The sequence below is a fragment of the Apodemus sylvaticus genome, chromosome 10, assembly GCF_947179515.1.
Source record: "Apodemus sylvaticus chromosome 10, mApoSyl1.1, whole genome shotgun sequence".
Lineage (NCBI taxonomy): Eukaryota > Metazoa > Chordata > Mammalia > Rodentia > Muridae > Apodemus > Apodemus sylvaticus.
Window position 1 is genome coordinate 37055761 of NC_067481.1, and position 116083 is coordinate 37171843.

General features: G+C 42.4%; 3 protein-coding genes across 13 annotated transcripts; 1 reads left to right on the forward strand and 2 right to left on the reverse strand.

The window, feature by feature from the left end:
• Nucleotides 1–2251: 2251 nt before the first annotated feature.
• Tubd1 (tubulin delta 1) lies at nucleotides 2252–22404 on the reverse strand. Of its 3 annotated transcripts, none has more exons than XM_052196267.1 (9): nucleotides 22196–22403; nucleotides 18306–18525; nucleotides 17851–17998; nucleotides 15236–15452; nucleotides 13166–13397; nucleotides 10686–10850; nucleotides 8571–8711; nucleotides 3826–4009; nucleotides 2252–2638 (listed from the first exon to the last, which is right to left on the reverse strand). In XM_052196267.1, the coding sequence occupies exons 2-9, from the start codon at nucleotides 18475–18477 to the stop codon at nucleotides 2536–2538; spliced, it is 1362 nt and encodes a 453-aa protein (XP_052052227.1). In that variant the 5' UTR covers nucleotides 18478–18525; nucleotides 22196–22403; the 3' UTR covers nucleotides 2252–2535. The 3 variants fall into 3 exon arrangements, with proteins under 3 accessions (XP_052052227.1, XP_052052228.1, XP_052052229.1); XM_052196268.1 differs by lacking the exon at nucleotides 22196–22403 and adding an exon at nucleotides 22093–22180; XM_052196269.1 differs by lacking the exon at nucleotides 8571–8711 and having other exon boundaries at nucleotides 22196–22404.
• Nucleotides 22405–22493: 89 nt separating this feature from the next.
• Nucleotides 22494–65236, forward strand: Rps6kb1 (ribosomal protein S6 kinase B1). 8 transcript variants are annotated; one of them, XM_052196263.1, is made up of 17 exons: nucleotides 22503–22757; nucleotides 30848–30897; nucleotides 32355–32475; nucleotides 33551–33619; nucleotides 45745–45892; nucleotides 48181–48238; nucleotides 48424–48466; nucleotides 48568–48584; nucleotides 49626–49726; nucleotides 52278–52368; nucleotides 52524–52614; nucleotides 53288–53395; nucleotides 54263–54325; nucleotides 54481–54558; nucleotides 60580–60687; nucleotides 63334–63446; nucleotides 64783–64848. In XM_052196263.1, exons 1-17 carry the CDS (start codon nucleotides 22617–22619, stop codon nucleotides 64796–64798), a joined length of 1416 nt encoding a protein of 471 aa, XP_052052223.1. In that variant the 5' UTR covers nucleotides 22503–22616; the 3' UTR covers nucleotides 64799–64848. The 8 variants fall into 8 exon arrangements, 6 of the variants coding, with proteins under 6 accessions (XP_052052226.1, XP_052052224.1, XP_052052223.1 ...); XM_052196260.1 differs by having other exon boundaries at nucleotides 22506–22757; nucleotides 64801–65236; XM_052196262.1 differs by lacking the exon at nucleotides 22503–22757 and adding an exon at nucleotides 23286–23368 and having other exon boundaries at nucleotides 64801–65236.
• A 6260-nt stretch (nucleotides 65237–71496) lies between these two features.
• On the reverse strand, nucleotides 71497–83444 carry Rnft1 (ring finger protein, transmembrane 1). 2 transcript variants are annotated; one of them, XM_052196270.1, is made up of 9 exons: nucleotides 83259–83444; nucleotides 81524–81971; nucleotides 81300–81376; nucleotides 79039–79139; nucleotides 77800–77953; nucleotides 76609–76767; nucleotides 75039–75104; nucleotides 72752–72853; nucleotides 71497–72256 (listed from the first exon to the last, which is right to left on the reverse strand). In XM_052196270.1, exons 2-9 carry the CDS (start codon nucleotides 81918–81920, stop codon nucleotides 72122–72124), a joined length of 1191 nt encoding a protein of 396 aa, XP_052052230.1. In that variant the 5' UTR covers nucleotides 81921–81971; nucleotides 83259–83444; the 3' UTR covers nucleotides 71497–72121. The 2 variants fall into 2 exon arrangements, with proteins under 2 accessions (XP_052052230.1, XP_052052231.1); XM_052196271.1 differs by lacking the exon at nucleotides 83259–83444 and adding an exon at nucleotides 82847–83247.
• Nucleotides 83445–116083: the final 32639 nt, after the last annotated feature.

Sequence of the window (116083 nt, forward strand, 5' to 3'; positions counted from 1 at the left end):
AGGCTTGCTGGGCAGTGGTGATGTACTCCTTTAATCCCAGCACTCAAGAGGCAGAGACAGCCAGACCTCTTGAGTTCTGAGATAGAAGTCAACAGACCAAATTCCAGGACAGCTAAGGGTACACAGAGAAACCCTGTCTCAAAAAAAAAAAAAAAAATCATGGTGACACCTTTGATCCCAGAACACAGGCGGCAGAGGCAGGTGGATCTGTGTGTTCAAGGGCAGACTGGTCTACAAAGTGAGTTCCAGGACAGTCAGGGCTTTCACAGAGAAACCCAGTCTCAATCAATCAATCAGTCAACAACCCCCCCCCCAAAAGGCACAAAATTATCACATTTACCTGTTTACTTAAAAAAAAAAATAGCTGAGTATGGTATCCCAGCCTTTAATCTCAACACTCAGGAGGCAGAGGCAGTTGGATCTCTGAGTTTGAGATCAATCTGATTTACATAGCAAGTTCGAGGCCAGCCAGGACTTCACAGTGAGACCCTGTCTTAAAATCAATAATTCATTAGTATGTGTGGGGCATGCACATGCCACAGCACGTGTGGTCAGAAGAGTAGCTTCTCCTTCCACCATGTAGGTCCAGGGATGTCTCAGTTGTCAGGCTCGGCACCAAGGGCCTTTACCTGAAGAGCTGTGTCTGCAACCCCTGGTGTTGGCGTTTGAGACAAGCTCTTGCTGTGTCTAACCCTATCTGACCTGGACCTTGGTATGTGCTCAAAGCTGCCCATTATTCCTGATCCTCGTACCTTCCTCTCCAAGAACTGGGGTACAGCCATTTGCCACACCTGCTGTCCAGAACTTCAAACTAAACAGATCCTCCTGTCCCAGTCACCTGAGTGCTGCACCTGGCCCAGGGTTATTTATTTATTTATTTCCGAGACAGGGTTTCTCTGTGTAGCCCTGGCTGTCCTGGAACTCACTCTGTAGACCACTCTGTAGACCTCGAACTCAGAAATCCATCTGCCTCTGCCTCCCAAGTGCTGGGATTAAAGGCGTGAGGCACCACCGCCCGGCTCCAGTGTTCTTTTTTAAATGGCTATATAGAGTATCTTACTGTATTCAGAACCGATGGTCACAGTGTAGCATTTGACAACATCTCCCTCTGGTGGTTCAAAGCAATCATTCTCAAAGGCAAACATATTTACAGAATTGTAATTCAAGTATAGTGGTTCACTTCAGTGCTTGACAAGTACAGGGCTTAACACTTTGGAAGCTGAGGCTGAAGCTGAAGAATCATAGCAAGTTCCAGGCTGTCCCGGGCTACAGAGACTCTGTCTAAAAAAAAAACCAAAACAAACAAAAATCCACTCTGGAGCCAAAGAGATGGCTCAGGGGTGACATATTTACTCGTAGAGGGTCAGAAATCACTTTCATCTCCAGTTCCAAAGCATCTACTGTTCCCTCTGGCCTCCATGGGTAGCTTCGTACACGTTTACATGCACACATGCACACACATATACATACACACATATATACACACACATCTTTTTTTAAAGTACACATGCACACTCAAAAGTCTATGATGCTTTCATTTGAACTGTGGAAGTTTAGATCATGTTTAGTAAATCTTTTTTTTTGTTTGTTTTGTTTTGTTTTGTTTTTTCGAGACAGGGTTTCTCTGGGTAGCCCTGGCTGTCCTGAAACTCACTCTATAGACCAGGCTGGCCTCGAACTCAGAAATCCTCCTACCTCTGCCTCCCAAGTTCTGGGATTAAAGGTGTACACCACCACTGCTTGGTAGTAATTCTTTTTCATTGTAAAGAAAGAAGATTTAGAAACCTGGAGAGCAACAGAACGTTCCCTATCCTTGGGTTCTTACAGCCAAGTGTCTGCCAAGTTCCTTTAAACTGGACTCCAAGGTGCAGAGTCTGCCCTGGAAGCGAGTCAGGATCTCCAGCCTAACAGTTCAAGACCCTATTTCAACAAAATGGTGGCTTTTTGGTTTTTGCTTTAAAAAAAAAGATTTATTTATTTATTTGTTTGCTTGTTTGATATGAGTACACTGTCACTTTCTTCAAACACCCCAGAAAAGGACATCAGAGCCCAGATGATTGGGAACCATCATGTGGTTGTTGGGAACTGAACTCAGGACCACTGAGCCATCTCTCCAGCCCCAAAACTGTGTTCTTTATAGAAGCATTGTTTTTGTTTTTTCCTTACAAATGAAATACCAAATACATGTTTTCATTTAAAATACACACCACTCCACTGGAAGTGTTTTCTTCATGTCTGTGGACAGAGAACATAAACTAGAATCAGCATTCTACTTTATTTCTTAACAGACTGCACCTGAAAGCAAGAATTTGTATTTATTTATCTAGTCTGAGCCAGGGTCTCATGGTCCAGGCTGGCCTGGGACATTCCCTGTAGCCAAGGATGAACTTGAGCTCCTGCTCGTCCTGCTTCTGATTCCAGAGGGCTGGGGTCACAGGCAAGCACCACTGAGCACAGCTCAGTTCTGAAAATATTTTAGTCCAAAGAATAAAAATGATAAATAATAAGTAAAGAACTTTTCCTCTTGGCTTAGGGTCAAAGACTACCATAGCTGGCAACAACTTGTTCCAACAATGTAAAGCTGTCCAAAAAGTCTTCTTCTTCCATTCCAAATTTTGTGTACTGATGGATGTAGGCTCTGGGGAGACAGCAGAAAATGTCAATCAGGTATCCCAGGCAAATAACCAGACTTAGGAGCACTCGAACCTCACAAAGCCTCTGAGGGTCCTTGCTAGGTGCCGGTCTCTTGTTTACTCTGAATCAATAAATAACATTAGCAAACTCCAGCTGTCACCGCGCTGCCTCTGCTTTTACTGTCCCAGAGAGCATGGGAAGGGCAGCTTGTTGAACTCTGTAGTCCCAGCATGCAGGCTCAGTGCACCACAGGAGGTGACTACCTCCAGACTGACTCTAAAAAAGAGCTCAGAAGTTTCACTTAAGGTTTGAAATTGGAACCGAAGCCAGGGTTCTGCCTGAGTGGTTTTCTCAGATCCCCGCCACCCCCAGCCCCACAAGAACAGCAAGGGTAGACACGAAATAAACTGACCTCACAGTGAGAACTAGAAGAACTTGGACCAAGAGAGGACTTGGGGTCCAGGTGAGGAGGAGACAGATGGGCCAGCCTGGGCCCTGGGGAATCCTAACTCTGGCCAGTCATCTGGGGAACTTTATTTTGACAACACACAATCCAGTGTGTTGTGCCCAGTGGAGCTGAGCTCTTTGGTGCCATTACTGAGGAGGACTAGAGTCTCCTCCATGCCCCAGGGCCATTTTCCTGCCTCATCCCAGTGCTAAGGACAACTCAGGCCTTCACACAGCCTGGGCAAGTGCTCTACTCCTGAGCAGCAGCCCTGATCCCAAAGATCTTCTTTTGAAAACCATCTAACTATGAAAATCTGAATTTTGCCTAGAAATTGTTCAGAAGACCAGGTTCGATTTCCAGTATCTACAAAGAGACTCCAAACCATCTGTAACTCTAGTTCCAGGGAACCCAACCTCTCTTTTACCCTCCAAGAGCTCTGGCAATGCCTATGATATGTAGACATACATGTAGGAAAAATGCCCATACACACAAAATAAAACAAAAAGAAAGAAAATAAAAATAACAGTACAGAATACTTTCTGAGCACTAGCCAAGCGGTGCACTGGGTGGTTTGCACGGCTACCTCATTGGATCCTGCTGCACAGACGAGTAGCAGAAGCCTTTACGTCTCTCATCCAGGGCTTCACAGCTGCATGGGGCCGCAGGCTGCTCCCCAGCGCTTCACTCTTTGCCTTGGCATTATCTGGCTAAGGCGGGGAGTCTGGAGACTTATTTTTACTTACTTGGATGAGAACATATTCCACGCCTTGCCCACAATCATATCCAGTGGCTTTACTAAGAGCTGGCTATTGCTGACCAGGGCTGCAGACTTCTCATACTTGTCAAAGGCTCGCTGGGTTTTCCACACGCTGAAAGCATCAACAGGCTCCAACCAGGAAGTGTAGAGAGCTGGATCTTTAAATCCCTCTAGAGTTAAAAACACAGAGTCCCTTCTATAATGAGGGCTGGCAAGATGGCTCAGGGAGTACACGTGCTTGCTGCCAAGCCTGATGACATGAGTTCAATTCCTGGGACCCACATGATGGAAGGAGAGAACTGATTGCCACAGTTGTCCTCTGATTGCCATATGTGTCCTGTGGTACATGCATTGTGGCAACATGCCATCACACACACACACACACACACACACACACACACACAAGTTTGAAAACAAAAAAGGAAAACAGCTAGTAATTCTGAGGAAGGATAGAAAGTGGGAACTGGAGAGAGAGAAGGCAGAGCTAGAGAGATGGCTCAGTGGTTAAGAGCACTGACTGCTCTTCCAGAGGTCCTGAGTTCAACTCCCAGCAACCACACGGTGGCTCACAACCATCTGTAATAAGATCTGATGCTCTCTTCTGGTGTGTCTGAAGGCAGCTACAGTGTACTCATATATATAAAATAAATAAATAAGTCTTTTTTAAAAAAAGAGAGAGAGAAGGCAAGAAGCCTCTCACTCTGGACTCCAGTTAAAGAGACAAGGCTGGAAAGATGACCAGAGAACCCAAGTTTAATTCCCTACATCCACAGGGGCATTCATAACTGTCTGTAACTCCAGTCCCAGGAGATCTGACATCCCCTTCTGGTATCTGTGGGTACCAGTGGCACAAATTACATGCAAGCAAAGATATACATAAAATAATAAAATTTTAAAAAAAGCCAAAATTTACTACTGAACACAGCATTCAGGAGGCAGAGGCAGAGGTGGATCTCTTAATTCCAGGCCAGCCTGGCTGAGTTTCAGGACAGCCAGAGTTACACAGAAACCTTAAAAAATGCTAATTCAAATATGAATGTTAAAGTAGCAGCAAGGCGAGCTTAAGGCACTAGGGTCTCTGACCTTCCTAGTTGCTTTCTTAGCCATGAGCCAGTGACCTGGGATTGTGGAGAACACGATGAAGAAGCTGAGTGCACTCAATGCTGTCCTAACTCCCTGACCTAGCATTCTATCAGTGGCAATTCCTTGGTTGTGTGGGCAAAAAGAATTTCAGAATGAGACAGCAGGAGGTAGAGGCAGTCTTCACTGAAAGATCTTTTTTATACAGAGCTTACAGAGACTGAGGTCCTTGAGAGGAAAGCCCACCCCCTCCTCACCTTCCTCCTGCCCCCATGAGTGTAGTTCCATAGAAGAGTTGGGCCCCATTGTCCTGTGTAGTACTGTGGTGATTTCTGAACTTTCTGTCCCAAGAAGCTGCTAAGGAATGTTAATTCGGTCATAGGATGCTCCTGAAGCGTCCCGGACAGGACTGCAGTGAGGAGGTAAACTCTAGACCACAGGAATGAAGGAGGTAGGGTGTCTTCACTGATAACAAAGTGCTAGTTTTGTTTGGAAGAGCCCCAGAAAATGTCTGCAAGAGGAGAGAGGCCATGCCCAGGGTCCTACACATTCAGGCCCCAAGCCTGGGTCACCGCTAGCTTAACATTCTTTTTTTTTTTTTTTAAATATTTATTTATTTGTTTGTTTGTTTGTTTACTGTGTTTTTTTTGAGACAGGGTTTCTCTGTGTACCCTAGCTGTCCTGGAACTCACTCTGTAGACCAGGCTGGCCTCAAACTCAAAAATCCACCTACCTCTGCCTTCCAAGTGCTCGGATTAAAGGCATGTGCCACCACTGCCCTACTCACTTAACATTCTTGTTTGAAGATGCTTCTACATAAAATACTGTGTCTATGCTGACAAACTGGAATCTTTGGATTTTGGGTGGTGAGAGGCCCCTTAGGCCTTCCCAGGTCCCTAAATTTCCCTCTTCTAGGCCATCTCATGTCACCTTGTCAGCTGTAACCCAGTGTGTATGGACCCACTGAATGTGTTCATTCAGGTCCCTAGGCAAAACTTTGAAATCAGACTTTGCAAGCCACCAAAACTGAACACATCCAGAGGCTGAGAGATGGCTCAGTGGGTAAGAGTGCTTGGTGAGTAAGCTAGCAGTCAGGGATGGGCAAACCCAGGAACTTTCCAGTCAGTCTTGCAGAGCTGACAGGGCAAGCTTCAGGTCCAGTGAGAAACCCCATCTCAAGGAATAAGGCAGGGAGCAGTGACAGATGAAGACGCCCCACGTCCTCCTCTGGTCTCTGCATGTAAGCGTACAGGTGTATGCACCCAGACCATACACATGCTTGCGTGTGTTTTGCCCTCTCCCTACATGCCAGCTTCTATGAACCCCAGTGTTTACACTTATGCTAATAATCTCCTCTAGAACCAGGGATGCTGGGCCTTAGCTTAATGCCCTGATCCAGTCTCGGGGACCCACACAGTGGACAGAAAGAACCAACACATTGTTTCCTACATTATATACAGTACATGTGTACTCTGACACACACACACACACAGATGTACTAAGCATCTCTTTCTAAGGGGAGAGGATGTGGCTAAGTCTGCACGAGGATCTCACTTCATCCCTGGAGCCCAAGCCACGAGCTCGCTCGGCATGGGCACTGGGGAGTGTAGACTGGGAATCACTGGCCAGCCAAATCTAAGTTCCTCAGAGAGTACCAGGTTAGTAAGAGACTCTGTCTCAAAAGTAGATGACATGTGGATGGTGGCACACATCTGTAACCCTAGAACTTGAAAAGTAGACGCAGGCCTGGCAGTGGTGGCGCACACCTTTAATCCCAGCATTTGGGAGGCAGAGGCAGACGGATTTCTGAGTTCGAGGCCAGCCTGGTCTACAGAGTGAGTTCCAGAACAGCCAGGGCTACACAGAGAAACCCTGTCTTGAAAAACAAAACAAAACAAACAAACAAACAAAAAGAAAGAAAAGAAAAGAAAAGAAAAGAAAAGAAAAGAAAAGAAAAGAAAAGAAAAGAAAAGAAAAGAAAAGTAGAGGCAGACCCAGAGCCTCTCCTACCTGGGGATTCATCCTATAAACAGTCACCAAACCCCAACACTACTATTATGAATGACAAGAAGTGTGCACCAAAAGGAGCCTGTTATGGTTATCTCGGAGGGGCCCTGCCAGAGCCTTACAGATACAGAGGCAGATGCTAGCTGACAACCATTGGACTGAGCATGGGGTCCCCAATGGAGGAGTTGGAGGGAAGACTAGAGGAGCTGAAGGGGTTTGCAGCCTCACGGGAACGACAATGTCGGCCAACCAGGCACTCCAGGGCTCCCAGGGTCTAAGTCATCAACCAAGGGGTACACATGGTTCCAGCCAAAAGTGTGACAGAGGAATGCCTTGTCAGGCATCAGAGAGAGGAGAGGTCCTTGGTCCTGTGAAGGCATCCAATAGATGCCCCAACAAAAGGAAATCAAGGGGGTGGATAGGTGGGAGTGGGTTGGGTGGAGTGGCATATTTTTGGAGGCAGAGGGTGGGAGGATGGGTTGGAGTTTTGGGGGAGGGGATAAACCTGGAAAGGGTTTTACAACATTTGAAATGTAAATAAAAAATTTTAAAAAAAGTGTTATAAAAGTCAGGCAGTAGTGGCGCATGCCTGTAATCCCAGCACTCTGGGAGGCAGAGGCAGGAGGATTTCTGAGCTTGAGGCCAGCCTGGTCTACAGAGTGAGTTCTAGGACAGCCAGGGCTATACAGAGAAACCTTTTTCAAAAAAACCAAATCCAAAAAATCCAAAAAAAAAAAAAAAGTGTGGAAATGTAAATGAAGAATATATTCAATAAAAAAAAAAGAAAAGTAGAGGCAGGAAGGTCAGGAGTTCAAAGCCAGCCACAGCTACATAGCAAATTCGGTCCCTCACATACATGAGAGGCTACATCTAAAACAAAGAAACAGAATTCCAGGGTATATGACCCCTGAGGAAGGACATACCCTGGCCTCTGGCCTCCCGGCACACATATGCACACATGCATACACACACTCGTGTGCTATTGAATTCCAAAGAATATTGGCTTGGCTGAAAAGATGACTCCGTGGGTTATATACTCCAACCCCTAATTAGGTTTGGGCTTGTTTATTTGCTTTGTTTTGTTTTGGGGGTAGATGTGTGGGGTTTTTGGTTTGGTTTGGTTTGATTTTTTGGGTTTTCTAGACAGGGTTTCTCTGTGTAGTGTTGGCTGTTCTAGAACTCACTCTGCAGACCAGGCTGGCCTTGAACTTAGAGATGCACCTGCCTCTGCCTCCAGAGTGCCAGGACTAAAGGAGTGTTCCACCATACCTGGCTTGTTTGTTTTTTTGAGTCAAGGTCTCACTAAATAGCCCTGGCTAGCCTGGAACTCATTAAGTAGACCAGGCTGCCCTTAAACTCACAAACTCACAGCCTGCTTCTGTCAGGCCCTGCCCCCCCCCCCCCCAATCTGGGATTAGAGAGGTTAAATGCCTAGCTAACATGCTATAATGAACTGTGTGTGGAGTTTGGGTAGCTATGTGCAGTCAGTCCCTTTGCACATCACATGAGTTCCAGTCACCTCAGGTTAGTCAGGCTCAAGGCAAGTGCTCCTCCCCACTGCGCCATCTTGGCAGTCCCAGAAGTTGTTTTCAGAACATGTGCTCCAAAATATATGCCTCAATTTCCCCCTGAATTTATGCTTACCCACGTCTGCACTGTGTACCTCTCTCCCTCGGAGGATGACTAAGTTAGCAAGAGAAGTGTTAAAATGAGGATCCTTGTGGGCAGACGCTTTGCCAATAGGTGGAAGGCCTGACAGAGGAGGCCGCACCTGCCAGTCGATACCTAGCACAGAGGAAAAGTGTGACAACTTAGAAATGGCACTGAACAACATAAGGATAAATCCTGAGAGCAAGACAGACATTTCTAACAGCAGAGGGCACAGGGAGATTTCTGCTCTGAAAAAGCTAAACCAGCAAGTCCAGCAGCCTCAGGGACTGTAACCCAGCTGTGTAGAGAGGCTTGTGGGAAACTGGGTCACTGTGTGGAAGCTCTACCTACCCCAGCTCTGAGAAGACCAGTGCTGGCAGTGACTTGAACCCAAGAACTTGCGGCTGCTTCCTAAGTGGTCCATCCTCAACCTACAGCTGAGCCTTCACAAGCAATCCTGTCGCTGCCTTCTTCCATTCATAAGCCTTGAGACTCCGCTCTGTTCCTCTCACAAGGATTCTCATCAATATAGTGGACATACTACAAAGGCAGGGAAGTTTGGGGCTGTCCTAGAACTCGCTCTATAGACCAGGCTGGCCTCAAACTCAGAAATCCACTTGCATCTGCCTCCTAGAGTGCTGGGATTATAGGCGTGCACCACCACCACCTGGCTGGAAACTGGTAATAGTTAAAGCTGGGAATAAAGTAAAAATCTGAGCCAAATATTCAGAAGCAAGGAAATAAACTTCAGAAGGAACAGGCTGAGGATGTGGAAACTGGTTTTACCTGAGTGTCAGTGAGTGAGGGTGGGCACTGTTGTGCTCTCCTTACATAGGTGTGCCACACAACTGCTCTGCCCACTCCCCAGTGAGTGAGGGTGGGCACTGTTGTGCTCTCCTTACATAGGTGTGCCACACAACTGCTCTGCCCACTCCCCTGCTGACTTACAATGTGTCCACAGTGTAGTGTGAAAGGTCAAATCCAGGGCCTCTCACATGCAGAGATCTGCTGGGAGGCTGGAGAGATGGTTCACTGGCTGCTCTTCCACAGGACCCAGGGTCTATTCCTAGCATCCATATGGTGACTCACAACTGTCTCTAACTCTGGCCTCAGGGAATCTGATGGACTCTTGGTCTCCATAAGCCCCAAGCAAGCATGTGATGCACAGACGAACGTGCAGGCGAAACACCCACACATAGAAAATAAAGAAAAAAATTTCAAAATCGTGTCTACTGCCACTGAGTACACCTCTGGTCCTTAAGTGAATTTTAACTATTTGATTATTTGATTTATAAAAAATTGACAAGGTGGTGGTAGCACACGCCTTTATTCCCAGCACTCAGGAGGCAGAGGCAGGGGGATCTCTGTGAGTTTGAGGCCAGCTACAGTGAGTGCTAGGACAGCCAGGGCTATACAAAGTAACCCTGTCTTGAAAAGAAACTTGATTTATTTATTTGCATGTGGTGTGAGGGTCATGCATTTAGGTGTGTGCTCATGTGTACCACGGAGTATGTGTGGGAGTCAGGGGACAGTGCAGGAGTTGGTTCTCTCCTTCCACCTGTGGTTCCCAGGGATTAGACGCAGGCCATCAACACGGACACAGCACCTTTACCCACGGAGTCTTCTCAATGTGCACAGTTTAGTTTTCTTCTGAGGCAGGGTCTAATATACCCGAGGCTGACCTGAAACCTGCTACGCAGCAGATCAGGCTCTGTGACTGATCTTCCTGCTTCTATATCTGTAGTGTTGGGGTCACAGACAAGCATGTACTTCCACCCTTGTTTTTGGGGGGCTTATGGCTGGACATAGGGCCTTACACAGGTTAGGTAAGCTCACTACTTGATTTTAAAACCTACATTCATATTTTACTTTGAACAAACTAAAATAAAGATTTGAAATAACATGGCACTTGTCTGACATGTCCTTTCCAGAGGAAACTGTAAAGCCATCAAGAAACCCTTAGCAACTTCCCAGCGAGTTTCCATAGAAGGCTCCTAAGCTAAAAGAAGAGGCCTTTCTTTCAACCAGCCTCAGCCAGTTTATACCCAGGGCTCCAGGACAGGCGCTTCCCTGGTATGTGGGTTGTCTATTTTTAAAATATCCCTTTACCTTCTTCCATTTTTGCACTGGAAATAAGCATCTGTCTTAAATGTTTGAGGAGGCCAGCCCAGGTAAACGTGCTGTATGCCAGCGACTCCGCAGACATCTGAGGAATGTTACGGACACCAAGCATCTTAAATTCAGGGTGGGGAACTAAATGCTCCATTAAGTCTCCTGTAAGAAAAAAAAAATGCAATGTGAACTAAATTGACTTCAGCCACAATGGTGCCATTGACATTTATACAACTGTGACTTATGAAGCTTAAAGTCAGGTGTGTTTTCTCCATACTAGAATTAAACATTAAAATAGTGAAATTTTAGACACAGTGTGTGCTACAGACTACATTTTTGCTTCATTTCATTTGTTTTTTTTATTTATGAGTTTCGACACAGGGCCTCATTGTGTCGCCCTGACTGACCTGGAATTCCCTTTGTGCGCCAAGCTGTTTTTGAACTCACAGAGATCCCTCTGCCTCTGCTTTCAGAATGCTGGGATTAGAGGCATGCGCCATTAAGTCTAGATCTTTGCTTCTTTTTAGCATGGCCGAGAAAGCATACTTATAATGGGCATGGTGGCTCACGTTTGAAATCTTGACACTTATCAGTCCGAGGCAGGAGACTGCTCACAGGTTCCAGGCCAACTCAAGGGATTACATAGTAAGACCCTGTCTCAAAACTGAAATGGATATGCAGGTACAGTTGTGTATACCTTTAAGCCCAGCACTTGGGAGGCAGAGGCAGGGAGATTTCTGTGAGTTCAAGGCCAGACTGGTCCAGAATGAGTTCTAGGATAGCCAGAGCTACCTAGAAGAGACCCTGACTCAAAAATGAAGAAGAAGGAGGAGGAGGAGGAGGAGGAGGAGGAGGAGGAGGAGGAGGAGGAGGAGGAGGAAGGGATGGAGGAAAGAGAAAATAAAATAAACACTGTATACTTTGCCAAAAGAATTATCAGTAGAAATATGGGTGACTAATTCGCTAAAGTCTAGGAAAACCAATCTTTTTTTTTTTTTTTTTAAGGCGTGCACCACCACTGCCAGGTGGAAAACCAATCTTAATTATAAAAGATAATTAAGATACTTTTCTTTCATTCTATATCACTAAATTCAGTCACTAAATGTTCCTTAGAAAACATTCCAGATCTTCTATTTATCTTGCTAAATGATAACCAAAATTCGTGGAATGAGGCAGGTCTGGTCCCTCAGTTCCAGCAACTGTGGTAGAGACCAAGAGGATCTTGTCAGCCCAGGGGTTCAAGACCAACCTAGGCAACAGAGCAAGACCCAGAATAAAATAGACATAGAAAAGCCAGGAGAGAGGACAGGTTGCACCCCCTGCCTGTCACTCACACCTCAAAGGGTCATCTCCAGTCCCAGTGGCCTGCATGCTCAGCCACGCTCTGCTATTAAGTCATGTCCGAGGCTGCTCTGCTGTCCCGCTTACCCTTGACTTGGCCTAGCAATTCCAGGACCTGACTGAGACCCTTGTCTGCGGGCTTCTTCCTCCTCAGACCATCTGCCTTCCTTGTTCTCTCAATCTTGGACTGCCTACTCCTCATCTTTCCTGTCAGAGCACAACTACAGGACACGATACCACACGGCAGCCTGGAGTCTCTCTGCATTTTCTTTCTCTTCCTCTCTTCTTCATGTTCCCCTACTCCATCTTCCCTCTCTCTTCATTACTGAAAAGTAACAAGGAAACTTTACCCAAAGAAAAATGACAGTATAGCTGAGAGAATGAATGGATATGGCAGTAGGTCACATGACTGACAGCAAACCCTCTCCTGAGTTTTCAATCCTTAAGCATCATGTCAGTCCAATTAGAAGCCCACATTCCCACCACCACCACCACCACTACCACCACCTTCTCCTCCTCCTCTTCAAAGACTTATTTTATGTGTACGATGTTCTGCCTGCATATAGGTATATGCACTCTGTGCGTGCCTGGTGCCCCTGAGGTCAGGAGAGGGAGTCAGATCTCTGTGACCTGGAGTTATGGATGCCTGTGAATCACTAGAGGAGCCAGGAACGTCCTCTGCAAGAACAAGTGCACTTAACCACTAAGCCCAACCCCACCTTTTCTGTGGATGCCACATCTACCTACCTTTCATCTGTTGTAGTTCAGCGGCGTAAGGCTGCTTAGAGTGTGTAGGACCTGAGCTTCTGTCCCCAGCGGTACAAAACACATACACTTTCTACCCAACAGACATCCTATCAAGTGCTTGCTATTTGCCATGCTCTGGTTTAGGTCCTAGAACAGTGGTTCCACAAATGATGTAGCCAGTGGGGAGCATTTAGATGCCCACACCGTACGCCTTTGAGAAACTTAGTACCTTCTTGAGCTTTTCAGTAAGTCAGCTCAGGGATGAAGGCAGGGTGTGGGGTTTATAGCTTGGATGTATCCCCAGGCAGAGGGGAAGAGACAGTGAAAAACAACTTTGGGACTTTCAGAACATATGGGTTTTCTACAAATGGCAGAGAGGGGTCAGGCACCTAGTGGGTTTCTGCGGTAGTGGGATGAGCTGTCCTCAGAGTACACAGGCTGGAGCACGCTCCCCAGCTGGTGGGCGAGCACTTGATTTAGATCTCTGAAGGAGATTTGCTTGATGTTCATCCGTTTGGCACAGATCTTATGGACGGCGTCATTCTCGTGAATGAGAAGGGCATCTGAAGACCGGTACAAGTGAGAGAGAGTCAGGATGGAGTTGTAGTTCTGCACAATAACCTGCGGAGAAAAGGGTTAAAGACAGGAAGAGAGGCTGAGTAGTAACAGTGTAGATTCCAGCCCTGCGGTGGTGATCACATCTTCAATCCCAGAACCCAGGAGGCAGAGGCAGGCAGATTTCTGAGTTCGAAGCCAGCCTGGTCTACTGAGTTCCAGGACAGCTAGGGCTACACAGAAAAACCCTGTCTTGAAAAACAAAAAACAAAAAACAAAAACAAAAACAAAAAAAAACAAAAAAGAAAAAACAAAAAAACAAAAAAGAAAAGAAAAAAGAAAAAGAAAAGATTTTGTATTTTTCTGGGTTGGTTCTTCTAGCACTACAAAGTGGGACCTCCTTTTGGGGTCTGTGGTACTGTGGCTAGTTTTCAAATGATCATTTTTCTCTATTGAGCAGAAATTTATATGCATACACATTTCCTGTTGACCTTCCTAGTGGGAAAACCAAATGTAGGAAATGATTCAGGAAAGAAGTGTGGGAGCAATAGCTTTTTTTTTTATTTATTGGTTTTTTGGATTTGGTTTTTTGAGACAGGGTTTCTCTGTATAGCCCCAGCTGTCCTGGAACTCACTCTGTAGACCAGGCTGGCCTCGAACTCAGAAATCCGCCTGCCTCTGCCTCCCAAGTGCTGGGATTACAGGCGTGCGCTACCACCGCCCGGCTGAGCAATAGCTTTTTGTTTTGAGATTGCATATCACTGGCTAGTCCAGAACTTGCTCTGTACCCGGGCAGAGAGTAACCTGCCTCCCTGCCTCTGCCTGCAGAGTGCTGAGGTTAAAGTCTGTGCCGCCATGATCCCTTACCACATGCTTTACTTGAATTATATCCTTCACCTTCCGGAGGCAGATGTTCTTGTCCCCTTTTTACACAGAGGAAAGCAATGCAGAGAGAAATTAAATAACTTCAAAGGGAGGGTGAGGGAAAGCAGCAGCCGGGGGGAATCTACACTTTTTTTTTTTTTTTTTTTTGGTATTTATAGACATGCAACATGACAGGCTTAATTTTTTTGTTTGTTTTGTTTTTAAAGACACCTCAGCCATGCATTGGGAAGACAGGTCTTGAGGTGGAGGCCAGCCTAGGCTGGATAAGTAAGACTGTCTTAAAAAACCTAAAACCAAAATGAAATGAAAGATTTAAAAAAACAAAGGATATTTCATATGTGTAGGAAATGTAACCAAAATTAAATTAATTGTTCACGTAAATATCACAATCAGTCCTGAAGCTGGAACTCAACATTCCCAAAGAGTGAGATCCATTTATTTATATTCACTTTAAAAACAAAGAATACAGGGTTAAATACAACTCAATGGTTAAAGCACTAGATTCTCTTCCAGAGGACCAGGGTTTGATTTCAGCACCCAAATGACAGGTCGCAACTGTCTATCTTCAGTCCCAAGGGATCTGATACCACATGATGCATAGACATCTATTCATACATACATAAATATAACATAAAAATAAATAAAATTTAAAAAGAAAATATACTATGATCTAATTACTCCCCTAGTGATCATTTACCAAGGAGAAATAGCATATGATGAAACCAGAATCCTACTTGTGGCTAAAGTGATTAAAAAAGAGAGAGAACAAAGAATATACAAGATAAAACCTTTGATCAGGGGCTGAACAGAGAGGTGGCTCGGTGGTTAAAAGCACTTGTTGCTCTTTTAGAAGACCTGGGTTTAGTTCCCAGAACCTAAATGATGGCTCACAACCTTATGACCCTAGGACCAGAAATCTGGCCTCTTCTAGCCTCCTTGGCTACTAGGCATGCATGTGTGCACATACATACAGGCAAGCGAAACACTCATATAATAAACATAACTTGTAATTAACATACCTCACCCGTTCCGTAAGGCCATATAATCTGGTTCATTTTCAAGGAACTGGAGTACTGATCTTGTAGCTTCTGTGTAATGAAGGCTCCCAGTCCTGACCCTGTTCCCCCGGCCATACTCATTAGGATGAAAAATCCACTCAAAGAGTCACATTTCTCCACCTCGGTTTGGATTAAGTTCATTATAGATTCTTCGTGCTTTGGTCCATGTACAGAGTAACTATGCCATGGCAAAAGGAGCAAACACGGCACGCGTTAGTTTACCCAGAGGGAGGTAGTACAGAGGAAGGACGCTTAGGAGACAGCCCTTTCCAAAGCTATGGCCCTGGGTCTCATGGGTGGCTCAGGTGCCCTGACGGACAACAGTTAACAGACACAGGTTAAAGATATTTAACAGGTGAATAGTATGGCTAGGAGAGTAAATTTGCAGGATTTAGGACGTTCCTTTTAACTGAGAACAATGGGGTTATTTCATTTGTTATTCTATTATTACATGGCATGGTGTGTATGTGTGTGTGTGTGTGTGTGTGTGTGTGTGTGTGTGTGTGTGTGAGAGAGAGAGAGAGAGAGAGAGAGAGAAGGAAGGCCATGGTGCATGTTTAGAGGCCAGAAGACAACTCTTGGGGATTGAACTCAGGTCCTCAGGCTTGGCAGCAATTGTCTTTACCCCGAGTCATCTCTCTGGCCTCACATTTGTGAGAGTGGCCCAGGAACTCACTATCCTGCCTCAGCCTCCCTAGTGCTGGAATTACCTGGCTGCCTTCTGGAAATTCTATGGCGCAGCAAACCTTGGGAATTACTGGGCAAGAGCTCTACTGCTGAGCTATACACTCAGCCCCTTTGCTTATAGACTTTGAATTTTGAGACAGGAGTTTGCTAAACTGCCCAGGCAGACACTGAACCAGAGATCTTCTTGCTGAGCAGCTGGGATTATAGGCTTGTACCAGGCCTAACACAGTATACATTTTATTTATTTTATTGCATATATTTACAGGAGGGCATGCATGGATCATGATACCTGTGTGGATGTCAGAAGATAATTTACAGAGTCAGTTCCCTCTTTCTACCTTGTGGGTTTTGGGAAGTGAACCAAGTTCTTCAGATTGGAGGGGAGCCATCTTGCTGGCCCAAATTCCTTTTTTGAATTTATTTATCTTTGGTTTTTAAAAACAGGGTCTTTTTGCATAGATGTCCTGGCTATCCTGGAGTTTACTCTATAGACCAGGCTGTCCTTGAACTCATCTACCTGCCTCTGCCTCCAAAGAGCTGGGATTAAAGGTGTGTGCTACCACTGCCCAGCTCCAAAATCTTTTTTTGTTTGTTTGTTTTTTTTTGTTTGTTTTTGTTTTTGTTTTTGTATTTGTTTTTTTCGAGACAGGGTTTCTCTGTTATATAAGGCAGAAACTATACCTCTGAAACTATAAGGCAGCTCCATTAAATGTTTTCTTTTATAGGAGTTGCTTTGGTCATGGTATCTCTTCATAGCAATAGAACAATGAATAAGATAGCCTGGAACTCACTCAGAAGACCTGGCTGGGCTGAATTCACAGAGATCTGCCTGTCTCTGCCTCCTGAGGGCTGGAATGAAAGACATGTACCACCACACCAGACTCTAAATTTTAAAATAACACTTCCAAGATTTTGAGTTTGTTGCATCAACCATGCAGTGATATGGTATGAGTACTTAACTGTATTGCTGTAACTTCACTGAAAATCAAGAGGAGGTATGTTACAGGAGTGGTAGCGCATTCCTGTAATCCTAGCACTTGGGAGGCAGAGGCAGGCGGATTTCTGAGTTCGAGGCCAGTCTGGACTACAGAGTGAGTTCTAGGACAGCCAGTACTACACAGAGAAACCCTGTCTTGAAAACAAACAAAAAGAGAAGTTGTGTTGCAGGATACTTGATCACACTGTGAACCCCAAGATTGTGTTATTTACAGAAAAATCATTTTTCTAGTTGTGGTGTGGCTCAGCCCTTAGCATATACCTTTAATCCCTCAGGATGGAATACAGAGAGGACCTTAGTACACATCTTTAATCTGAAACAACGAAGATAAAGTTAGTTTGTAGAAGGAAGTGCCCATGTTTGAAAGTGATATCTAATTGAGTAGCAGAGAAAGATGAATCAGAGAAAGATTTGACAGGATATGCCCAATTCTCATGAGAAGAGAGAGGAAAGGGGAGCTATTGAGCGGCATTTGCCGGGGTGGGGTAGTTTCACTGGGACAGTTATAGGGAGACGGGTTGCAGAGAGAGAACAAGCTCTACATAGATGAGGACAAACGAGCCAGAGAATGAGAAGGAGCCGGAAGATTAGAACATATTGCCAAGTAGAGCAATTCAGTCAGAGGCTGAGCAGCCAGGCCGAATCAGTCAGTTTGGAGAGGAGTTTGAAACAGAACAGCTGAGTTGAACCAGTCAGAGCTCAGAAAGAACAAGAAAGGGTGAGCTTATTCAGCAGGAAGTTTCGGAGGCTGAAGACATTCTAGGCCTAGATGAGATTGTAGGAGGCTGAAGGCTCCCGGGGCTAGGCCCAGGTTAGCAGACAGAGGCAGCCAGTCTTGGAGAGGACAACTGTATTAGGAGAATAAGAGCTACGTTTACAGAGTTGTTCTTACCCATATGCCCAGTTGTTCCCAGATCCTTGTTTCTGACAAAAGCTTGTGTGCTGACCATATTTCCATCGGCCAGACTGGGCAGCTTTTGATAGCGTTTGATTGATAACTTTAGGCTCCATGTCAACAAGAACAGCCCGGGCAACTGGAACTAGAGTAGGGGGAAATTATACACTTTATGTGGGTACCACAGAGTATAAACTTCTAAGTCACTGAACCGTATTGCCAGCCCTACATTCAGTTCTTTGGTTTTTCTTTTGTTTGTTTGTAATTCAGGGGTTGGAGGTAGAGTTTTTGCATAGCCTGCTGAGGCCTTGGATTCAAACCACAAGGAGTAGGGGGAGAGAAGCAAAGGCCTTCCCTAGTGAGGCAGAAGAGATGGGGTTTAGATATTTGTTGAGAGTCAGGCTTTGAAGATGCTGATATCTGGTGAGGGGAGGACTCTTGACCATGCCTACCTCCATTTTCTTCCTCTCTGAAAAATCTTTCTTTGCAGGATGCTTGATATGCCTCGTTTTCTCTCTTAGAACAGAGTCCCTGGGAACAGTGTGAGTCTCTAAATAAAGCATCAAACACTTCAAAGCCAATCTGGTTGCCACACTGTCCCAGCTGTACTGTCACTATCGACATGCCAAGCCACAAACGAGGCCTGTTCTAAAGCACAGGGGGGTGGGTCACCTGGAAAAGAAAGGGACAGAGATATGAGAAACCACCACATCGCCAACACGAGCAAACAATATGCCGCGTGCTCACATTTTATCCGTAAGGGCTGGAGAGATGGTTCAGTGGTTAAAGCACTTGCTCCTCTTTGACAAGACCCAGGATGGATCTCAGCACTTACATTGCTGCCTGGAACTTCAGCTCTAAGGGATCCAATTACCCTCTTATGGTCTTCTCAGGCACTGCATACATATGGCTTACATGCAGTCATGCAGGTATTCTCATATAACATAAAAATATCATTTTTAGAAAATTAAAAATATATGTACACTAATAAAAAATATTTGTTTTGTTTAGGCATAGTGGGACACATGTATAGTCCTAGCACTCAGGAACCAGATGAAGGTAGAGTTCTATGAGTTTCAGGTCATCTTATAAGACTATGTGTGTGTGTGTGTATGTGTGTGTGTGTGTGTGTGTGTGTGTACAGATAAGCATATATGTGTATATATATGTGTATTTGGTGGGTTTTTTTTTTTTTTTTTTTTTTTTTTTTTTGGTTTTTTGGATTTGGCTTTTTCAAGACAGGGTTTCTCTGTGTAGCCCTGGCTGTCCTGGAACTCACTGTATAGACCAGGCTGGCCTCGAACTCAGAAATCCACTTGCCTCTGCCTCCCAGAGTGCTGGGATTACAGGCGTGCGCCACCACCGCCCGGCCGTGTATTTGTTTTTAAGACAGGAGCTCATGATGTAGCTCTGGCTGGCCTAGAACTCATAGAGATTAGCCTCTTCCTGACTCTGGAATGCAGGGATTAAGGGCATGCAGCACCATGCTCTGCAAAATATGATTCTTAGCTTTGCCATCAAAAAGCACTCCAGAAGGGCAGTATGAAGCAGTACTGAGGTCTATTAACAGAGATTTTCATGAGATTTTTAACACAGTTTTAAGTCAGGGTATTAATAGAAAGAAAGCTCTTAAGAAAAGGACATTACATTCCCAATGTGGGGTGTGAACTTCTCAAGAAAGAAACACATTTAAATGTCTTAGCACTAGCCACATATATTACTGTGATTTTGTTGGCTTCTTTTTAAAAGTACTTAATTAATCTTTTTTTTTTTCCTTGTTTTTGAGACACGGCCTCATTGTGTGGCTCTGGTTGACCTGAAACTTACTAAATAGATCAGGCTAACCTCAAACTCACGGAGGTCATCTTGCCTCGCCTCCTGAGTGTTGTGAATTTATTCCTATGTTATAAGCATCTTCAACCTGCATGTATGTGTCTACTACATGCATGCAGTGCTCTCAAGGGCCAGAAGAGGGCATCAGAACATATCATCTGGGGCTGCAATCACAGTTGCCTTGTAGATGCCTGGAACTGAACCTGGGTCCTTTGCAAGACCAGCAAGTTCTCTTAACTACTGAGCCATCTCTCCAGGCTGATTTTATTGTCTTGACATTATATTGTTCAAGGACTTTCCAAGAGACCTGTTTTTCTTGTGTGTGTGTGTCTAATTACAAAGTGTTTCCTAGAGTGTACTGGGGATGTCAACAGGCTGTCATGGTAAAACCAAAGGGCACAAAGGTTGCAGCAAGGGAGCTATAACATGTTTTTCTGTAAATGGAGCTTATGTCCTTGTTCAAGAGAGTCCCAGGAACTGCAGGGTTATATTTGGAAACAGAGTAATAATATACTCTTAGGCTGTAAGCACAGCTCATTACTATTTTAGCAGTCTTATTTGAAATATCCCTATATAAAAGAAATGTCTCTACATAGGCAACTTTCACAGAAATTTTGTTAATTGTGTATAGATATGTGTGTGGTCCTTGCTTTCTACCAGGTCTGAGGCTAGGCCGCTCTTTTGTTGTTGGTAGCTGTGTATCAGACAAGCTGATCCATGATTCTAGGGAGTCTCTTGTCTCCACACCTCATCTTTCTGTAGGAGTGTTGGAATTACAGACGTGTGCTAACACATCTGGTTTAACACGGGTTCTGGAGATTCATACTCAGGTCGTCAGGCTTGCATTTTGGGCACTTTGCTCCTGAGCCATCTTCCCCAGTCCTCTGAGCTGGAATCCTGATTCTCAGATGCTGAGACCTCAGCTAAATTGTGGAATAAAGCATCCTTTTCCTGGTCTCCCCATTTTCCTCAATTTTTTTCTGTCTCCATCTAAGAATCAAGTCATTTAAAGAAATTCCCTCACTCTATAATTTAGGGGATTTAGGGTTTACTATGCCCAAATTCATTCACACACAATTCAATAGTTTCCAAAATATGATTCATATTCAATGTTTTAAAAGTACACTTTTAAAAGAAAACAAATAAACCATAACAAAAATGTTGGTTGGGGCTGTATACTCATGAGGGCCGGAGTCTAGATGCAGCACCCACATAACAAGCCAGGGGTCCTGTGCAGGCCTGTAGTTACAGATGCAAGTCCAGTGCAGACAGAAGGACCACTGTGGATGGCTTTCAGCTTGGTTGAGAAAACTCAGCCCCAAGCTGAGAGAGAGAGAGAGAGAGAGAGAGAGAGAGAGAGAGAGAGAGAGAGAGAGAGAGAGAACTGGATACCCTCATCTCCTGTGCATTTGTATAAGTGCTCACATTCACACACATGTGCATATACACTCAAACACATAAATAATCTAAAGGAAATATAATGTTAAAGGGATTCTTTGTATACATTTCACACTTACATGGGCACCAGACATTAGCTCAACAATAGAACATTCAATAACATTAATTTTCTGTTTTGCAAGAAAATGACTTATTTATTCTTTTCTCACCAACCGTCTTCTGGCCTGGTAAGCACAATTAAGATGAACATGCCCGGTTGTGGTGGCTACATCTTTAACCCCAGCACTCAAGAGACAGAGGTAAGCAGATCTCTGAGTTTGAGTTCACAGTGAGTTCCAGGACAACCAGGGCCACATAGAGAAATCCTGTTTCAGAAAACCAACCAACCAAACAAACAAACATAAAGTTGGATCCAGGGATAGTGGCGCAAGCCATTCATCCCAGCACTTGGGAGGCAGAGGCAGACTGATCTCCTGATCTCTGTGAGTTTGCATCTATACAATGCAGTTCTAGGACAGCCAGAGCTACATAGTGAAACCTTGTCTCAGAAAGAAAAGAAAGACAAAGTTGGAGCTTAGAGAAAGACCAGATAAAATATGAAAGTAAATCTTTATTATTTTTAAACAACAAAGGAGAGTTGTTTGTTTTGAGACGGGGTCTCCCTATGTAGCCCAGTCATGCCCGAAACTAATTAGTCTGGGCTGACTTCAAACATATGATACTTCTGTCTCAGCCTCTCCGAAAACAGGGACTATTTAAAAAGAAATATTTCTGATAAATGCTTCACATCAAGTCTATGTAGCCCCGGAAATGAGCAGAGGCTTGCGAACCAGACTTTCAACTTAACGTCTAAGAATGAATAGTAGGTAATACTATTCTCACTTTACAGCTAAGGAAATTGAGTTACCGAAGGGTTATGTAACTTTTCCTAGCCATTGAATTAGCAAATACCAAAGGCAAGAGTCTCGCCTTTCTTCCCTATCAGCTCCCGGTTAACCCCACACTCACTGACAGCTCTCCGACCCGCAGTTTCAGTTCGGTTCAAACTTCAGAAGACCAACCCTCTCACTTCGCGCATGCTCACTTTCACTTAAAAAAAAAAAAAACCTACCTAGAACAAATAAATGCGCTCGCTCCTTATGCGAAGAGTTTTGCTGAGAGTTTGTCTTTTTTCGACCCCCGTTTCCCCTCTTCTATTTAGAAAGGTTAATCACGCATGTTCAATTTCAATTTATCAACTTCAGATATGGTACGCATGCTCCGTGTCCCGCAAACGCCTTAGAAAGAAACGCGCATGCTGTACTTTCCAGGCTTGGCTTCAGTTGGTATTCTGCGCATGTTCCTGCCAGTACCTGGCACCGGGAGATAATGCTACGCATGTCCGCTGCCCACTGTATGGCTTCAGAAGACCTTGTACGCATGCTCCGGGGCTGAACTTGAGGAGCCAGTCTGGGGCCTAGGCGCAGACGCATTGAGCTTAAGCAGCCGGTGATGGCGGCAGCAGCCGTGGAGTCTGCGGCGGGTCCGGGCCCATGAGGCGACGACGGAGGCGGGACGGCTTTTACCCAGCGCCTGACTTCCGACACAAGGAAGCTGAGGACATGGCAGGAGTGTTTGACATAGACCTGGACCAGCCAGAGGATGCAGGCTCTGAAGATGAGCTGGAGGAGGGGGTGAGGCCCGGGGTCCCCGGGGATGGGGGGCGGCGGCGAGGTGACAGGGCCGGGGTGGCGGCGTGGGCCCGGGAAGCCTGGTGTGTCCTAGGGCGCGGAGACCCGGGGGAGGACGCGAGCGGTCTCTGGGAGGAGCTGAGGCGCCGCGCGGCCGAGTGGGGGAGCGGGCGGGCGGACCTGGCCCTAGGTGGAGGCCTCTGCGGGGCGCGCAGGTGCAGGTCTCGCCCTGATCCCTAGCTGAGCGCTGCCCCGAGCAATGTGTTTCTGGAGCGCGGAGGAGAAAAGGCGCGCGGTCGGCTTCTGGAGCTGTGGGGCTTGAGTGCGGCCCGGGTGGTGTGAGCGTGTGCTGGGGGTGGGGAGGGCTGATCTTGCTAGGTGTCCCCCTTAGTGCAGGTGAGGTGCGGAAGGGTTTCCCTTTGGAGTGTAAGATTGCAAGCCTTAAATCTTCAGACTCCCCACAACCACCTCTCTTCTCGGCCTGTCGCTTCTCTCCTAGGAAGCGCTCAGCTGTTAGAAGTGACAGCTGAAAACTTCTGTCGGGAGTAGCACTGCTGTGACAGCCACCAGGAGTTTTATTTCGGGAGCAAGGGGGCTCTGCTGCATCTTCCAGGGTTTGTTTGTTTGCCTTTTATTTTTAACCCCCCCTTCCGTGTGACTTTTTAAAGGAAAAAAAAACCCATTCATAACGACACACGGCATTTGTAAGTTAATTCCCTTCAAGTTGAAGATGTCTATTTTTTTTCGGAATAATTTATGTAATTATAGGGTGGGAAAAAAAAGCGTTGACAGCTGTGATTTGTCTCGCCAAAAATAAATTGCTTGAACCAAGACTTGTGAATAGTGGTGTGAGGGTTTTCCTTGCTGAAGTTTAAATTTAGAATCGCTTTTCTAGTGTACATCTTGGTTTTACCTTTGCTGTCCTAGTAGTTTGTTACTTAGGGTATATCACTTTTTCTACAGTAATATTTATTGAAACATACATATTTTACACCAAAGGTTAAAAAGAAAGATATGTCAAACTAAATAACCAACCCTGGACAGTCGTCACCAGTAATACCCTCCTGGTGACTTAGGTCATAAATGTTGGCATCTGTAGAAGAATATAGATTTATGGCTGATGTTAGATATTTGCTGTATTTACATGGGGCCTCCTTCTCACCCCCAGTTTTCCTTTAGTGAATAAATTGTGCCCTTCTGGCAAACTATTGAAATGCTATGTATAAAGGACTTTGAACACTTTATGAAATTAAGTGGATCCACATAGATTATTCTTTTCATAATCAAATGAGTCTCAGTCAGAATTTCAGCGTTCTAAATGTGGGTATTACATGCACTTTTTAAATTCATGTATTCATGTGGAATTCCACTTAGCCTTTTAATCAAATGTGGTGAGTTCTAAATTTGAAACACACACAGGATTACTTTAATTATAAATATGATACACTGTTCAGTTATATTGGTTCCATATGGCAGTGGCTTTGGAGTAGAGCCAGAGAAAACTGGTAAGGAGGGTTGCTTTCTGTGAGTGCTGTGATTAGTTGTTGCTGGTGGAATTTTCAGTCTGTGGGTTAATCATCCTTTGAGAGTACAGTAGTGTATTACAATTCTTGGTATGAACTGGAGCCTTGTTTTCTTTTTTCTTTTTTAATGTGCTTCAGGAGCAGGAGTTGTTGAGTGTTGGCCTGCTCTTGGCTTTTGTTCTGCAGGAAGGATTCTGAAAGGGTGTCAAGGAGGGGCACAGGAAAGTGGATCAGAGAGTGGAATGTGATCACAACCTTAGGGACAGGGATTTAGGAGGAAGAGCAAAAAGATTTTGAAGAAGATGCTTTCAGAGTTGAAATGTTTCTCTTGAGTGTGTCCCTTAAAAAACAAAACAAAACAAAAGAGACAAAACCCAAAAAAACATTGTGTCACTGTGTAGTCAGGTGGCTTCAAATTCAAATGTGTTTTTTGAGTTTGCAAATTCCCCTGCATCAGGTTTCTGAGTGCCAAGAATATAGGTGGTGTGTACTGCCAGGCCTTAAGTGTATTACTAAGAGATGGCTTAATGTCTCAAGGTAGATAAAGGAAGACCTGAAATGGCATTGGGGCAGCTACCTAAAGAGCCTAGATTACTCTGGGGGAAGAAAGTTCTAAAAATCTGAAGTATGGGAACAGTTTATGTTCTTAGAAAATCATGTGTTTCCTATGGTGAATGTACAACTTGAAAAACTTCAAGTTATATAATCCTTGCTTTAACATCAGTACATGCCAGAGTTGCCTCAGTTCTTTCCTTTATAGTAAGGGAACTGAGGCATAAGCCATAAAAGTGATTGCCCACAATCATTGTCCTCTGAGTTCAGCAGATTATATTGTGTGGATTTAAATGTCTTGAAGCAGAGAGATAGCCCAGTGGGCAAAAGAAACTTGGCTACTACTAGAAGCTCTGAGCCTGAAGGCTTGAGTCCGACAGATTTGATTGGCCTACTGCATTGATCATCCTAGCCTTCACCTAGTGGTTCTCCTTGATCCTCCTGCCTGTCTCCTGAGTGAGGATAAAAGCTTTATATCCCCAAATCCAGCTTGCACATGGATTTTTTCTTTCATATTTACTTATTTTGATGGGGGAGGTGTGCAATAGCACATGAGTGGGGATCAGAGGACAACTGGGGAGAGTTGTGAGGAATCTAAGGATAAAATTAGGTCCTCAGACTTGGCAGCAAGGGCCTTTACCAGCTGAGCCAGTTTGTTGGCTCCTGTATAGATTCTTTTTCAAATTATTACTGCATTTATTTATTTATGTATGGATGTATGCATGTATGTTCATGTGAATCATGTATGTGTGTATGTGCGTGTATATGGATGTGTATGAATGTTTAAGTGTGAATGCACACGTGTATGTACATGGATATGTGTGCATGTGTGCTTTCATAATGCCATAGTACTGCATTGGGGTGACAACTTTGGTCGTTGGTTCTCTCCACCAGAAGAGTGAACTCAGGACATCAGAATTGGTGACAAGGTCCTTTACTCACAGAGCTACCTCACAGTGCTGCATAGATTCTTGATTCCTTTTATTAGCCTTATTCACAGTGTCCCTATTTATATGTCAAATTGAATTCAGTAAAAAGAAAAATTGGGAATACAGATCTCTTGGGTCATACTCATTAACTATGGGATCTAGAGTAAGTTGAATTTTTTTCTTATTTGTAAAGAGAGGGTTAAATGAAATAAAATTTAAAGATTTCTCAAAATACCCTGGCTTATTGGACATTTTGCTGGTTCATTGTCAGAACCAGCCATTGCTGTGTCCAAGTCATTTTACCATCAGCTGTGCATAGCCACTTGATAATAAGTCCAGAGCTACTGTGCTTTTAGAACTATCGTATTTTGTTCGTTTGTTTTTAATCATTGTTCACACAGATAACACCTTTGTGAGTATTTTGTACTGGAATCTATATTAGTAAGTATAGGCATTTATGTAGTTAACTCTTTAGACAGTAAACGATAAAATTAAATTGATAGTTTATATATAAAGCCGAGTGTCTATTACTGAGTTTTAAGAACGGAATAAAAACCTTGGAGAAATAAAGTTATGTGTAGCCACAATAACGAATAAAAGGATTTTGATGATGAAAGTTTTTTCTTCCTGTGTTTGTCTATATTTCTGTGGTAGTAAGTTGAAACTAAGGGAAAGTTTTCCTCTGGAGAATTTTGTTTTTTTCTGCCAGTTAAAAATCTGAAATAATTGGAGAGACATATTACACAAGTTTTAGAATGAGATAGCAGAATTTTGTTTGACAAAAGTTAGGGCATACTGCCAGTTATGGAAGGACATGCATTTAATTCCAGTAGTCAAACAGCTCTTGAGTTCAAGGCCAACCTAGTCTGTACTGCAAGTTATAGCCAGGACTACATAGAATGACCCTGTCTCAAAAAAATAAAAATATAAAAAGTTTAAGGGCTGGAGAAATGGCCCAGAAGTTAAGAGTACTGACTGCTCTTCCAGAGGTCCTGAGTTCAATTCCCAGCAACCACATTGTGGCTCACAATCATCTGTAAAAAGATGCCCTCTTCTGGTGTGGGTCTGAAGACAGCTACAGTGTCTGACCTCCACATGCATACCATGACATGAGCTTGAGATGCTGTACACCCACTCACTCATTATTTATTCTTTTGATTAATTTTTTTTTTTAAAGACAAGATCTCATGTAGCACTGGCCAGCCTGGAACTCACAGAAATCCATGTGCTTCTGTCTCCCAAAGTGTGAACCACCACATTTAGCCTATTTATTAATTTTGAGATAGGATAGTATGTAGCCTAGACTGCCCTCCTTCACCTTCCAAATGCTAGGAATACAAGTGTATCCTACTGTTCCGGTACTGTGCACACCCACCTGTTTTGTGTTTTGAAATATGGTCTTGTTGTGTAGTCCAGCTCAGTGTCAAACTCGGAACCTATTGCCTTAGCATCCCAAGAGGAGCAGTTACATGTGCCATGATATGACTTGCTTTAGGGTTAAGGATAATTTTTCTCATTGGAGAATACCTCATTTTAATTTTTATGAAGTACTCAAATCTTTATTAAGATTTCATGCTTATTAAAGTTTAGATTGTTTTTTGTTTGTTTTGTTTTTTTTGGTTTTTGCTTTTGGTTTTTCAAGACAGGGTCTCTCTGTATAGCCCTAGCTGTCCTAGAACTCACTCTGTAGACCAGGCTGGCCTTGAACTCAGAAATCCACCTGCCTCTGCCTTCCAAGTGCTAGGATTACAGGAATGCGCTACCACTGCCGGGCTACATAGAATTTTTAAAAAACATTTTTTTAAGAATTATTTTATGTATATAAGTACTTTGTAGCTGTCTTCAGACACACCAGAAGAGGGCATCAGATCTCATATGGTTGTGAGCCACCATGTGGTACCTGGGATTTGAACTCAGGACCGTTAGAAGAGCAGTCAGTGCTCTTAACCGCTGAACCATCTCTCCAGCCCCATATATATTTCTTTACATACATTTTTAATGTAAAATTTTGCAAATACTGTGGTCAGCTCGTTTGATACAGCCTATCTTGTATAATACTTTCCTTTAGCAGGCTCTGCTTCACACAAGTGAAACTTAAAGTGAGAGTTTTTGTAACGGTGTAGTGAATGGCAAGAAAGAACTGTGCCTCATATGTCCCTGTTTTATAAAGTAACAGTAGGAAATTTGTAGTGCAGGTGCAGGGAGTGGGGCAGGCTCAGGAAATAAACCACAGCCTGAGGGCATGTCTTCGAGGTCGCTTCAAAGGAAGTTCCCTATTAACTACTCTGTGGTCTTCAATTTAAAATTAAGTAAAACCAACATTTAAGAAATAAAACAATTATGTAACACCAGTTTTATCACATCTGATAGAAGTTGGTCTTTTATCTTTAAAGTATAGGTGTGATTGTACAGAGGACAGAAACTAAAGATGGGTTTTTTTGTTTTTGGATACACGGTCTCACTATGTAGCTCATTTAGGCTGGCCTGGAACTCTATGTAAAACAGTTTAACATGAAACTCACAGAGGTGTGCCTAACTCTGCCTTCCATGGGTCTACAGATGCCCCTGATGGTTGTGATTGCTGGGAATTGAACTCAGGACCTTTGGAAGAGCAGTCAGTGCTCTTAGCTGCTGAGCCATCTCTCCAGCTGCCCCCCCCTTTTTTTTTGTTGTTTTTTTTTTTTCCGAGACAGTGTTTCTCTATGTAGCCCTAGCTGTCCTGGAACTCACTCTGTAGACCAGGCTGGCCTCTAACTCAGAAACCCACCTGTATCTGCCTCCCAAGTGCTGCGATTAAAGGCGTGCGCCCAGCCCAACTTTTTTTAATATTTATTTTTATGTATGTTTGTGTTTTGCCTGCACACCATGTGTGTATAGGCTCTTGGAGGCCAAAAAAAGGCCTTGTATCCCCTGGGACTGGAATTATTGATGCTTATGAATCCACCACATAGGTGCTGGGAATTGAACCCTAGTCCTGTGGAAGAGCAGCTAGTGCTCTTATTCACTGAGCCTTCTCTTCAGTCTTGCTTGGTTATGGTTAACCTGTTTGTTTGTTTGTTTGTTTGTTTGTTTGTTTGTTTGAGATAGGGTCTCCCTATGTCGCACTGGCTGTCATGGAAGTACCTAATATAGACCAGGCTGGCCTTGAACTCAAGTATATTCTGTCTCTGCCTCCAGATTGCTGGGATTAAAGGATTGTTGTTGTGCACAGACTATGTTTAACTTTTAAAAAAATATTATGTTAGGTATATTTTATCTGCATGTATGTCTGTGTGCCATTTGCATGACGTATGTGACTGTCAGAGGCCAGAAGATGTCAGATTTCCTGAACCACTAGAAAGTTAACCTGGGTCCTCCGGAAGAGTAGCCAGTGCTCTCACCTGCTGAGCCATCTGTCCAATCAGGGTATGCTGTACTTTTAAGAGATCTCTGAAGTACTTGTACATTTTATGTTCATACTAGCAGAGTATGATAGTTCCTTTTCTCTTCCTGTACCTCTCCCTCTTCTTGCTCTCCCTTTCTGTTTTCTTCTCCCTCCATCCCCTTCTGCTCTCTGCAGGTCTGGTGAAAGGGAAGATGTCACTTAGTCTGTCTCTGTTCGTCTTCTTTCTAGTACTAATGTTGGATAGTTTTCTGAGTGGTTATTTTTCCTTTATGTATTTGGAGAAACACCAATTAGGATCCTAACTTATTTTTCAAAATTATATTTTTCTTTTTTATTTTTCCCCACCTTATTAGGGCTTAGCGGGGCTAGACCTGCTGAGGATCAAACCCAGGTCTTTGTACACACCAGTCCAGTGCTCTAACAAGACCTTTTGTTTTTGATATGAGTTCTTGTCAAGTTCAGGGTGACTGTGAACATACTCTATGTAGGTCTTGAATTTATGATCTCAATCTCTTAATAAAGTAGTTACAATTAATTACAGGACTATGCTACCAGACTTTTTTTTTTTCCTATTTAAATTTTTTTTTATTTATTTGAGTCTGACTGTTTGTCCTGGTTAGCCTGGACCTTACTGTTTAGACTAGGCTAGCTTCAAACATTCAGCATTTCTCCTGCCTTCATCTCTAAAGTGCTGGGGTTATAGGCATTCCATACCGTGCCTAATAACTAAGCTGTACTTTAAAAAAGATAAGTTTTAAATTGTGTGTGTGCTTGTGTCTGTACACATGACTGGAGGTGCCTGAGGAAAACAGTAAAGGGTTCAGATTCTCCCCAAATCCTTCCCATGCTGCAGTTATAAGCCATTGTGAGCTGCCTGTTGTGGGTCTCGGAAATTGACATTAGGCCTCCTAACAGAACAGCATATTCTCTTAACCTGAGTCATGTCTTCAGCCCCACTATAAGCTGTTGAGTTTTTTGTTTTGTTTTGTTTTGAGACATGGTCTCACTATGTAGACCAGGCTGGTTTCGAACTCAAAAGAAATCTGCTTGCCTTTGCTACCCTAGTGTTGGTATTAAAGGCATGTGCCATCACCGGACCTTCTAAACTATTTCTACTGATTCTGTGGTGAATAGTATTTTCTGGATTTAATTTTGAGGTTGCCTGTGCATAATAGGTTAATTCCAATTTTCATTTATTCTGTGCTAGAATAAATGTTTGGTCATTATGATGCTTAACTATTATATTGGTTAGTTAATTATTTTGCCTTAATTAGCCACATTGTACATTGTATGTCTTGGGCTAGTTGTGGTTGTCTTAGGCATGTTCATGTTTATGACATGTTAGTCTACCTAACAGAAGTATATAACTTGATTTACTATCTCATAATATAATGCCTTTAGCTTCATCAAAAATATTTAATAGATGATAAATATAATTGCTGAAGGAAAACTCCCTTTATTTTGTTTTAGGCTATGAATGACTAGCTGCTGTAGCTGGTTGTATAAAATGAAAAACCTTGAAAGCGCAATTTCTAGTGTTGTTTGTGTACTTTATATTGTTCACCATGTTTGTCTGGTAGTGAAGTAGAAACTTTAAACTGGTTTATTGCATTTATTCTCTATGAATTATAAGATAAAGCATTGAACTTCTTAAAATTTGAGTTTCTGGTGTTATTTATTTTTAAAACTTAAAATATTTTTCAGGGTCAGTTAAATGAAAGCATGGACCATGGGGGAGTTGGACCATATGAACTGTAAGTGTCTATGGAAAGAGTTCCATTGTGCTGTTTCTTTCAAGTAGGTTGTCCTTGTCCATAGCCTCAAGGGCTTTAATAATCTGCTTATAAACTCACTTATCAAGTTGCTGAATAGAACATGAGAATTTTAATATTCTGTATGTAGAAAAAGATGAAATATAAATAATGAGTTTTTAAGTTTTTAGGAAATTTTATTCATTTAATACAGAAAACTGTGTTTGTAACTTTTTCTTATTGAAAATTATTGCTAGTGTTCCCAAAATTCTTGAATACATCATTCAGACAGAGAGATTAATGCAATTTTAAGTCATGTTGAATGAGCTCGGTTAGGTGAGTATGTGGTTAATTTGCTCCATACTCCACCCTGCAGTAGAGAGCATGACAAGAGATGGAGAAGACCAGCTACTTACCTGGGGAGCATGTATATGACAGACACACTCCATGCCTTTTTTGGAGTCTTTAAGCTAATAATTTGGAAAAGTCAGTCATGGGAAGAAATGCAGATATATTTTATTATCAAGAAATTTTAAACTAAACAAACATGGGTGTGGTGGTAAGTGCCTGTAATGCTTACACTCAAGAGGCTGAGGCAGGAGGATGACTTTGAGGCCAACCTGGGTTACCTAATTAGTTTAAGATAGGCCTGGGCTATTTAACAACTAATTGAGTCATTTCTGAAGGATCCTAGATCTTTTGCTAAAGTTGCTGAATGTTGGGTAATAACTAATCTCGTGGACATTTTGAAAGAATGAAATTTGAGTAAGTAGAAGGCTTGCTTGCATTGTCAGCTTTGTAAACATGTTCTAATTTTCTTCCTTTGGGGCTGCTTAGTATATTTTTTAAAAGAATTGTTTATTTATTTATTTATTTATTTATTTATTTAATGCATATGAGTACACCTTTGCTGTCTTTAGACACAACAGATGAGGACATCAGATCCCACTACAGATGGTTGTGAGCCACCATGTGGTTGCTGGGAATTAAACTCAGGACTTCAGAAAGAGCAGTTGGTGCTCTTTTTTTTTTTTAAGGTTTATTTATTTATTTTATGTATATGAGTACACTGTTGCTGTCTTCAGACACACCAGAAAAGTGCGTTGAACCCCATTACAGATGGCTGTGAGCCACCATGTGGTTGCTGGGATTTGAACTCAGGACCTTTAGAAGAGCGGTCAGTGCTCTTAACCACTGAGCCATCTCTTTAGCCCTGGTGCTTGATATTTAAGAAAATAAGTAATAATGTAAGTTCTGTGAGCAAATAGGGCTGATCTTGACCCAGACATGTCATGGTCTCAATCATCAGGTGACTTATAAGGATCACAGATACTAGATTTACCATCATGTACTTGTTCTTCTTTTACCTACCCACATCCATTTCTCTCTCCTTTCTAACAATGTGCTGGATATAATTAAACATTTTGCAAATTCACTTTTGGTTTTGCTTTTCTTTCCAGTGGCATGGAACATTGTGAGAAATTTGAAATCTCAGAAACTAGTGTGAACAGAGGGCCAGAAAAAATCCGACCAGAATGTTTTGAGCTACTTCGGGTACTTGGTAAAGGGGGCTATGGAAAGGTAGGACATGCTTTAAACAGTTGTCCTTGGTTGGGGTGGCTTGTTTTTATGCACTGGTTCCATTCATCAGTGTAGGATCTGACCATGACTCATATGATTTGAGGGGCAGAAGTTCAGTTCCCCTTCCTTCCCTATACTGCACATGGGCATAGTGGAAACCCTCAGTATTTACTGAGTAGGTAAATAGGTAGTGTACCAGATCAGCTCTGCTGTTACAGCACTGTTTCTTTTCTTTGCCCAAGGAATCTTATACAGGATTCCCCTTTAAACATGGGTACACTGTGCCTCATTTCATGTATGTTAAATTATGTGTTACTGAGGCTTGAATCTGAATGCATTTTCTTTAACTTGCAGTATCTAAGAAATAGGAAAGACTGTAAGAAAGGGTTTCATAGTTTTGCCCTAGGCTTTATAATTTAAGATCTTATTTTTATGTTTTGCCCAAGATAACTCATACCGCAGACATTCACTTCTAAGAGACAGTTAAACTTCATCAGATCAAGAACTGTCTATACTATTCTTATGTCAGTATTTAGAAGTGTGACATTTGTAGTTTATTCTTAAGTTTAAGGGAACATTGGAATATGTTCTAATCATCCTGAATATGTAACAGTTTGAATCTTAACATATATTAGTTGTTAATTATAAGTGTTGGGTAAGAAGCTATCTCAATGAAGTAAGTAAACATGTCTGTCAGTTATTGTCACTGTTATGTGAAATAATACAAGTTTATCCCTGGAATCAATTTATATAGAAAACTAGAAATTTGTTTTACAAGGTTGGGAACACTGATAGTTGGTGCTGAGTGAGCTAGGATTTTGAGTGCTGTTCAGTTGGGTATTTCCATACACTGCCTTCGGGTGGCAGCAGACTACAGAAAGACCCACGGTTCACAGATTCCCCTAATCCTAAAATGTGGCCTCTACTAATAGACCATTTTTGTGCACAGTCCTTTGTGGTGCACTTTTTATAGTATAAACAACAGTGTCACATGTTTCTTATAAATGGGAATCATGGAAGATGACTTGCGTGGTTTGGCTTTTGATAACATGCAAACACTCATTTCTTTGTCCAGGTTTTTCAAGTACGAAAAGTAACAGGAGCAAATACTGGGAAGATATTTGCCATGAAGGTGCTTAAGAAGGTGACTCCTTTCCCCCCTTTCACTCTCTATGCTATATCTTAATTGCTATAAAATGTCTGTAGGTGCTGTGGTTTTAACCCAGGGGTAGAATGCATGTTCGTTCAGTATACAAGAGATCCAGGGTTCATCTGCAGCATCCCTTCTCCCCAGAAAAGGAAAAGTATTTATCGCAATTCTCCTTACAGTGTTGTGAGATGTATTTTGTTTTATGTGTGTTTTTATTTCTGGTGAGGGTAGAAAAGAGAGCATTTTCCATTGTGAACACTCTGAACTCTCAGCTTCTGGTCTCCACATTCTAAATGTTAAGCATATTATTACTGCTTTTAATACAGCATTTCCAGTAAGTATTAAACTAGTTAGTCACTTCATTTCTTTCACTCGTAACTCACCTTTTTCCTATTTTGCCCTTTTGATTCATTTTCATTGGCTCTACTCTGTGTTCTCTAGTGTGTTTTGTTTTGTTTTGTTTTTGAGACAGGGTTTCATATAACTAAGACTGGCCGTGAACTGGCCCTCTTGTCATTCCCTGAGATTGTAGGTGTGCACTACTATGCCTGGATTCCTTAGGAGCCTTTTATTCCCTATTCCTCTAGACATGTCTGTCATTAAGAGACCCCTTTGCCACAATTCTTGAATCTTGGCTCCTTCAGTATCCCATCCTGTTTTCTGCATGTCACGACTTTGTATTTCTTTATTTATACCTTATTTTCTTGTTATAGTGACCATCCTGCCTTGAGAAGTTCTTAAAGATGTTTGTTTATAATTGCTTTTTGTAGGTAGTGGTAGTAAGACAGGGTCACTATGTAGTCCAGACTGGCCTTGAACTCATGATTCTGTTGCTTTACCCTTCCAAATTCAAGCATAATTTACAAGTATGCATGAGTATTCAAGATATATTACTTTTGTAGCTGAGTTTATAAAGGTGATAACCAAGCAAATATAGTAGATTGTTGAATAGAAAGCATGGAACTTAGTCCAAGGGGAAGCCCACAAAAAGGTATGTTTGAGAGCTAGTGGTAGCACTGTGGCAGCAAACAGTCTGCAGCTCTAGTGCGGAGCTCTGGGCCCTCACCGACTCTCCCTCTTTCCTAATACTACACTAATGACATTTGAACAGATTTGATTAATACTTAAAGTTTTATTTATTTTCCATCTCCGTATGTGTACATGTCTGTGCATGTACTGAGTACTGGTGTTCATGGTGGGATTTGGAGGTGAGAGGACGATGGGTGTGGGACTTCACTTTTCACCTTGTTTGAAGTAAGGTCTTTTGTTGTTACCCACATTATATAGCAGACTAATTGCTCCACCAAGCTTCTGAGTATCTCCTGTCTTCCGCCTCTTGTTGCTGCAGAGGTGCTGGGATTATGGGCTAATATTACCATATCTGGTTTTTATGTGGGTTCTGGGAATCAAACTCAAGTAAGTTCTCATAGTGGCAAGTCAAGGATTTTACCCATGAGCATCCCCCCCCCCCACCCCAGCCGTGACTGTCACGGTGTGCACTACACCACTGAGACATAAATGGGTAGGGGTGAGACAGGGATTCACTATAGCCTGGAAACTCATTATGTATACCAGGCTGGCCTCAAACATAAAAAGTTACCTGTCTCTACTTCCAGAGCATCAAAGGTGTATACTAGTATGCCTTTTAGATTAATTTTTTTTTTTTTTCCGAGACAGGGTTTCTCTGTAGTTGTGGCTGTCCTGGAACTCACTTTGTAGACCAGGCTGGCCTCGAACTCAGAAATCCGCCTGCCTCTGCCTCCCAAGTGCTGGGATTAAAGGCATGCGCCACCACCGCCCATCTTAAATTGTATTTTTGAGGCAGAGTCTTACTATATAAACTATCCTGGCCTCAAACTTCCAAGTTTTCTTCTATCTCAGCCTCTTGATTATGGGCATGCGTTGGCTCGCCTGGTTAAGAATCTATTATACTTTTATACTTCTTTGATTGTGTAGGGTGTGTGTGTGTGTATGTGTGTATAAGTCTGGGATTTGAACCTAGGCCCTTACACAGGCTAACCAAGCCAACTATTACCGTGTAACACTGCTCATCGATATCTAGGAATATATTCGGTGTCAAAAATAATTTTTACGCCAGGCGGTGGTGGTACACGCCTGTAATCCCAGCACTCTGGGAGGCAGAGGCAGGGGATTTCTGAGTTCGAGGCCAGCCTGATCTACAGAGTGAGTTCCAGGACAGCCAGGGCTATACAGAGAAACCCTGTCTCGAAAAAATAAAAACCAAATCCAAAAGAACCAAAAAAAAAAAAAATTTTTTTTTACTTAGAACTTTGCCTCATTCATATATATCTGAGACTTTCTGTTGAGCCATCTCTTGTTAGTCTGATTCCCAATCCTTTATTTTTTTTTTAAAGATTTATTATTTTATTTTATTTATATGAGTACACTGTAGCTGTCTTCAGACACACCAGAGGGGGCATTGGATCCCATTACAGATGCTTGTGAACCACCATGTGGTTGCTGGGAATTGAACACAGGACCTCTGGAAGAGCAGTCAGTGCTCTTAATCACTGAGCCATCTCTCCAGCCTCACAATCCTTTTATCTAGTGATGATTTCTAAAAAATATTTGATATTTTCTTCTTTCCTTCTCTTCCTCTCTCTCCTTCTTTCTCCCTTCCTCACTTTCTCCCTGTTTCCTCTCCCTCCTTTCTTCTAAAATTTTATGTGATTAGTGTTTTCCCTATGTGTGTGTCTGTGCACATGAGCATGCTTGGTACCTACATCAGGGCCCTTGGAGCTGGAGTTACAGTTTGTGAGTCGCCACCTGTGGGTGCTGAGAATCAAACCTAGGTCCTCAGTAAGAGCAGCACGTGCTCTTACCCCACATTCCAACTCTTCAGATGTTCTCGTATGAAAGTTATATAGTGTTATGTCTTTTTGACTCTTACTACTAGTTTTAATTTTTTGTTAATTTTAGAAATGCTCTATGGAGCCCTACTTTGCCTAGAACAGAGATCCACCTACCTCTGCCTCCTGGGTGATAGAATTAAAGGTTGTACCATAGTTTTAATTTTTGTTTTTTTTTTTAATTTTTTAATTTTTTATTTATTTTATTTTTTTTTAAATTTTTTGTTTTTAAAATCAGTAATTTAAAATCAGTTTTAAAGATGCATTTATTTTATGTGTATGAGTTTCAGGACAGACAGGGCTACATAGGGAGACCTGTCTCCACGAAAAACAAAACAAAACAAAACAAAATCAACCAACCAAACAAATCCCCTAAAATTTATATATTTTAGTGAGTATCATGTTATCTTTAAATTTTTTTTATTATATTTCAAAAATTTTGTCTGTTTGTTTGTGTAGGTCAAAGGACAACTTTTGGGAGTGAGTTTGCTCCTCCGACCATGTGGGTTCCGAGGATCAAACTCAGGTTGACAGGCTTGGTGGCAGTCTCCTTTACCTGCTGAGCTATCTCATCTGCCCTCATGTACTCTTTCAGTGCGTGGATGTATTGTATGATAATTCAAACTAGGTTAAACAGACTTCTTCAAACAACTAGGGTTTTAATTCTAAATCCCTAAATGAGATGGTAACAGACTTCTTTAAAGTATATTTCTATATATAGATACAATATATATATGCACACACACACATACATATGTACCTATAGTCTCTGGTTTTTTTCTTCATACTCACTAATATTTAAGTCATCTTCCTCTTGCGTCCAGGCTTTACTCTTCTGGGCCGTTGCCTTACCTAACTAACCGACTCGAGCCTTTACTTCAGCTCCTTCAGTTTCTGCTTCCATTTAATTCAAGGTCTTCGTGCCCTTCTTATTTTATTCTGAGACCATTCTAATTAATGTAGTGTGTAATTGATTCACTTGTTCCCCAACTGAGCTTATATTTAGTGAGATGCTAATCTGAATCAGCTTGTTTCTCTATGTTCCGACATCACCCACAGAGCATTTTTTTTTGGCAGAAATTGCACAAATCTATAGATTGCTTTTGGGAAAAATGGAGAAACTTCAGCTCCCATTTTATTACTTGTTAAGATCTCAAGTGTCCCAACATTTTGGTATCAGCCAGCACAAATCCTTCTGTTTTCCTAGCTGCCCAGAGCTGTTCCTCTCTGCCCCTCTGATCCACCTTGTGAGACAGTCATCCTTGATTTCTTTAAGCTGCCCTTTCTAGTCCCTATCCCAGCACTGTCTTAACCTGCATTTTTTACTTAGCGAAATGTGTGCTTTTCTGGAGCTAACTGCTTTGTTTTACATCCGATTCCTTTCTACCTGTTGGGATACTTTACTCTGTTATTTAATCACTCTTGTTCTGTTCTCTCTCCTGGATTTTTTTTCCATAAACAATTTTATTTTTTGTGTTTGTCTGGGCATGTGTACATGCAGCGCACCTCAATGTGAGTGTGTGTATTTGGGAATTGGTTCTTGCCTTTCATCTTGTTTCTTCCACAGTGTGTAATTAGGCTGTCTGCCTGCCTGCAAGCTTCCAGACAGCTCTCCTACTGAGACCTCCCTTCTTGAAGTAGGAGTGTTAGAATTGCAAATGTGCACTGCCACAGCTGGCTTTCACCATGACAAATGTCAGGAGTTTGTTAAGTTGCTCTGACTGGCATCAAACCTGTTGCCATCCTGGCTCTTCAGTTCTAGGATCACAGGGATATATATGTCAACACGCGCAGCTTCCCATCATTTCTTTCTTTTTTTTCTTTTCTTTTCTTTCTTTTTTTTTTTTTTTTTTTTTTTTTGGTTTTTGGAGACAGGTTTTCTCTGTGTAGCCCTGGCTGTCCTGGAACTCACTCTGTAGACCAGGCTGGCCTCAAACTCAGAAATCTGCCTGCCTCTGCCTCCCAAGTGCTAGGATTAAAGGCGTGCACTACCACCGTCCGGCCCCATCATTTCTTTAAAGAAATTCATGTCTGTTACATGTTTAGGGAAAACCTTCCTTTACTCAAGAGCTCCTTTTGCATCTTCAGAACTTGGCTTGGGAAGTAAGGTCCATATTACCTACCACCTCTGCTCTTTTTTTTTTTTTTCTTTTTCTCATTTATTTGGGGTATGTGTACATTTCATGGTGTGTGTGTAGCTCAGAGGAAAAACTGTAGGAATTGGTTCTCACTTTCCACCATTTTAGGTCGTCAGGCTTGACAGCAGGTGTGTTTAACTGCTGAGCCTTACCACCAACTCTGCCTGTGCTTTTTCAAGTTGTGTTTTGTTTTCGTTCATATTTTGCCTTGACTCTGTTTCAGTGATACCCTTCTCCTGGGTCATCACTGACTTTCCAGATGCTAAATGCAATAGTCTTTATTTAGGGGCTTAGTTTACATTGCTGTGCTCTGAAGCTGTTGACCATACAGCTTGTTTTTTTAAGATTTATTTGTATTTTATTTGTATTTTACATGTATGAATGTTTACTTGTATGTAGTATGTTTGCACAACATGCATGCCTGGTGCATGTATCCCATGGAGTTCCAAATGGCTGTGAGCTGCAGTAAATGCTGGGAGCCCAACCTGGGTCCTCTGCAGCAGTGGCGAGCAGATGCTCTTAAGCAGGCGGCCATCTTTCCAGCCACCTGACCACAGCATTTTGTTTCTCCTTGTTTCTTCCTTCCTTCCTTCCTTCCTTCCTTCCTTCTTTCTTTCTTTCTTTCTTTCTTTCTTTCTTTCTTTCTTTCTTTCTTTCTTTCTTTCTTTCTTTCTTTCTTTCTTTCTTTCTTTCCTTCTTTCTCTCTCTCTCTCTCTCTCTCTCTCTCTCTTTCTTTCTTTCTTTCTTTCAGATTTATTTATGTATATGAGTACACTGTAGCTATCTTTAGACACACCAGAGGAGGGTATCGGATCCCTTTATGGATGCTTATGAGTTGCTGGGAATTGAACTCAGGACATCTGGAAGAGTAGTCAGTGCTCTTAACTGCTGAGCCATAGCTCCAGCCCTCTCCTTCCTTCCTTCCTTCCTTCCTTCCTTCCTTCCTTCCTTCCTTCCTTCCTTCCTTCCTTCTTTCCTTCCTCCCTCCCTCTCTTTCTCTCTCTTTCTCTCTTTCTCTCTCTCTCTCTCTTTCTTTCTCTCTTTTTCTTTCTCTCTCTTTCTTTCTTTCTTTCTCTCTTTCTTTCTCTCTTTTTCTTTCTTTCTCTTTCTTTCTTTCTTTCTCTCTTTCTTTCTCTCTCTTTTTCTCTCTCTTTCCTTTCCTTTCCCCTTTCCTTTCCTCTTTCCTTTCCTTTCCCCTTTCCTTTCCTTTCCCCTTTCCTTTCTCCTTCCTTTCCTTTCCCCTTTCCTTTCTCCTTTCCTTTCCTTTCCCCTTTCCTTTCCCCTTTCCTTTCCTTTCCCCTTTCCCCTTTCCTTTCCCTTTCCTTTCCTTTCCTTTCCTTTCCTTTCCTTTCCTTTCCTTTCCTTTCCTTTCCTTTCCTTTCCTTTCCTTTCCTTTCCTTTCCTTTCCCCTTTCCTTTCCTTTCCTTTCCTTTCCCCTTTCCCCTTTCCCTTTCCTTTCCCCCTTCCCTTTCCTTTCCCCTTTCCTTTCCCGTTTCCTTTCCTTTCCCCTTTCCTTTCCTTTTCCCTTTCCTTTCCTTTCCCCTTTCCGCTTTCCCCTTTCCCCTTTCCCTTCCTTTCCCCTTTCCTTTCCCCTTTCCTTTCCCCTTTCCTTTCCTTTCCCCTTTCCTTTCCCTTTCCCTTTCCCTTTCCCTTTCCCTTTCCCTTCCCCCCTTCCCCCCCCCCCTTCCCACTTCCCCCTCCTTCCCCCTCCTTCCCCCTCCTTCCCCCTCCTTCCCCCTCCTTCCCCCCTCCTTCCCCCCTCCTTCCCCCTCCTTCCCCCTCCTTCCCCCTCCTTCCCCCCTCCTTCCCCCCTCCTTCCCCCTCCTTCCCCCTCCTTCCCCCCTCCTTCCCCCTCCTTCCCCCTCCTTCCCCCTCCTTCCCCCTCCTTCCCCCTCCTTCCCCCTCCTTCCCCCCTCCTTCCCCCCTCCTTCCCCCTCCTTCCCCCTCCTTCCCCCTCCTTCCCCCTTCCCCCCTTCCCTCTTCCCTTCCCTTCCCTTCCTTTGACAGTGTTACTATGCAGTTCTGGCTGGCCTCGAACTCTCTATATAGATCAGGCTGACCTCACACTGGAAGATATCCATCTGCCTCTACCTCCTGAGTGCTGGGATTTAAGGTATATGTCACCAGGCTCAGGGATGTAGTATCTTCTCTAATCCTCTCTTTACTGCCCTGAGAAACAGTATAATTTCTTACTGAATTGGGAGTTGACAGTTTCTCAGCAAGCCTGGCCAGTAAGCTCTTGAGATCTACCTGCTTCTCAGTGCTGGAGTTACAGACACAGCCCTGGACAGCTCTTTATGTTGGTGCGGGGAGTTTGAACTCAGCTCCTCAGGTTCTCATGCTTGCAGAGCTGTTGCTATGACAGTCATCTCTCCAGGGCCACACTGTGACATTTTGCTGTAGTTTGCCTATCCACCATCCATTCTTCTCTGCTGCCACATATGTGTAATTCCCCCTAAATTCTGAGGTCTATTCAGTTTTTAAGAGGAATTGTTTTGTTCCACTTTTTGAAGAAAACATTTTATTGTTTTAAAAGTATGAGTATTTTGCCTGCATATATGTCTATACATTTCTGGTACCCATAGAGGCCTGAAGAGCATGTCAGCTCCCCTGGAACTGGAGTTATGGACAGTTTGAGCCACTGTGTATGTGCTAGGATTTGAACCTGAGTCCCCTGGAAAAGCAACTGGTACTCTTAACTACAGAGCCATCTTTCCCACCCTGAACTGTATCTTTTAAATTGGTCTATTTTAACTTTGATTTAATAGTGATTTATTTAATGTGTATGGTTATTTTACTTGGATGTATGTCTGTGCACCAGTGCTAAACATCTCCTTTTTTGCTGAACATTCAAAAAAAAAAATTTTTTTTTGAGACAGGGTTTCTCTATGTAGCCCTGGCTGTCCTGGAATTCACTTTGTAGACCAGGCTGGCCTCGAACTCAGAAATCTGCCTGCCTCTGCCTCCCAAATGCTGGGATTGCAGGCGTGCGCCACCACCGCCCGGCTACATTCAAATTTTTATTTGGTTTTTTTTGTTTGTTTGTTTGGATTTTGTTTTTTTCGAGACCTCTGCCTGGCCTATAATATAATTATTTTGAAAATGTTAACATTAATGTTCATTACTGTTTCTTTCCTTTTTTCTTCTTCTTCCTTTTTTTTTTTTTTTTTTTTTTTTTTTTGAGACAGGATTTCTCTGTATAGCCCTGGCTGTCCTGGAACTCACTCTGTAGGCCAGGTTGGCCTCGAACTCAGAAATCCGTCTGCCTCTGCCTCCCAGAGTGCTGGGATTACAGGCATGCGCCACCACTGCCCTGCTACTGTTTCTTAATATATAGTCTTTGTTCAGACTTTCCCCGTTGTCCTTTTTTTTTTTTGGAAAATAGGGTCTCATAGCCAAGCTGGCTCTAACTCACTGTATAACTGGGGATGACCCTGAACTCCCAATTCTCTATCTCCACTTGCCTAGTGCTGGGATTACAGGTGTGGACCATTGTGAATAGCCTTGTGTCTTTAGTTCACTATAGAGCTATTTCTTACTCTTTTTAAGAATTGTCTTTTATGCAAGAGTCCAAATCAGTTATTTGGCTCATAACTACCTGAAGTTCTGAACTCCAAGGGGATTTGATGCTTCTGGCCTCTGCGGATCCCTGCACTTTACACATTCCCCTACACATATACACATACTTAAAAGAGAAATGTTTTTGTATTGTTTTATTTTATTTTTTGAAACATGTAGTCCTGGCTGTCCTGAAACTCACTCTGTAGACCAGGCTGGCCTTGAACTCACAGAGTTCAAGTTCTGCCTGCCTCTCCCTCTCAAGTTCTGAGATTAAAGGTATGCATCACCATGCCTGGCAAGAAAATTTTTCTAAAACACAAAACAAAACAAAAAGTGTTTTTGCTTTGTTTTTTTTCTTTTTAAAGAATCAAAGCCAGATTGTGCATAAGTTGGGTATAGTGGCACAAACCTATAATCACAGCATTTAGAACACTAATACAGGATTTTAAGTTGAAGCCAATCTGGGCTACATAGTAAAACCATTTTTCAAACTCAGAAAAGCCTGGGGATGTGGCTTGGTTGGTAGAATGCTTATCTAGCATGCAAAAAGCCCAGTGTTTGATCTGGAACCCTATGTGCTTGGGTTGTGGCGCATACTTGTCAGTGACTTAGCTTGGGAGGTGCAGAGAAGAGGATCAGACATTCAGAGTCATTCTTGTCTACACAGTGAGTTTGAAGCCAGCCTGGAATACATGGGATCTAATTAAAAGAAGAGTCTAGAAAAACAAAAATAGAATTGGTACAAGGGACAGTGGCTTTCCAACCAGATGAGGACAGGACCACTTAACTCAGGAATTCAAGATCAGTCTGGGCAATAAAAGAGGACCTTTTCTCAAAAAGGATTACCGGAGGAGTCAGTATGAGCTGGCTGTGGTGGTTCATGCTTGTAGCCCACCACTTCAGCTGTATCAATCAGTATAAGGCCTGCTGGGGCTTCTGAGTGACATTCTGTCTCAAAAGCCCTCAGAAAAGGAAGAACCAGTCTAGACTTGTCTTTCTCTGTTATCTCTTTCTATTATAATTCATTGTGGATTTCAAATGGTGCTAATGAGAATTCTGTTTTGTTTCTTAAATTAGTTTTTATTTGTTTTGTTTTACAAATAGCATCTGTTGTTGCTTAGGGTTGCCTAGAACCCCCTGTACTAGTTCAGACTAAACTTAAACTTCAGAAGTTCTGCCTTAGCCTCTTGCATGCTAGCTTTATAGGCTTGTACCACCACTGTGGTACTGGGGATTAAACCCAAGGCTTCATGTGTGTTGAATAAGAACTGTGCCTGTGGAGCCTCACTCCCAGCGCAAGAGTGTACAGTTTAAAGTCACCTATTGTCTTTCCTTCTGCTTCTGTGACAAATTATCAAAGGAACATTCTTTTTTGTTTGTTTGTTTTTTGTTGTTTTTTTCAAATAATGGCAATAATATACCATTTTGTTTGTTTGTTTCTTTTTTTTTAAATCGATATATTTTTTATTTACATTTCAAATGATTTCCCCTTTTCTGGCCCCCCACTCCCCAAAAGTCCCTCAACAGAACATTCTTATTTGTAGGTTTATTTTGTTTGTTTGTCTTTATGTAGTCCTGCCCATCCCTGAAGCTTAGTGTGAAGACCAGGCTGGCCTTAAACTCTTAGAGATCCACCTGCTAAAGGGGACTAAAGATGTGCCCACCAAGCTGGTCAATTTGTGTATTTCTGTAGTGCTTACTTTTATTTTACATTTCTGTCCTTGATTATATTTTATTCTTAGAGTATGTAAAGTTATTAACAGTCAGAAATTAAAATTGCTATAATTGCAATGGATGCAGATGATGGATGATGGCAAATCATTGAGATTTAACTCATCAAATATACTTACAAGTCTAATTCTCTTACTCTTTTTTGTTTGTTTGTTTCTTTAAACTGTTAGCTTTGAGGCTTTCTTGATTGTTGTTTAATCTTATAGATAGAAACCAGATAGATATATGTTTGGTTGGATTTTTCAGTCAGGGTCTTAATGTGGTGTTCTGGTTGGCTTGGCATAAGCTGACCTCAGACTTATGGTTATCTTGGCTCTGCTTTCAAGTACTGGAATTCTAGGCCTTTGTCGTCATGTCCAGGTTAGGTTTGTACTTTTTCCTCATTCTTTGACAAAATGGAGCATATACTATATGGACTGTAAGTGGTACTGTACTCTGTGTTCTTCTCACCTCACCTGCTAGAAATGTTGCTTATTCTTTTCATGGCTGTGTGTATGTAGATTCTGTAGACCATTAGCCAATACTACATATGGTTTGTTTCTGGTCTTTTTTTTTTTTTTTGGTTTTTCGAGACAGGATTTCTTTGTGTAGCCCTGGCTATCCTGGAACTCACTCTGTAGACCAGGCTGGTCTCGAACTCAGAAATCTACCTGCCTCTGCCTCCCAAGTGCTGGGATTAAAGACGTGTGCCACCACTGCCTGGCTGTTTCTAGTCTTTTAACCTTTGTAGATATTGTTACAACTGATAATGTATGTAAGCGCCCCACAATACTGGGGCTTACTACTGCAATAATTTCCTGGAACTTATGTCTCTAAACCTACATAATTTTCTCAAAATTCTTTGTTGTTGTTATTGTTGTTGACAAGATCTTATGTAGTTTAGACTTATCTCAAACTTACTAGTGACTGTCCCTGAACTCCTGATCTTCCTGCCTGTATCTTTTTCACGTGCTGAAGTTGTAGGAATGTGCCTTCACAGTGGTCTTTCATTATTTCTTAAAACTGGTCAGGCTGCAAGCACAAATGACAAGCCTTTTGCCTTTCTCAGTTTTATTTATCTTTATTTTCTTAGTTGTAAGGCAGTTTCCCTGGGTTCTTGTACAGAGCTCATCTCTTCCCTAACATCACAATCCCACTCCGAGCAGAGGGTCACTCACTGCACTCATCAGTAGGTCTTTGCCCCTAAGCTTTCAGCACTTTTCCCTAGATGTACAGCTTTCCATTTCTTGGCCCCTGTCTCCTCCTCCAGCTGAATCTAACCACTCTTTCACATGGTGACCTTGTGGGTTTCCTAGACACATCCTGTCCCGTCGTTGGACCACTTGTCCATGGAGTGCTTTTTAAACTTCCACATTTCACTTTAACGTGACAGTTTTGTTGTGGTGGTGTTCAGAAAGGCATCTTGCCAGGCTGATGAGTTGCTCTGCTTACCCATAGTGTTCTGTTTTTGCTTTCATTGACATCTTTTCTCTTGACCCTCTGGGCTCCAAGGACAGGATTCTTTATTTTATTTCTATTCTCTTGGCCTAGCGTTGGGAGCACACCAAGGCCTCACGTATTAGTGAATATATGCATAAACTTGATCTGTTTACAGATGCCTAGAAAAACCCATCTAAGTTTTCATTTACATGTTTGCTACAAAACTCCAGCAGATTTAGATATTCATAAACAGTGAGTAGCCTCCATTAACCTCACCCAGCTCCGTTTCTGGTAGAAACTATTCTGTATTAGCCAGAAAAGCATAAAATAGATTTTTCCAATTACCATAGGATAAAAATGTTCACTATTTTGTTCTTATAGATCATCTCTTTTCCTTTAGGCAATGATAGTAAGAAATGCTAAAGATACAGCTCATACAAAAGCAGAGCGGAATATTCTGGAGGAAGTAAAGCATCCTTTCATTGTGGATTTAATTTATGCCTTTCAGACCGGTGGAAAACTCTACCTCATCCTTGAGTATCTCAGTGGTTAGTACATAGTTCCTGTAATTATTTACATTTGCTCCAGAAACTGGGTTCAAACATTTCTTTCCAGTGAAAAATGCTTTCTTCTCATTGTGAACAAGGCTAAAAATTGATGAATACATTGAAGAAAGAAATTCACATGTGAACAAATGGTTCTATTTACAGACATATATGAAAGAAACTTGGAAAGTTTTCCTGTCTGTAAAATTTTATTTAAAATCTTCTTGTAATCAAGTATTAACACAATAGTAAGCTGGGGTATCTACTATAATCTACATACCCCATTAAATATTCTAAATCAAAATGTGGAAGCTTACTGAGAGTATTAAAAGATACTGAATGTTTTTGAATTACATCTTTCAATCACATTTCCAAGGACCTGCTCCCTGCTGGGAATTTATGACTCCCTTTTATTTTTTCTTTGGTTTGTTTGTTTGTTTATTTGTTTGTTTGTTTGTGACAAGGTCTCATTCTGCAGACCAGGCTGGCCTGGAGCTCACTGTGTAGCTGATGCTGCCTTTGAGTTCCTGGCAGTCCTGCACAGCCTTGGGATTACTACAAGTATGAACTACCACATGTGGTTCCTGAATCATATCTATATCACAGATGTGCACACATACTTGGTATTCTCTCTTTCTCTCTCTCTCTCTCTTTCTTTCTTTTTTTTTTTTTTTTTTTTTTTTTGAGACAAGATTTCTTTATACAGTTCTGGCTGTCCTGGAACTTACTATGTAGACCAGGCTGGCTTCAAACTCAGAGATTGGCCTGAGTGCTAGCATTAAAGGCATGTGCCACCAGGCCTCATAACTACACCAAGTTTCATAACAGCTCTTATATCACGGACCTGAAAGCTTCACAATTTCACTCCTTTTTTTGTTAATGCTGCTTATCTTGTGACTTTATTTTGTAATTTCAGATTTCTATAGGTTTTATGAGTAGTACAGGACCCCTTACCTAGATTCTCCGCATCCCGTCCTCACTGCATTTGCTTATCTTCCTTTCATGCACAAGCATGTATGTACACATGTATGCACACATACACAGTCAACATTTTTTGTACTATTCAAAGATTTATATAACTAAAACTCTAGCATTTACTTTCTAAGTTCAGGGACATTTTCTTATGTAACTAGTTATAATTAGGAAATTAACATTAATATAATAATAACTTTTAGTTTTCTTTAATATGGAACAGTTCCTTAGTCTGTCTTTGTCATGTTGACATTTTTTAAAATGTATATAGCACAGTTTCTATAGAATGCTATCAATTTGAGTTTATCTGATGTTTCTTTAGGATCAAGGTTATGCATTTTGACAGATCTGTCTTAAGTGACACTTTGTTCCTTTTTAGCGTTCAGAACAGGAGGGTGCATGGTATTTAGATCTTTGTCCCACTGCTGTTGATGTTCATTGTGATCACATGATGTGTATGGGTTTTCCCCTTTGGAATTAATCAGTGTCTCTTGAGAGACTTTGAGATTACTTCAGAATCTCATCTCATCACGCTTTCAGGTCCAGTGTTGGCGTCCATTGCTTCCTAATTGTTAACAGTGTTTGCCAAGTAATTTTCTTACTCCATCCTGCCACTCACTCTACTGCAATGTAGAGCTTTCTGTTTTCCATTGAAAACCCGTATCTGTTCTTTTATTTTTTACATCATTATGGGGTCCTGGATTTTACAGTATAATCCTTTATTACTATTACTTTGATATTCAAATTATGTCACTATCAGGTTCATTCAGTTTATATAAGGGTTCTGAAAAAAGGAATGTCACATTCAGTAAAATTTAGGTGACTTAATTGTGTACTATTTTACATATGAGCTTTAATCAAGACTTTTTATTTAAACATCAGGCCTCAGCTGGGCGTGGTGGCGCACGCCTGTGATCCCAGCACTTGGGAGGCAGAGACAGGCAGATTTCTGAGTTCGAGGCCAGCCTGGTCTACAGAGTGAGTTCCAGGACAGCCAGGGCTACACAGAGAAGCCCTGTCTCGAAAAACCAAAAAAACCAAACAAACAAACATCAGGCCTGAAATATATATATTTTGAAATTCGCAGGTATAAAAGTTGTAATTTCAAGCCAATTTTAGTTCTTGAACTTAGATGTTTTATAAAATAACAATGCTGCTTAAAATAGCTTCCTGGAGACTTTAAAACCTCAGTTTTTAGCAGTTTTCTATTTTTGTTTTTTAATTTTTAAGGAGTCAGTCTTACAAATAGAAGAAAATACAAACTTATTAGAAGAGGACTGGAAGTAAAGATATTTATTCCTAATACTTTTTCTTTGTAGGAGGAGAACTATTTATGCAGTTAGAAAGAGAGGGAATATTCATGGAAGACACAGCTTGGTAAGTAAAGTTTTTGTGATTGTATGGATTCAGGTAATGATTCATGTAATTAAAAGCAAAACTACCTTCCCAATGTGGGCAGTCACATGGTTCATGGATCTGGAGGCAGTCAGTTGCTCAGAACATCAAAGGGGAACTTTGGGACTGGGCAGCTATTGGAGGTCACGTGATTCCTTTGCCCCCAGGCCTTGGGTGGACCGCTCTTCACTGCAGAATTTCCTTGAATTGGTAAGCTGCCTGCCTTGGTTGTGGGTGAGTGTGGTTTTCCAGTGAAATTTTTGTATGTGGAGCAATGGAAAGTATCAGAAATCATCTCCTCTTTTTTTTAGACTTTCCAGTTCCCAAGGTGCAGTCTTAGGGAGGTGATAACCCTGAACATACATCTGTGGATTGGTTTTATAGCCAGGATGGGATCTGCCCTCCTATTCGTAAGATGGCATCTGCTTCAAATTAAAAATATACACATCCTTTTGTGAAGTGACTGTATTGGGTAACAGTAAATCAGTTTGACCTACACATTAATTGACTAGAAAACACTTAAATGTTTTTTCTATCTTAATTACCGAACTGCATTCCATTGTTTAATTTCAGGCCTTTTCTAACACAGAAGCTGCATTTAAGAGCCTTAGGGATGAAGTGCCCCTTTTTGGAGGAGGCTCTCTGAGCCCTGTGGAGGCTGTGGTCCTGCTAGCTGTGAAACTGCCTCAGTCCTCTAGGACACACCCTCTCCATCCTGGAGTAATCTGCAGGATTGCAACACTGTTACACAGCCAGTATTGCAGTGCTTTGTGCTTTTCGAATCCAGACAGGGTTGATTCAGCCCTTTATTCTTTTGAGGTAGATAAATTTGAGTGTCACACAGTTTATAGTTGTGGGCTGGCTGGCAAGAGGGTGGGCAGATACTGTGGGCGTTGCTGTCTATTAATACACAGAGGTATATCTAAGGGATGAGTGGGCTTCTACACGCCAGGTCATAAGGACCAAGACTTTGATCTCTCAGAATAATGAAGTCTCTATTTCCTGTGGAGTCTTAAATTGGGGGAGGGTGGGAGGAAATTGGTTGATCTGAAAGACTCTTGGCCTAATTCCTACACAGAGAGACTAGAACCTAATCAATAATAGTTACAATAGACTGGACATCTTTGCACTTTAAGCACTGTGTTCTAATGGGAAAATTAAAACATGGTATAGCTTGACTAAAATGAGTGACAAGTGTCCCCTCATTGTGGCATCACCTGTGCCATCATCTCTTTCCCAGTACATTCTTTTGCCCCCACTAATTTGGTCTTTGGTGCATGTCTGTTTCTTTCAAGGAATTTTGTTCCATACATAAACTGCTTTGGATAGATTACTTTTAAAATTTTTATTAAATCACTTTTGTTTCCAGCTTTTACTTGGCTGAAATCTCCATGGCTTTGGGGCATTTACATCAAAAAGGGATCATCTACCGAGACCTGAAGCCGGAGAACATCATGCTTAATCACCAAGGTGGAGATTTATCCTCAGCAATTCTGTAGTAAAGAGTTACCATACAATCCTTCCACATAGATGACGGCCATTTTCAAGGCTCCCATGTTTATCTCTGTCTTGCTACATATATTTCCCCCTCAGAATATATAGCATCACAATACTTTCTGGTACTTTAAATATTTAGTATTTTATGATTGAGTTTAAATAGAGTTAAACATACTCTTTACAACTTAAAAAAAGTTATATAAAATGTTTTGACTGCAAAGTCCATTCAGATGTTGATATTGATTTATGCAATTGTGTTTTAATGACAAAATCACAGAGGCAAAAAAACAAAACCCAGGGCTGGAGAGATATGGCTCAGCGGTTAAGGGCACTGTCTGCTCTTCGTGAGGTCCCGAGTTCAATTCCCAGCAACCACATGGTGGCTCAAAACCATCTGTAATGGGATCTGATGCCCTCTTCTGGTGAAGACAGCGACAGTGTACTCATATTCATAAAATAAATTAATTCTTAAAACAAAACAAAACAAAAAAAAAACCCGTTTGTTTTCTTAGATATGGTCTTTTTGTACGGTCAGCTGGCATTGAACTTAGGGTCTCCTGCCTCAATCTCCCATGTAAATCTCCCATGTAAGGCTTACATATGTGTACCACCACTATGTTAGGGCTTACATATGTGTACCACTACCATGTAGCTAAAAGCAAAACTTTATATAATACATTTTAACTAATATTTGAAGAAGAAAAAGACTGAAATTGAATCACATTTGATACAACCCCCATAAACAAAACATTCCCTAGGCATAGATTAATCAGAGAAACAAACATTCTGTTTAGCTATCATTACAGCAAAGCAAGCATTGGCTGTAGCTCCAGACTCCTACAGCTCATTGCTGCTGCTGTAGTCTGAACTGGGAAGACTTTGCAGTTTACTCAAGGAACAAACTAGCAGACCAAGGCAGCTACAAGGTTGTGAGCATTGGCTGATCCTTAGGTCTCCATAGGATAATTTATGAGGTAGTTAACCAATGTAAACTCTTACACAGAAATGGTGAGACCTTTATAACTGTTATAAATGGTGCTTTTTAAATATTTGTCTGTGAGGGGCTGGAGAGATGGCTCAGGGTTAAGAACATCTCCTGCTCATGCAGAGGACCTGTGTTTAATTCCAGGTATCTTACAACATCTGGAACTTTAGTTCCTAGGAATCTGAAACTAGGGTTTGCTGGCACCAGGCACACATGTAGTGTGTGTGTGTATATATATATATATATATATGCATGCATGCATAGGCAAAACCCTCATACATATGAAATAAAAAAACAAAACTCTCTTTTTAATGGAGAAAATGATAGAATTGACAAACTGCATTGTTGGAACCATGTCTTTCTCCCTTCCTGTCTCAAACCTGCATTCTGATTCTGAATTCTTTGTTGATTTTAAGGTATTCCTTTAAAGTTATTTTTCGTGTTCTTTTTGCATGCTACCACCAAGCTATGCCCCTGCCCAATCCTTCTGATTCTCAGTTCTAAGGCAAAGGATAGAACAAGAGAATGGTAGAATAGGAAAAGTACTTTTTAAATCCATAACTTCGGATATATCATTTGAGTCTATGAGAATAAAAGCTATGGCCAGGTATAGTAGCACACAACCTATAATTCTATCATTGTAGAGTCTGAATAAAGAGAATCAAATTCAAGAGTAGCCTGAGGTAATTGAGTTCCAGGCCATGTTCTGTCTCCTGCCCAGATCCAGTCTCCAGAAGGGTTCTAAGGGGCTGGAGAATTGGCTCAGTGGCAGAAACCTGGGTTTCCAGCACTGCATACTGGCTCACAGCCATTGTAACTTCAGGTTCAGGGTTTCTGAGCCCTCTATGGCTTACTTAGGGTATCAGTACACATGTTGCACTTACATTCATGCAGGCAGAATTACTCATGCACATAAAATAAATTTCTTAAAAATGAGAAAATACAAATAAATATAGCCCAGTTTCTTCTTTAGTATCAGAATGTAGTAGATGTTCACAGTTGAATAAATATGAATAAATGAGCCATTACCTTTTGTCTGAAAGGAACCTTCGTAATAGGGTCCTTGCTGTTGGTGAGCCACTGACTAATTAAATGACAGCTGAGAGAAACTTATCTGAAATAATCTTTGTATAAGGTGGAATTCCACCTTCTGGAACAGAAATGGTTATCCTATGCAAATTTTAGTTCTTTTCCTTTATTGGCAGCTTTTGGCAGTAAATAATTTAATTTGTTTCTGCTAACTGATAGCATTTGGCATAGCAAGCCATATGGTAACTTTCTGAGACTGTTATAAGAACTCCTAAGTACAAAGTGAAGAAACAATACAGTTGAAGTATGCTATGAGTTTTGTTTGAATACAGAATGTTTACTAAGGGTATGTATTACTTAAACCAGATTGTCAAAGATCTAGTTCTCAGCATCTTCAAGAAAGGTTTTACAAAGGAAAAGCTAAATTGAAAGAATTGTCTGTGTGCTATGTTCAAATACTGCATATACTTGAAAATTTCAGAATAATTTTGCTTTAATCTTTCATTGTAGGTCACGTGAAACTAACAGACTTTGGACTATGCAAAGAATCTATTCATGATGGGACAGTCACACACACATTTTGTGGGACAATAGAATACATGTGAGAGCTGCATGTTAAAAGAAATGTAACTGGTTTGGGGGTAATATCTAACTTCTACCTGGTTTAAATTACTCTTAGTTTTCTTAGTTTAGTAATTTTATTCTGATGATGTGAATGTGGGCACATTGTAAGGAATGTTACTTTTCTCATTGTAGGGCCCCTGAAATCTTGATGAGAAGCGGCCACAACCGTGCTGTGGATTGGTGGAGTTTGGGAGCATTAATGTATGACATGCTGACTGGAGCAGTAGGTGCACGTTAAACCTGCATGTGTTATGCTCTGTGCTGGGTGGTTACTAAGCCATTGAGTGAGCGCACTTTGCTGTGTTTTAGACCATGTTCCTGGTAGAGTTATTTTCAAAGATGAAACATTTGTTGTTATTAGTAGTTTAGCATTAGTGGTAGCTTATGATTTTGAGGGATTCCATACTTTTAAAGATCTTTTTATTAAAGTGACATTTGTAGGGCTGGATAGATTGCTCAGTGGTTGAAGAGTGAAGTCTGCCCAAGGTCGGTTCCTAGCATCTTGTCAGGTTGCTCACAGCCTCTTGTAACTGTAGTTCCAGGGGAATGTAATGTCTCTGGTCTTTGTGGGCACCCACACATATACACACAACCCACAATACCATGTGTACACATAATTAAAAATTTAAAAAAAAGAATGACCTATGTCATGGCAATCTAATGAAATACAGAGAGAGAAATGGGGGCATAAAATGATATGCCTCACAGACCACGCAGACTTCCAGGTATTGCTCCTTTGGCTTTACCGCTTAAAGTCAGAGGTCTCTCCGAGTTAACCATTTCTAAACATGCTTTCTTATTTCAATGTCTAACCATCCAATTCAGGAATTAGATAATAATCTTAATTAAAATTTGGTTTTATATGCTATTTTTTTGTTTTTGTTTTCTACCCCTAGCCTCCATTCACTGGGGAGAATAGAAAGAAAACAATTGACAAAATCCTTAAATGTAAACTTAATTTGCCTCCCTACCTCACACAAGAAGCTCGAGATCTGCTTAAAAAGGTAGGGCTCTTAAATGACAACCTCATCAGCAAGGCTTAATGAGATAGAATTTGGTACAAACACATGCCCTCCCTCCCTCCCTCCCTCCCTCCCTCCCTCCCTCCCTCCGTGTATGTATGTGTGTGTGTGTGTGTGTGTGTGTGTGTGTGTCTCTCTCTCTCACACACACACACACACACACCCTTGTTGTTTGGTTTTTTGTTTTCGACTCCCTATGTCTCACTATGTAGAACAGGCTAGACTCAAACTCATAGAGATCTGCCTGTTTCTGCCTCTTGAGTCCTCAGGTTAAAGGTGTGCACCACTATATCTGGTTCATAAAGTTTTATACAATTCTTTGAGAACTATATGTGTGTGCATAGTTTCATCCCCACCCTTTTGCTTCAACCTTTGTAAAGTCTCCAACACCTCCACCTCCCATCTTTGTGCTTTCCTTTTTTTTTTTTTATTTTTTTATTTTTTTAAATAACCTACACAGTCCAGTTAGTGTTGCCTGCATAACTTTGGATGTGGAGTTGTATCCTTGAGCATGGGCAGTAGATGAGTGGTCATGCCCCAAAGAAAAATTACTGTCCTTCCTCAATAGCTAGTAGCTCCTTCACTAAAGGTGGGACCTCATAAGCCCTTCCCCATCTAAGAATTTAACTCATATTTTGTTTAGAGTCATATATAGATACTAAACAGAAAAGACTTGCAATTTTTTAAAGTAAAGTACATATTTAAAAGGCTTTTTTCTTTTGTTCTCAAACATTATCTGGTATTAATAAATCATATTCCTGGTGCACTTATAGGGACAACATTCTACAAAGGGGAAAATCAGTTTGATTAGTTACAGATTTTCATCAGTGCTTCTTTTCCTCCCTAAAGCTGCTGAAAAGAAACGCTGCTTCTCGCCTTGGAGCTGGCCCTGGGGATGCTGGAGAAGTCCAGGTAGGAACTGAGATGTCTGCTTTAGGGGAGGATATGCTAATGTTGCTTATTTTGATGGTTATATTGGATACTCAACATGCATTTAGTTTATTTTGTGATTTATAACTTTAGGAAGATGGTTTATCATTTCAGTCATCCCCTTTACTTTTTCCTAGGCTCATCCATTTTTCAGACACATTAACTGGGAAGAACTTCTGGCTCGGAAGGTGGAGCCTCCCTTTAAGCCTCTATTGGTATGTGTATGGAAGCATGTAATGTGAGGGGTCCATAACTGTCATTTCGAGTACTGGGGTCTGAACCTGGGACCTCACACATGCCAGCCAGGGGCTCTGTCTACACTGACACCTCAGTCATGGTAATTCTTTGAAATAAGAAAAATCAGAGAAAGCAGGTGTAGTGGTGTGTTCCTGTATGATAGTGTCTTTATTAATGACACCTGCAGTGACCCTTTTCAAATAAGATCACTTTCTAGGAACCAGGAGTTTGAATGTCAACATATGAATATGAGGTCAAGGGAACATAGTTTAGTCTATAAAAATGCTTATGGGTAAAATAATGCTTATTTAACTTCTGTCTTTTACCTCAGAACCTGAGAAAATACGCTTTCTCTATTTTGGGGGATGTACCTGAAGGAAGAGGAGAATGGGGCTAAAACCTTAGTTAGGGTTTCCATTGCTTTGAAGAGACACCATAACCAAGGCAGTTCTTATAAAGAAAAACATTTCATTGGAGCTGGCTTACAGTTTCAGAACTTTCAAGCATTGTCATCTTGGCAGGAAGCATGGCAGCGTGCAGGCAGGTGTGGTGCTGCAGGAGCTGAGAGATCCAAAGGCAGTCAGCGGGAGACTATCTTCCAAGAAGCTAGGAGGAAAAGGATCTCATTTCCCACTCCCATAGTGACACATTTCCTCCTAATAAGGCCACACCTCCTAATAGTGCCACTCCCTGGGCCAGGCTTACTCAAACCACCATATCCCACTCCCTAACCCCCATAGGCGTATTCAAACACATTAGTCTGTGAGGGCCATACATAGCCATAGCATAAAATCAAAAGTTAATGCATAATCCCCTATAAAATCAAAATAAAAAGCAGACACAGACTTCCAACATCACAGAATATACATTAGCATTCTAAAGCAAGACAGCAAACCAGCTGGGCAAACTTCACCTCCATGTCTAATGACAAAGCAGTCTTCATATTGACAACTTCCTTCAGCTTTGTTGACTGTAACAACTCCTTTATCTTGGGCTGGTCCCGCCCTCTGTTAGCAGCTTTCTTCAGCAGGTATCCCATGACTCTGGCAGCAGTAACCATCTTGGGGTATCCTAGGCTGCATTTACAATGTCTGGGATCTACCCTGATCGTCCAGGCTTCTCCAAGCTCTGCCCTCTGTAGCATTCCAGGCTCTGGTTGACTCCAATCCGTTGCTGCTGCTGTTCTTGGTCATCACCTCATAGTACTGGCATCTCTAACATGCTGGGGCTTTTCACTGAAACTAGGGTTCACCAATAGCTTCTTTTTTTTTTTTCTCAAATAATTTATTTTAAGATGTATTTATTTATTATATGTAAGTACACTGTAGCTGTCTTCAGACACTCCAGAAGAGGCAGTCAGATCTCGTATGAGATGGTTGTAAGCCACATATGGTTGCTGGGATTTGAACTTAGGGCCTTTGGAAGAGCAGTCAGTGCTTTTAACCACTGAGCCATCTCGCCAGCCCCACCAATAGTTTCTTATAGGCTCCTTTTATGATGCCAACACTCAACTTCTTTGTATGACCCTTTCAGTCCTGGGTTATCAACTGCAACTGAGGCTGTACCTTCAACAACAGCCTTCCCTGGCCTCTCACAGTGCCAGGCCTCCTCAGCTTCTCTCCATGACCCCTTCATGCCTTCAAAACCAGTACACATTACCAAGTCCAGCTGCAGCACAAGGTACAACCTTGGTTATCTTTGGAACATAGCTTCTTTGTGCTCTCAGAAAACACTTCCCAAAAGATTTCACCTCAGTGATGCTGTTCTCCTTAATCATGGCTAATTTCTTAGCTCCAGTTGTATCAGTAACTCTTGACTCTAAAGAGTGGCTGAAACTGCTGAATCCTGCTGCCTTGTGTGGCTGGCACATGGCCCTTTGTTTTATATTATCAATAGCTCTGCGTTTTCCACCCCCTTCACTGCTTAAGTTTGGCTGTCTTAGAACTTGCTCTGTAGACTGACTTTGAACTCAGAGATCTGTATGTCTCTGTCTCCTGAGTTCTGGGATTAAAGGTGTGTAACACCATGCCTGGACCTAAGCTTTTCTCTTGTTGAACTTGATCTGTTCCAGGCTGGTCTTGAAGTCAGAGATCTATTTGACTCTGTCTCCTGGACCTAAGCTTTTTCATTATAGATCTTAGTCAAGTTGATATCAAGAATACTTATCACAGTCCATACCTTGTCAATGTGACACATAATCATATCTCCTTATGTCCAAGTGAAAACAACAACCAGGTCGTAATAGTGCCTAACATGATAGAACCCTCCCTCCCATACAACTGCAAATGCCTAAGTCTAGCTGGGTGGGATCTAGCCCCAGACCACCACTTCCTTAATTCCTTTAATATCCCTGAACATAGGATTTAGCCCCATTCCACTTCCTGTGCCCCTTCATTCTGTGAAACATGCATTTTATATTTTCCTTTCTGAGCTTGCTATGCTTGGTCAAAACTCTGAGCCACACAGAGTCTAAACCTGGCTGTTTTAAGACCTCCTTTGTCAGTACAATTAATCTAAATCTCTTCACCTTACCCTCAGCCAGATTCTTCTGACAAGGGCAAAAAGTAGCCACATTCTTGACCAAAATATTATAAGAACAGTCTCTAGGCAACATATTAAAATTCTTCTCTGAAAAATTTTGAGCCAAGACCCAAAGGTCAAATCACCCTTGGCACTACTGTCTTCCATATTCCTACTAGGATAACCTATTAAGACCTATTTAAGCCAGGCGGTGGTAGTGCACGCCTGTAATCCCAGCACTCTGGGAATCAGAGGCAGGCGGATTTCCGAGTTCGAGGCCAGCCTGGACTACAGAGTGAATTCCAGGACAGCCAGGGCTATACAGAGAAACCCTGTCTGGAAAAAAACCAAAAAAGGAAAAAAAAAAAAAAAAAAAAAAAAAAAAGACCTGTTTAAAGCATTTCACTGCTTTCCAGATCCAAAATTCCAAAACCCATATTCCTCCAAACAAAACCATGGTCAGGCTAATCATAGCAATATTCCACTGCTGGTACCAATTTCTATCTTATTTGGGATTTCCACTGCTGTGAACAGACACCATAACCAAGGCAGTTCTTATAAAGGAAAACATTTAATTGGGGCTGACTTATAGTTTCAGAGGTTTAGTTCATTATCATTTATGGTGGAAAGCATGGCAGCCTACAGGCAGATAGGGTGCTGGAAGAACTAAGAATCCTACATCTTGAAGGAGCCTATTTTCCAGGCAGCTAGGAGGAGAATCTCATTTCCTACCCCCTCAGTGACATATTTCCTCCAACAAGGCCACATCTAATAGTGCCACTCCCTGGAGCAAGCATAGTCCAACCAACACTGGCTGATTATTTTATCACAGGACATAAGGTCAACATACACAGGGCTGGAGAGATGACTTAAGAGCACTTGTTCATGCAGAAGACCCAAGTTTTATCTCCTGTACCCACATGGTAGCTCACAGTGGTTCTTAACTACACTTCTAGGGAATCTAACACCTTCTGACCTCCAAGGGCATTAGGACATACACATAGTATACAGAAAATACAGAAATTTATGTAAACCTTCAGATGTCTGCATACAGGTATAGGGAGGATAATTAGCTCAGATACCTACTTCCTGACTTCAGAAATGATCAGGTCATTTTTTTTTTTAAGATTTATTTCATGTATGTGGGTATTCTGTTGCTGCTTTCAGACACACCAGAAGAGGGCATCGGATGCCCATTCCAGATGGTTGTGAGCCACCATGTGGTTGTTGGGAATTGAACTCAGGACCTCTGGAAGAGCAATCAGTGCTCTAAACCGCTGAGCCATCTCTCCAGCCCTCCAGGTCATCTTTTTTTAAACATAAGTGCAATACATCACAGTTATATGGTTGACCAGCTTATTTTGATTTCCCTTTTTGTTTATTATTTTCAATAAGAAGTCATAGTTTATGCATAGTTTAGGTGCGCTCTTACTATATTCAGATATTCCCTCATATCTTCTGGTCCATCTGTTCTGTAGAACTCCTCAGATTAAAAAAAGTGGGTTTTTTTAATTTTATTTTATGTGTTATGAGTATTTTACTGCATATATATGATACGCGTACACACACACACACACACCCCTCGTACTTGTGAAGGTCAGTAGAGGGCATCAGATCCCCTGGAATTGGAGTTATGAATGGTTATGAGCCACCACGTGGATGCTGGGAACTTGACCCAAGTCTTTTGGAAGAGTAGCAAGTGCTCTTAATGACTGATCCAGTTTTCCATTCCTGCATTCCTTACAATTTAACTTTTGTTCATCTTATTCCCATTGTGTCAGTTGTTTGGTTACCCAATGTGTAGTTGCTACCAGGAATGTAGGCTAAATGTTTGAATTTTAATATTCTTTAAAAATAATGAAATAGTTCCTTAGTATCTTCTAAAATTAAATAATGGATTAAAAGAATTTTAAAAAGAACTATTTCTTTATTGTGTATATAGTGTTTTGTGTGTATACCTGCAGACCACAAGAGGACACACGATCTCATTATAGGTGGTTATGAGTTACCATGTGGTTGCTGGGAATTGAACTCAGGACCTCTGGAAAAGCAGAAAGTGCTCTCAACCTCTGAATCATCTCTCCAGCCTGAATTATACAATTTTTTAGTGTTATTATGAACTCAGTCTTAATATTTCAATCTGTTCTAGCAATATTTTTCTGATTTTTTTCTTTTTTCTTCCTCTTAACTTTTTTCTTTCTCCTCTTCTTCCCTCTCCCCCCACTCCACCCCCACACATATTCACAGACACACACACACACACACAACACAAACAGAGCACAGGCTGGTCCTTAAGCTCACAGTTTAGCCAAGAATAGCCTTGGTCGTCTTGCCTCTACCACCTAAGTGCAGGGGTTATAGGCATGTATCATCGTGTTCAGCATAGGTCATATTTTTTAATTGATATTTATTTCCTCTATTTGGTTCAGACTAGACACATCATGAAAGGGAAGAAATTAAAGGAATCTGGCAGGTAAAACTTAGATGATACTATTTAACAAGAAAATGTACTCTGAGCAAACAGTACTTTAAAACTATAAACATGAAGTAATCCACAAAAAGACTCTCAGGACAGGGAGAATTTGGTGTTGGTGTGTTTTTACCAGGAGATTGCACATGCCCAGACAAGTGCTTTACACTGAGTGTAAACAAAGTTTACATCCTGGTGGCTAACTCTGTCATCTTCTGTGCCTCATTTGACCTCTTCTTCCATAGTTATCCTTACCCAGACTTACCATAGATATACAGTGGCCACTGAGCACATTATCTCTAGGAATTTATTGAGCGACTAGATTCATTAAAGGGTTATGAGGGGAAACTGATACTCAGTTTTAAGAAGGATGATAATTATCTACTGAAATCTATGTTAATTCATATATAAAATTTGAAGGCATAGGCCCTGGTAGAACATTTGCTTGCCTAGCAAGTGTGAAGCCTTGGGTTTGAACCCAAGCACTATACATATACAAAACAACGATGCCATGGGGCTAGAGAGATCCCCAGTACCCACATGTTGACTCACAACCATCTGTAACTGCAGTTCTATGGGATCCAACATCTTCTGGCCTCTGTGGGTACCAGGCACACATATGGTGCATGGAAATACATGTAATCAAAACAGCTGCACATAAAATAAATGTTAAAACTTTAAAAAAGACAATAATGTAAATGTACCATGGACATTAAAGCCTGAATGATTTTGCTTTTAAGCCATTTCCTTGATAACTTACTGGTACCTACAAATTGATTTTCATAATCTTAACATTCTGTTTGAGAAATTACAGAGAGAATGTTTGAATCTTTGGAGTGATTCATGTTTGGTTGAGTTAGCATTTTTTTTCTTTTTCTGTGGCTGCTGAAATTATTTTCATGTTTTATTATAGTTAAACCCTGTGCAAAGAATATAGGGCTTGTGGCACCTTTGATTGGTAGGAATAATATAGACTGTTCACCATTTTCTAACCATTGTTTTTATGAAGCAATCTGAAGAGGATGTGAGTCAGTTTGATTCAAAGTTTACACGTCAGACACCTGTTGACAGCCCCGATGACTCAACTCTCAGTGAAAGTGCCAACCAGGTCTTTCTGGTAAGTGAAAGAATTTAAGTCTCCATGCAGCCATAGGAAACTTCAGAAAGATGCAGTGAGAACTTTATGTGGGAAGCCTGAATAACTTTGCTTTTAAGCCATTTCCTTGATAACTTACTGGTACCTACAAATTGATTTTCATAATCTTAACATTCTGTTTGAGAAATTACAAAGAGAATGTTTGAATCTTTGGAGTGATTCATTTTTGGTTGAGTAATAGTGACTTAAGTGATGTGTGGATCAGCATCACAAACAAAACCCAGCCAGAATAGAACTATTTTATTCCCAGATAGTCATCGTAAGGTATGGCTACTATGACCAGGCAGTGGTGATGCACACCTTTTATACCAGCACTTGGGAGGCAGAGGCAGTCAAATCTCTGAGTTTGAGACCAGCCTGACCTACAGAGCGAGATCCAGGGTAATAATAATAATAATAGTAATAGTAATAATAGTAATAATAATAGTCATGTACATTATTGTGTAGCTCTTTTATTTGGATTTTAGGCTTCTACCTCCCTTCCAACCCCAAACACTAGGTAGGAGAGAAAGAAGGCTAGAAAGGGAAAGGGAGCATAGACCTCTTTAGACTGCTTCCTGCTGATTAGGGGTGTCAGGTTCCTAGGTGCAAGTCCAGTCTCTCCAAACAGCAATCCAGCAAAACAGCAAATGCACAGCAGGGACCAGTGGCAGCAGCTGCCTCAGGCCTTCTCAGGGTTCTCAATTTATACCCTCTCCAGAGTCCCCAGAATTAAACCATCTGCAGTTGGCAAAAATCATGCCCTCTTAGAGCAAGAGACAGTTATAGTTAACGTCTTTAGACAGACAGAAGCAGCTCTACACCTGGGATTAAAACAAAAACATTCACACAACATAATTGGGTTTTCAAAGAAACCAAAACTCTCACTACTATGGTTACTGTCAACCTAATTCTGCAGGACCTTTATAATGTTAATATTTGATAGCAGAAATATCTATTCATCTTTGATAATAAATGCATTTGTTTTCATTGAAGAAGTGTCTGTGTGCTGTATTTCTAGCCCCAAGTCTCTTTAGAAATTAAGAATAGCGAGGGGAATAGCTCAGTTGAGAGCATATACTTAACCTAACTGTGGCCTAGAATTTGGTCTCCAGAATAGTCAAAAATAACTAAACTAAGATCCTACTTACCTGTATATTTCAGTTTTATTAACCTTAAGTTTAAAAAATATTTACTCTCCTGTGATAATATCTCATTAAAAATTAATGGAATATTAAAAAATTAAATAAAATACAAGTTTCTCTTTAGCCTCCAGAACATACAGAGAAATGGCCTCTGAAACCACAGTGTACAATGTAGAGCTGCACCTTCCTTTTGGGCTCCACCCAGAGTCTTATGGACTGTGATGCTACTGTGATGCTTTTTAAAGATTTAATGTATGTGTATGAGTACACTGTAGCTGTACTGATGGTTATGAGCCATCATGTGGTTGCTGGGAATTTGAATTCAGGTCCTCTGCTCACTCCAGTAGGTCCTACTCACTCCAACCTAAAGATTTTTTTTATTATATCTAAGTGCACTGTAGCTGTCTTCAGACACACCTGAAGAGGGCGTCAGATCTCATTACGGATGGTTGTAAGCCACCATGTGGTTGCTAGGAATTGAACACAGGACCTTCGGGAGAGCATTCAGTGCTCTTAACCACTGAGCCATCTCTCCAGCCGGCTACTGTGATGGTTATGCTCACTCAGTTGGTAATGTAAAGGGATCAGTGGCTGAGGCGAGGCGGGGGCAAAATACAGTCAAAACTAAAACAGCATTTGTGCACTGCACAGTGGAATTTTCATTATGGTGGCACTTGGTCACCAAACCACCAAAACCAAACCAAACCAAATATGGCTCAGTGATTAATATTGTGTTGCACTTTTGTAGAGGAACCTGGATTTAGCTCTCTGCAACTATGTTAGGTACCTCAAAATTGCATGTAATACAGCTTCAAAGGCTCAGGCATCTGCACTCATGCACATACCTACAAACAGATGTGCATGCATATACAAAATTAAAAATAAAGTACTAAAAATTTAATTTATACTGTTATTGGTGTGACAGTGAAAAGGTCGCACATGCTAAGTAACTCTAATTTTGGCTTAGTTATGAGCAACTACTTTGGAATATTTAGCTGATTCTATAAATACATATATATGTGTGTATAAGTATATGAGTGTGTATAACATATCTATATAAGCAATGGGTAGCTGGCAATGCACCAATTTGTTTATCTTTATAGTCAATATTTTAATGTTCAAGCTACATTTCCTGCAGTTTATATAACAATGGGGTAAAATTTTGTTAATTAGTATATCAGGCTTTAAAAATAATGTATAAAAATGCCAGCTGTGGTGGTGCTTACCTTTAATCCTAGCTCTTGGGGAGACAGAAGCAGGCAGATCTCTGTGCTCAAGCCTGATCTGGTAAACAAACTAAGTTCTAGGTCAGCTAAAGCTATACATAGTTTAGAAACCCTGTCTCAGAAAAAGAGAGAATATGGAGGAATACACATTTGTGATTCTAGTTGTACATCATAGTGTTGGTGTCTCAGAATAAAAAAACATTTTCTTGATGTGTGTGACCAAACATCATCCTGTAATGTACTGTGCTGTTTTTCAGGGTTTTACATATGTGGCTCCATCTGTACTTGAAAGTGTGAAAGAAAAGTTTTCTTTTGAACCAAAAATCCGATCGCCTCGAAGATTTATTGGTAGCCCACGAACGCCTGTCAGGTATTTCAGGCTCTTTATTCTTTTTTTTTGCTGTTCATGTTCTTATATGCGTGTTCATGTGTATGCAGGAACAGGTACATGTAGACAACAGACTTGGGTGTTGTTGTTCTTCAAGTGATCTCCATCTCTCTCATTGGCCTGGAACTTGGCTCAGATGCTAGGCTGGCTGGCTAGGGAGGGCCAAGACACTTGATTGTCTCCTCCTCGGTGCTGGGTTACACCCATGTGCCAAAGTACCCACTTGTTTTTCTTAACGTGGGTTGTGGGTATTGAGTTCAGGTGCTTGTACTTGCAAGGAAAACATTTTTTTTTTTAAGCCTAGAAGAATATAGATTAAGAAATGCATGTAAGTTACACAAAAGGTCTGTCATATCTGCCTAATACAGGCATAACATCTACTTGCACCAAGTGTACTCTTTATGCATTTATCAACATTTTTTAAAGATTTATTTTATGTATATGAGTACACTATAGCTGTCTTCAAATACACTAGAGGGCGTTGGATCCCATTACAGATGGTTGTGAGCCACCATGTGGTTGCTGGGAATTGAACTCAAGACTTCTGGAAGAGCAGTCAGTGCTCTTAACTGCTGAGCCATCTTTCCAGGCTATTTATCAACATTTTATATATGTTGCATAATATATGCATAATACATATAATACAGAATTGTTCCTTCCTGATATAAATATACACAAATCTGTGTACCTACTGAGTTACGCCACGTGTGCCTGCTCACATTATACACTCAGTTTTTAAAAAAGATAGTCGTAGAAAGCAGAAAAAAAAAATGAGGAGGTTTCATTACCTATGGGCAACATGGCCTCCCAGGTGAAGTAACTTCTAAGAATAAGGAAAAAGCTAGATATGCAAGAGAGAGAGAGAGAGAGAGAGAGAGAGAGAGAGAGAGAGAGAGAGAGAGAGAGAGAGAGAGAGAGAAGAATACAAAGTATTGCAGGCAGAACAGCAGCCAGGACAGTGCCCCTGGGGAGGGGAACATGCTTTTTGGAAATAAGAAACCAGAGTTCCTGGAATGTGGTAAATAAGGAAAATGGCCAGCAAATTGGGAAAGTATTTTAAGCGCAACAGGAAGTCATTTTTAAGTGGTAGAGTAAAATGACTTAGCAGTAAGTCATTAAGGGCTTTGAGGGTCAAGTGTAGAGAGGTAAAGAGGCCAGTTTGGACACACTAGTTATTAATCTAGGGGAAAGATGGTTGAAGCTTTGCCTTTGGGACAGTCCACATGAAAATAAAATTAGATAAATAAGGTCATATCGCCCTTCCCTTTAAACATGAGTATTTCTTGTTAAGATGATTGTTGAGACAAATGAATGATAGCTCTTCCTTGTCTTAAAGCCCAGTCAAATTCTCTCCTGGGGATTTCTGGGGACGAGGTGCTTCAGCCAGCACAGCAAACCCTCAGACCCCTGTGGAATACCCAATGGAAGCAAGTGGAATAGAGCAGATGGACGTGACAGTGAGCGGAGAGGCATCAGCGCCACTTCCAATCCGACAGCCCAACTCTGGGCCATACAAAAAACAAGCGTTTCCTATGATCTCCAAACGGCCAGAGCACCTGCGGATGAATCTATGATGAAACAATGCTTTTATTAATGCAAATGCAAAAAAGGAAACAAAGGAAGGGCACGTGTGAGCATCCTTCGAGATAAAGACAAGAATCAAAATGGCAGTCTCAAAGAGTCAGTGTCATTACTTGGAATGCTTTCAATGGAGGAAAAATAAACATGGATTTTTAAAAAATCAATCAATGGTGCAAAAAAAAAAAAAAACCCATAGAAAAACTCAAGCAAAATAGTATTGTGGAACCCACAGACACATCAGCTGACTGGTTTCTATCCTAGCAACATCTCAGCGTTCACGAGGGTTCTCATGCTGATGGCTGCAGACTGACAGTATTAAGGGTAGGTTGTTGCTTCTGAATCACCGTTGAAGTCTGATGATGTCAAATAAGGGTTATTCTCATAGGCAGAGTACGAGATTGCCTGTAATACTTGCAACTAAGGACAAATTAGCATGCAAGCTTTGTCAAACGTTTTCCAGCAACACGGAATCAAAGACAAAAGAAACTTATCGATTGATGTTTTACGTGCAAACAACCTGAATCTTTTTTTTATATAAATATATATTTTTCAAATAGATTTTTGATTCAGCTCATTATGAAAAACATCCCAAACTTTAAAATGCGAAGTTATTGGTTGGTGTGAAGAAAGCCAGCTTCTGTTCTTATCTTGATGAAATAAAATGCAAATGAATCATTGTTAACCACAGCTGTGGCTTGTTTGAGGGCTTGGGGTGGACCTGGGGTGTTTTTTATTTTTTTCTTTTAGTAATCTAGCTGCAATACTTGTCTGTAATACTAGGGGAAAAGTCTGTTTAATCATTTTTACTTGCAGTACTGCTGTGTGTTAGGTGTAACTGCAGGCACACCTTGGGACAGGCAGAAGTTGTTTGATCTATATTGCATCCTTGTCCTGGGCCTGCACTACACTGGAAAAAAATATCACCACCTGTTCTTATACCAGTATGTGAGTCAAGCCCGTGGCGGAGTAGAGGCTGGAAGAGTCAGGCAAAAGTGCATAATGAGGGCATTAAGCAGGGGAGATGGGCCTGCAGGGAGGAGGGGTCGCCATGGGCCCCTCTATCTCTTTACAGCATATTGGTATGGTTTCAGTTTTACTTCGTACTGTTTTGCTGTTTACCTTAACAATTTTCTTTCTTGAGAGTCTAAAAACGAAAGAATGGTGTTTTTTCCCTCCTGTATTGGGGCTACATTTTTTAATTATAAAAATATTTGATGGCCTTTTGATGAATGTCTTCCATAGCGAATAAAGAAAACCTAGTGGCCTAATTTAGGAAACCTGTTAACAAGACACTGTTTTTGAAATTGTAACAAAGTCAACATAAGTGATTTACAGGTACAAAGAATAAAAATACTTTACCTTTCTTAAATACTTCCTGCCTTAAGGAGCATTTCCATGACTAGCTGGTGAAAGGGTTTAATATCTGCAGAGCTTTATAAAATATACTTCAGCGCATACTGGTCTAGGTAGATGGTCACACAGTGAGTCCTGTCATGCCACTTTGTTGGTCTTTTATGTCTTCAGTCCGAACAACTCACTTGGTAATAATAGTCACAGCCCTTGGGTTTCTTTATGCATATGCTCTTGCTGTGTTCCTCATAGGATCCAAGCCATAAAATTCTTTATGCATGTCAGAACTAGTCAGGATTGACCCAGACCTTGCTTATTCAAATTGTAATTGAAGTGAGATGGGAAGAAATTAAAACTGAGCAAAAACAGAACCTTGAGGGGCTGGAGAGATAACTCAGCAGTTAAGAACTCTGGCTACTTTCTCAGAGGTCCTGAGTTCAATTCACAGCACCCACATGGTAGCTTACATCTGTAAACTATAGTCTCCTTGTTTCAGATGATCTCGCGTATGCACACTTGCAGACAAACCATCCACATACATAAACATCTTTAAAAAAACAAACAAACAAAAAAAAAAAACATGACAAGCCATGACAGATGATTGGAAATACTACCCTTCAATTGTGTCAGTAAATGTCCATCTTTGGACAGAGAAATTTTTTTTATTATTCAAATGATTACTCCTGATTCTCTGACTGTAGCAGCATTTTGAGGGCTTCATAATTGTAGCAGTAAATTAGTTGCTGCAGTAATGATTAAGAATGTTTTTCATTCCTTGAGAGTTTGTGGTATCTTAAAAAATAGAACACCCCCCCCCCCAAAAAAAAAAAAAAAACAAAAAGCCTATGGCCATGCATATAGGAGTCATTTCCTATTGCAGACGGCTTGTGCTACTCTGTTTCTAAATGTGTAACTAACTGTAGCACTGACTGCCTGGCCAAATTCCAATAAAACTTTACACTAAATGACTCCTCTTTAGCTCTAGTTGCTAGTAATATGTGCACTGTGACCACCCCATAAACTGTTAAACTGTTCATATAATTACTGCCAGCAATAGTGGCAAATACTGCAACATTTTTGTGTAAGGCACATTAATTGTACACCTTCCATTGACTTCCATCTACACCAATATATAGCTTTTTCTATCACAACATTAAGTGAAATTGATCATGCTGTGGCAAGTTTATTGAGAAACTTTCATAAATGGATATCCCTACTATGACTGTGAAAACATGTCAGGTGTCACATGAGTGTCACAGACAGAAAGCACATGCCTATGCAATATGGCCTACTCTGTATTTATTTGTAAAAACTGAAGCATAATTTAAAGTGTATATCAATACTAGTTTGAGTTTCTAAGAGAAGTATTAATGCTTGTACCAGGTAAGTTATAAAAAAAGATCAAGTCCTTTTTCTTTCATTACTTGATTATTTTAAGATCAGCTATTACAGGATATTTTTTATTTTCTACATGCTGTTTTTTAATATGTACTCACTGAACTGAAATTTACTAAATTTGTTTTATAAGGTTTGTAATGTTACAGAATAACTAAACTGGGATTTATTAACCAGCTGTGATTAACAATGTATTAATTATTGAACTTGAACCAGACCATTAGGAAAATTATGTTATTTCTTCCCCTTGTATGCTCTTAAAGAATGTTTTTTCTCCAGTTTTAGAGATAGTTTCAGATTGAGGAGAGGATGCATGTGTGAGACTCCATAAATTCAACATCCTGTACTACAGATGACAACTATAGACAATGTATTTTAGCATTAATATCTTGAGCCTTGAACATCTTACATTATACAGAACCATTTTAAAAATATTCAGTTAGTTGTATATTTCCTAGCTTATAAGGGCTAGATCTCAGATTATTCTCATGAGAAATGTTGAATTTATGAGGAATGGATTTTGAGGCTTTGAAAATGAAAATGGTTAGTATCCCAAAAGGTGTCAGTATCCAAACATCTATGGTTTCATCCCAGGAGCAGATATTAGCTAGCTGGACAAACAGTTGTGACAATATTTGTCACACAGGGCCTATGGGTTTTTGCTGAACAATATAGTACGTTTCTCATGTGACGCAACACTATAGCACAAGTATCATTTCCCTGGATTCTCCGGAGCGTCTACAAGACGGGTTTCTGACAGTGTTTGCTCTTTAAACTATGTTTTCTTCTACCCCAAGTTGGCTTTGCATCTATTAAATAAGTTCTTCAGCTGCCTTATTAGGAGTTCTATGAGGGCAACACCTTTTCTGCTTTTCATTTTGTATTTAGTTTACTGTGTTAAGATATTTGATTTCAGATTGAATGAATGTAAATAGAAATTAAATGCAAATTTGAATGAACATAAAATAGAAGTGATTTTTTTTTATTACCTGAGAGAAAAAATTTAGTATATTTACTATAGTATACATAACAGATGTACAATATTCATTAACATGTTAGATGTTCATGTTATCATATTTAATAAACTACTTTTGTATGAAAAATGACAGTTATAAAACTTTCTCCTGAGATTGGAGCTATTTAAATATATAACAGATTTTAGTGGTCACTTTATATATTAAATGTTACAGATCCTTGTTATTTTTTAATATACTTGAATTTTTTGCTTTTAAAAATATTCATGCAACAAGCTATGTGGAATCTAGCTTCACATAAAAATAGTGGAAATACTTTCTTGTATTAATAATTAACAATTTGCCTAAGTACACCTCATAGCTAGCTTTGATAATGTAATGTTCATGTGCAAAATTATTGTACAAAAAAATAGCAAGTATGTCAGATGGCTCCAAGCTGTGCCTTGCGGGAGACATGGGTTTGTTTGGTTTCTAGTACCCACATAATAGTGGTTCATCATAGCTATCATAAAACAAATCTGAAAAACAAAACATCACCCATCTTGCCGCATGTAGTGGTGCCTGCCTTTAGTTCCAGCCCTCAGGAGGCAGAGGCAGGCAGATCTCGTTTGCAGCTAGCCTGATCTACAAAGCAAGTTCCAGGACAGTGAGGGCTGCACAGAAACCCAATCTAAAAATAAAATAAAATAAAAAATAAAAGGCATCTCTAGCAAGGAGTTATAGTCTCAATCCCTGGTGGTTGGCCACATTCCCCCCACTCCTTTCTCTCTTTGGACATTTATTTTTATGTATATAGGTGTTTTGCCTGCATGTGTCAGCATCAAGTGTGCAGTGCTCAAAGAAGCCAATCTGAGGGCTTCAGATTTCCCTGGAACTAGAGTTAAGATGCTTGTTAGCTCCCATGGGATTTAACCCCAGGCCTCTGGAAGAACAGTGCTCTTAACTGCTAAGCCATTGCTCTATCCCCTAGCAGTATTTCTTAATGCTTCTACAGTAAGTGTTTAGAGAGTATGATCTGAATTCACAAAATTAATCCTATTCCTTTGAGGTGAAAGCAAAAAAGACAGAAGCAAGAGAAATGCTTCAGTTTATTATTGATAATGAGTACCACAACCTTATTACATTTTCTGGTTTTTGTTTTGAGAAAATATCTCTTTATGTAGCCCTAGGTGGTCTGGAACTTACTATGTAGACTAAGCTATCCTTGAACTCAAGAGATCTGTCTGCCTTTATTCCCCAAGGCCTGGGATCAAAGGTATACACCACCACATCTGGTGTCAATTTAAAATTTTTTTTTCAGTTTAAAATAGTTTGTTACATGTGTACATGCATCCCTATGTGCAGGGAACAACTTGCAGGAGTTGGCTCACTTCATGTTAGTTCTAGGGACCAAACTTAAGTCATCCTTTACTTAACAAGTGCCTTTACACACTGCACTAGCCCTGTCCCACTCCCCACTTCTCCACCCCTGCGAGACAGGGTTTCTCTCTCTAGCCCACCTGCCCTGTAACTCGCTCTGGAGACCCGGTGGGGATCTAACTCAGATCCACCTGCTTCTGCCTTTTAAGTGCTTGGATTAAAGTATTTACTACTACTTACTGCCCATTTTCTATTTTAAGTGATACCCTTCTGAAAAAACCCACTGCAGTCTTCTACAAACTCCCTTTGTTATTTAGTCATATTAAAAACAAACAAACAAAAATACTCAAGCTGCCTGAACAGCTATTAGGTAGTAAACCTTGGTAAGTGTTATAAGAGAGCTGAATGTAATAGTTTTGAATAGGAAGTCATTTCAGCTGACTTTCAATTGCTTTCTCTCATTCATCCCTTGTGTATCTAATACAACTAAAGCTTCACCACAAAGCCAGGAAGATAATGTACTTAGCAGTGATTCTCATTAGACAAGGTGTGTGTGCATATGTGTGTATAATAGACCATATTTGTGTGTACACACACAACATACACATATATAGAGTGAATACTCATTTGAAAGAAAAAGTAATTATGTGGCATGTATCTGGTTGAGCGTATTATGGTTTTTCTGTACCTCTGTCATAGGTAGGAGCTGTGCAATCATGATTTCACCTATGGCACTTGGTCACTATCCTTAATTAAACCATGTGCTGTCTTTAAAATTTAATTTTAGTCAGGTGGTGGCCTGAAATCCCAGCATTCAGCATAAACTCTGTCCTGGAAGAGCAGCACATGTCTTAATCTGCTGAGCCATCTCTAGAACCCCTACATCGCAAATTTACTTTTGTCTCAACTTCTCCTTCCCACTTTCATTTCCTTGTTACTGATGATAACTGGGTAGAAGCCTTAACTTAGCAGTAGCAGCCTTTAGACATGGTGAAGATTTCAGAATCTTTAGAGGAAACTTGAAGTTTCCTCTGAAACAAAGGAAAGATAAAGTGCTCCATTACCTTTTCTTCTTGCAGAAATCAGCGGGAGATGACTAGCACCAAATGTTCTGGCTTCCCCCGAGTAAAAGCTGCAGTTTTCCCCCTTTCTCTTCGATGTGGAATTCAGCCAGAACACAGTGCACATAAGCAGGCACTCCACCATGGCCTTGAGTTCAAGCTTTCATATCGCAACGGATGGTGATTGTACAACTTGTGAGCTACACCCCCAGCCCACATTCCAATCATTTAATTATTTCAAGCTATTACATGGTACTACACACAACACAAGACAGCTAACGGCAAGGGGCATTAACTGGTCCACCAGGTGAATGAATCTAAATCATTTATTCTCACTGATCACTAGTCATAGAGCACAGTACAGTATTAAAATATATCATCCTCAGTAAATCTTCACTTAAAAAATGTAATTGTTATAGGTAAAATATAGCATTTAGAACTTTCATTTAAAAATACAATTTTATGAAAAATTTAAGCATTTTTAGAATGGGAATTATAAAAGTCTGAAAAATTGTTTTAGATTATATATATATATATATATATATCTTAAAATACTATGCAAAATCTTTATTCTGAAAACCATGTCAGGAAACACTACCTGAACCCCTTTAAAATGTCTAGTTCTAGTTTCTAATTGCTGTTTTGGTATTATTGATGATAAACCACATTTCCAATTTAACACTGCAATTATCTGTCAAATAAGTGGATTAAGTATTGCATATTTATTAAGGTGAATATATAGTTTAAAAATGTAGGGCTCTTGCACTTAAACTTTTGAGAAACTGAACTATAAACATATGTCTCGTGATACCCTAAAACCATTTTTCTACTCCTGAAAAACCATTTTTCTACTGCTGGAGACTAATTATGATGCCTTTATCAATAGTTAGCAAACCAGATAAAATTCATGTCTCGAGGCCTTAATAGTTTGTACGACTTAGTACATCTGAAGATGAGATGATGTGGCTCCATCTTTCCATTTGTTTATATGTTCTGAAATCACAGTTCTGCACAGTGGACATGTTTTCTCTCTGTTAAACCATAAGGTAATACATTCTTCACAGAATATATGCTGTAAGGGAATGAAGAAGCAGATCTTACACAATGATGCTCTAGGTCACATTCTTTAAAGTTACAAAGGATTTCAGAAAACATCAGTCCTAGCAGTTTACAAACGTGAAAATGACTGTTTCAATGGCTGAGCCAGTATAAGTGCTCTAATCCTACTTAACTGTTTTCCCAGGTGCTGCCTAAGATCACTTACCTGCTTAATGGTGACTTATACATTAACAACTGCTACTGTTGAGCAAGACTAGTATCCAGTTAGAAATGGAGCCTATTTGCCAACTGCTTTGGTATCTAAGTAGTTGACCAAGTAATCCCCCCCCCACACACACACACTTTTCTTATGCTCCTCTGCACAAAAATCATCAGAACCTAAGGGATATAATTTGAACAGTTTACCATATCCCTTTCATCCTGGAATACAACTTCCCATTAAAACATAAATGTGATTTTAACAAATCTGAAAAAAAAATGCTATATATAATTTGTTTAGAAATCTTACTTGACAAAAGAGAAGAACTGGCTTCTGAAATTCAGCTTGACATATTGAACAAATACCATCCATATCTGAACACTGTCTCTTGCTGGCAGGCACTCCATAACTCTATAAAGACAAATTCTGTTGAAAGTAATCCCTGTGGAGAGTTTGGTTTTGAAATACATATCTGGTCTGGGATATGGCTCAGTGGTAGCACATGTTTGAGGCCCAAGGCTCAATCCCTAGCACTATTTCAATTTAAAAAAAATAAATAAATAAGGTTGTGTTCCATGCTGGAGACTGAATTAGTAGCCCAGACATTGGACATTCTAAGATGGGATTCATTTTAAAGTCCTAAGAATAATTTGAGCTCTAAGATCTTGACTTTTTTACTAAAGTCAACAGGGTTTAATCATTATCCATACACATCGGTTATGAACAAAGTTTTCTGTCAACATGAAGGGGGAAGGTGGGAAACACCACCCAAGGGCTTCATGGAAACAAAGCAAGACAGGTCCTAGTTAGGATGGGCTAACAAAGGCTACAGTGAAAGTCCTCTGAGTGAGTATTTACCCTTATGGTCACTTCCATTTTTGTTCATAAGGTTGACAAATGCATCTATATGTACTCAGTGCTTTTTTTTTTTTTTTTTTTTTTTGGTTTTGTTTTTTTGAGACAGGGTTTCTCAGTGTAGCCCTGGCTGTCCTGGAACTCATTCTGTAGAACAGGCTGGCCTCGAACTCAGAAATCCGCCTGCCTCTGACTCCTAAATGCTGGGATTAAAAGTGTGCGCCACCACCGCCTGGCTTACTCAGTGCTTATTTTAATATTTTGTTTTTCTTCTGTGTTAGGTATTGAACCTATGGCCTCTCACACATGCTAGGCAAGCACTCTCAAGTTACACCAACAGCCCACGGGGCATTGTCTTGAGGCTGTTTCAGCACTAATCTTACTAGATTCAGCCAAGTAAAATGCTTATAACCACAATTGAACTAACTTAAAGCTAAACTCTGAATTTTATTTCATTTTGTATTATTTTTGTTTTGTTTTGTTTTTTTCGAGACAGGGTTTCTCTGTGTAGTCCTGGCTGTCCTGGAACTCACTTTCTAGACCAGGCTGGCCTCGAACTCAGAAATCTGCCTGCCTCTGCCTCCCAAGCGCTGGGATTAAAGGCGTGCGCCACCACCGCCCCGGCTATTGTATTTTTTTAATGTTTTCTTTGTTTTAGCAGGGTTTCTTTGTGTAGCCCTGGCTCTCCTGGAACTCACTTTGTAGACCAGGCTGGCCTTAACTCACAGAGATACATCTGCCTCTGCCTCCCAAATGTATCGTTAATGATTTAAAAAAAAAAAAATAAGGTCCCTCATTCTTGCTCTCGCTCCCTCTCTCCTCAGTCTTCCCAGGTGCTCATGGCCAGCCTCTATTCCTCTCCTTTCCTCTTCCCTCCCCACCCCCATCTGTCTGTCTCTCCCTCCCACTTAACTCCCCTCCCATGCCCTAAAAAAAAAAAAAAATTCTATTCTATACTTAAAAAAAAGTCCCCCAGCTAGTTAGTTTGGATTATGCTATAAATAGTTTTTTGCTTTTTTTGTTTTGTTTTGTTTGCTAGACTTTCTTGTTGAAATGCTCAGGCTGACTCTTAACCTTTAAATCTGGGACCAAGGACTCTTTCATTCCCACCCCTACTTCCCTTAAAATCTAACAGCCTGTTATGAACAGATATTGCTGTTGGTAGAGTGCTTACCTAGAAAGAAAACTTAATTTTCAAATACAGAATTGAGTAAGAGGAAATTTCTTTTAGTACGAAAATTGCAAGGGATGATTTTTACTGAGTTGTCTTCAAACTAAAAGTGTCCTCATACTTAAAGTGTTTTCATAAAAGTGAAATAGGAAATGTTAATAAAAATATACAAAGCAAATATCAGTGGATTAAAAAGGAAAACAAAAGTCCATGACTAGGTTTTTAAAGTGTGTTTGTAAATCCTAAAAGATGTCCAATGGATTTGCTTTTGTGCTTCCTTTTACAGGATATCTAAGTGTCTACCACTGAGCCCCAGACCCACAATGACAGAGGGAATGCAAGGGCAAGGGACACTGCAGTCCAGAAGCACTGAAGCGACTGGTGGGCAGGGAAATTTAAGGACTGCTGGTGGAATTCAAACTTCTAAGTCATTACAGCCCCAAGTGCCAAAACATTAGAAAATCTCAAAGTAGAAGAGGAACAGTTTATGAATTTCTATTTGTAACACTACTAGAGAAAATAAGGGTGAAACAGGTAGAAGTATTCCCCTTAACTGATAAAAGTACTTACTGGTCGTGTAAAAAATACTCGTAAGACCTGTCTGAAAGTTCTCAAATGTCCAAAAAAGTCCAAAAGCTAAAAGATAAAGAGACAAGTGTATTAATTCAAAACCTCTATATGCTAAATCTAAAGACCAAAGGTAAAATTCAATTCCCACCTAACCTAATGTTCATTATATATCATACTAGTCTATTATGAATTTATTTCAAGCTTAATAAAGTAGCGCATAGATCTGAGCCACCTCTTAACCTACAGCTACAATATAATTACGACAAATAGACCTATGTCAAAGACATTGCAGCATAAGGACTAGAGGATAAGAGCACTGGCTGCTGTTCCATTCCATCCATCCCTAGCACCCAGATAGAGGCTTAACCAGCCATCTCTAACTATGCTCCCAGACAATGCCACCCCCTCTGGCCTTTGTGGACACTGCACTCATGATATACAAACATAAATACAGGGAGAACACTTATACACAAAGTTGCAATAAAGAGGGAGGGGCAGATTCAAATACCCTTGGCATTAGATTTCAAAGTATTGGGGGGTGGTGATGGCATACACCTTTGATCCTAGCACTCTGGCAGCAAAGGCAAGCAGATCTCTGAGTTGGATGCCAGCCTGGTCTACAGAGTGAGATCCAGGGCTACATAGAGAAACCATGTCTCAGAAAACAAGTTTCATTGGTCTATGTAACAAGTTCCAGCACAGCCAGAGCTACATCGATGCCCCAAAACACACACACACACACACACACACACACACACACACACACACACACACAGGCGTTCACTTGAGCGTTCTCTTTCTCTCAGAAAGTTTATAAAGTGCTAAATTGAAGGGACCAGGCATAAAGTAAAGAGGAGATACTCCTCTGAGAACTCTGTATTACAAATGGCACTGTGAGGTTAGTGTCTTTTCTACTTAATCTCTCTTAGATATCACATGTATGTTAATCTCTGCTACTCAACAAAAATGGAGCTTAGCTCGGTGGCAGGTACTTAGGAGGTCAAGGCACCCAGGGCAACACAACAACAATGGAGTCCCCCACTTCCCCAGACCATTAGGCTCCTTCTACTCTTGCTTGATCACTGTCTTTATTGAGGTGGTCTTTCTGGTTGCCAAAGCTGGCAAACTCATGATTTTCCTGCCTCTCTAGCCTGGATTACAGGTGTATGTCAGCATTACATATCTAAATAGGTAAGAGTTTGCCATTTCTTTCTTTCTTTTCTTTCTCTCTTTTTTTTCTTTCTTTCCTTCCTTCCTTCCTTCCTTCCTTCCTTCCTTCCTTCCTTCCTTTCTTTCTGGTTTTTTGGATTTGGTTTTTTTCAAGACAGGGTTTCTCTGTGTAGCCCTGGCTGTCCTGGAACTCACTCTGTAGACCAGGCTGTCCTCACACTCAGAAATCCGCCTGACTCTGCTTCCCAGAGTGCTGGGATTACAGGTGTGCGCCACTACTGCCTGGCTTGCCATTACTTTCAATTACTGATAAATGAAGATAAATTTTGAGGCAACTTAGTGGTAATATAAAACCAGGAATTAGTATAGCAGTCACTTTGCCAAAGTTAATGTTACTTACTTTTAGTATGAGGTAGAGTAAAGCCAGCAATATCCCAAGACTCCATGTAGTTACATTACCAAACTCCCCGTAGCTTATAAGGTACCGAAACCAAACTGGTATGGGAACAAAAATTCGGTAATACTGACACAATTCTTCTAAAAGCATGTACCAATATCCCTAAAAAAGGAAGGAAAAAGAAATAAGTTCAGGGCTGGTGAGATGGCTCAGTGGTTAAGAGCACTAACTGCTCTTCCAGAGGTCCTGAGTTCAAATCCCAGCAACCACATGGTGGCTCACAACCATCTGTAATGAGATCCGACGCCCTCTTCTGGTGTGTGTGTCTAAACAGCTACAGCGTACTTACATATAATAAATAAATCTTAAAAAAAAGAAAAAAAGAAATAAGTTCAGCTACCCAAGGTATTAAACACATATCACAGACTCTATTGGAAGGATAGCATCATAAGTATATAATGCACTAATCACAATAATTGAAATTATATCTCAGAATTATGATTAACACAAATTCAACTTGGCTATCACATGTCATCGTTATTACATGACTTAGCTTGGTGTTGGGCCAGGGAGATGACCCAGTTTTTAATGGGTAATGATCTTAGTTCACTTTCTAGAACCCATATAGTGGAGAGTTACACATAAAAAATAATTAATGTGAAAGAAATGTCTGAATTTATAAGCTGGGCATAGTGACTCACATTCATAGCCAGCGTTTGGGAGGCTATGGTAGGATTGCAAGGAGTTTCTGAATAGCTCAGGCCAGAGAGTGAAAACTTACCTCACTAAGCCACTGACTGACTGTTCATGTAGTCATTTATCAATTGGCAATGCCTTGGAGAAAAGCAGAAGTACAAATCTAGAATTCTCTGATAGATGTGAAGATTGAGTTTTCAATTATTTTGAAGGAAATATAGTTCTGATTTTAGCCAATTAATATTTTCAGTTGAAGTACTTGAGCAAGTGGTTGTCAGGCAGAAGTAATAAAAATTAGGCTATTTAGGTGTGCGAGAGTACTTCTTGCACTTCCAGAAGACCTAAGCTAGGTTCCCAACAGCCACATGGCAGCTTACAAACTTCAGGCCCAGGGGATCTGATGCCCTCTTCTGGCCTCTAAACTGAGACATATAAATGAAGACCAGCTAGCATTCAGGGGTTTTGCTAACATCATTCCAATAAGCATTAGTTTCTTACCTTTGATTTAAAAGGCATGAAGAAAGAAGGCACCAGTAAAATCAGGCATTTTAAACCCATGAAAAAGAATTTCAGAATGAAGTCTGTAATTCCAACAATCCAAAGAACTTCCCAGAAGCTCAACTGTTCAAGTGTAGGGTTTAAGAAAACTAAGCTACCAAGAGAAAAACATAAACATCTATTAAGGCAACATACAAATGTAAAGGTTTTAAGTTTGCTGCAGTATTTTATGTATTTCATGAGATAGTTCAGAGCTCTAGCACTGAACTATACCCCTAGCCTGTTTTTTCCAGGCATCTAGCAATACACTCCTACAGTAAGTAGCTCTACTAAAGTCAGAGACGTTACCTCCTTTTACGTCCAGGCTGGGCCTTCTCCACCTAAACTTCTTATTCTGGTTGGCTTTGTACAGTATCGTTGAGACTCTTTTGTTTCATGTGTTCTTTTACCTAGGCTGACCTCACTGGGTTTACAGGCTATGCCCAGCCAGTATTGTAACTTTTAAGTATCATATATATTCAGTCTTGTAATTTTAAAGTATCAAGCATATATATTCTGATAACGCCAAATTTAAAATGCTGTGTCTGTGTGGTGACGGGCAGTATGTGTGCATCTGAGTGCAGATGCCTGTGGAGTCAGATAGGGCATCAGACCCCGGACCTAGAGTCTCCTCTGGAAAATAGCAGGTGCTCTTGACCATGGCCCTGTCTTCCCAGGCCACAGGTCATTCCTGTCTCATACCCACTCTACTTCTCGTTACAGCTCAGACTTGTTACTATTAATGCTGCCGAACCCAGGCCTTCTAATTATCTCATTAAAGTTAAAAAGTCAGAATATCTGACATGGAAATGCATGTTAACATGTGTTTTGGTAATAACTACCTAGTGGTACTAAATAAACACTGATTAAAAATGGTGAGTGCACATTACCTGTATTTCCAGCACTCAAGAAGCTAAGGCAGGAGGAATGCATGTTGATACCCTGGACTACACAGATCCTATCTCAAAAACAAAGAGCAAAAAACCTGATTCAACAGAAATCTACTTATCAAAAAGTACTTATTGAGCACATCCTACATGCCATGGTATTGGGGATACAAATCTGTAAGTCACACCTGTCAATCTTGAAAGGAGACAATTAAAAATTGAACTCTAATAAGCATTACATGCAATTAGGATATATGCAAAGTGCTGTAGAATAAATGATAAACAACAGACGTATACTAGGATCTCTGATCACCTGTAATGAAGTGACTGAGAATGAAAGGTGTAATATAAGAGGATGGAAGAACCTGCCAGGAACACCAGTAACCAAGCACAGTGAAGCTTTGACGACCGTTCCTGAAAAAGACACAATTCTGTAATTTACTATGTAGTGTTAGGCCAGAATTTTAAGTAATAATAAACAGCATCTTTATTTGATGATCAATGTATTAATTTAGCAGGTAGTCTGTATCTTATTAAGAATAAAAAACATTTTAAGTTGTTCATTACCACAACCACTGTTTTTATTAATACTTAATTAACAAAACTCTGAGCAGAATTTTCAAATGCAAACTAAGCATGGCAGCGCACACTTTTAATCCCAGCACAGGGGAGGCAGAGCCAGGCTTCTGTGAGTTTGAGGCCAGCCTGGTCTACACAGAGTTCCAAGACAGCCAGGACTGTGTAGAGACCCTGTTTCAAACCATCACCCCCATAAAAAATTAAAACGTACAAGACCTAGGAGCCCAAGAGACCAGTTTCCTCGCTGACATAAAGGACCTGCCCAAAGCAATCTTTACCTCTGAGACTCTTTTATTTTTTTCTCTTCTACAAAACAGAAATTTTAAAAATTCATGTAAGTAAATCAGTTCATAAATATGCAGTAATTTTGATCTTTAAAATTCAAGTTTAATTAAAGGTCTTATAGTTGAGCAGCCTAATCCATAACCTGAACACTGTTTGAGCGCTAACATGATTCCGGACAGTGGAAACCTACAAGTGACTTCACTGCCAGGTTAAAGCTCCAGCACACTAAGAATACTATGTAAGAGTGCCGCTGGGCCCTGTGTGTAAGGCAAGCAGAGGACGACTTAGACACCTCATTATCTATGGGCAAAATTTCCAATGTTAAAGAAGTCCATCTGGTACTAATATTTTTGTTGTTTTCTAAAGAGAGGGTCTCACTCTGTAGCACAAGGTGGCTTGGTACTCACTATAAGAGTCCAAACTGGCTGTGAATTCATGGCAATCTTTCTGCTTCAGCAGCCCTGGTGCTGGATTATAAGACATACCACTGTGCCCAGCATTAACCTGTGCTAGTTTTGAACTATGCACTAAAAGTTTTGTTAATATGCTATACTATAAATTCCCAGATATGACTCCTCTTACGGGGAAATTTCATAGATTCTTGGAACTTTTTCTAATGATTCAGATGATTAAAACTTTTCACACTACTAGAAAAACTTCTTGAGGTTATTCTTTTTAAATAAGAGACATATGCCATTCATGATAGGGCATGCCTTTAATCCTAGCACTCAGAAGGCAGGCACATCTTTGAGGCCAGCCTGGTCTATACAGTGAGTTTCAAGCCAACCAGAAAGTCATAGTGAAATCCTGTATCAGCTGGGCGGTGGTGGCACGCGCCTGTAATCCCAGCACTCTGGGAGGCAGAGGCAGGCGGATTTCTGAGTTCGAGGCCAGCCTGGTCTACAGAGTGAGTTCCAGGACAGCCAGGGCTATACAGAGAAACCCTGTCTCGAAAAACCCAAATCCGCAAAAAAAACAAAACAAAACAAAACAAAACAAAAAGCAAGAAAAAAAAAAAAGAAATCCTGTATCAAACACACACTTAAAATACCAATGTCCATTTATTCAATGTTTACTTTTATTTATTGCCAATCTCATGGTGCATCAACTAACTTTTTAAAATATTATACTACTCTGTATCATTAACTCAAAGTACGAAGGTCCTTGCCAAACTAGATCACACAGTATGGTCTAAGACTCTTAATCCTCTTGTCTAGGCTTTTCTTTTTTTTAGGAACCAAACAACTAAGTAAGGTGAGGTAACTAAGCACTGGGACAGGGAACTTATTCTAAATCATTTAGAAAATAAGGCAGGTGGATTTCTGAGTTCTAGGCCAGCCTGGTCTACAGAGTTAGGTCCAGTTCAGGACAGCCAGGGCTACATAGAGAAACCCTGTGTTCGGTGGGGGTGGGGGAGGCCGGACAGTGGTGGCATAAGCCTTTAATCCCAGCACTTGGGAGGCAGAGGCAGGCAGATTTCTGAGTTCGAGGCCAACCTGGTCTACAAAGTGAGTTCAGGACAGCCAGGGCTACACAGAGAAACCCTGTCTCGAAAAAAACAAAAAGAAAAAAAAAAACAAGCATGCGGTGGACATCATAACATATCCTGTTGTTTCCTAGTCCTCTGGAAAGTAACTTCTGCTTCTCTCAGAGTTACCTCTAATTCTGTAAAGAGAAACAGTTAATAATTTAGTTGCTTGTTATACTTACTCTTAGAAAAACCTGATTTACAATGCTTTTGTTTGCATACATAAAAGTTGTTAGCAGCCCAATTCCAAGAGAAATTCCTGTTAGAAAATAAGTTCTAGTTAATTGAAAGAAAAGAAAAAATTCAACAAGATTATATATGCTAATACTTTTTAAAAGCTAGCAACCAAAATGTGTTAAAATTATCAATAAAAAGGGAATCTGAATTCAGCAGTTTTATTTCCTACCTGTTATATGCTGCATAACAAGTTTAATACCCAAAATCAAAATATAAGGAAGACTCTTTTGCAACCACTTGAAGAGATAGCGGAATTCTGAGAAGGAGCCACTTCCATGTTCCCCAGACTCTGTGGCAAAGTCATCAGGTGGCCTTGCTTCACTGTGGGAGTAACTCCGGAAACGACTATGCACACATCCATGGGCACAGGTACAGACGCCTGACCTTGTATTTCTAGAGCTTGGATTTTCAGAATATTCTTTTGATCCGGAGTTTATCTGGATATGTACATCTCCAGGGTGAAGGGAACCTTCTGTAGCTCTTGAATGAACACATGGGGAGGCTGCAGCATCTTCATCGTGTGCAGTGCCAGGAGGATCATGCAGTTGGTTACAGCTGGCTTGCATGGCCCTTGAGTATTTTCTCTCTAAAATGTCTTTGCTTCAGGACTCTTTCTCCTTAAAAGTAAAATAAAGAGCAGAAAGCATTCTAAGTTAATCACAAGCAGTGCATCGGTTCATTAGGTGTCCTTTGTTCACTAAAGGGGCAGTTGACAGTCACAGACAATTTTCAGGTCCTCTAACACTCCTTCAATCTTTGCTAAGGCCAAAGCTCGGCTGCCCTGCCCTACCCCACCCAAAGTCCAATGAGTTTTGAACCTTGGGGGCTATTTAAAATACAAAGCATATTTGGTGAACATTTGCTTTTGAACTGCAGATGTCTTGATTTCTCGAATGACAAAAGACATCAGCTGACAGTCATAGAAGGGGGTGCCCAGCAGATACCACTATGAATAGCAGGACTCATCCTGAATAAGTGGGCACATGCATTCTGAGGCTGAGTCCACATTAATAAGTTTGCTAAGGGTGGGTGAGATAGATGTCTGGGTGAGCAAGTCAAGACCATTAATTTGAGTTAAATCACCTAAACCCATATGGTGGAAGGAATGAACTGACTCCCACAAGTCCTCTGACACACACACTAAATAAATACAATAGATTTTTTTGGTACAGATTCATTAATGTTTAGAAGGAAAAATCAGTACCTTAATTAAGCATCAACAAAGATAATAAACACCTCATTTTATGCTTCCACAAAGCTAATAAGGCTTTCGGTAATTAATGGTGCTACAGAGAATATTTCTTCTCCTCCCAAAAGATTGTTAGTCAACTACCTTTGAAAGGGGGCCGTTGGGGGTAAGTCATCATGTAATTGCTAAGTGATGCTTTAGTCTAAATAAGGAGTTAGCCTCCCAAATAAAAATGCCATCATCGGTATTGTGGCTTGGCTGGGGGTGTCAGAAGAGAGGCTGTGGGCAGAGCAAGATCCCTACGTGATCCAGTGTGGATCTCAGACCAGGGTGCCAGAGTCGCGCTGTCGCCCGACGAAATGCAGAGCCCGCCGCCGGGCCTCTCCCGTTTCCCCCGCGATGGAGCTAGCTGCGGCGGAGGCTGGCTGAAACCGTGCAGTTACTGTGTGACGTTTCGAAGAGGCTCGGAAGCCACGGCGGCTCTATCGCCTCACTCTCTGAAGAGCGACTTGGGACAGGACAGTTTGTGTCTCTGCTATTAAAAAAGAAACACAAAACCTGCCCTCCTTCATACACAAACAAGAAAAGGGAAAAGGGAGAAAAAAGTAAACGCCAACTCTTCCGGAATCCGCGAGGACAGAGTTCTCCACCCACGTCCGAGCTTCGGCTCTTCTCCCCGGAAACCCTCCGCCTCACCCCCTTTCCCAGGCCTGACCTCTCATGACCAGGAGCGGGCGGCCTCGGCAGCCACAATACCACCAACAGCCCGACACGCGGCCGCAAACCCCTCTCGCCAAGCCTCGGACACCACCAGCACCAGCAGCGCCCGGCCTGGCCCCGCGGCAGCGCGCGCGCTCCCTAGACGTCGTCACGCGCGGGCCGCCTTCGCCGGGCCACGCCCTCGCCTAGTGGAGGAGGGCACCTCCAGGCCCCGCCCCACGCTCATCCCGGCCCCGCCCTCCCCCGGCCAAGAAGGGAACCTTTAGGCCCCGCCCCGAGTACCTAGCCCCGCCTTCACCCAGAGAAGTAGGAGGTGCCTCTAGGCCCCGCCCTGGACATTGTAGACCCGCCCTGTGGTCCGGTTGCTGATTTTTTCCTAGTGTCGTAGAGGCGGATGTGTGTGCTAATTAAGACTGCGTGACTGTCACGTCTTGCGTGCTTTAGTGATCAGTCACATGCTTCGGAGTCCTCCAGTACTTGAGGTTAAGAATGGGTAGGTCCAGGAACCTGCTTGGCAGCGGGCTGTGTACCGGGAGCCGCGATCCGGACGAGAACTTTGGGGCTTCCGGCTGCGCATCGCTCTACGCCAGACCTACTGGTCTGCCTGGGCCGAGAGGTTGTGTGACCTGGATTCGGGTTCCAAGCCTGAAGTTGAAAAGTTCGCCCTAATTCCTGCCAGAACCACGTGCCAGAACTGGATATCAGAAGTGCTGGGAAGTATGTGAGGCCGTAGAAGTAGATTTAGAAAACCCTGGGTTGGCAAACAGGAAACTCGACTTCTAAAATAAAGGCTACTAAGGGGAAAAAAGATATAACAAAGGGGGAAAAAACAGCTCTGGAGAATCTAGGACATCAAATGAATAACAGGGTTCCTATGATTCTTGAAATTAAGTATTTCATCGGAGGCTGAAGTGGGCAAAGGTGCACACACTTGGCTTTTTTTTTTTTTTTTTTTTTTTTTTTTTTTTTTGAGTCAGGGTTTCTCTGTATAGCCCTGGCTGTCCTGGAACTCACTCTGTAGACCAGGCTGGCCTCGAACTCAGAAATCCACCTCTGCCTCCCAGAGTGCTGGGATTACCGGCATGCACCACCACTGCCCAGCTCACACTTGGCTTTTTTTTTTTTAAGTATTTATTTATTATTATATATAAGTACACTGTAGCTGTCTTCAGACACACAAGAAGAGAGTGTCAGATCTTATTATGGATGGTTGTGAGCCACCATGTGGTTTGCTGGAATTTGAACTCAGGACCTTTGGAAGAGCAGTCAGTGCCCTTAACCACTGAGCCATCTCTCCAGCCCCCACACTTGGCTTTTTATACACACTTCTGAGTTAAGTGTCCACTAATTGGTTAATATTTTTTGTCTTTCTACCTGACTTAAACCTTTCAAATACTTGTCAAAGTCCCTGATATGATTCCTTAGCCCTGAAATTTTGTCTTTTTTTCCATAGGAGTGTAACTGAATCTACTGTTTTTAGCCTCAGCCATTCATCTTGAGACTGTACTTAAATTTCTCTCAGGTCAAAAAGCACTTTAAAAAAAAATCTCAAATCTCTTTTGGATCTGCTTCTCATTGTGATCAGCACAGTAGCTCTCTCTCTCTCTCTCTCTCTGTTTTAAGACTTGGTCTTATGTAGCCCAGGCTGGCCTAGAACTTCTTTGTAATGGAGGCCTAGAACGTCTTTGTAAAAGAACTCTTGATCCTACCCTCCTTTTCTTCAGTGCTGGGATTGTAGGCATGTGCTCTCATGTCTGGCTCTTTTCATGTTTGAATAGAAGGCTCTAAGCTTCAAGCTTTTTCAAATTACATCCCTGGTTTATGTAAGATTGAGGACCATGCTCCAGACTATAAGTGAATCTTCTGAGACATTTGCATATATCCTCCCAGTACATGAGTGTTTTATTATTAATTTTTAAATGTTATTGTGCCTGTGCATGATGATGACAGGTAGTGCTTGAACTGGTCTGACAGTCAGAGGACACTTGTGGGTAATTTCTCTCCTACTTCTACGTGGGTTCCAGGGGCCAACTGAGATTGCCAGTTTTGTGCGAAGCAGAGATCTTACATGAATGGTTTTACTTTAAAATGAATGCATTATTGGCATTAGTGGCTCGATTGTAATCCCAGAATTGTGGAGCCTACGGCAAGAAGATTGCAGAGATTCCAGGCCAGTCTGTGATACAGAATGAGACTCTTAATCTCAAAAAATAACATAAATGCAACTTTAGGAAACAGGAAAATCATGAAATTTCACATAATCAAGCCCCAACTACAGCACAAGAACAGTTCGTTTTAGTTCGTTTGTAAATTTAATATACCCAAATGTCCAAATTCCCATTTTATTTATTTTATTTATTTACTTAGATTCATTTAGTTAGTAAGTATGCGTTGGTCTTCCTGCATATATGCCTGCACACCAGAAGAAGGCACCAGTGATCTCATTATAGATGGTTGTGAGCCACCACATGGTTGCTGGGAATTGAACTCAGGACCTCCAGAAGAGCAGGTAGTATCGATAACCACTGAGCCATCTCTCCAGCACCAAATTCCCTTTTTAACAATATAACACATTGAAGGCATATCAGTACATACGGGAAATTTATTAGTAATTTTATTCAAATATCTTGACTAAAGAGTCACAGATTTGAAGGAGAGCATTTAAGACAAGCTTTTCTGGGATAAGATTTTTTTTCACTCGAATCTGGAATATTAGAAAGGGCATTTTCATTTTAATTAATTAGTTAAGAAAGCAAGACTAGTGCCAAGCAAGATGAGCCTGCTGGTGCAGTAGCGACACAGAGGTTACGAGGATAACCAATCACTTCAGAGTCAGATTTGAGGACTGTTCCACTGGAGGGAATTCAGACCTGGTCCTGTCAACCTGGTCAAACCCTATGGCTCAGGAGGTCACAGGGCCTAAGGAGAAACCTACTGCTGTTCTTTCTGTTAAGGGACATTTGTAACTGCCTTATGAATATGCTCATATCCATAGATTAGCACTGCCCTGGGTTTGGACCAGAGGCACTTCTCTCTGCAGCAGTCAGCAGTCAACGCTGAGAGTGTTGAGTGTTCCTTGGTAAGGCCATCTGCTTCCATCCCCCCTCCCTGCCAGGCTAAGGAAACATCTGGGAAGGAGGGTGGAGGGAGATAGGAACTGGAGGGTAGGGAGGGGGGCTGTGAGATTCTGTTTCAGGGACAAGGCATGGTTATTGAACCCATGAATTTACCAAAGCTCTGATCAATATCAAATTAATAGGATTAGTTAGCATTCTAGTAGGCATCACTAATTGGACTCAGAGGGTTACTGACAAAAACACAAAGGAGAGGACATGAGGAGAGAAGGGAGACATGCTGGCGGTGCCTGGGTAGGGGAAGAAGGAGGGGGCCTCGGGGAGGCATGGGTACATTGAACAAGACACACTGTTTACATGGATGAAATTGTCAACTAATAAAAGATAATCTGCCAAAAGCAACAACAACAAAATCAGTACATTCAAGTCAATAATCCTGGCACTGGGAGGTAGAGGCAGGAGAATCTGGAGTTCAAGGCCAGCCTAGCCTGCTTGAAAGCCCTGGCTTCAACCACCCACCCACCCACCCACCCAACCAACAAGCCAACCAACCAACCAACAAGCCAACCAACCAACCAAACAACCAACAAACCAACAAGAAAACAAGCAGAAAAGCATTTACTATTTACTGACAAGAATTGTCCTAGGTACTAAAGAGAGAATGAAAACAACACACTGCAAATTCCACAGAGAAGTCCGTGGTAGGATAGGCCTCACAACAACGAATTACAGTAGACTGGAACAGACGCTGTAAGTGAGGGTTGTTTGCATTGCTGTGGAAGAGGTAGGAGCCTTTAACTTTGTCAAGCAGGAAACACTTCATTACGGCTGTGCTGTTTGAGATGACGGCTGAAGAACCGGATCTGCATACAGAAGATCAGCATGTGGAAGAGCATGCTACTGAAATACCATGGCCCTTTAAGGACTTAGCTTTTTGTTTTTGGAACAGCAGTAAGCATAGCAGAGAAGGGGAAGAGAAGTCACAGAGTACAGAAGCAGGAATACAAAACAGCCAGGATCCTCACTTAGCAGTATGGACTTTATTCTTTGTTTTTAGTGCCTTGCTGTTTTGCATGCTTGAGTGTCTGTGTGAGGCATTGGATCCCCTGGAACTGGAGTCATGGACAGTCTGTGAGCTGCCACGTGGGTGCTGGGAATGGAACTTGAATGCTCCTGCCAGAGCAGCCGGTGCTCCTCACTGCTGAGCCATCTCTCTAGCCCCCTGTAGTTCATTCTAAAGGTCTAGGAGGAGCTACTGAGTTTTAAGCATCCGTTCTGTGACCACCGTATGTTTCCAGAAAATTCACATGCTAGTAGGACCCAAAGCAGGGTGAATTAAACAACTCTCAGTCTTTGGGGTAGGAGATAAGGTTGTGAACTTGTTAGTGTAGCAGCATTCAGGGGGAAGATGAGAGTAGAGAGGCTGTTAGAGAGGATCCCCAGGTTTCAGGTGGCAACCATCACCCCGATCCTCCCTCCCACATTGCACCCAAGATTATTTTTAAAGATTTGTTTATTTTATGTATGTGAGGACACTGTACCTGTCTTCAGACACAGCAGAAGAGGGCATCTCAGAGGTGCTGAAGACAGAGGATTCTTAGAGAGCTACTGGTCTTCCATCTCTGGGCTTCTTTTAGTTGGAACCCCAAAGAAGTTGGTTCTAATATTAACAAAGGAAGGCCACAGCAATGGGATAGATGAATTTGACAGCAAGGATGGAAGTAAGCAGGCAAAAAGCAAAGTCCACTTTTTTAAAAAAAAAAGGATTTATTTACTTTATGTGTATGAGTACTGTGTAGCTGTCTTGAGACATCAGAAAAGGACATCCGATTCCATTACAGATGGTTGTGAGCCACCACGTGGTTGCTGGGAACTGAACTCAGGACCTCTGGAAGAGCAGTCAGTGCTCTTAACGGAGCCATCTCTCCAGCCCCTGCAAACCTCCCTTTTTGGTGTCTTTTGCCTGGGCTGACACTAGAATATGCCCCCCACATTTAGGATGGGTCTTCCCATTTGATCTGATCTGATCAAGAAAGAAGCGCCTAAGCACCTCGTGCTTCAGTTGATTCCAGGTGCCGTCAAGTTGACAGCCAAAGTGTACTGAACGCTGGTATAACAGCAGTTAAGTTAATGGGTTCTTGGAAACTTCCTGGACATTGAGACAAAAACTTACAGCTGGCAAACTTTTGCAACCATGTGTTCCAGTGAAGGCTGGGTTCTTACACAAGGGGCCCCTTGGAGAGAGGCCCAGTTATTCTGTCTCTCAGCTTCCTACGGGCGACCCTGAACACGTATAAGGCCACCCTTGACTTAGCTGCAACTGAGGTCATTTGGACCAGAAAAGTCAACCAGAAGAGAAAAAAAAGAAAAAAAAAATCATCTATTTGAAGCCTCCAGTTTGGAGAGCTCCAGATTTGTTCACAACAGTAATTAACTGATACCCGAGTGACTGATTCGATGTGGAGTGGGAAAGGAAGAGTCTCTGCTTGAGTGGCTAGACAAATTAACATTAGAAAACTCCATACTAAAATAAATGACTGACTGCTGCTACCAGGTAGAGCAGGGAGCCTGTGCCTGCAGAGACCAGAAGAGGTCAGGTCCCCTGCGGCTAGAGTCACAGCATCAGTGCTGGAGATGAGCTCAGATCCTTTGGAAGACCAGCAAGTGCTCGTGACTGCTTAGCCATCCCCAGCTCCATCTGTTTCTTCTTTTTTAACATCTATCTATCTATCTATCTATCTATCTATCTATCTATCTATCTATCTATCGTCTATCTACCAACCTAACTACCTACCTACCTATTTGTGTGTATGTGTGTAGACATACTGATGAAAGTTAGAGGACAATTTGTGGAATAGTGGAATTCAGTTTTCTCCTTTCACTTTGTCCTGGGTGTGCCAGTTGGTTGTTTTGTTTGTTCATTTGTTTGTTGTCTTTGTGACATAACCTAGAGTCTCCTGGGAAGAGAAGCTCGGGTGAAGAATTGTCCAAATCACACTGGCTTGTGGCCATGTCTGTGAAAGATTGCCTTAACTCATGCTCGATGGGAGAGACCCCAACCCGCTGTGGTGGCATCAACCTTGAGTAGGTGGGCCTGTGTTGTATAAGAAAGCTAGCTGAGGTGCTGGAGAGAGGACTCAGTGGTTGAGAGTACTGGCTACTCTTCCAGAGGACCCGGGTTCAATTCCCAGCACACCCGCATGGCAGTTCACACCTGTCTGTAACTCCAGTTCCAGGGCTTCTGACACCCTCACACAGACATGCACGCAACACACCAATGAAGATAAAATAATAATAAATTGGTCGGAGAGATGACTCAGCAGATAAAAGCACTGGCTTCTCATCCAGAAGTCCTGAATTCAATTCCCAGCAACCACATGGTGGCTCCCAGCCATCCACAGTGGGACCTGATGCCCTCTTCAGACCGATGCTCCCTTCTGTCCTGTAGCCGTACATGCAAATAGATTGCTCACACACAGAAACAAATCTTTTTAAAGATAAAATTAAGTTGTATAACAAAAGAGAAAGCAAGCTAGCTGAGCAGAAGCCAGAGGGAAAGCCAGGAGGTAGTGACCGTCCACGCCGGATTCAGTTCCTGCTCTGAGTTCTCTCGGTGATGGACTTTGACCTAGAAGTGAAGCCACACAAATCCTTTCCTCCCTGGATGCTGCTTTTGGTTACAGAATTTTCTCTCAGCAACAGAAAAGCAGACTGGGGCAGGGATCAGAGTCAGGCCATCTGGCTTGGTGGCAGGTGCTTCTCCCCACTCAGGTGTCTCACTGGCCCCAGTTAAAATGGTTAATGACATTCATTTAGTGTGTGCGCCGTGCCCACCTCACGTGGGCACATGAGTGTGCAGCAGCGGGTGTGCAGATGTGAAAGCATAACTTGAGGAGGTCCGTCCTTTCCTTCTATTAGTCCTGGGGATCGAGCTCGGGCTGTTGCTGAGCCATTCCACCGGCCCCTGTTGTCTTTAAGACCGAGTCTCACTATGCACTCTTGACTAGCTTGAAACTGCATATAAATGACATTGGACTTCAATCTGTAGCAATTCACCTGCTTTGGTCTCCTGAATACTGGGCTAGAGTCATGTGCCACAGTGTGTCCAGCCAGGACTTGTTTTTGTGGGTATGAAATGGGGACTAATGCTCATACCTGTAATCTGAGCGCTAGGAAGCCGAGGCGAAAAGGATCTGAGTTTGAGGCCAGGCTCGGTTACATAGTGAGATCTTGTCTTAAAAGAAAAAAAAAAAAAAAAAACCTGAACCAAACCAACCAAGCTGGGCATGGTGGCTCACGCCTGTAATGCCAGCATTTTTGGGATGGAGACAGGAGGATCACCATCAATGCGAGTGCAAATCTGGGCTGCTACATATCCAATTTCAGGGCAGCCTGGGCTGCCAAGTGAGACTCTTAACTCCACAAACCAATGAAATAGCAGCCGTTGGGGAGGGAGGTCGGAGGTACCATAAAGCCAGCTTCAGAAACAAGGCTGGGGAGGCTGGAGAGGGGCTCAGTGTGTTAACGCTTGCTGAGTTCACATCCCCAGCACCCAAGGAGAAGCTGGGTAAAGAACCTGTGATCCCAGTGTGGGAACACAGTACTGCCCAAGTTCATGGAGAGATTCGGACTCAAAACATAAGGAGGAGACACAAGGGCTCCCTCTGTGACTCTTGAAGTTGCAAGAGGAGCCACGCTGCCAGGCTATGTGACAGTGAATGGGTGTGTCATAACCTGTTGGGAGACCTTGGAAGGCTGCACCCAAATAAAGGAAACCAGAGAACGTACTTTCAGCTTTGTCTAGAGTAGCCACAAAACTACAGGTCAAGTGGTGGCCATGCAGAAATCGGATTTGAAAGTGAAGGGCTGGGTACCCAGGACTACTTTCAAGACATTTGCTAAAAGAACATCATCTAAGTATGTAGTCTTCAGGATGGGCTTGAGGCTCGCAGGTCACAGATCCCTCTTGCTAAGAGTTATTCACCCGGAAACCTTCAGGGGAGCATGCTTTGTCACTCTAGAAGAATTCTTTACAGAGACTTAAAACCTCAAAACCCACTGATTGATGATAACAAAACAGTCAGACTCTCTGACAGATGATAGGGACACCCTGGAATAGATCTCCAGAGTCCATTCCACTCCAGGTGACATTTGGAGGACACCAATTTCATACAACTGATAACTGAGAAGCCACTCTCTGTGAAGAATTGGAACCTCACCAGCTCTTTGGCAATTTTTTTTTTGTTGTTTTTGAAGATTTATTTATTTTATGTACACTGTAGCTGCCTTCAGACACACCAGAAGAGGGCATCAGATCCCATTTCAGATGGTTGTGAGCCACCAGGTGGTTGCTGGGAATTGAACTCAGGACTTCTGGAAGAGCAATCAGTGCTCTTAACCGCAGAGTCATCTCTCCAGCCCTTCTTTGGCGTTTGCAGAGCTTTGAGCACTCCCAACAGTAAAGTATGGCCAGAAACAGAGCCATTACAGGACTAAGAATCCCTTTCCCACTGGAAACCAGGAAGTGTCCCGCCCCATGTCAACATTTGGATGAAAATGGTTTCATTCGCCCTCAAGACTGCTAGTCTGGTCCTACTTGGCTTGTTAAATATGCTCAATACACATCTTTAAATTCATAATCCTAGCTGGGCAGTGGTGGCGCAAGCCTGTAATCCCAACACTCAGGAGACAGAGGCAGGCGGATTTCTGAGTTCAAGGCCAGCCTGGTCTACAGAGTGAGTTCCAGGACAGCCAGGGCTACACAGAGAAACCCTGTCTCGGAAAAAAAAAAAAAATCCAAAAAACCAAAAAAAAAAAAAAAAAAAAAATCATAATCCTCCTGCCTCACCTTCAGAATTCTGGGATTGCAGGCAAGCATCATCTTGACAAGCTGAACAGCTATTCATTCATTCATTCATTCATTCATTCATTGAGACCATACATATTCATATATAGAGAGACCATTCATCTCTCTACATAACCTTGGTTATCCTCTGGAACTCACTATGTAAACCAGGGTAGCCTTGAACTTACTGATACCCACTGTCTCCCAGTTGCCTGGCCTTTAAACACATCTTTTTAAATGTGTTTGCATAAGATCCTAAACTCATCTACTAAGGCCTGAAGAAAGAGTTAGGATATTAAAATTAGTCACTAATTGAGTAGGCTGGCCTCAGTACTCTGAAGGAGGGTGTGTGTAGAGAGGGAGGAGGGAGTAGAGAGATGGCCCAATGTTTTAAGAGCACTGGCTGCTCAGAGGACCCAGGTTCAATTCCCAGCATCCACATGGCAGCTCACAACTGTCTGTAACTCCAATTATAGGGGATCTGACACCCTCACACAGACACACATGCAAACAAAATACCAATGTATATAAAATTAAAAAAATCATAAATTAAAAAAATACAATTAGTCATTACATTTGGAGAATTTCATTATATGTCAGGAGAATTCAAAACAGAAATTATATTTTGTAGGTTGTTTGTCTGCATGTCTGTGTGTGTGCATGTGCATGTATGTATGCCTGTGTGTCCATGTGCATGTGTGTATATGTAAGTGTATGTCTGTGTGTATGTCTGTCTGTGAGTGTGTGACTGTGTGTGTGTCTGAGTCTGTGAGTGTATGTGTCTATGTTTGCATGTGAGTGTCTGTGTGTGAGTCTGAGTGTGTCTGTGTGTGCATGTGTCTGTGTGTGTTTGAGTGTGTGCATGTGTCTGTGAGTGTGTGTGCCTATTGTGCATGTGTATGAGTGAGTATCTGTGTGTATATGTCTTCTGAGTGTGTGCATGTGTCTGTGAGTGTGTGCCTGTCTGAGTGTGTGCCTGTAACTTGTGTGTGTGTCTGTGAGTGTGTGTCTGTCTAAGTGTGTGCCTGTGAGTATCTGTGTGTATATGTCTTCAGAGTGTGTGCATGTATTTGTGAGTGTGTGCCTGTCTGAGTGTGTGCCTGTGACTTGTGTGTATGTCTGTGAGTGTGTGTCTGTCTAAGTGTGTGCCTGTGATGTGTGTGTGTGTGTGTGTGTGTGTGTGATAACATATGTTGGTTCTGAGCTTCCTTCGGTTTAGCTGGGGAAGTGATTTGACTTTGCTATGTCTCAGTTTCTGACTGTTCATGGGCTTGTGTGATGAACTTTGGCTGACTTAGATAATTGTGGGGTGCACACATTTGCACACACCCTTCTTTGAGCACAAAGGCCAGCCTAAGGAGGGGTAAGCACGTTTTATTAATGTTTACAAAGCAACTATAATGCTATCCCTCAAATGCTCTCCAGCTCCATCATTCCCCGTGAGAGAATATTCAAATGCATTTTAAATATTCATATCATAGTTAAGTAAAAAATTTTTTTTCTTGACAAATCGGTTTCTTGACCTTAAAGTGAGGTTTGTTTGTTTTTTTTCTCAAGAAAAGAAACAGCCCATTTGTTCAGATCCAGGAAAGATAGGGCATGATCCTTGAAAACTCTTTAAAAATCGTAACTATTCAGACCCACGGTATTTGCTAAAACGAGCTGCAGGAGGCAGGGCTAGTCAGGGAAATGAACTGATTAATGCAGCCACTGCATTTTTTTCCACCCTCAATTTGATTTAAATTTAATATCCTCCCACAATGGAAAATGATTTACAATGAGAAGATGAGCTGGAAGAAAATGAAAATGGAAACAAGATGTCATCTCGCTTTACCATCCGACAGGTCTGCCATGCCTCTCAGAACAGTGTTTGCCACTTACTGTAAATGAAACGAAATGCGTTTTAAAATAACAGAAGCCCGCATTCCTGGTGGACCGTCTCTCCTCTGCAAACACATTCATCCCACTGAGCCCCGTTTTACATCTAGGTTGTTTTTAGCTCATTTCCTTTTGTAAAAAAGCAATTGGTGAGTTGATTTCCCAGTTTAGCCGTTGTAATAAAACATAAAAGGCGTTTCTGTTTGGCCAGCTTGTAGAGTGACTCAAAAGCTCCAAAAAGCAACAAATATGGGGCAGTGTAAAATTAGAAACTGCTGGCGTCTCTGAGCGGCAGTCGCTGTGCTGGCGGTTGCCCCTCCCCCCTCTTGCCACCAGCATGGATCTGAAGGTCACCTCCATGTACCAGATGACAGAACCCCATGTGCATGTGCCTTTAAATAAGTTTATAATTCACATAGCATAACATTCGTCTGCGAAGTACCCAGCTCAGTGGGTTTTATTATTTTCACAGGCGTCTACAGTGACTATCAGTACAAAGATAAACATTTTCTTCTTTTCATACAAACTCCTCACTCCTCCTCCTCTTCCTCAGCCCCTGGTGCTGGCAGCCGCCACCTTGCTGTCTGCACCTTGCCCATTCTAGACATTTGACACAAACACAGTCATCAATAACCAGCTCGCATCACCGGCTTCTTTCCGTTGACATAATGTTTCCAGGTTTTATACTGTTGATCCACGCGCTAGTCTCTCATTTTTAATGTACAATGATATCCCATTGTATAAATTATACCAGTGTCCATGTGGGCAGACAATGGGACTTGGGTGGTTTGGTTTCTCGGTTATTGTTAAGCATGCTATTGACATACCTGTACAATATTTGTTGCCATTTGTTTTGTTTCTATTTTGAGGCAGGGTTTTATTGGGTAGCCCAGGCTGGCTCAGAACTCATCATGATCCTCCTACCTCAAGCTTCCCAGATACTAGGATTGCATTGCCTCGCGGACAGATTCCTGTGTGGTTCTAATTTTCTCACATTCTTGATACCATTTATTTGCCCCTCCCCATTATAGTGTGCACGTGCTATGCAAGTGTGCTGCCTTAGGTCGTCAGCCCAGAGAAATGTTTCTGTTGACACGTTGCTAAGGGATTAGTTGATAGGATCTCTTGGACAGGCAGTAAAGGATTTGTTGAAGGGCTTTTCATCAAGGCAGAAAAGGAGAGACTGTTGTGAGGAACACAATAAATGGTCAGGGGAACTGGAGACATGGGCTTAGAAGACTGAGTAAACAGGGTCAGCTGTGGGAAACGGCAGGGCCACGTCACCCGTACTGAGGGGAAAGGCTCTGCCGCCTCAGCGTGTAGACCCTGGCTATAGAATCAAGATTGGGTTCTGATGCCAAGTGTGGAGGCAATGTCTCTAAGCCCAGCATTTAAGAAGCTATGGCAGGAGGACCATGCGTTTGAAGCTACAGAGTAAGACTCTGTCTCCAAAAGGTAAATACAGGAAACAGAAAGATGACTTTGAGAATCCCCCTTGAGATTTCAAAAGTCTCATGTGGAGACTGAGCAGACAAGCCCACATGAGACCCGTGTTGGCTTCCTGGGTTGGAAGGAGTGCTGGCGTATCTGATGTATGGATTTTTTTCTGAAAGGCAGGATGTCATATAGCTCGTGCTGTTGGCTCCCTTTGTAGCTGAGGATGACTGAATTCTTGAACCTCTTGTTCCCGTTTTCCAAGTGCCGCTGTTACAGATGTGCGTTGTCACTGGCGGCCAGTAGTGCAGACATTCATAGTGGAGAGCAAGGGCACGGGTCTCTGCAGTGGATGATCCCAAAGAGAAAACGTGGTTCAGGACAGGAGAACAAAACCACACCACACTACACAACACCAGCCACACGACATCACCACAGCCCACAAACCATAACACACACAACACACTGCAATAACCACAGGAACCACATCACACTGACAACTGAGCGCATGTTAGCTTTTGACTACTCAAAGCCAAGATAGACGTACTTGGGTTATTCCTTATATTCTGTACTGCCAGTCAGTGTGCAAACAAGCCCGTACCTACAGTTAAATCTGCCTTTCCACCTCTTCTTTATGTGTATAATTTGTATAATTATAAGCAACATACTGACAAAAAGACAAACCACTCATGTCAGATAATTTAAGGTCATCACCTGGAACTTCTATTTTATTACATAAAAAGCTCTGAGCTGGGCGGTGGTGGCGCATGCCTGTAATCCCAGCACTCTGGGATTACTCTCCTCTCCCTCCCTCCCTCTCTCCTTCTCTCCCTTCTTTCTTCCTGAGACAGGCCTTCAGCATCACTGTCAGCGCTGCACCCCCGCCCCCTTGCTCAGCCTCCTCGCTGCTGGGATTTCCAGGTTCCTCATACCCAGTTCTGCAGCTTGGAGGGGCCTGAACTGCTCATCTGAACTGAATTGTGCTGTGAGTGGAATCTTCACACCAGATTTCTAAGAGTCAAGGAAAAGGAGAATGTAAAACACCTAAGGATTTTGTTGGCTACATGTTGCAATGATATTTTAGGCAAAGGCAAACTAAATTAAATAAAGTAACAATGTTAAAACTAACATACTTTAAATTTGACCATTAAAGAAAAAAAAAGCTGGGCGGTGGCGGCGCACGCCTATAATCCCAGCACTTGGGAGGCAGAGGCAGGCAGATTGGATTTCTGAGTTTGAGGCCAGCCTGGTCTACAGAGTGAGTTCCAGGACAGCCAGGGATACACAGAGAAACCCTGTCTCGAAAAAACCCAAAACCAAACCAAACCAAAACACCTGAAGCAAGTCTCTGAAGTCAAGCTGAAGACCTGGACTTTAATAAGCTGCATTAGAGTCTGGATATAGTAAAGTCATTCATCTGGATATAGTAAAGTCATCCGTTTGTTTATTACATTGCAGGGTTTTTTTTCCCCCTGCAGATTTATTTCTGTTTTATTGACTTATCAGGGATATTTTCTTGTGAATCAAATTTTACTAATATGTCTTTTTTTTTAAAAGACTTATTTTTTATATGTGAGTACACTGTAGCTGTCTTCAGACACCTAAGAAGAGGGCAGCAGATCTCATTACAAATGATTGTGAGTCATCATGTGGTTGTTAGGATTTGAACTCAGGACCTTCAGAAGAGCAGTCAGTGCTTTTAACCAATGAGCCATCTCTCCAGCCCCAATATAATGTCTTAAAACGTCAAAGTTTCATTATCTCTCACAATCCTAAGTGCTCCTTGGTGAATGAGTTACTTGTGTTCTCACTGGGACAAGGTAGTTGACAGAAGAAATGTAAGGAAGGGAGGAGGGTTTGTTTCTTCCGGTTTATAGCGCCAGGAGAACCTGAGTCATTCATCACAGCGGGGAAGGCATGGCGGCTGGCGAGAGGCGGGCTGCTGGCCCTGTGTCCAGTCAGGGAACAGAGAGATGAGAGCTCTGCTTTCACTTGGACTTCACATTTTTAAGATTCATTCTGGGCCCCAGCCTATGAACTGGTACTTCCCACACTAGCGTGGGCCTCGGGCTTCATTTAACCTAATCTAGAAACATGCTCACAGACGTGCCCAGAGACTTGTTTCCTCCTTGATTCGAAATCCCACTCCAAGGTTGGGGAGATGGGTCGATGTGTAGAGCATCTGCCAGTGCTAGAAGCTGAGTTTGGGTCCTAGTAGCTAAGCAAGTGCTGGGTAGCAGGCAGCAGGTAGCAGGCTAGCAGCTAGCAGGGCTAGCTCATCCAAATCAGAGAGCTCAGGTTCGTCGAGAAACTTGCCTTAACACATAAGAGTGATCAAGGAAGACTCCTGACACATGCATACATACCTGCACACACATGTACAAACATTCATGCACACCACACACACACACACACACACACACACACACACATGAAAACAAATAGGTTGGTGGTCACATCGGTAACCCTTCGGCCAGCTCAGCTGGAACTGGAGAGTGACCTCACTCGTTAATTGGGACCTCAGCTGAGAGGGCTGGAGCGAGAGCCAGCACCACGTGGCCTCTTGAGCCTCCAGGAGGCAGATACCTCCCCTTTCCCAGGGATGGGAAGTTCCCTGAAGTAGGAGAGGCTTGGAGAGGGTTTCAATGCTCAGGATCTTGAGCCTTCTAATTGTGCCACATTCATGTCGGGCTGTGAGCCCAAGGAAGTCACATGTTCAAGAGCAGGTGGATGCAGACTTCATGGCTTCTCATGAATAGCAGCAAATCCCATCACAAAAGCATGGATTTTGTGCCGTCCACTGGAGGCGGAGGCATAGGTGCACAGAGGGATTTCTACAGTGTTTTTACCTTGAGTGTCAGTACTTTTCTTCCTGGAGGAATGGTTTCCCAAAATAAGGCCTTTAGCTCCAATACCTCTAGCTCCAGGTTGGTTGTAGCAATTTGTGTTTCTATCAGCATGCAGCATTCCCCTGCACACCCTTCCCAGCTCTTCCCTTTATGGTATGCCTGTGCCCGGTCTGTGCCCGGCTTTGAGGAGGAGTGTGCCATCCTTGTTTTGCTTGTGTGCGAGCTGAGCGTCTTGCCCCAAGTAGCGCACCAGGGCCTTACACATGCTAGGCTTACACGTGCTAGGCGAGTGCTCTACCACTTCTCACTAGCTCACATGGTGACATGTGAAGCTCATGTCTGAGGCCAGGCTGCCCTTGAGCTCAGGGGGTAGCCAGGGATGACTGGATAGGAGTATGTGTAAGTGCCGGGATTAAAGGCGTGGGCCCTTCCACCCAGTTTAGGGGGTGCTGGGAGTAAGAGCCAGGGATTTATACACGCCGGGCAAGCAGGCCTCCAATTGAGCCACAGCTCCAGCCCCTTTATCTGCTTTTGACACCTTACATTTTTTCATGAGAAAGTTGGGTTTAGTGGCACATACCTTTAGTTCAGTATTCAGGAGGCAGAGGCAAACAGAGGTCTATGAGTTCAAGGGCAGCCTGGCACACTTAGGGAGTTACAGGCCTGCCAGGGCTAAACAATAAGACCCAGTGAAAAGAAGAAGAGGAAGAGGAGGAGGAGCAGGAGGAGGGGAGAAGGAAGAGGAGGAAAAGAAGCAAGAGTCAATAAGTTTAAAATCAGGAGGGGACATCATTCAACTTTTAAAGGGTTGATGACAACAGTGATGTGAGAACATGGAGTTGAAACTGGGTCCTGGGGAATTGTGAGGCACCGTGTGTGTGTGTGTGTGTGTGTGTGGGGGGGGGGTCTGAGTGGGTAAAGGAGAGCCGGGAGGGAAGCTCGGGTGTCCAAGAGACGGGAAAGGTTAGCAGAGAGCGTGAAACAGGTTCTGTTCTCTGGAGGGAGGACACCAAAACAGTATTCATGGCCGGCGGGATGGCCTAGCAGGCAGAGGCATCCACAGCCAGGCCTGAGCACTCGGCTGGGGTTCCCTGGACCCAAGTGGTGCAGAAGAGGATCAACTCCCACAAGCTGTTCTCTGACCTCCACACAGTGGCGTGACATTTCTAAGTATGATGCATGTACATGCACACACACACACACACACACACACACACACACGTAATAAAACAACATTCAGTTTTCCTTAGGGCACGAGGATCAGAGAGCTGCTGAAACTCTTCTCACTTGCTGCCGGCATTTGAGTCTCAAGGGTTGCTGGTGTCTAGTTTCGGGGATCTTGGAAGGTGAAAACTCTGGCTTCCTCCAGGGGAGACTTGCACTCTGGCTCATCTGGTATAGCCTGTCTGGCCTCTCGGCGGGACTGGCATCTCACCTGATCCATCCTGGTTTCACTAAGTCCAGACTTTTCGTCAGGAGTGATCATCATGTCTTCAGATTTCATTTCCTCTTAGGAAAATTTTAAATTAAAAAACGAAAAAGAAAAAAAAAAACCAACAACCCAGCCAAACCTCAGATTCAGGTGACTTTCTACATACAAAGCTATCCATGAAATATGTTCTGGGAGTTGACAAGGCTTCCCTCATAAACTTAATGACAAGGCACTCCTCAAAGCTTGGGCTTTTATGGCCTCTCTCAGTGGCAGTCACACTGGTTTACAGAAGGAAAAAGAAAATAGATTGGTTGGTTTCCTTTTTTTTTTCTTTAGTTTGATCTTGAGACACTGGGGCTTCAATCAATGTTAGGTGAATTCCTTTATATGTAAGTAGAATTTAAAGCAGTGATTGCTAATACAATTAAAAAGAAAATGAAGGCCAGGCAGTGGTGGCGTATGCCTTTAATTCTAGCATTTATGAGGCAGAGGCAGGCAGATTTCTGTAAGTGTGAGGCCTGCCACGGTCTATAGAGTGAGTTCCAGGATACTCAGGGCTACACAGAGAAACCCTGTCTCAACAACAAATGAACAAACAAAATACACAAAAGAAAATGAGGTCCCTTCTCTTTATATCTACTGTGGTCTTTGTGAGGAGGAGGAAGTGTTCTAAATGTGTCTTTAAAATGATTTAAATAAATCCATATTTATTTGAAAAATATTTCAAAAAGTTGAATTAGAATTAGCCCCTAAGCAGTTACCATCCTCTAAAAAGGTTGCCTCTGGTCGTTCATGGGTTATAAGTAATGATCCTATTGACTGCTGTTTCTTCTAGGATGATTATAACAAAAAGTATTTCCTAAATTCTCAGGAAAAAGTTCATCAAATACAATGTTTAGTTGCTAGTAATGATGGCCTATATGCACTTGGGAACTGAAGCAGGAGAACTGTGAGTTTGACAACAGTTTGGCTACCAAGTGATGTACATCCTCTCTCACTCTTTCCCAGGGTCCCGGAGAGATGGTTCAGTGGTTAGAGGCACATATTGCTCCTACAGAGGACCTGAGTTCAATTCCCAGCTCTCATGTTGGGGCTCACCACCGTTGAGGTCGGCCTACCCCACTGCCCCTGGCATAGCTGTAGCCATTTTGTTCCATACCTGCCAGCTATTTCATATTGTTGTATATGCCTGCCAGCCACTGATGCAGAAATGAGCAGGGTCATGCTGACCACATACCCTGTTATGGTCTGCATGAGGTTTGTTAATCTTAAGAAATTCCATAAGGCTTTATGTAGGACCCATCAAATTAAAATCAATACGAACTGTTTATGTCCAAAATAGCTTGAGTCAGAGCCAACCACTGAGCAGCACTTCCTGTGCCTGCGTATGAGCTCACTGTGGTTTTTGTGGATTTTTCCCTTTATAAGCTGGCCCTGAGAAATGTTCGTGGACATGGCCCAGCCCCAGAATTCTGCACTGTGGCCCTGATCGATCAGTCTCAGGGTATGCATTCAGTAAACCATCCCTGCCTGACTGAGATCAGTGTTTTTGTGGTTTGTGGGGTGATCCTTGGACCCCAACACAGCCACCTGCAACTCCTAGGGATTCTGACATCCCTGATTATCATAGGCATCTGCACACACACACACACACACACACACACACACACACACATGAGCGTGTACTCATAATTAAGAAATGATTTTAAAATCTCATAAAACAACCTGGGAAGAATAGAAGCCAGTTAGTAGAGTAGCTGCTCGACATGCATGAAGCTCTGGGTTAGAATCTCGCCATTGGCCAGCCTGGTCTACAGAGTGAGTTCCTGGACAGCCAGGGCTACACAGAGAAACCCTGTCTTGAAAAACCAACGCCCCTCCCCAAAAGTCTCACCATTGCATGAGGTAGGCATGATGGCACAGGCGTGTAATCTCAACACAGAAGAGGTGGAGGCGGGAGGTCTTCTTCAGGCTATACAGGGAGTTCCAGGCCAGCCTGGGATACGTGTGACTCTGTCCCTCCCCTCCCACCAGGAAAAAACAAAACAAAACAAAACACAGACAAAACAAAACATACACAGAAATAAAAAAGCAAGTCTAATAGTTAACATATAGGACTCACCACATTCTTAAATATTTACTTGAAATAATTACTAATAGGAAAACAGAGGTATTACTATTTGCAGTGCTTTGGGGAGTAGTAAAAACATTACAACAAAGGCACACACGGGGGCGCCATAATCGGCCAGAAACAGTGTGGGATAGCCAGGAGCTGTTTGTAAAAAGTCAAAAGCCTCACTGAACCTCTAAGTACAGTAAGGTTTCAAAGGTTTGTGAGTCAACATTCTCTGTTCTTCGAGAGTCAGCTGGGCTCTAGGATGCCACGGGAGTCTGCGAAACCCCTGCTTAATGAAGATATGCTGGAGAATTCGACTGGTGTTCTGGCAAATCTGTACTTGAAACATTTACCCTTGGCTTGGAATAATATATTTAAATTGTGAATGTGTTTGTTATTTATGAATGGCGAGAAGCAGCTGGGTGGAGACTCCTTGCTTGGAATGGGTGAGACCCTGGGTTTGAATCCCAACATTGCAAAAAAAAAATGCTATTTATATGATGTTATATGATGTTTCCTATACCATGTGAAATGTGTCATGTCTTTTATGATCAGTTCTGAACCCAAACTGCTTTCTTCCAGATCTGTAGCTTTTTGCTTATCTCTGGCATATGGTTAGTTCATTCCTTGATTTTCAGGCAAATATGAAGCTACCTGTTTGCCTGTAGAAGAAGCCTGTAGACAAGCCATGAGGAGACTGGAGAGCACACATTACTTTTTCCAGACATCAGTATACAGGTGACAGCATTTGCTTTACGGACAAAGTGTCTTCATGCCACCATGGGAGAGTTGCTTCCTCACACCAGTGAGTGTCTGGTCCCACAGTTCTACATTTCTCCCTCCCCCTCCAAAGATCCATTTTACTATTCTTACGTGTTTCTGTGTGGGTCTGCGCACACAGCGGCCAGAGAAGGCCAGAGGCAGCTGGATCTGCACATGGCTGTGAACCGCATGGCTGCTGAGAATCACACGCAGGACCTTTGCGAGAGGAGCTTGTGCTCTTAACTGCGGAGCCCTTACTTCAGTCTCCTCCACCCCTTCCTTTTTTGTTTTTGAGACATAGCCTCATTATGTAGCCCTGGCTGGCTCGGAACTGGATATACAGTCCAGGCTGACCTCCAACTCACAGAGATCCAGCAACCTCTGTCACAGGAGTGTGCTGTCACTCCTGGTCCATTTCTGCCTTTTCTTCTTTTTCTTTAAAAAAAAAATTACTTCTTATTTTATGTGTGTGAGTGTTTTGCCTGCATGTCTGTGTGTGCACCACATGCATGCAGCACCCGTTGATGCCAGAAGAGGAAGTTGGTCCCTGGAGCTGCCTGTGGAGGCTGGAAACGGACTCTGGAGCCTGAAGCCCATGTCTGCTTTTTCAAAGACTTATTTTTCCTTAAAAAAAAAGTGTTTCAAAATGAAGGAGCTGGAGAGATGGCTATGCAGTTAAGAGCACTGACTGCTCTTCCAGAGAAATCACATTCAATTCCCAGCACCCACATGGCAGCTCACAACCCTCTGTGACTCCAGTTCCAGGGATTCCAATGTCTTCTAGCTTCTGTGGGTTCCAGGTTCACACGTGATGTATAGACATACATGTAGTCAAAATGCCCAAACATCTAAAATACTTTAAAAATAAACTTTAAAAATTGGCTTTTGGGCTGTTTGGAAAAGCCGTAAGGGATTATATTATTTTCCAAATTATATATGATACATCTAAGTATATGTGTATACTTATACACATATTGTTTTAATGAATTTAAGTGACTCAGGCTGACAATACTCCTTTTGAGAGCTATAGACTATCTAATACAAACCTCAAAGCCAAGCATGACGAACCCCCTTTTGAGTTGCTGGTCAGGGGCGTCCACTGGATTCCCAAAATCACACCGGCTCTGTCTGTTGCCTTCGGTTGCCTCCCAGAGGTTGAAGGTGAGGCCCTATCCTATTGCTGAAGACACCAGGCACTTAGGTCACAGGACTTGGATGTGAGCTGGATCCGACCTTGAAGCCTCCGCCCCGAGGACTAACCCTCACAGTCCCAGAAGGCACCGATTTAAGCTGCCAAGGGAGGGACACCGCCAACAGTCCTACACAGCTGTGAAGCCGGTGAACAATAACCAGCAAGGCGAGACATCCGTAAGGTGCAGAAGTGGAACTCATATCTTGGTAGCAACTAACAGCTGTTTAAGTGGACTTAAAGCCTGCTCAGCAGGAAGGAAATTATGCCTGGCACTAGAAATCCAGCCAAATAATTAGAGCCAGTGAAATCATGGATCTTAAAGTAAAACTTACAACTGTCCCTTTCCTAAAGCAGTGTAATTCCTAACTGCTTTCTAAACACTTATGCTTACCCCTGTAGTTCCAAGGAAGGGTTTCATCCTCCCCAAACCAGACAGAAGCTGATCTGATGCAACCCATAGCAGGGTCTTTATTCTATTTGTGCTAGCTTGGGCTCCTCCAACACACTCATGCAGGATGGGTTTGGTGGTGGGTGAGCCCCGAATATCTATCGGGTCAAGGCTTTATAGTAAGCAGCAACGGGGGGGGGGGGCACGCAAGTATGTGGGCATCTGATTGGAAAGCTACTGTGGCCTTTAACATAATTGACTGGTGCTGGGAGTCACATCATCAACTTAATTTCTGCTCCCCTCTGCATTGGTGGTTGTTAGGCATGGGGTGGACTTGTAACCTGGGGGTGCTTGTTTGTTGGGGGAAATAACCTAGAGATGCTGGTCTTGTTGAGGGTGTAACCTGGAGACCCCAACCTTGTTGGGGATTAGCCTAAAGACTAGAGCTAGGCTCAGATTTTACTGGGTGGGGGTGGGGGACAACTTGGAAACTAATGCTAGGTTAGTTTACCTGAGTTCAAACTTAGGTCAGACTCTCTAAAATGGAGTCTGAACTTAAAAGGCTTGGCCTCTCAGTGCCCACAGGTTAAGTGTAGCTCCCTATCGTCACCGAAGAAGCTTCTCTTTGCAACAGAGATCATTGCAAGACCACTGTTGTTCAAAGTGCAGAGCCAGCTGGGGTGCCTAGCTCTGACGGTTACATCTACAACACAGCTTCTGAACCTAAGGCTCAGGGAACAATAAGGAGGAAGGGGGTGGAAAGGCTGTAAGAACCAGAGGATCTGCAAATCCACTGTGTACTGGCTGGTTTGTGTGTTAGCTTGACACAGGCCGGGGTTATCACAGAGAAAAGAGCTTCAGTTGGGGGAAATGCCTCCATGAGATCCAGCTGTGGGGCATTTTCTCCATTAGTGATCAAGGGGGGAGGGCCCCTCCTGGGTGGTACCACCCCTGGGCTGGTAGTCTTGGGTTCTATAAGAAAGCAGGCTGAGCAAGCCAGGGGAAGCAAGCCAGTAAGAAACATCCCTCCATGGCCTCTGCATCAGCTCCTGCTTCCTGACCTGCTTGAGTTCCAGTCCTGACTTCCTTTAGTGATGAACAGCGTGGAAGTGTAAGCTCAATAAACCCTTTCCTCCCCAACTTGCTTCTTGGTCATGATGTTTGTGCAGGAATTGAAACCCTGACTAAGATACACTGTGAGGTTGGGTCTCCTAGAAATGGCAAGGAAGCGTCACTCACGAGACCCCCAACAATGTGGCTACAAGACCTGAGCAAGGGCACCTCCAACAGACATGCTGGAGGAAGGGGAAATCGCACAGAACAAGGAACTATAGGCAACTAAGAGACGCTGAGCGGGGTGGGCTAATCTCCCTGTGCACTGTGTAAGTGTTGTCTTTGTATTCTTTCAAATGTTGATTTCTGTAGCAGCATAGTGCTGACTTCCGGACTGTGGGAATGCTAGTTTTATGAAACATCACATGTCTCTGTGCTGCATCAACAGTCTTCTCCATCACCTTCTGATGGCCGTCAGCCAGGCAGGAGAGGAGAGGCAGGACATCCAGGCAGAGATAGGAACTCTGAGAGAGAATCGGGTGTGGGAAGATTTGCCAGCCAGCCACAGAGGAAGGAACAGGTGTCAGTACAGAAGAGGTAACGAGCCACATGGCAGAACGGAAATGACAATAAATGGGTTAATTAAGATATATGAGGTGGGGCTGGAGACATGGCTCAGCAGTTAAGAGCACCAGCTATTCTTCCAGAGGTCCTGAGTTCAATTCCCAGAAACCACATGGTGACTCAGAACCATCTAGAATGAGTTCTTGTGCCCTCTTCTGGTGTGCAAGTGCACATGCAGATAGATACTTATATACATTAAATAAACAAATAAATAAATAAATAAATAAATAAATAAATGATATATGATATATGAGCTAGTTGGGGAATAGCCTAGGCTATATAGCCTAAGCTTTCATAAATAAATATAAGCGTCTGTGCCATTGTTTAGGAGCTGGCAGGTCAGACTCAGTCCTATGGAGGAGTGGGAGCAGTCTTCCCCCAGAGATGCATCCCATAATTCATCCAACGTTAGGCGACTGGCCATGAAATCATGGGCATACAAGCAACATGAAATGGACTCAGCAACTAACCATCAAAAAGAGGTCAGGACTTTGAGAGGGTGTGACTGGGGCGTGAGAGGAAGTTGCGGGAAGAAGGGAATGATGGAAATGATGCGATTAAATCATAACAATAAAAAAAAGTAAACTAGGAAATTGAGCGAACGCCAGCACTGGATTCAGTGCCTCTCTCTGAGGGCCTGGTTACAGAAACAGCAGTATGCTATGAACCTCGGCCCCTGTTTCTCCTTGCTGGTGTTTACATGTGTATCTGTTTCAGTTTAAACACAGAAGTTCATTTGGCTGTGTGACTGAATTTATATTTTATGAGTCAGAAACTAAGTCCTTTTCTATCCTGAAGGTATCTGGACAGGCTTACAATAAAAAGCTCAGAGCGGATGTGGTGATGCACACCTTTAATCCCAATACTCGGGCAGTGGAGGCAGGTGGATCTCTGTGAGTTCCAAGCCGGTCTACACATGGAGTTCTAGGACAGCCTGGGTTACAGAGAGAGAGAGAAACCCTGTCTCAAAAAACAAAAAAGGTATATTGCTTAAGACAGAGTAATTTTGGAACGGTTTTAGAATGTGAAGAGAAACTGCGTTTTGGAGTCTCCTGTAGCTAGGAGTATTTCCATGTATGGATGCTAAGTAGTCTAGACTTGCTCTATGAAAATGGGCGCCCTCGAGCGCCTCCCTGGCAGAGATTCCAGACTTCAGCGCAGCAGTGAAAACTTCGCACTTGAAGTCTGGCTGCATGAGAGATAGAAACTGACATGTTAGCTCAAAACTCCCAGGCTGCACGGCTTCCCATATGCCTCATTGAAACGCTGTGTGGCTTCTCACTGAAAGCTGCAATGCAAGGGTGTTCCTGACTTTATACCTTCAGCTTCCTTAATGCTGTCATTTATATACAATGGAGTTTTACGCCACATCAGTCCAATGATCTATTGTGAAACATTTATGGTAAAAATCAGAATAAATTCATACAGAGTGTTGATTTAATATTAATTTCTAAACTCTGAAAGACAACAAACTGCCTGTCTGTAAATAAATTAGGGCAACAAAAGACATAAATCACACACACACCACACACACATACACACACACACACATACACACACAACTCTATGCTATTGCAATGGCTACATGGGGACAGTGTATGGGAGGAAGCGTCCCCAAATAACACAACGCACAGAGAAACACGCCATATCCCCAATCGTGCGGCAAACCACCCAGGATCTGAGTCACAATCCCGAAGCGCTGGCTCTGGCGTCATGCTTGAGTTGGATGACGCCCCTCCCTCGAAAGCATCTTCAAAGTGTTATAATTCTCTCCTCCCCCTAAAAAAAAACAAACCCAAAACAAAAACAAAAATTAGAGGCAAAGCTACAGTGCAGTCCATGTAGATCTTGGAATGCAGTGATTCTGTCCGTGTGTGTGTGTGTGTGTGTGTGTGTGTGTGTGTTTACACGTGTGTGCTTGAATATCCTTGCTATTTAAAATTCCACGTGGAATTCATTCATCGGTGAGGCTCATGACTGTCCAAGCCCCCAGTGAGGAACTGAGTTCCCCAGATCCAGACTTTAGAAGCAACTGCTCAGGCTCAGGGGCACAGCCTGGCTTGACCCCATCCCCGGGGCGGGGGAGCTCACCACCTCCCAGTAGTTCTTTTGGCTACTTTGAGACAAGGGCAATTTCCATTCAGTCAGGGAAATCTCAATATCTCTGTTTCTCTGTCTCTCTTTCTCTCTGTCTCTGCCTTCCTTCCCCACCCCCCAGTGTGTTTCTGTCTGTCCGTCTTTGTCTCTTTACCCCTCTTTCTCTCTCTTTCTTTCTGTGCGTTCGTGTCTGTCTGTCTGTCTGTCTGTCACTTTGTTGCTGGGATAGAATCCTGGGTCTTATACATACCAAGGTGCTTTAATACCAAGCTATGCCCTAACACAAGAAAGCCTTTTCTTTTCTTTTTTTTTTTTTTATTAAAAAAAATTTCTTTTAGACAGGGTCTCTGTAGCCTTGCTTATCCTAAAACTCGATTTGTAGACCAGGTTGGCCTCCGTCACAGAGATGCACCTGCCTCCTGAGCACTTGGATTAAAGGGAGGAAGCCTTTTCTGTATGGCCATGTTGTAGAGCCTCTGCAGCTCAAGCTCAGTAGAGTCTCAGGAGCCCCAGCCAGGCCGTGCAAGACAGTTGTGACGCTGTTCTTGGTTGTCAACTTGACTGCGTCTGGAATTAACTAAAACCCAGAGGACTGTGCACACCTGTAAGGGATTTTTTTTCTTAATTAAATAATTTGAAGTGGAAAGACCTACTTCTAATCCAGACCTTTGAGGTAAGAAGAAACCCCTTTAATCTGGCCACACCTTCTGCTGGCAGCCTAGAGAATGACATGGAGGAAGGAAGCTCTCTTTCTCTGTCTCTTGCTCTCTCTAGCAAGCCCATCCCTTTGCTGGCATCACGGCCTACCGCTTCAGGATGCTGGCACACCAGGCCTGGTGGTATGCTTTGACTGCAAGGCTGGGGATAGAGGGACAGACTGCATTGGCTATGGACATCTTGCTTGTGAAGTAAAATCTAGTCTGTCAAGAGATAATTCAGTCAACAGGATAAATGTAAATAACTTGGCATGTTCATATCTCAGCTTCCTAATTATTTTTTCTGGCTAAAAAGTAAATCTTTTCAAATTCCCACCACTGTCAAGCATAATGGTGCATAGTAGTCATCTAGAACTCAGAAGATGGAGGCAGGAGGGGTCGGCAGGACATCACAAAGGGACACCAGTTTTAAGTTTTCTGTGCCAGCCATGCAGAGTGCACTGAATGACTCCAGCACTCAGTCTGCGATGTGATCGGGACCTCTTGGGTGTGTGTGTGCATGCACGTGTGTGTGTGTGTGTGTGTGTGTGTGTACAACCCCTGCAGCTGCATTCGGTTACACTATCTGAGCCAGCCGGTTCACCTGGATCTCAGATTTTAGCCACACAGGTGGGTCAAGAGTATATCCTAAACACTGGGGAAAACTCATATCAAACTAACAACTAACAATGTGTTTAATAATAAATCATTAAAAAATATTTCCTAATAGGGCTAGTGAAATGGCTCAGTATACCAAGCCTAGGACTCTGAATTCAATCCCCAGAACCCATGGGTTAGGAGGAGGGGACCAACAGCTGCCAAAGTGTCATCTGAATGTGTGCCCTCCATAAACAAGTACACAACTAACTAACTAACTAAATGCTGGGCATAGTGGTGTGCACCTTTAATCTCAGCATTCAGGAGGGAAAGCCTGAACCCTGTGAGGTCAAGCCCAGCCTGGTTGACGGCCAGCCCAGTCAGGGATGTACAGTGAGACGATGTCTCAAAAAAAAAAAAAATCACTGGTTCCTATGAGTTGGAGACCAACTTAAGAAACATCTACGCCTCACCCCAAACCAACAAAAACAGCCTGGAGAGACAGCTCAGTGTTGAGGAGCACTGGTCGCTCTTGTGGGCCCCAGGTTTGGTTTCTCACAGCCATCTCCAACTCCAGTTTCAGGGGATCCGACGCCCTCTTCTGACCTCCAAGATTACCTGACATGCCCACGGTGCACAGGCATACATGCAGGTAAAACACCTATTCACAGGAAATCAAATAACCTATGAAAAAAGTTAAAAAGAAAAGAAAACAAAAGCAGCCAGGTGTGGAGCGAGTGCCTCCCCTGCACCTGCTCGGCAGGTAGGCGGCTCTCTGTGAGCTGGAGGCCAGCAGAGCTTCCTGTGCCAGTCAAGTTAGGAACAAGGTAGAAAGGCGAGATGGCAAAGCAAGTTGAAAGTATGACCCAGCCTTCCTCAGTGATGCCGACTCTAGGTCAGATGGAAGCAGCCAAATGCGCTGACTCAGGCTTATAACCCCATCACTTGAGAAGCAGAGGCAGGAGGATCAGTTAATTATTAATAGTACTTTGGTTGTTGCACACACATAAACATAACTAAATCTTTAGAAAGAGGGGTGGGGAAGGGAGGGCCGGAAGGCAGGAGGGACGAGGAAAGCTCTGTAATCAGTGTCTGAGAGGCTGAGGCATGAAGATAACCGCAAGTTTGAGGCTAGCCTAGGCTATACAAGGACACCCTGTCTCAGGAAAACACACACACACACACACACACACACACACACACACAGAGAGAGAGAGAGAGAGAGAGAGAGAGAGAGAGAAGCAATGTAAGATTGGAGAGAAATACAGCAGACTGCTATTTCTTATTTGAAAGATTTTGAGTGATATTTGATGTTTTTTCTATGAAGCATATTTGTAATTTTTGTGCTTATATATATGTGTGTGTGTGTGTGTATGTGTGTGTCTTTATACTGTGTGTGCGCGCATACACACCAAAGACTGAAGTCAAGTGTCTACCTTTGTCCTTTTCCACCCTCTTTTCTTCTTCTTGTTTCCATTTGAGACAGGGTCTCACTCTATAGCTCTGGCTGGCCTGGCACTCCACATGTAGACCAGGCTGGACCCAAACCCCAGACCTCTGTATCCAGACTGCTAGGGTTAAAGGTGTGGGCTACCCTGACTCATTGACCTGCCATGACTGGTTCTGCCCTGTTTTATTTTATTGAGACTGGGTCTGTCGTTGAACTTGGAGGTCACCAGTTGTCTAGACCAGCTGGCCAAAGAGCTGCAGGGATCCTCCAGTTTCTGCCTCCAGAACTAGGATAACCGGCCAGGCTACGAAGCCTGACTTATTCCTGGGTGCTAGCGATGGTAACTCGGTGTCCTCATGCTTGAATAGCAAGTGCTTTACCAACTGAGCCGTCTCCCCAGTCCCGTGTTTAGGATTCTTAAACAGGTTTGTTTGTCGCCTTTTAAATGCATATAAGCAAAGCTGACTCACACCTTTCTTTTTCCCCCCTCACCTCTTGGGTCCTCTGGGCTATCCAATCCAGAGCCTCCCGCATCTGAACTCCTCCACCCACCGAGCAACCATGCCTGATTGCACTTGGCTGTTTTCTTTCTTTGTGGTGAAAGGTCTCACCAAGTAGCCCTGGCCTGGAACTCTGTAGACCAAACTGGCCTTGAACTCACAGAGATCCACCTGGCTCTGCCTCCAGAGTGCTGGGGCTGCAGGTTCCATGAATGGTTTTGTCTTGTTTTTGAGACAGGATCCCTTGTATCTTGTGCTGGCATGGAATTCACGGTGTAGCCAATGGCGACTTGGAATCTCTCTAACTCTTGCCTCTGAGTGTCAGTACCACAGGCTTACGCCATGTTTCACACACAATGCGTGCGGTGCTGGACAGAACTCGGGGCCTCTCTGTGCTCACCTAGGACTCTTCCAACACCCCTGGCTCCATCGTGATGTCTTTTTTCTCATGTGAATCTGACATACAAATTATTACTCTCATCAAATGACCATCTGAAAAGAACGGAGGATGGGAATTCGGATCACACTCCACTCCCTCACGCCCATAGCCCCAATGGAAATGCTAGGTTTATAGATGATTAATTTCATATTTGAGCATAAGAGAGCAACTTAAATCAATTATGTGTAATATCATATTAATCCAACATAGTATACCTTTAAGCGAAGGAAAGTACTAGATTGCCAAGAACTATCAAATTTATGATTCCTTTTATATCAGACTTTTTACAAGGAAGCATTCTATAAAGCTTGTGTAGAACCTGGATGCCACAGAATCCAGGTTATAGATTTTCTGTCTGTAAATCAACAATTTGATCTTTATATGGATGCATTTGACTATAAGCCTTGCAATAAATTTGAATTTAAAACTATGTGGGTTTTATATTCTTTTCAATAGAACTATAAAATCTAAGTGCAGAAGTCATCAATTCAGCGGCATGCCTCTAGGCAACTCCATAATTAAGTCATCCCAGACAGGTAATCGTCCCTGCCAAGGGAAGTCTATCCATGCTCAGTAATCTGTTCTTGTAATGATCTTCCACCCGAAACTTCTTTATTGCATCTAATTCTAGTGTTTTCCTTTCACCCAGATCCCATTCCATATGACTTGGGTTGGAGCTTGGCTCATGAAAAAACTTCTGCAGCAAATACCCTCAGGCCACCATTTCATTCACCCTCGTCCTGATGAGAAGACATCACTTCACTTCACAGCCATCATTAGCGCTAGTTGCACGTGATAACTGCCTTCTTTCTTCTGTTTCACCAGAGTGTAATGATTTGCCATTGCAATGGACATTTAGTTGATATCTGTATATGGCGCAGACTATTGACAAAGCAAAAAGTGACCTCCCTGTGTGGATATGTAATTTCTGACTGTACCATTCTAAAGTTATTTGAATTCATGCAGGGAGCTGGAGAGATGGCCTCAGTAGCTAAGAGAAGCAATGGTTGCTGCTGGGACAGGCATGTGGTGCACACCTTTAATCCCAGCAGTGCAGAGATAGAGGCAGGCAGATCTCTGTATGTTCCAGGCTAGCCTGCTCTACACATAGTAAGTTCCAGGACAGCTGGAGATACATACAGAAGAAGTGTTTGCTGCATCTGGACCCTTGGAATCGTATGGCATGTGGCTCTCGGCACCCGTGTCACATGATTCACCTGAGGTACCAGGGGATCTGCTGCCTTGGGCTGCTACTGACAGGGCACCCATACACACACACTTAAAAATAAAATAAAAAAGTTTTAAACAGTGAACTCATAAATAATTTACATTGAATTGAGTTGTGTTTAATGTTTATCAAAGAATATTGTCATCCATTGTCCATATCCTTTCCAGTGACAACCATCTTTTTTTTTAAGCACTTTTTTTTTTATTTATGTGAGTACACAGTTGCTCTCTTCAGACACACGCATCAGATCCCATGACAGATGGTTGTGAGCTGCCATGTGGTTGCTGGGAATTGAACTCAGGACCTCTGAAAAAGCAGCCAGTGCTCTTAACCTCTGAGCCACCTCTCCAGCCCCCAGAGACAACCATCTTAATGATACTGATTTGTTGTTGGAATCCAGCACAATATTAAGATAGAAAGTAGCTCAAATAATAAGCACAAACAATAATCCGGTCACCATACTGTATCATAAAATACTTCCTAAGACTGTTAACTTCTTTTTGTGAACCAAGGTCTCACTATGTAGACCAGGCTGGCCTCAAACTCACAGAGCTCCTCTGCTTCCAGAGTTCTGGGACTAAAGGTGTGTGCCACCACACTCACTTCCTGTCTGTCTAGCTAGGATGCTGCTACTCATTCTCTTTCTCTGCCAAGCTGAATCACCTGCTGTTCTAGATTACTTGAGTACTACTACATGCAAGCAAGAACACGGGCTCGGAGATAAGGCAGATGCCCAGAGTACAGGCACAAGGGGGGCGGGCAACAGAGAAAAGCAACAGTTGAATCTCTCTCTCTCTCTCTCTTTCTTACACACAACACACACACACACAGGCACACAGTTCAGTTTTATCTTTAAGAAGAATTAGTTATTTGTGGAAATCAAGGAAGCATTATTTAAGTTAGATTTCCAAGAGAGCTCAACAGGACAACAGTAGAACTAACTGGGTGCTTGGAGGAGTTGGAGTTGGAGAAGCAGGAAGCAGAGGAAGATGGCCAGGGTTTGGTTCATGACAATGACACAGAAAAGAAGGAAAGGGACAGAAGTAAGCTGCTTCCTCTTCCTCATCTTCTTCCTCTTCTTTTTCTCCTCCTCCTCCTTCTTGTCCTCCTGCTCCTTCTTCATAGTGAGATCTCATCTCAGAAAACAAAACAGACAGACAGACAGAGGCCTTGTCATGGAAGAGTAAGGGTTGGAGTTCAGATCTGCAGAACCCAAGCAGATGCCAGGCAGCCTGCCTATAACTCCAGTCCTGGCGGGTGGAGACAGGATCTGTAGAGTAAGCTGGCTGTGGCATTCGCCATATTGGTGAGCTCTGGGTTTTGAATGAGAGATCCTGCTTCAGTGACTAAGGTGGAGGAGTGAGTGACCCAGGGTGATCTCTGACATTAATCAACTTCTGCCTTCCATAGGCAGAGAGGTAATACTTGAGATGCTTTAGTCATTTGTCTTGTTGTTCTGACCAAATACCTGGCAAGAAGCAATTTAAAGGAAGAAAGGTTTATTTTCGTTTACAGTTGTAGGCCATACAGTGCAAGCATGGCAGAGAAGGCATGGTGGCAGGGCATGAGGTAGCTAGTTGTATGGTCTTGGTGGTTTGAAAGAAAATGGCCCACATAGGCTCAGGGAGTGGCAGTATTAGGAGGTGTGGCCTTGTTGGAGGAAGCGTCACTGGGGGTGGGCTTTGAGGTTTCAAGTGCTCAGGCCAGGCCCAGTGTCACTCTCCCCTCCTGCTACCTGCCTTTCCAGATGTGGAACTCTCATTTACCTCTAGAGCACCACATGCTTCCGCACGCTGCCATGCTTCCTGCCATGCTGACAATGGACTAAACCTCAGAACTATAAGCCAGTCTCGGTTAAATGCTTTCCTCTGTAAGAGTTGCTATGGTCATGGTGTCCTTCACAGTAAAAGGACATCGATGGCAGTCAGGGAAGAGAGGCAGACAGAAGCATGAAGGGGCCATAAAGTCCCAAAGGTCTGCCTCTAGTCACTGACACCCTCCATCGAGGCTTAGCGTCTTCAAGGTTCTAGAAGCTTCTAAAACATCATTTCAGCTGGAAACCAAATGCATGGGCCTCTGGGGGGGACATCCACGTTCAGGGCATACCAGGAGGAGGGATAAACTTGGCCCGTGGTTTTAGGGGCAGTACATTGTGACAGGAAGGCATGCCAGCAGGAATGTGTTGCCTATAATCTGGAAGCAGAGATAGATACCATGAGTATTCTGCTCACTCCCTCCTCAAAGATTTATACATGTGTAAATCTGTGTGTGTGTGTGTGTGTGTGTGTGTGTGTCTACATGTCATGATCTCCAGAGACAAGTACATAGACGCCAAAGGACAACCTGCAGAGTTTGGTTCTCTCTTTCTATCATATTAATTCTGGATATTGATTTGGGGTCATAACCATCTTGTCCCCACTTTCTCTTTATTCACTTTGGGATCCCAGTCCATGTTGTGGTGCTTCCCATGCCAATCAAGCCTCTCTGAAACTTCTTCAGATACACCCAGAGGTCTGTATCCTAAGTGCACTCAAGTTCATCTCACTGTCACAGACAGGAGATGCTGGGCTGCCAGGCACCAGCAAATGCCTACTGCACAAAGCCTCTCACATCTGCCGACTCGAGACCAGTTAAGAGACTCCATCAAGAAGTGCCTCTCCACATAACCCATTTTCCAGTGGCCCCGCCTTGCCACCAAGCACTGCCATTTCCTTACACACTATCCTGATGCAGCAGGTGTTCGTCATTTCTTCCTGGAAATTCTGCTGTGGCAAAGCCCTTCCGAGGCTGGCTAGAGCTTGCATGTGCTGCGTCCTCCTCCTTGGCATCATGAGGAAGAGCGGCAGCATTGTGTACAAGCCTCAATCAAAAGTCTTTCTTTGGATCTTCAAAACACTTAAGAATAGCAGGAGTTTTTTTTTTTCTCTGTATATAAAAAGACGCTCTCTGCCATAAAAAGTTATTAGTATTCTTTCAAAAGCCAGTATCTGTCTTGGCAATCTTATATTTTAACACATTTTTCTTTTCAGAAAAAAAAATAAGGAGTTGCAAAGATTCAATTCCTTAATTTATCTGGTAGAAAAAAAATTCAAGTATTTCTAATTTAACAGAAAGGCTATCAGATGGGCCCAAACTGCCGTTGCTGTAATACTTTCTGTAATCCGACC

Bases quoted from the DNA above. Each gene is read 5' to 3' on its own strand.
- Rnft1 (XM_052196270.1), bottom strand. From the start codon at position 81,920: ATGCAAGCCAGCTGTAACCAACTGCATGATCCTCCTGGCACTGCACAC. The intron at 75,105-76,608 runs GTAAGTAACATT...TTTATCTTTTAG, and splicing joins TACTCTACCTCATACTAAAA to CTTTTGGACTTTTTTGGACA. The intron at 72,854-75,038 runs GTAAGTACTTTT...TTGTCTTTATAG, and splicing joins GAGTATTTTTTACACGACCA to AGTTATGGAGTGCCTGCCAG.
- Tubd1 (XM_052196267.1), bottom strand. From the start codon at position 18,477: ATGTCGATAGTGACAGTACAGCTGGGACAGTGTGGCAACCAGATTGGC. The intron at 13,398-15,235 runs GTATGTTAATTA...TTTTCTCCGCAG, and splicing joins GGCCTTACGGAACGGGTGAG to GTTATTGTGCAGAACTACAA. The intron at 4,010-8,570 runs GTAAGCATAAAT...TTTTAACTCTAG, and splicing joins GGTACACAGTGCAGACGTGG to AGGGATTTAAAGATCCAGCT.
- Rps6kb1 (XM_052196260.1), top strand. From the start codon at position 22,617: ATGAGGCGACGACGGAGGCGGGACGGCTTTTACCCAGCGCCTGACTTC. The intron at 48,239-48,423 runs GTAAGTAAAGTT...CTTTGCCCCCAG, and splicing joins TTCATGGAAGACACAGCTTG to GCCTTGGGTGGACCGCTCTT. The intron at 60,688-63,333 runs GTAAGTGAAAGA...GCTGTTTTTCAG, and splicing joins GTGCCAACCAGGTCTTTCTG to GGTTTTACATATGTGGCTCC.